General features: G+C 34.9%; 2 protein-coding genes across 2 annotated transcripts; one reads left to right on the top strand and one right to left on the bottom strand.

Annotated features, from left to right (window-relative positions):
- Positions 1 to 68,746: 68,746 nt before the first annotated feature.
- Positions 68,747 to 70,103, bottom strand: LOC123645251 (periphilin-1-like). Its single transcript, XM_045561950.1, is given in 2 exon segments — positions 68,747 to 69,896; positions 69,899 to 70,103. Coding segments are annotated over 2 exon segments (1,125 nt in total). The 5' UTR covers positions 70,086 to 70,103; the 3' UTR covers positions 68,747 to 68,958.
- A 2,648-nt stretch (positions 70,104 to 72,751) lies between these two features.
- CRISPLD1 (cysteine rich secretory protein LCCL domain containing 1) lies at positions 72,752 to 116,713 on the top strand. The gene is made up of 15 exons (XM_045561845.1): positions 72,752 to 72,922; positions 73,915 to 74,234; positions 95,368 to 95,486; positions 95,833 to 95,965; positions 96,961 to 97,076; positions 97,811 to 97,911; positions 99,618 to 99,758; positions 99,924 to 99,984; positions 100,094 to 100,160; positions 100,350 to 100,480; positions 102,323 to 102,366; positions 102,460 to 102,532; positions 107,929 to 108,004; positions 111,720 to 111,850; positions 114,374 to 116,713. The coding sequence occupies exons 2-15, from the start codon at positions 73,977 to 73,979 to the stop codon at positions 114,423 to 114,425; spliced, it is 1,503 nt and encodes a 500-aa protein (XP_045417801.1). The 5' UTR covers positions 72,752 to 72,922; positions 73,915 to 73,976; the 3' UTR covers positions 114,426 to 116,713.
- The last annotated feature ends 27,466 nt before the right edge of the window (positions 116,714 to 144,179 follow it).

Below are 144,179 nucleotides of genomic sequence, written 5' to 3'. Positions count from 1 at the left end.
AGTGTAACTTCTCTTGTTTGCATTTTCTTCTACTTAGTGCCATCGTTCCCTTCATTCATACTTGGGAATAACAAAGCCCTTCAATCTCCTAACTCTTCTAGGTACTATGTGTTTTCCTTCTATTTATCACCTAATTATTGAGCAAGTCATTCACATAGATTTCTAGTATGTTTTCACTTCCCAATCACTAACTAATCCTTTAGGGTATGGTTTCCATCACTCTCTACTTTTCTGCAGAAAGTATATTTTCACACACCTCTAAAAGTCTCCCAGTCACCAACTCTTAAGGTTGTCACCTAAATATGTTGGTCTCTCTTTATATTGCTTAAGCTTTTTTAAATCTTTTTATCTTTTTATATTGCTTAAACTCTTTTATGTTTGTTCATTTTTCCACATCTGAGGAATCTTCATTTCCTATTTCCATTTGTTAAAATTCTATTCAGCCTTCAAAACAATCCTACTTGCTACCTACATTCAGAAGACCTTCTTCATTTCCACCACACTGTACTAACATTCCTCTTCTCAAAGTTACTATAGCCTTTTGCCATACCTCATGTGACTTACCCCAATTTATATCATACTCATTCTGTACTCATTTTTTGCCTCCAGTGAGATTATAAACTCCAGAGTGTCAAATGATGACCTACCTAGTTGGCACTCCATATACATTTAATTGAACCAAATCTACTCAAAATAGTAAAATACAGAAAGTTTCTAAATTAGCTCACAAAGGACAGCAAAGCAAAAACAATGTAGTGGTTTTTTAGCTTCATGATTCAAACAAAGTTAACCAGGTTACAGAATAGGTATTCAGATTTCCTAGGTTGAGGCAAATTCCTTAGGAAAGAGCCTTTCTGCCTTTCTGGGCTGAGATGGGTTAGGGTTTTTATTTCCCTTTCCTTAGAAGAAGTGACTAGCTCTTACTTGCTATTGGACACACACACACAAAACCCGTTTCATTTAGCATTAGTGAAGCATTTCAATTAGCCATGACCACAGAACATGGCTTTGGTTGATTAAAACAAGTTAAACCACCAAGATGTGGTCAGACAGAAAGAGTCCCTACCGTTTATTCAGTCACTATGTAGCAGGCACTATGTTTCACACTTTATTTCATTAAATTTTTAAAATCCTAGAGGGCAAGATTTTAAAACAGTGATTTCATTTATAAGTTCTCTATGTTATTATTATTATTATTGCATGCTATAGTTATTTAGTTATCCATCTATTAGATTAAAATTGTTTAACGCTATTCTTCTAGACAGGATGACCACATGGAATATCTAGGAGGCAGAGTGAGCAAAAGCTTCAGGATTTATGGCACTCAAGGTCCACAGATCTTCTATTGTCAGCATGCGAGTACAAAATTTCAAGCATTTGAGGGTCTGGGGAACTTAGTAGAAATTCTTAGAGGGAAAACAAGTCTTAAAATACAGAGTCTTCTAATAGTTCTATAAAATGAATAAATAATGAGGCCAATTTAGGGTTCTTGAAAAATTGTACCCACTCCCTAAGTCCATCACCTCAACTCCCCATCCCTTCCCTCCAATGTCATGGCAACAAGCAGGAGCCTAGATGCTAATGGTGAGCACAGATTGAAAATGCTTTGCTTTGCACATGTGCAGAATTAAAATTACATAACATCTGTCCAGAGCATCATTTCTCAAACTGTTTTCCATTAAGAAAAAAAAAATGTTCCACAATAAAATACTTCTGGGAAATGCTCCAAACTTTATCTCCACCTTGGATATAAACATTGTATACTTAGAACCTAAGAAACTCAGTAGTGGAGACTTGTCTAGCTTTGATTAACTCAGTTTCTCCAAATCTATTTTATCATGACATGCTTTTTTATGTAAACTTATTTTTTACACTTTAGTAATTTAGGAAAACACTGGTTAAAGAATGTGTTTTCACAAAGCCAACCAGGGCAGCAAGAAATGTAGCAGAGGTGAGCGGCCCAGGGAGTAAGAGAGGCTGTGTGAGGTCATGAAAGCAAAGGGGCCTGCAAGGTCAGTGCAGAGTGATTTGAAACCTGAGAGAGGGATCTAGGGACCGGGAATGGAAATATCCTGATTTCAAAAGGAGCTGAGGAAGCTGAATGGAGAAATACACGCAACCCTGGAACCAGGGTGTAAAAGCAATGTGCTCATGTTTTTAAAGCAATCCCAGAAGTAGCTTCTGTGTGAAGCTGTTTCAGTTGGTCGTCTCAATATCCTTGCGTTTAAACCAAGCCAAGTCAATGAGTGAAAGAAGCCAAAGCTGCTTGTATAGAGTCAGCCAGGAAGCCTGAGGTGACTTTTAAATAACCTTAGGATAGCAATTCAGGGCTCTGTAAGCCAGTATTTTGGGGGCAGTTGTGGGATTTATACATTTTATGCTTCTTTATTTCACTTTGTTTCCCTCACTGATTTCAAAATCTTTTGAAAACTGTCAGTCTGCCTGGTAATAAAAGGGCTATATTTTTTAATAAACTGACTCCAGAAATACTACAGTGTGTAGTGGTGTCAGCAGTGGATTTGCCAATTTGATTTCTCTAAAGCTGGTAGAGCTCTGAGATATTCTTGCGGTAACTCCGTTAGACCTGAATTATTTGGAAGAGTTATCTGTCTCCATTCCACAAGGACTGGCTTCCTTTATGTTTCCACTTAGTCAGTGGGCAAAGACCACACTCATGTCCTTAGTTAAAAAGTATACAGGCATCATACTTCAAAATGTACGACACCAGACTTCAAAATTTACTACAAAGCTGTAGTAACCAAAGCAGCATGGTACTGGCATAAAAACAGACAAACAGAACAATGGAATAGAATAAAGAACCTAGAAATTAATCCACATATCAATAAACAACTGATTTTTGACAAAAGTGCCAAGAACACTCACTGAGGAAAGGATAGTCTCTTCAAGAAATTGTGCCAGGAAGACTTAATATCCATACACAGAAGAATGAAACTAGACACTCACTTCTCACCCTGTACGAAAATCAACTCAAAATCGATTAAAAACCTAAATGTAAGACTCAAAATGATAAAACTACTAGAAGAAAACATACAGGAAATGCTTCATGACATTGATCTAGGAAAAGATTTTACTAATAAGACTGCAAAAGCACAGACAACAAAAGCTAAAATAAATAAATGGAGTTATATTAAACTAAAAAGCTTATGCACAGCAAAGGAAACAATCAACAGAGTGAAAAGACTGTTGAATGGGAGAAAAATATTTGCAAGCTATTCATACAAAAGGGAATTAATATCTGGAATATACAAGGAACTCAAGCATTTATCTCTACAGCAAAAAAGAAAAAAGAAATCTGATTAAAAATGGAAAAATGATCTGAACAGAGATTTTTCAAAAGAAGACATACATATGGCCCACAAATATAAGAAACAATGCTCAACACCATTGATCATCAAGAAAGTGCAAATCAAAACCATGATGAGGCATCATCTCACCCATTAGAATGGCTATTTTCAAAAAGAGAGGTAATAACCAATACAGGTGAGGATGTGGAGAAAGGGGAATGCTGGTACATTGTTGGTGGGAATGTAAATTAGTACTTCCACTATGAAGAATAGCACAGAAGTTCCTCAAAAAAGTACAAAAAGAAGTGCCATGTGATTGAGAAATCCCACTATCTGGCATTTATCCAAAGGAAAGGAAATCAATATATCAAAGAGACATCTGCACTGCTATGTTTGTTATAACTCTAGTCACAGTAGCCAAGATATGGAATCACCCTAGGTTCCCAACAATAGATGATTGGGTAAAGGAAATGTAGTGTATATACACAATGGAATACTATTCAGCCATAAAATAGAATGAAATCCTGTCATTTATGGCAACATGGATGGAACTGGGGGACGTTATGTTAAGTGAAGTAAGACATGGACAGAAAGTTAAATAAACACCACATGTTGTCACTCATATGTGGAAGCTCAAAAAAAGTAGATCTCATAGAAGTAAAAAGTAGAACGAAGGATACTAGAGGTTGGAAAGGGTAAAGGGAAAGGAGGGATTGGTTGGGAGATATTTGTTAATGGATACAAAATTATAGCTAGATGGAAGGAATAAGTTCTATTCTTCTATACCACTGTCGGATGACTTATAGTTAATAGTAATGTATTAGTTAATCTCAAATAACTAGAAGGAGGATATTGAATGCTCCCAACACAAAGAAATAATAAATGTTTGAGATAATAGATATGCTAATTATGCTGATCTGATCACTGTACATTACATGTACTGAAATATCATGAGGTACCCCATAAATATGCACAATTATTATATTTCAGTTAAAAAAATTAAAAATCTATGCAGCCATGGAGTATCAATTCACACACACTATCTGTAACTCAAAGTTTTTTACTACGTTTCTACATGTTATATCCTAGGGATTCAATTTTTTAACATGGAATATGTATTTTTAGTGCTAATCATACCTTTATGTACCACATATATTTAAATAAGACTAAAATAGAGGAACATATTTATTTCTCTGTCAATAGACGTCATAGAGTTGTTTTTTTTTTTAATGCTCATACTTTTGGGGGAAAGAACCAAAAAATGGAACTCCTTTTTAAGTATAATAAGACTCTTGGAAAAATTATCCAATATAAGAAGAAAGCAAAAAATAATAATAATAATAACCCACACAACCTCAATTTAAAATGTACTAGTTTGATTTCCAATATAGAATTTGTGTTCATATCTTTATTTAGCAGCATTACGGTTGTTTTTTTCCATTTGCTGTCCTCATAATTTGGTAGTTAACCTTCTTGTTTTTTAAAAAGAAATTCTGCCAAAATATGCTGAGCAAGTTGTTTGTTTCTAAACCCCGAGAAATCAAAAGTAGAAAGTAAACTTTATTATTATGACATTTTAATTATGAGTGCATTTATGTATTTTGCTTTTGATCTTCAGATTAGTTTACGATTTTGAAGTTTAAATTTGTGAACTTGGGGGATAATAATCATTTAACTAAAGAGTGATGCTAACCCACGTTTGTATATAAATAGTTATATAAATAAAGTTATCCCCCAACTTTTCAAAACAATATTCACAATTTACATTCATGTTGTGTCAGGGGTTTTATATATACAATTTCATTCTATTGCCAAATAGCTTGTGACTCTACCGGGTCAAAAATTTCTCTTCCCTCAAGCTCCTCCTCCCCTTTGGTTTGTTTGTTTACTTGTTTGTTTGTTTTTATAAATAAGGAAACTGAAGCTTACAGATAGAAAATTCTCTCTCTATAGCCACACAAATAGTAGGTGATTTATACAGATTGGAAGCTAAAAAATTCATCCTTTTTTCCTGTGACAGTAGGCTCCCTTTCAGTATATAACCAGTCTAACTTAGACTTGAAACAAGTGAAATGAAAAATGTAATTGCTCTTTCCTAAGCTGGTTATTAAACCAAAGAAACACTTTGAATGGGTTGCAGAAAGGAAATGAGATGCCGTTGTTATAGGGTGATAAAACAGTGAGATGGAGTCATAGAACTGTGAGGCCACGTTTTTCTCAACAAATCATTTCCTTGGGCACCTTTAGAGTGACCACTATGTACCCAGCTCAGTGTCACATGCTCGGGATAGAAAGACAGTACGACACGATCCCTGGGCTTGAAAAGGGCATACTCTGAGTAAGTACAATCCACAGATAAACAAGAATCTATGATAGCATGTGGTAAATTCTCTCGGTTCTGCAAAGTTCTATGGGCAACAGCAGGGAAAGATCTGGTTGTGTGGGTCCCGGAGCTTCCCCAGTTTGATATGTATACAGGAGTGGTGGGGAGTAGGGGGATACTTTAAGAAAAAGAAAAAAAAAACCCACAAAAATTATAAATGTAAAGTTAGGTCCAGGGTGTTGTATGGGACCTGTGCAAGGGAGAGCCCACCTTGTTGAGCTTCACAGTAATCTTGGTAATAGAAGAGGGAGGAGGTTGGAGGAGACACTTGATCGGAGTCATCACTGAGGAGAGGAGCTTGCCCAGCAGAAAAACCTGCAGCTATCAGGAACACCTAAGGCTCGCAAAGACAAGAGGAAAAGAAGGAAAATGAATTGGTTCCTTATAGAAAGAGCCTCAATGACACTGCAAACCCTTAACATGTTCCTCTGCCATAGAAATTATAAATTAAATGGTTAAACTTGAGCAACTACAATCTTTTCTTAGTTTTAGTTTTAAAAAGAAAGCTTTTGTTACCTTGTTACCTGCTATGGTCTGAATGTTTGCATCCCTCCCAGCCCCACCCCCTGCCCCCAATTCATATGCTGATACCTGCTAATCCCCAGTGTCATAGTATTAAGAGGTGGGACCTTTGGCAGTGATTAGGTCATGAAGGTGGTGAGATGGGATGAGCAACCTCGTGAAAGAGGCCCCGAGAGCTGGTTTGCCCCTTTCACCACGTAAGGACACATAAAAGGCACCATCTATGAGGTACAAAGCCTTACCAGACATTGAATCTCCTGGCATCTTAATCTTGAACAGCCAGCCTCCAGAACTGTGAGTAATAAATCTCTGTTGTTTATAAATTAGCCAGCTTAAGGAATTTTGTCATAGTGTCTGAACAGACTAAGACATTACCATATTGCAAAACGTATTTTTAAAAAGTTATAACCTCAAAAAGAATTTGTTTTTAAAATGAATTTTAAAAGAATTTGAATTTAAAATAAGTGTGGATGTAAATAACGAGAATATGTGGTTGTGTGTAACAAGGCCTTGTTTAAAAAAGCGTGATGAAGGCAGCACAAATAGGTAGAGGGTGTAGTACCAGGTGTTAATCATAGTTAAGGATTTATAAATTAATATATTTAATCGATCAATACTTATTGAATGTTTACTACATGACAGGCATCATTCTAAGTGCTACAGAAACAACTTTGAAGAAAACAGAAAGAATAAAAATCTTCATTTCATGAAGCCTGTGTTATGGAGAGAAGACTGTCAAAAACTAACAAATAAATGAATAAGAAATATAGAATGTTTTGGAGAAAAATAAATGCTATGGAGAAAAATATAGCAGGAATGGGGGTGAGCACGTGCTGGCAAGGTGAGTGTTGCTGTCTCAAAGAGGGTTATTGAGGAGGCCTCACATACAGAGGGGTGCAGGAGAAGGAGCCAGTCTAGCTAGTGTACAAATGCTGGAGTGTTTTATGAATTTCATGATAAAAATATACTAATAACTGAATTTCAGTGCATTTCATTTGTGTCTTGATATTTACACTTGCATAGCTTTAGACATAGTATACCACTGACTATAACTGAATAATAAGCTGTTATAATTATAACTGATTCATATTTTCTAGATGATTGGAAATGATTCAAGCCAAACAGGTGAATTTCTTTAAAGAGTCAAGTTCTTTAATTTTGTCTGAATTGTTTTCATCAATCTTGGAAAGTAATTCTGTGACTTCCCTGAGTTTTATCTCAAATGTCGTTTTATTCACTGCTGAATATTTTAATAATAGGCCCTGTTCTAGATATTTTAAATCTTAAAGTAAAACATAGGTTAGCTGCGAGCACTCTGCCCTTTGGCATTTACAAACAATTTATACGCTCTTCTCCACATTCCTTTGGGTGTTTGGTGACCTTCTAATGGTGTCCCCAAATTCTAGGCAGCTTCTGATCTTTCCAGAGTTCAGTTATTTCTCCAGCTTCCTGTTTGCCCTGAGAACCCATTTTCAGGTGAGTCCTTTGCATCCCATTAGCTGGACCCATTTTCCTTCCCAGGGCCAGATGTGGTCCCAGTGGTCCCTTATGTTTTATCTCCCAGACAACATTCAGAGTAGGAAATTCTGTCTGCAAGAGCATCTATTAATTTGGGGGGCAATAAAGTTACCCTGCATTACTTTACAGTTCCTTAGAAATACCCATCACCGAAAGTGTCCAGGTGCTGGCATTTCCCGTAGTTCATGGCCACCCAGCCCTTCCACTACACCTGTGTTCTTGGCCCCTCCTGTCTTCTCACACACCCACCTTCTTTCTTCCCTGCTGTCCTTTACTCCAAAATGTCGGTTTATTTTCTTTGTGCCGAAAAGTTCAGCTATCTCTTTGTTCTTCCTGGCAAATTACCCCTTGAGTGTTTCATTTTCTTACATCTGTAAGTGCAAATATTGTCATCTACAAAGAAATCACACACTTCCCTTTTTTCTCTCAGTTTTGAATTTTAACAATCATTTTCCTGCCTGCTATACCTACTATAACTCTTCAAAACAAGAATTACTGTTTTTGTTTTACAGAGGAGGAATCTAAAACTTAAAGAAACTCAGTATTTTGCCCAAGGCTACATAGTAGGTTCTAAGTTTATCTGTTCCCAAGCTCCACACACTGTGGGCTCTGTGCACCACGCAGGAAAGCTATGGCCAGGCAAAATGGGCAGCCCCCTTAGCCAGGATGCTGGAAGAGAATGTGCTGTCTTGTTGCTGTGCATCTGGAATAGTTTGAGCAGATCATGGATGGCATAAAGAAACTGGACTCATTTTAGGAAAGTGTTACTTAAATAATATAGTAAAGTGGATGAAAGGCCATCTTGCATATGATAACAGATTTTTAAAATAGGAATCCTTGAAGTAGAGAGATTACAGTGGTTACAAAACTGTAGAATCAGAAATGCTGTGAATAGTGTGAACATTAACTTTTTTCTAGATTTTAACACTGTATATTAAAATCAATATGTGGAAGTTGGGATAAAGCTTGAGAAGTTATAGTTAGATCCAAATTTAAGGAATACTATATTACTTGGCAATTAATAACTTTGATAACCTCAATACTCCAAACAGTGCTATGTGTTTTCCCAGCAGTTTTTAAACTTTTAATTTTGATTAAGGTCTCACATGATGAAGTGTAGCCTGACTCTTCAAAAAAACATTCCCCAAATGAATTACTGATCTGGCTAGTAATTTCTACTACTATATGTTAGTATATATAGGCAGCTTCCCTAATCAAATGGGAAATATTTTTCCGCAAGTTAAATTTTCTACTTTACTAAGTATTTCAATACAGAAAAAAGTTTCTGTAAAACCATCTAGACAGTTTTAACACATTTTATGTAACACTTGGTGGTGTTAACAATAGGTCATTGTTCTGGACTTCATTTAGGCATGAAGATGAGCAGTGATTTCTAGGATCTAGTAATTTACCAGAGACTCCTCAGTGTGTGAAATTCTTGTGCCTTAACCTGTACCAATAATTAAATCAAGGCATCCTTTGAAGTAAATGATGAATCTCAAACAGAAAATACATTTTTCCTAAGTCCGAGATAGTATGAGTTATCTCTTGATACATAACAAATCACCACAAACTTCCAAGCTTACATGGTTGCTGTCAGGATTTAATTTCTCAAGGGTTGGTGAACTGAGGTCCTCAGTTCCTCCCTGGCTGTTGGCTGGAGGTCACCCTCTCAATTCCACACAGCCTCTCAGTTTGGTGGCTTGCCGCATCAAACACAGCAAGGGAGAGAGTATATTAGCAAGACCAAAGTTACTATCTTATGTAATTGCATCACAGAAGTGACATTCAGCCACTTTTGCTATAGTCTGTATGCTAGAAGCAAGTGGCTGGGCCAGTGTACTCCAATGGGAAGAGAATAGGCAAGACTGTGACTTCTAGGAGACCACGATCATCTAGGACCATCTTAGAGCTTAGTCCCCACAGAGACAATGAAACGTAGGGCATGCTCCAGGACAAGCACAAAAGGAAAGGCATTTTACACTCTATACTCTTTGGCAATGCCCCCCCCAAAGGTGAATTTCTCAATATAAGTAAAATAATGATGTACTATGAGAGTAGAAAAATAGAGCTGGGCACGATATACATGCCCAGCAATTGTTGGTTGCTTCACTGTCTTTACATGTTATAAGACATATGACTTCTAAGATTCTAGAGGTTATCTGGACCTGGCAGGACCACTCAAAAAGCCATTGATATATCCTTGATATCTGTTTCATTATCGTTGTGTTTTTGTTGTTGCTTTTGCTATTGCATTCTACAGAAACTCGCCTGGCAGTTAGATCTTTCTGTGTCTTATTTTCTTTATCTATATCATTGTTCATTTTTTTAAAAATGTCCCTTTCTTACCTCACATGAATATTAAAAATGAATACAAGGCATCTAAAATTACTTTAAGCTTAAAAATGAGACCCTAAACATAGCGTTTCCTAGATTATTCTAAAAATGATAAAAATTATTATATAGGTAAAAAATTGTTGAAATCATTTAAAAAAATGTGATGGTAGTAAACCTCAAATGCACACTTAGGTCTCTATCCTGGAGTTGCTTACCTATGTATAGGTTTAGTAAACAGAAGAGTGACCTTTCAAAATGATATTTGAGAGGAGAAATACAAACTGACCACTGTGTGGTCATCTAAGCCAGGAGCTTACACCCACGCACTCCCCACCACCGCAGGGTACACACAAGGCTGGAGCTCTTTGTGCTCTGCCTTTGGTCACTCTGGGGACAAATTCTATTAACAGCTTTGCCTTCAGCATGATGTTGGTTGTGAGAACTGAACACCGGCTTGTCCCTAGTAAGGGATTTTACTATGTCAACATTCTAATTAGCATCCACATGGAAGGTGCCTGTTATTGTTGGCTTAGTGGCCTCTGTAATCCTGACAAACCATTCGATTGAAGAGTACTGTTGATGTAGTGTATAGCAGCCTGTGGCTTTCTTTGAAAGGGTATATTAAAGCTGGATCCAAATTACAAATGTTTAACCTGGCAAACAGCACTATGACCTCTAAAACAAATATTGTGTCATTAATATAGCAATGTCCACAGATGGAATTGGCAACCTAAAATGTGCTGTCTGTAAACATTTTCAAATTATATTTGAGGTCCTTAATTAACCCCATTAGGCTTACAGATTGAAGCAACCACTCAAATCAATATAAAAGAACAATTTACTAAAGACAGAGATTCGGTTATTTTTTATATATTATGAATTCCCTGGACTCTGTGGTTTTCAATCAGATTTAATATTATTTAAAATTTATCTTTTTTCCCTAAGAGGTCAAATTTTTAACATGTCAGAACAAAATGAAATTAAGAATAATTGAACTATCATTGAATCATGAAGTAAATTTAGAGTTGGAAGTGACCTTAGAGTTCGTGGATGCCAACCCCTTCAACTTACAGATGAGAAAACTGAGATCCAAAGTGGCTAAGTGACCTAGATACAAGTTGAAATGAAGAACCACAATTGTGGTTATTATGCTCAATAAATTATCTACATATATATTAAAAAATTTTTATCATGGACTTTTAAATCAATGGGTTAGAATTTTCTTTCCAGCAACTAATATAATAAGCTAATGGTTGCTGTTTTAACCCTGTGTCATCTAAAATTATACTACAGAAATAAGTTATCATTATTGTGAAAACAAGGGATGGTGCATACAGGTACTAATCACCTGGAGACGTATACACGTGCTTGTTTTATATTGCTCTTTCCATCTGAGATTGATGAACTAATTTGGATCATGATCTCTTCCCTGTTGTCAGAAATGTTTTTCTCGCTGTGATAAAGATTGTTAAGAGAGTCCTGTGGTTTCTTGTAGTTGTTATCCATGTGCATAACTTGGCATCACTTTCTGCTCTGATTTTTTATCTCCTGGACTATCCAGCATTGGCTTCCTTTGCACTGGGCTAGTTGATCTCCAACTGTGGTTTCCCAGAAGACTTCGACGGTACCCCACGATGTGAAGTTGTGCTTCAGTGTTTCTTTAAGAAGCGTCTCTTCTTTCTGCCTGCCATCATCTTGACATTTGATGATCCACTTTATTTCACAATGCAGCAGCTGTCTGAAAACCTCCTGCCCTGCATTAGCAGTATGCCCACGTGGTCTGCATTTCATTGCAGTGGGCTTTGTTTCCACAATGTATAGCGTACAACAGTTTAAATTCCCTTCTCCACTCATTCATTCATTTATCATCCAGGCATTAAAAACAAAACAAAACATCAGTGAGGACTTACACAATTTTGATCAAAACACTATATTTAAAAATCAGAAGTGAGTCATGGGTGGGGCTGGGGGAGAAGACCATTAGATTGTTTTGTAGGACAACACATAAAAAAAAGGTCTCAGCCCCTGAATGCTCTACATATCTCAATTTCTGGATCTCATACTGCTTCATCTATCTCTTTTTTTTTTTTGAGACAGAGTCTCTCACTCTGTCATCCCAGGGAGAGTCCAGTGGCATCATTGTAGCTCACTGCAGCCTCAGACTTCTGGGTTCAACGATCCTCCTGCCTCAGCCTCCCAAACAGCTTGGGACTATAGGTGCACACCAGGATGACTTGCTAATTTTCCTATTTTTAGTGGAGACAGGGGTCTCACTCTTGTTCATGCTGGTCTCAAACACCTAAGCTTAAGTGATCCTCCCACCTTGGCCTCCCAGAGTGCCAGGATTACAGGCCTGAGCCACTGTGTCCAGCCTATTTTTTGAATCAGTTTGAACAAAAGTCATGTCAACATATTACTTCAAATATTCTTAAAAAGACAGCGTTTGGGAAAATGTATTCAGGAGAAATAAATGTTCCCCTAGATTTTCTCAGTATCTGCTTCTCAATATCTGGGTATAGCAAAATAAATAGCCAAAACCCAAAAACCAAACAAGCAGGAAAAACAAACTAAAAGAGAGTTCCTGACTACAAGGAGTTCTTCATGGCAAAGGAGAGACAGAAAGCTTGACACACAACTACAAAGGCACATACGATTGCAAAGGTTGCTATGGAGCATGGGGGTGGAAAGAAAAGGACCAGTAAGCCAGGTATTGGATAGTAAAGTTTAACAACATGAGCAAAAGTGGGAGGGGTATTCCATGTATCTAGAGCAGTATGTGCAAAGGTACAGATTCATGAAGAAGCATGGCATATGGATTCTGAGCAGGTTGGCGTTGCTAAAGATGAGGCATCAGGGATGGGCAGGAGGAGTTAGGCTGGAGGGGGGGGTGCCACCAGAATAGCTTGGTGGGCAATGCTAAGCAGTTCGGATTGCATCCTGAAAGCAAAGGAAAATCACTGAACAATTTTTAAACACCATTTCCTGATCATTTGTATTTTTCTGATTTATAAAATATTTACTGTAGGAATGTTGAGAAATATAGAAAACTAGAAATAGAAAAAAAATCACTCATTACCATACATTGAAAGAAAAATCAATTTTTAAATATATTTCCTTCTAGCATACCTTTCTGTTTATATTTTATATAGCTATATATTAAATTTATCATACAATTTAAAATCATTTTAAGATTTGCTTTATTCTCTTAATGTGTTAGCATTTTACCCTCCATTAAATATGTGTTGAAACCATAATTTTTAACATTTTGATTTGGCTTTACATAAAATTATTTCATCATCCACTTATTCTTGGTGGTTGCATTTTTCCCAATTTATCATCATTATACATGAGTATGGCCCAGATGTCATCTGAGGGCTTCCTTGTCTTTTAAGGTCTTGGTTGAATATACTCGGAGGACTGCTACTTCCATGGCCCGTAGCAGACAAAGTCCTCTTCAAGATTCCTGAGTATTCCCTGGGGCTCTTTTGCACTCAGAGTAGCGATTCTGTAGTGTGTCTTTCAGTGGGTCTTCAAGGTCAAACTAGTAAATATTTTCATGGTATCACTAAGAAATCATGTGCCTTTCATTCTCATGGTCTCACTTATGTACAGGGAGGTTGTCCAGGTGTTGTATGACATGAGATGATAGTGAACAGAATGTTTGCTTGTATAATCTTGGCTTTAAAAAAATTTTTTTTCAGGTTTAATTTTGAATACAATAAAGATTAATAGGCACAACCCACAGAAACAAAAGTCCTCCAGGGTCCTCAATTCCTTTTAAGTGTGTAAGGGCTCATGAAATGAGAAAGTTTGAGAAGTGCCATCTTAGTGCAATAAAGCATTTTTTTCAAAACAAGAAAATTCTGTCTCTAAGAGTTAATGTGGTGTCAACTCTTAGGTTTTATCTACACCAATACATAATATCTTACCTTTGCATAGGAATGAATAATGAAGGGTGTGGCGTACTCATGTTTCTGCTTTAGAAATTTAGTTGGGAATATGCTGAGAAAACATGCAGAGAGGCCAGTTGGGAGGCTGTTTTGTAAACCAGGTGAGAATGAATGAGGCAGTATCAGAGCAGTTGCCATGGAGCAGGACAAATGAGATGTAGGAGCAAAGGGCAACGCTATGCAGCTTTATTGTCTTCATTTTGCAGAGGAAAAAACAAACAAGGGGGCAAAATAGTTAAGTGATGGCCAAGTTGGAACTTGAACTGGCTCTTCTAACCCCACATCTCTTTTCCTTTCTACTAAAACCAGAAATCATCAAGTCCTCACTGTCCTTGAAGAAATACATTTATTGTTGGCATGGACACAAACATGATGCAAATCTAACAACTCACTGTTTCTCAAAGCCTTGTGAAATTATATTCACTATTCTATAACTCCCATAACAAATTCACTTACTCAACAGATGTTATCTATGTAGACCAGTGAGTTTGATGATGTGGTTCTCATTCCCTCTCTTTCTCCTCTCTCTGTCTCTGTCTCTTTCTCTTTACTTATTATTATTGCTTATGTAGCAGTATTAGGTTATGGTTATGACTGAAGCTTACTGGCTTTGCATATATAACCTTCTTATGACTTCTTGGGATTTGTATCACTATTTTGTTTCATAACAGCTTGTGTCTGCCCTTTGAGAACAATCCTTTGCAGAAGAAAACAAGAACAAGTTTGGCTTTGTTCAGCAAAATTCTGTGGGGGTGCTAATTATGAGGTCTGGCATCTCTTAGAGCTATAAAGTCACCTCCAAATATTAGTTTGTGGTTTCTTGGTTAGAGTAGTTCTCTGTAGTGATATGGAAGCTATTGATTTGACTTGGACTTTATGAAGATAACAAAAGTCATTAAGTAACGTCCACAGAATACTAAGTGCTTGCTACCCCCACTGCCCTTTTTGGAGGAATATCTTCCTCTGAAGTCTTCATTATCCAGTCATTGTTTTCATTTAATTATTTATTACATATTCATTTCCACTGAATTAATATTAAGGGGAAAAATTGTGAACTGCTGTGTGCTTGTTCTATTCTATAGTTCTGAACTATAGTAGAAATATTTCCAAAAACTATAATGTCTTTCACATTTTATAGTTAATAACATTCTTAAACCCTGTTTAAATAATCTATTTCTGAGAAGAAAGAAAATAATTTTAAAAGATCACAAAAGTCAAAGAAGAATTGCAGAGAAACATGTCTATGTTTTTATTTTTTCTTAATATATTCTATTCTTTCCAGAATTTCTGAGAATGAACCATGTGCATGCACTGAAAACTTAACACATTGTAATATTTCTCAACATGAATAATTATCAAAAATATATGTTCACCAACACTGGAAGCAAATGGAGCTTAAAGCTAGGCAGAAACAGTAGGAAAATGAGAAAAGGGGAGAGTTTTATTCTTATTACACTGTTAAACATATTGTTCAACAAGGACCCTATATATTATTGAAAAAATCAAAGTTGAGAATACAGAGGTAATTTTTTTGTAGGGGGAAAATTTATCTTTTTCCACAGTTCACCCTTCATTTCAAGTGATACTTTTCCAGAATCATCTTCAGATAGGAATTTTTGTTTTATTTTAATATTGTCAAATTTTACCTCAGGTCTAATTGTTCATGGTCTAACTTCTTTTGTTCTGAATAAGGGCAGTTTTTCATTAGATTCCTAGTAAAGTTTCACTTTCCTTGAATACTACCTCCGAAGTCAAACTTGAAGACATATAAATGCCAGTCATTCTACAGTTTAGAACAAAAATCTCTGTAGTTCAAGAATGTACAGTGGAACCAAGGAAATATTATAAGATAGCGTGATGGGCAATTTTCATGTTCTTAGCCTGAAACATGGACCAATGTTATGCAAACACTCTTAAATTCCCTTAGAATGTGTCTAAATCCCCATGATGGTAGCAGAAGAGGTGTATTGAAGAGGAATTGGAGATGAACTTGGGTGTGTTATCATGAGCTTATAAATATGTATAATAACAAGATTATTTCAGACATTACAATGATTCTTATCAGATTTTGAGATATATTTTTTAAAGTTATAAGAATTTATGAAATATGTCCTCCAACTTTGTTTAGGGAAGAGGTTCACAGAGGTTTTGATTCCAATTTGAGCTACACACACAAGTGCTGGCTCTGTGAGGAACAAACTGTGGCCCTGGGACAAAAGGGTTTAGATCACTGACCACTGTAGGACATATTATATATTTGGTTATTTATATTTATTTCCTGTTTCTATACTCCAAAATGTAAACATAGGGCAAGGATTTTATCTGCCTTTTTCACTGCTAGAGAATACCTCCTGGCACATAATGAGTGCCTCATAATTATTTCTTAAAACAATAAATAAATTGATTTTCCACTTAGTACCTCCAGCCCTTTGCCTGTCCACCTCCCTTCTATTGCCCAGGTCCATTTATAATTTTCCTTAGTATGCTCCTCACAGCAGACACTGTAAATGCAAACTGGGAGCAATAAATAGACACCTCGCTTAGTGGATTCACTATTTAGGTCCTGCACTAGTATATATTGTTTTCTAGATCATAAGAAATACTCACTATTCCCTTAGAGAAGCTTCTAAGTCCTTGTCCCTCCTTAGGAGGAACAATGTCAGTGCAACCATGGACTCTGCATAACTGTGTCTTTCACTGTGATCTCCTAAGACCCTTGTTCTTCATGACAAGGAATTGTTCGGTGGGTCTTTTCAAGCTTTAGAATTTTCCCCTGTTCTCCCAACCCAGAACTACACCTATTCCCTCCAGTTCCCTCTATTCAAATTCTATTGCTCCTTTAAATAATAGCTGAAAAATAATTTTAGGAAATCTTTTTTGATAGTCTTCATGTAGATAAATTTTTTTTATCATTTTCTATTCCCGATGGCTATTTATACCTCTCAAATGGCATTTTCCCCTTTCAACAGTATTTTTTATGTGTATCTCTCAGGTTCTACTAGGATCCCTGAAGGGAGGACAATGTCTGCTTATCTTTTGATAAGTGAGCGACATCTGTGTTCTCATGGAGTTTAGATTCTAGGGCGGGGGGAGGTATAACTAAACCAATAAAGTAGTAAGAAAGAGACATGGCATGTTAGTAAGTGCTCCACAGAGAATGAAAATGAGGTGGCATGAGAAAGGGCAACTCGTAGTTAGTGGTCAGGATGGTGACACGGGAGCTGAGACCAGACTGGCAGGAGTCACCCAGCTCTGAGCAGCCCTGGAAAAGGAGCATTCCAGGGGTGAGGAACGAGTCCTGTCCTACCAGGCCTTCTGTGGGAACCCACTTGGTGGCCAAGGAACTGAGAAAAAGGCAGTGTGGCTGGAGCACCTCTGGGAGGAGGAAGGTGAAATAGCGTGAAGTGTGAGGGTAACAGGGACCAGATTATGCAGGAGTGTGTAAGCCAAGACAAGGAGTTTGAATTTTTTTCTATAAGGGAAGCCCTCCAAGGGCACTAAGCAGGGGAAGGATGTAATCAGATTTGTTTTCTTAATTTCCTTTCTTCCTCCTCCCTCCCTCTCTCTCTCTCTGTCCTTTCTTTTCTGGCTCCCTCATTCCCTCTCTCCTCTCTTCCTTCCCTTTTTTATTTCTTTTGTCTGTCTATTTTGTAAACATTCTGACCATATGAAGAATAGGTGGCGGGAGGGGCCAAGGCAGAGCTGGCAGGAAGCTGGTGCAGGCAGCCTTCACTGTTCCTGGCACATAGTAGCTCAATGCAGTAAAAATAAATACGAAAGCAATCAAATAATCATGTAAAGCTGTTTAAACAATAGCACACCAATGTTTGTCTTCTTTATTCACAATAGGCCCTTTCAGCCACAACAAATATTGAAAACAAGATGCAATGTGTGTTCTTGCATGTGTTTCCCACCACAAAACACTCCCTAAGGGCATGGGTTTTTGTCTGTTTTGTTCATTGTTGTAGCCCAAGTGCCTGGGAAAGTTTGTGGCACATCGTGGGGGCTCAAGGAGTATTAGTTGAATTAACAAAAGTATATATTTTTGCCCTTTTCCTTTCTGAAATTCTATTTGCTTCTGACAATTTCTCCAGTTTACCAAATGGGGTTAAAGTACGTACAAAGGGTAAGAAATTTTTGAAACTATATCCTTGCCTCCCACCCCATAATAACACATTTTGGACAGTGACTAGATCATGGTCCCAGTGCCCTTTGCCCTTGTGTAGTAAAGCTTCTATTAGCTTAGGTAGCGAATAAATGTATTTTTTTCCCATAATGTTTGTTTTTATTTCAATTACCACTATTTTCTTTTTTCTTCCTTTATTTTTAGTTTAACATCCTTTCCACAAATATTGGAAATCCTAGCCATTTTCTGAGATTCTTCTCTTGAACTTTTATTTCTCCTTTCCAGTCGCGGCAGCAACTTCAAAGGGACTTGATGAGTTCCATATTTTCATTAGGAAGCCCTTCCCAGAGGTAGTGATTACAGAAAAAAACAAGGCTGTACATTGTTAATATGCTTTTCTCTGTTTGGAGCCTTGCTAGAAAAGTTTCTGGTTCAATAGTATAATTCTAACTATAATCTTGGGCAACTAGGAAAATCAATTACTTATAAGATGTCAGTAGCTAAAGGCATGTAACTATAATGATGATTAGGGAATTAAATCATTCAAGGAAGCTCTGCAGCAATTAACCCAAAAAGAGTTTCATTTTAAAATAGCATCACCTATAGTGCACCTACTGTGTGCAGGGTATGATATTCAAAATGATTGTATGCGTATATTTATGTGTTTCATTTTAATAAGTTTACTTCTTTGTAACTATTATTTTTTACAAATTTAATTTTGTTTGATTATCATCACCTACAAATAGAAGACACTACATCTACCTTACAGGCACTTACAATTCCTACAGGTAAATGGAATACACACACACACACACACACACACACACACACACACACACACAGACTGCCTTAACAATAAAAAATAAAAAAAACAAGAAAGCCTTCAGAGTGATTGTTATCAAAAGGATAGCAGAAGGCAGAACAAAGATATTTGAAATGCTGGAAACGTTTTTTTCGAGAAATATTCCTTGAATCAAATTTCTATAATCAGTGGAAGTCAAAGATGGAATTATTCAACCTTTCAGGGTAAAATTAAGAATTTATCAGATGTCAATAAGTTAAGAAGAAGAGGATGATGAAGGAACTTCCAAGGAAAACTGGTAGATAATCAACTTCGTAAGCCACATGGCTACTACCCTGAGGCCTGCCGGGAGCTCCTGTGAGGGAGCTGGTGACCACACTGAGGGGGTGGGTACAAGGCTCACAGGCCACCAGCAGGAGGAGTGTCACCTATGCCTGGGAGAAGGCAGCCGTCCAAACCAGCAAGGCCAAGAGGCACATTTACACTTCAGTCCAACCCAAGCTAACTAAAGTCACTGCTCAGGGGCACCAACCTGAGAGAAAGGGTGAGGAAGCAGAAGGATCCATTGATCAGCGTGTTCAGGTGCCCTGGCCCTGATCCCGACAGGAAGACTAGAAATAGTCCAGGGTAGAGAGGCAAGAGGAGCAGATGGAGAGGTTGTGTGTCTACTGACAGGGTCGGGGCTCAGGCCTGGACATGGATCCAAGCCAACATCTAAAATGAACAACAGGAATGAAGGCGGGAACCCAGTGGGACAGAATACCCTCAGTGGTATGGTTCCTGCAGAGAAGCCACAACTGATGCTGTTGATGCTCTCACAGGTAATCTTGCATTGAAAGCTTGTCACTACAACTACCTTCTAAAGATACTTGGTGTAGATACAGCAGGCCATTCCAGACCGCTTTCAGCAGTAAGAAGGACACTGACATATTTGATCAGCTCTAATCTACATTGGGGCAGTGTTCTGCTTGCAACCAGATGGTCATTATCACTTGCAGATGGGCAGGGCTGCAGTCACAGAGGCTTGACATTGGACGTACTAAAGGACTCCTGTAGAATCGTAAGCAAGTCTACAGAGGGATGTCATTTCACTCTAAGCAGGATGACTGGGGTGGGGAGAAGTTGGGGACTGAGACTAGAGCTGGGAGGTGCAAGAGTGGGGTTGTGAGCGAATGAACAAAGGCAGTGATATGGGAAATGAAAAAAATTGAAGAAAAAAATCTGTCCTCTTCCCTCAGTGATTGGGCAAAGCTGTGACTTAGAAATCACCTCTAAAAAAGACTTGTGAAGCCACTTCCACCTTAAATAAGAGGGGACACACATCCCCAGTGTGCAGAGGACTGAGGAGCTCCTTCCATATCATCCAAGGCATTTATCTCAGAAGGAACTTCCTTTTGATCCTCAAACTGAATTTCTGTCTTACAGAAATTCTACGTGGTCTACATGGGGACTAGGTTCTGGCATAATCTCTGAGTGTCTCTCAGAAAAAAGTAAGTCACATGAAAGAATTGTTATTAATATGAACTAGAGTTCTGTCTCCCAAAACTGAAGATTATTAAAGTTCTTTAAATGATCATATGAGAAATTACATCAGTGAGGCCAACCAGGCAACTAATTTCTTCCTTGCGGTGGCAAAAAACAAACTCTTCTTTATAATTAACATGAGTGTGCCATATTCCATTTAAGCCTTCTTTGTTGTGAAATATCACACTTGATCATAGACAGAGAGTCAAGAAGTTATGTGAAATATCATACGTATAAATGTATGTATATAGTATTTGAATTTTGTATATATACACATATGTGTATACGCATATATAATCTAAAGAATAAAAAAAATACTAATACTTATTATCCCCACCCAACTTAAGAAATAGAATATTATCCACAGGTAACCACTATCCTGAATTATTCACAATTCCCTTCATTTGTTTATAGTTTACCATTTGTTTTTATCTAACATTAAGTTGCTTTGCCAATTTTTTACTTTACATAAATAAAATGTTTTATGTAGTATGTGTTCTTTTGCTAAACATTATGAACATTTTTATGGCTCAACATTATGCTTTGCAACTCAGCCATGTTGCTGCCTCTAGCTATAATCCCCTCAATATCACAGTCGTCTACCATTCCATGCAGGGAATACACTGCCATGTATTTATGCATTCCAGTGCAGGGCATTTGGCTTTTTTCTTTTTTCCTTTTGTTATGAAAGAATGATGCTTCTCTGAATACTCTTTTACGTGCTTCCTTATGTTCATGTGAAATATTTTCTCTTAAACTAAGAGTCAAATTTGTGGTTACAGAGTGTGCATACTATGCCTTACCTGATAATGCCAAATTGTTTCCAAAGCAGTCATCCAATTTGTACTCCCAAAAGTGGTACATGAGTTCCCTTTGATACATATTCTTACCAACACTTAATATTGACAGATCTTAATTATTTTTTCAATCTATTGTATGTCATATTTCATTGTCATTTAATTTGCAGTTCCTTGATTAATCTATATTCTTTATTAACATTAAGCTGAACATCTTTTAGTGTTTTTTTGTTGTAACTATGTTCTCCTCTATTTTACCTAGAAGTTCCTAAAATCTACCTTTTATATTTAAGCCCTTGATTGCTTGATCTACTTGTAATTTATATTTTTGTTCACCTTTCAAATTCCAGACTAAAACATCTCAAAAAAATGAAACTTTGGAATTCAAACACTATGTGAATAGCTCCTTATCAAATCTTCTAAACAATGCATCAGTCATTTCTACATTATATGTGCAAAGTGGCATTTGGCCTTGACTCGATTGCTTGCAGTAACAGGGAAATCACCATTTCAACTAGTGTAAGTTTCTTTTTGAAGATTAACTGGTATCTGTCTCTAACAGAGACAAATGACTAGAGTTTTTATTTCTGGAGAAATCCCAAAGACAACTGTGGTATGATTGCAGAAATACCTCTGATTGTCACATTTTCCTGTGTCTACATCCCTTGCATCTCTACTCATCAAGGAGTGGAGACTATTTCCCCCAACTTACACAGACTTTGACAAATAACACCAGAAGTGATGGTGCACCAATTATGAGTCTTGGCTTCAAGAGACTTTGTGTTTGGGCTGGCTCCCTTGGGACCCCTGACACACCATGAGAAGAAACCCAAACTAGCATGCTGGGATGCTGGGAGATTAGAAACCACCTGGAGCAGAAGTACATCATCCCCACACCCCTACCCCCATCCTAGACCAGCAACCCATAGCAGACCCAGTTGCTGATTGTGGACACATGAAGAATTGCAGTGCTGATCCCCTGAAACCAGATATGCCCATCGGAGACCAACCTAAATTGACCTGTGGAAGTGAGAGCTAAATAAATTGGTGTTTTAAGCCATTAAATTTTGAAGTAGTTTATTATGGAGCCATAGCTAACTGATATAAACATGAATTCCCTTTCTATATGGCAACACTTACACCTGTCAGAAAAATACCATTTAATTCAATAGCATTTTGCTTCAAATTTGATGATACTATCCTCTATTCATGTCATCATGAATGTCTTTGAATGAATAAGTAATTGGCAGCTATAAAATTCATAAATCAATATCAAAGCAGATACCACAGTAATAATCAAAGTAAAATAGAGTCCCATAGATGAAGAATCAAAGCACACATATTGAATTGATAGAATTGTCTTTAAAATAAGATTAGAAATGTGGTAATTATGTGCCACTCTAACATTAATCCTATGAAGTTGGTAAAACTATTATCACCCATTTTACATATGAGATGACTGAGGTTTAAAGAGATTAAATAACGTGTAAAAGTTCACTGAGCTAGGAAGTAGGCAGAGCACAAATCAAATGCCAAGTCTATCTGATCTCAAAGTTACTACTTTGACATTTACTACTGTGCTAGAGGTTCTCAGTCCTGGTGATATATCAGAATTATCTGGAGAAGCTTTTTTAAATGTCATATCCCAGACCTCTTCTGAGATAAATTACATCAGCACCTCTGGGATTTTGCAGGGAGATGGGTTATTGGTGAGCTTTTGTTTTCGTTTTTTAAACTCCTCAGATGATTATCAATGAAAAGCCAGAGTTAAACCCCACTGCATTATGCTTTGCACTCACAAGGAAATTGCTAATGCTTAACCCCGGCTAACTCCAGAGTCACTTGCATCTCATTTCCATTCTGTGGATTATTAGTATTATTTAAATACAGCTTCAATCTTTCAAAAAACATCTAGCTGTGAAATGGAATCAGAATTTACAAAAGCACCTTTGAATCATGTTGATTCCACACTTGAATGTACCACAAACTTGCTTACGCAATCTCAAGTAAATCCTTTAATCCCACAAAGTGACAGCATCCTCATGGACACAGTAAGTTTGGAGTTATTTCTCATCCAAGACCTCACAGGCTTTTAAAAATGTAACATGATTCTAAAGAGATTCTACAATTTTTGTGGGAGCTTTTAATTGGCAATAGACTAGCAGTTTACCACTGAAAGCAATCAAGTAAGGATTGAAGAATCAGTGAATTTTTTGTATTTCACTGCCATCTATTGGATTTCAGCTGTTATTCAAAATGTCTTGGGTTTTTCATATAGAGATCGATTCATGTTAAACAGTCCCATACACTTTGGAGATGAAGGCAAGTGTGCTTTTGAGTAGAATGAGATTTCCTTCTATTATTGTCTAAGACTGAGTCTATTGAAATGACCAAATATTCCATTCAGGAAGTATATCTAGGGACATCCATTCTTACTATCTATAATTATTAAGGTTTATTCACTATGAAGGACTAAGAATAAAATGATAGGATTATGAAAATTTAAAAAATACCAGCCAATGATCTTCTAAGTCACAATTGAGCTGAAATGTGCTAATAATGTGTTTATATATTCAAGTTAATGATAATGCATAATAGTGTAGGCAGATTTGCCAATATTGGTACATACATTTTTATTCTTTTGGGAAGATATGAATAAGGACTAGAGATTTGAACAATGGAGGGGATCAAAATCTTGAGAAATATTTAAAAGCTTTAAATATACTTTTTTTTGCATATGCTAGCATACTTCAGTAATCTTCAATTTGAGAAATGTCATGCAGCAGTAACCTGGACTCTGTCAGAAACTACAAACTACAATAAAAACTTTTTTATATTTTTGCTGTACATTTTTCAAAATTATGATACCTTCTGAGAATAATAGAGCATTATTCTTAAAGCTATATTGTATATAATATTCAACTGTCCCCAGAATTTTATGAAAAAATTTGGATATTAGTTGAAATACTTTTATAGGGAACATTTACTGGAAACCTTGTTTTAATCATTAATATTTTACTATACTTGCTTTGTCATATATCCATTTCTCTATCATTAATCTATATCATTTTCTCATTTTAATGTAGACATTAGTATGTTTCTCCCTAAATATTTCACTATTTTTATCATTAGCTAGAGTTCAATAGTTGTTTAATTTTGTGTGCAATTTACATACAAGATGCACGAATAGTAAAGGCAAATTTGTTAAGTTTTGACAAATAAATACACCTGAGTAATGCAAGAAAATTTTCTCACTGTCTTTCTCCTGCAATCCTCTATCTTTAAACAAAGGAAACCACACATCTGAATTTTTCCATCATAAATTGTCTACTTTTTGTTCTTATGGATTCTATTGTCTTAGTCTATTTTCTGCTGCTATAACAGAAAACTTGAGACTAGGTAATTTATGAAGCACAGAGATTTACATCTTGCAGTTCTGGAGGCTGGGAAGTCCAGGACCGAGGGGCCCACATCTTGCAAGGGCCTTCGTGTTGTCATCCCATAGCAGAAGGAAGATGGAAAAGAGAACAAGAGAGAGAGGGAAGAGAAGGGGGCCAAACTCATCCTTTATCAGGAACCCACTCCTGCAATAGCAGCATTAATCCATTCATGAAGGCAGAGGCCTCATGACCTAATCACCTCTTAAAGGTCCCACCTCTCAACCCTATTGCATTAGGGATTAAAGTGTCCAACACAGGAACTTTGGGGGCCACATTCAAACCATAGCATTCATATAGAGACATAAGGCATGTGCACTGTTATATTCTACTATTCCACTCAGCATGGTTTGGGGATTCATTTATGTTTTTTGGTTTTTGTTTACTTTTACTAGGAGTTGGTTCTCTTTGTATTGCTGAGTGCCATTCCCTTGTTTGAATATTTCACAGTTTGCTTATATGGTTTTTTTGTTGGCTATTTCCAATTTTGGACTATTTAGGCTAGAGCTGCTAAGAATGTTGCTGTACAAAACTTTTTGTGAAAATGTGATTTCATTTTTCTGGGGTAAATATATATGAGTGAAAGTGCTGGGTTTTAGAGGAGAGGTAATTTTAGTTTTTAAGTAATTATCACATTTTCCAAAGTAGTTGTATTATTTTATAGTTCTACAAACAATGTATGAGAGTTCCAGTTGCTCTAAAATTTTGTCAATGTTTAGTATTATTGGTCTTTTTTAATTTTAGCTATTCTGGTTGGTATGTAATGGTATCTCATTGTGGTTTTAGCTTTCATTTCCTTGGTGACTAATGATATTGAGCACTTATGCATTTGTTGGCTATTCTTTCATGAAGTTTGGTCTAATCCTTTACCCATTTTTAATTGGGATATTTGTCTATTATTAAGTAGTGGATGTTTTTAAAAATATATACTTTATTTTGTGCTATATGTGCTATACAAAAGTATGCTATGGAAAATATAATTTATTTTATACTATTTATACTATTTTTAAAAATATACTGTTTTTGTCATAGAAGTGTTTTATAGATATTTTCTCCCAAAATGTGACTTACCTATTAATTTTCTTAACAATAGTTTTTGATGAGCAGAATTTTAAAATTTTTGATGAGACCTAATTTTTTATTTTTTTCCTTATCTTTATTGCTACCTGGGACCACTCTAGGACATTTTGTCTACTCCTAAGTCATAAAGATATTGTCTCATGCTTGCCTCTAAAGATTTGTGATTTTAGCCCTTACATTTAGATCAGTGATCCAATTTGAATTAAGTTTTGTGTATGAAATGAGGTAGAGGTTGATGTTTATTCTTTTGAAAAATATGTATGTCCAGTTGGTACAGTACCATTTGTTGACAGACTTTCTTTCCCCACTGAATGCGTTGGCATCATTGTCTAAAATCAAATGACTCTATAAGTGTTGAGTTCATTTCTGAGCTCCCTACTCCGTTTCACTGAAGAATGATCTAGTTGTTGTTTGTAGGGTTTTTTTTTTTTGTTTTTTGTTTTTTTTAGACAGAGTTTCACTCTGTTGCCTGGGCTAGAGCGCTGTGGCATCAGCGTAGCTCACAGCAACCTCAAACTCCTGGGTTCAAGCGATCCTACTGCCTCAGCCTCCCAAGTAGCAGGGACTACAGGCATGTGCCACCATGCCCAGCTAATTTTTTCTATACATTTTTAGTTGACCAGCTAATTTCTTTCTATTTTTAGTAGAGAAGGGGTCTCACTCTTGCACAGGCTGGTCTTGAACTCCTGAGCTCAAACTATCCTACCTCCTCGGCCTTCCAGAGTACTAGGATTACAGGCGTGAGCCACCGCACCCAGCCTGTTGTTTGCAGTTTTATAAGATGTGTTGAAGTCAGATAATATAAGTCTTACAAATTTGTCCTTTCATTATAAGGTTTCTTTGGATATTCTATGCCCTTTGTATTTTTTATATGAATTTTAGAATCAGTTTGTCAATTTCTACAAAAATGCCTCCAGGTATATTATTAAAATTGTGTTCAAATATTTGTATCAGTTGGGAGAGGGGACTGAAATTTTAATAATATTGATATTTTCAATCCTTGAATGTGGTAATTTCTCCATTTATTTAAGTCTTCCTTAATTTCTTTGATTAATGTTCTATAGTTTCAAGCATATCAGTCTTACATTTATTTTGTTAAAATATTTATTCCTGGGAATTTTATGATTTTAATGCCATTATAAATCAAATTATTTTCTAAATTCTATCTTCTTTCATTTTTGCTGCCATTATGACAAAAAACTTTCTTTATATGTTAACCTTGTATACTGCAATTTTTCTAAATTCACTTATTTATTCGAGTAGCTGTTCAGTAGTTTTTATGGGATTTTTTTAAATGTAAACAACCATTTTTTGCATAGTTTTACTCCTCTTTTTTCTGATATATATGATTATTATTTCTCTTTCTTTCTTTCTTGCTATGGCTATGATCATGTTGAGTAAAAGTGATGAATATCTACACAAACTATTTGGAATTCTTCTGTATAGAGTAGTTACTTTCTCCCCATTAATTTATTAAATCGATCATTTATTTATATCAGTATAAACTCATGGAGATTTATTTTATGCTTTGGGTTATAATCCAATACTGTTGTATTTATTTTGTTGCTCAAAGTGTTCTGGTCTTGCCTTTGGGAGCTTTTTTGTTTGGCTTCTGTGCCCCTTCACTATATTTCCATCAAGGTGGGATTTTTTTTTTTTTAACCACTTCTTTATTTTGTGGCATAATAAGATGCTCCAGCTCAGATTGTATATTTCCCACTCCAGTTGTAGAATCATTCATTACTCTAAGGTGTCTTTTTTTTAAATTGGAGAATGGTAATAAAAACTAAGATATGGATACTCTAGGGGTACCAAGTATGCTCATTTTACTGGGGTGTGGTTGGTTTTAGGCCCTTGCAGCTAACAGGGTAAGAAAATATGCAGGTTTAAATATTAACTTGTTTATATACACATACCTACAAATAATCATATGTAACTATCGACATCTATATTAAGCAAACACAGTTTGTACTGAGGTCTCTAACTCTAATCTATTAGCACATGGATCATCTAGCCACATTCTCTTGCTTATCTGTACTATGCCACTCCAGCAGTGAGAAATCTGGCTCCTGCAATCTTCCAGCAATTTACTTAATTGTTCAATTCCAGTTTGCATGTATAGCAGAATCAGAATTGTTGACCTATACCCCCACGGGCAACAAGTTTATTAACTACCATGCTACTGAGCTCTAAATAGAGTGCTTCTGTTCAGTTCTGTTTGTCTTTAGTCTAACAGATGCCGCTCATTTCAAAAGTAATTTGGATTATCAATTTTCCCCTCATCCCTTTAGTAAGCCTGTTTCATACATGTGTAATACAGTTAGAATCTCTTCTCATGGTCTGCATTCTTTCTTGGGATCTACTGATCTCATAAATTACTTTTTAAAATTTGCATTCATTGAAGTTCACTCTTTGCGCTGTAAAGTTCTATGGGGCTTGACAAAGGAATGATGTCTTATACCCACCATCACAGTATCATAAAAAATAATTTCATCACCCTAAAAAATCCTTTCTATTTCACCTATTCAACCCTTCTCTCTTTACCCCAAACCCTAGCAACCATTGTTCTTTTTACTTTCTTTCTAGTTTGCCTTTTCCAGAGTGTTATATAAGTGTACTCATACACTGTGTATCTTTTCAGACTACTTTCTTGCAGTATGTATTTAGGATTTCTTAATGTCTTCTCATCACTTAAAATCTCATTTTTTATATCATTGAACCCTGTTCTGTTATATGGATTGCCACAGTATGTTTATCCATTTACCTATTGAAGGACATCTTAGTTGCTTCCAGCATTTAGTGTTTATGAATAAATCTGCTATAAATATTTACATGCAGGTTATTGGGTAGGTATATGTTCAATGCATGCAATTAACAATATGATTATTTTCAGAATAAATAGTAGTTCCCACAAATCATTAAGATAACACAAAAGAAAAATGGACAACATGCTTTACAGCTGTTTCATAAAAGAGGTATTTTGATGGCAGATAAATACATAAAAACATGTGAAGCTAATATAATGGTTAGTTTTATGTGTTAACTCGGCTAGGCTATATTGCCCAGTTGTTTGGTCCAATGCTAGTCTAAATGTTGATGGAAAGGTATTTTGTGGATGTGATTAATGTATACAACCAATTGACTTTGAGTAAAGCAGATTACCCTCCATAATGTGGGGGGGCCTCATTCAATCAGTTTAAGGCCGTAAGAGCAAAAACAGGCTTCTCAGAGAAGAAACTCTGCCTCAAGACTCTCAAGACCATAATATAGAAATCTTGCTTAAATATCCAACCTACTGGCCCACCCGACAAATTTGGGGCAGGCTCAAATTTTGGATTGAAACCTGCATCAGCTCTTACCTGAATTTCCAGCCTGCCAACCTGCTCTATAGATTTCAAACTTGGCAGCACCATATTTGCTTAAACCAATTCCTTAAAATAAATAAATCTGTAACTTTCTCTCTCTTTCTCTCTCTGTCTCCCCCCTCCTTCCTCCTTTTGTCATTGGTTCTATTTTTCTGGCGAGCCCTGACTGATATAGCTACTTTAATAATAAAACATATGTGTAAGTTTTCATGACCTTGGACCAATCTAAAAGCATAAGCAACCACATAAAAAATAGGTTCATCTGACTTTACTAAAATTAAAAACATTTGCACATCAAAAGTACACTAGCAAGAAAGTGAAAAGCTACCCACAAATTGGAAGAAAGTTATATTTGCAATAATATATCTAATATGGTCTAGTATCCAGAATATGAAAGGAACGTTTACAGCTCAAGAAGAAAAAACAAGTAACCCAATTTAAAAATAGACAAACGAGCTAAATATACATGTCTCCAAGGAAGATATGTAAATGGCTAATAAGCACATGAAAAGATGCTCAACATTATTGGTCATCAAAGAAATACAAATACAAACCACACTGAGATGCCACTTTGTATCCACTAAAATGGCATTAATTTAAAAAATGAAAAATAACAAATTTTAGTGTAGATGTGGAGAAATTGGTACCCTCAACATTCTGGTGGTAAAATAAAACGGTACAAATGTTGTGGAAAACAGTTTGGCAGTTCCTCAAAATTTAAACATACATTTAGCACATAACCCAGCAATTCCACTCCTAGCTAATGAATACATACATATTTCAATATATTTATTTTATATATTCACTATACTTTATATATTTAATCACTTTACATTCAATTCTCTTATATTTGCTTATATTTAATTTCATATTGAAATGAAAACATCTCCACACCAAAGCTTATTCAAAACTGTTCAGTATTTATAATATCCCAAAGGTGGAAGCAACCCAAATGTTCTTCAACTGATGAATGGATAAATAAAAGGTGGTACATCCATACAATGGAATATTATTGAGGCATAAAAACGAAGGAAGTATTGATATGCTACATCATAATGAACCTTAAAAACATCATGTTAAGTGAAAGAGCCAGGGAAAAAGACCACACATTGTATAACCTTCATATGAAATGTCTAAAATAGGCAAATCTATAGAAACAAAAAGTATATTGGTGGTTGTCAAGGGCTGCGGGGAGGGCAAAATCAGGAGCAACTGCTAATAGTTATGAGTTTCTTTTGGGTGATGAAAACTTTCTGAAATTAAATAGTGGTGATAGTTGCACAACCTTATAAATGTACTAAAACCCACTGATCTGCATATTTTAAAATGGTTAATTTTATGTTATGTGAATTTTATCTTATTTTTTAATGCAAAAAAAAAATCAGGGAAATGCAAATTATAACCATAATACACACCACTGTACTTCCACCAGAATGGATAAATGGAAAGACAGATTACAACAATTGCTAATAATGATATGGATTTCTGGGAACTCCCATACATTGCTAGTGGGAGGGTAAATTGGTTCAAATTCTAGAAAAATTCTTTATCAGTATTTACTATCCATACATACACATATAGAGATATCAGCATGAACAGGTGTCAAGAACATAATATGTGAACAGAATCGTAAAGAAATGTGTAGTGCAGTGCCACTTATGAAAAACACGGTAGCTGAAACAATGCTATATATTATGTTAGATGCTTACATAAGTGTATAAATGCAAAAAAATCATGGATTCAAGACTACATGTTAGAATTGTGGTTACCCCTGAGGAATAAAGGAAAGGAATAGAGTTGGTGAGGCTAGAAAGACAATTTCATGAAAGTTTTGTGAAATTCTTTTCAACGAAAAGGAAGAAAGAAAAATCTTACTATTTTAATAAAATCAGTTTTATTGCACTGTGAAGCAGTGCTCTTTTATTTTTCACTTGAATAGAGTAAACTGAAATCAGAGGCAAAAGGCATGTTTCCACTGCTAATAAGAAGTCTCATAAGGCAAACTAAGCTCATGTGTTTCAATAACTTGAGCAACATCAGCAGATGAATACAGCAGCTATGGCCATGGTGGGGAAATCAGCTGGCAGAGGTGAGAAACTGGAAGGACTCTGAAAAACACCTAAGTGAGGAACATATTATTGAATGAACAAGATCACTCCTAAGCAAGAACTTGCATATCTAGGCAGAAATTGTTGGAAAATGTCCCCTTTGATTTTAAGAAAGAAAGTCTATTTAGAAAATAGGTCCATTTGTCAATCCCATAACTCCAACTCTATTTGTCAGAATAGGGCCTTTAATTGTCTGGTTCTAACTTTTCCTGTCTGCTGGACTTTCTTATTTCTCTTATTGAAGGCCTCACAAGAGATGACTCATTAGTCTAAAAGCATTTTGTTCTTTACCAGCTCCCTGTGTCTCCGAGACATGCTTATAGAACCAATCAGTCACGTGATTGCAGTAAACATATTCCTATGAAGGTGAATAAGGAACCACCAGAAGCTGAAGGATTTGTTGGAAAGTTTGCTGGCAGTAGGGAAATGAAAAAAAAAACAAAACAGTATTTCAATTTCTTTCCTTCTCTGTCTCTGTTGTCATCATCAGAATTTCTGTGAAATTCTGAAAAATAAACAGTTGATTCCCTAGGACTTCAATCATTACTAAGAAAGATTAAAAGCCTCCATTTAAGACAATGGTTACTAAATGAAAGTGAAAATTAAATGTTATGAGATGTTATGAGTCATACATACCTTCCCGTTCTTTAAACTTGAAATGGGAACTCACACAATTTCTGCCAAAGAAAATAACACTGGCATAAATGATGTGTTCACACCTATGCTAGTGCATGAATGTCCTTCTGTGATTTTCATACTATAAAATCTTTGCAAGAACTAAAGAATGCGGTGGATTCATAAATGTTTGCAGTAATGCAAAACAAGCGGATTGTCACCTCTGTAGCAAGGTCTTGAGGATTGTTTGGGAACTATCTTCATTTGGTTGGAGTCAGCCAATAAATAAGGCCAACCTCTTATGATCATTTTCATCTCCCCTTCAAAGGACCTTGCCCTAACAAACTTAAATCACCCCAGCCTGCTAAGGATTCCTTCTTTGGGATCAACCTTGGCTATGATGATTCAAAACAAGGTTGTTTACTCCTTTAAGAGAAAGCAGTCTCTGGAGCCTCTTACAGTTCTTAGCATGGTAACTGGGTGTGCTATTAATATCTAGATCACACTCACTACCTTGAAATTATCTTCCTCCAGTGTGCCCAAACAGCTCAAGTTTCGGTAGCCTTCTCCACTTACATTCTCTGACTTGCAGATCTCATTATCTATAAATGACATTAAATGTCATGTCTAGCCTAATAAATTCAAAATTTATATCTCTGCCCTAGAACTCTCTCCTGAACTCCTGATTTATTTATCCAACTGCCTCCACTTGGACGTGACATCTGAAATTTAGTGTTTCTATAACTGAGCTCCTAACCCTCCCCCCAGGCTGCTCTACTTTCACCTTCCCAATCTCAGTTGACTCCATTGTTGAGGTTGTTCAGAAAAGAAACCTCAGAATTTTTTTGGACTCCTGCTCACACATCCTGCTTCCAAACTGCCAGGAAAATATGTTGGCTTTACCATTGAAATGTATCCAAAATCTGGCCACTTCTTGTCACCTCCACTACTACTAACCTTGTCCAAGCCACCATTATCTATGGCCTGGTTTTCTGTAATTTCTTCCTACTGTATCCTCCAGCTCCTGTCCTTGTCTGCTTACAGTTCTTTCTAATACAGCAGTCAGCATAGACCTTTTTAAGTATCTAAACCCTATTATGCTATTTCTTGCAAAATGCAGCCATGTTTCCGCCTTCACCAGAGTAAAGTCAAAGTCTCACTGGAGCCCTCGTGATCTGGCTTCTCTTTACTTCTCTCATTTATTTCTTGCTTTTCCTCCTGCTGCTCCTCTCAACATGCTCCCACACCTTTCCTCTGGCTGTTCCCAACCCCTGGAGTCCTGTTTCCACAAACAATCAATGGATTAATTCTTCACCTCCTCAAATTCTTTGCTCAAATCTAATCTTCACAATGAGTCCACTCTAATCACATTTAATATTGCAACTTGTTCCCTGACCAGTACAGCTAGTCTTCCTTTCCCTGATTTATGCGGTTCCCCACATGTCTTTTGTCTTCATCTAAAATACTATGTAATCCAATTTCTTATTATATTAAATATTTATTGTCTGTCATTTCTTCTATAATGTGATACTATTGAGTGAAGATAACTTTATCTGTTTGATTCACTGATATAACCCTAGGTGACTAGAACAGTACTTGGCATATAGCAGGGATTCAGTGATTATTTGATGAATGAATGAATAATTCTATCTTGGTACTCTCATAAAAGTAAATATTTCTGTCACTACTTCCATGGATCATTTAGCTTTATCATTGTCCAAATATCCAGCAACCTCTCCCTTAATTCCACTACTCCAATAATAAATTCTCATTAATGAAGATTAATTATTAATACAAATTAATATATGATTCAGATTAGATCTTGGAAAGAGGTATTCAGACAAGTACTAAGTGTTGAATAGTATAGGAAGCTACTTTACCTATCCATACATCTGGATATAATTTGAGAAGTCTTGAGTATAGTCCCTGACAAAAATTATCTCCTTTTCTATTTTATAATTTCAAGTATTATGCTTTTTGATCTCTTTATTTCCTTACAAACACACACACACATTATGAGTTTATGATAGGCCATGTTCTATGTAATATACCAGAAGATTATATATAATATGTATATGAAAAATATATATAAAACATACTGATTATACTGCCTGTTTTTGAGGAAGCTATTATTTAGATAAACAACATAATGAAGGCAGAAAATAGCAGGAGCACCTGTTGTATGATGGGTGCTTTGACATCTTATTTACTCCTCATCACAAAGCAAGGAGATTTGATTTATTTTACCTATTTTACAACAGGTAAAGTGAAGTACAGAAAATCCAGCTAGTAAATTGAACAGAGTGCTGTGACCTCCAGTCAAACGTCCCAACCCTAAGATCAGAGAGACTTAGAGATGCTCCACACTGTCCTCCACTTTCTGCTCCCCAATCCTTGCAGCACACCCATTGGAATGACACAGCAACAAAAAGCAATACGTGGTGACATTGTTCTATTAGGCATCTCATGTCCATCACACTAACAATAAAACCTCTCAAGAAATGTTTTGTGTGTTAACTTTTTAGGACTCTGGTTACCCGCTACAGTTAAAAACTCACCCTCTAAGGAAATTCCCACCGAAATAAATATTAATTTATGCATGATCCAAAAACATATCAGAGAATGTGGAAATGAGATTATTATAATATCTAAGAAATAAATGGCTTTCTTCAAATTTTGGGACATAATTCTAAATAAACACAAACACTGCTGCTTCAATCTCGTTGCTCGTTATTGGTCTGTTCAGGAGTTCTATTTCTTCCTGATTGAGTCTTGGGAGGTTGTGTGCTTCCAGGAAGTTGTCCATTTCTTCTACATTTTTGAGTTTATGTGCATAGAGATTTTCATAGTATTCACAGATGATATTTTGTATTTCTGTGTAATCATTGTAATATCTCCTTTTTCATTTCTAACTGAGCTTATTTGGTCTTCTCTTCTGTTCCTGGTTAATATAGCAAGAGGTTTATCAATTTGTTTATCTTTTCAAAGAATCAACTTTTTGTGTTGTTTATCTTCTGTATTATTTTCTTGTTTTTGATTTCATTTAGTTCTTCCCTGACTTCAGTTATTTCTTTTCTTCTGCTGGGTTTGGGATTGGTTTTCTCTTTCTTTTCTAGTTCCTTGAGAAATGTCATTAGATTATTAATTTGTGATCTTTCTATCTTTTTGATGTAGGCATGTAAGGCTATGGATTTTCTCTTTAAGATTGCATCCCATAGATTTTGATAACTTGTTTCCCCTTTGTCATTTAGTTTGAGGAATCTTTGGATTTCCATCTTAATTTCATTGTTGATTCAATAATAGTTCAGCAAAAGTTTGTTTAATTTCCATGATGTTGTATAGAATTGAGTATTTCTATTGGAATTGATTTCTAGTTTTATTTTATTATGGTCTGAGAAGATACATGGTTTGACTTCTACTTTTTTAAATTTGTTGAGCCATGTTTTGTGGCCTAATATATGATCTATCTTGGAGAATGTTCCATGTGCTGATGAGAAGTATACTCAGTAGTTTTTGGGTAAAATGTTTTGTAAAAGTGTTAGTCTCATTTGTTGTAGAGTCCCATTTAAGTCCAGTGTTTCTTTATGTATTTTCTGCTTAGATGACCTCTGCAGATCTGTCAGTGGGGTGTTAAAGTCCCCAGGAATTATAATGCAGCTGCTTTTCTCTTTGCTTACATCTAGTAGGGTTTGCTTTACAAATCTGGGCACTCCTATATTAGGTCATAAACATTTAGGATTGTTATGTCTTCTTGTTGAATTGCTCCCTTTACCATTATATAATGACCATCTTTGTCTTTCTGTACTATCATTGATTTAAAGTCAATTTTACCTGATATGAAAATGACTACGCCTGCTTTCTTTTGATTTCCATTTGTATGGAATATTTTTTTTCCATCCCTTCACCTTGAGTCTGTATGAATCCTGCGGGTTAGATGTGTTTCCTGGAGACAGAAGATACTTGGCTTATATTTTTTTTTAACCATTCAGCCAGCCTATGTCTCTTGAATGAGGAATTCAAACCATTCACTTTGATTGATAGAATTAATATGAGGAATGCTGTCAAATCAAAGATGCAATACCATTCACAATAGCTACAAGAAAATAAAATCCCTAGGAATATGGTTAACCAGGAGGTGAAAGATCTCTACAAAGAGAACTATGAAACACTGAGGAAAGAAATTACTGATGATATAAACAAATGGAAAAATATATCATGCTCATGGATCGGTAGAACCAACATTGCTAAAATGTCCATACTTCCCAAAGTGATTTACAGATTCAATGCAATCCCATCAAAATACCAATGTCATATTTCACAGATGTAGAAAAAATAATTCTATGCTTTGTTTGGAACCAGAAAAGAGACTGAATAGTCAAAGCAATCTTAAGCATAAGGAACAAATCTGGAGGCATCACACTACCAGTCTTCAGACTACTACAAGGCTATAGTAACCAAAACAGCATGGTATTGGCACAAAAGTAGAGACATAGACCAATGGAACAGAACAGAAAACCCAGACATAAAACCACCCCATACATCCAACTGATCTTTGTCAAAACAGACAACAATATACACTGGGGAAAAGAAGTCTTATTCAATAAATGGTGCTGGAACAACTGGGTAGCCACATGCAGAAGAATGAAACAGGATCCATTTCTCTCATCACTCACACAAATTAATTTAAGATGAATGAAAAACTTAAATGTAATGCATGAAACCATAAGAGCTCTAGAAGAAAATGTTTGAAAAACTCTTCTAGATTTTGGCCTAGGAAAAGAATTTATGAAGAGGACCCCAATGGCAATCACAGCAATGACAAAAGTAAATAAATGGAACTTGAATAAATTTAAAATCTTCTGCACAACCAAGGAAATATCAATAGAGTAAATAGAAAACCAACAGAATGGGAGAAAATATTTGCAAGCTATACGTCCAATAAAGGGCTAATAACCAGAATATACAACAAACTCAAGCAAATTAGCAAGAAAAAATCAAACAACCCCATTAAAAAGTGGGCAAAAGACATGAACAGAAGATTTTCAAAAGAAGATAGACAAATGGCCAGTAAACATCACTAATTGTTAGGAAAATACAAATTAAAACCACAATGAATATCACTTTACCCCAGTTAGAATAGCTGTTATTAAAAAGTCCAAAGCAATAGATGCTGGCGTGGATGCAGAGAGAAGGGAATGCTTATACACTGCAAATTAGTACAACCTTTATGGAAAACAGTGTGGAGAGTCCTTAAAGAACTAAAAGTAGACCTACCGTTTGATCCAGCAATCCCACTACTGGGTATTTACCCAAAGGAAAAGAAGTCATTTTATCAAAAAGACATTGCACTTGAAGGTATATTGCAGCACAATTCACAATTACAAAGACATGGAATACATCCAAATGCCCATCAATTTATGAGTGGATTTACAAAATGTGGTGTGTATATATACCATGAAATACTACTCAGCCATGGAGAAGGATGACTTAATGCTGTTTGCAACAATCTAGATGGAACTGGAGACCATTATCCTAAGTGAAGTATCTAAAGAATGGAAAAACAAACACCACATGTACTCGCTATTAAACGAGCTAAGCGCTGAGCACACATGTGCACAGAGGGAAGTATAACTCAATGGAAATCAATCGGGGAGAGGGGGAAGGAGGGGCTGGGGGAAAACCTATGTAACGGGTACAGTGGGCACTATCTGGGTGACACACACACTTATAACCCTGATTAAAGCATTACAAAAGCAATCCTTGCAACCAAAACACTTGTAGCCCCATAATACTTCAAAATTTAAAAAATGTAAAAAACTAAACACAAGCAAGTCTTGAACTGAGAAAAAAAACACCAAAGCCAAGTAAAATTTGTGATCAAAATATTAATAGAAATGTATAATGCTAGTTTCAAGAGGAAAGTCAGGCTATTTTATTATTAACAAATAACACAGTTTTCTTGTGTATTATTAATATGGCTGAAATAATTCTTAGATGGCACTCTTCAAAATTAAGTTATAAGCAGGTACATCATAGAGCTGATTTTCTTGTCAGTTTCCAGAAAAATTCTTAGTCACCTCTGAGTGACAATGAATCTGCTTCGCTGCCCTGGGTGAAGTGAAAAAAAAGACCTACCTTGATTCTTGAACTTGAAAAAATTTCAAAATACCTACTAAGTACTGTGCACTTTGCCCAAACAACAAATCTTCCGTACATTTTCTCTGAGTCCTGCACACTGTCTTCTAAGGTTGAAGCAAATATTCTACCCTGTTATCCAAATATTTACAGGGCTTTCTTTAAATATTCCCTGTTTTTGCTTTTTAGCATTAACATAAACCTAAAAATTAATAAGACAATTTTTTCTAGTACTGTTTGGAATTGGTTGGTGATAAGATCAAGATAATTTTGAGTATCTTGATCTATGTTATCCAATAACTTATCAAACTTAACTTTTACTGAGATGATCCTAACAAAATTGAGGCAAGCAATTTTGAAAATGAATTTGGAAATACTTTAAATATACTTGGATTGGAGTGATCTTTCTTAATAAAAATCTAATCAGTCAAAAAAAAGAACCATAAAATTACCATAGAAGCCAGTAGTAGATTACCAGCATTAGGTATCTATCCAGGAGATATGAACAGATGTTCACACAAAGACTTGTACGTGGAGGTTCATAGCAGTATTATTCATAACCATCAGACACTGAAAATAACCTACAAGCCTATCAGCTGGTGAATGGATAAATAGAATGTGGCTTATCCATGCAAAAGAATACTGCTGAGTAGTGAAAAAGAATAAATTTTGATATGACTGCGAATCATGAGTGAACTTCAAAAACATTATATCCAGTGAAACAAGCTACCCACGAGAAACCACGTTATATGAATCCATTTCTGTGAATCATCTAGAAAATACAAATGTATAAAAACAAAGTAGATTAGTGGAGTTTGTGAGGGGAGCAGAGAGTGACTGTAAGCAGGCATGGGGGATTTTATTAGTGGGATAAAATGTTCTATCTAAAACTGAGTTGTGATGGGTTGCACCACTCAGTACAGTTACAAAAAAAAAAAATCTTTGAATTGTTCACTTGGAAAGAGTGAATTTTATGATATGTGGAGTATACCTCAAATAAGTTTTGTAAAAATCTGATCAATGGCTCCCAATTCTTCTTAGAACACAGAACAAACTCCTTCCAGGGACTGAAAAGGCCCTTGGCTCTCTGGCCTTATTCCAGGCCTTTTTCACTAGTGTTTTCACTTCTCTAATGTGTGGTCCTCTTTAACCACTTAGCCTTCTTTAGAGCTCTTCCTTCTGCTTGGTATAGTCTTTTCACTCCCATTTCACTCATCATCTGTTCTTATTTTGCTAAACTTTTAGGTCTCTGTTTGGATGTTACATCCTCTTGCATCAACACTTCAAGACTGCAAACACCTAACACAGCTATGATGGCCTAGGATATATTTAGCAAATATTTGCTGAACAAATAAATGACTGAGTATATATGACTGATTAGATCATTCTGAAAGAATACTTTGTACATAAAGCTCCTTCGATGATGCAGACACAAATTGTGTTTGAATGTGTAAAATTGATATTCTATATAGTAGATGATTTTATATAATTTGCTTTTATTTTAGCCATCATTTTCTTTCAGAAAAATGTTGTACTGTGGTAATTATATTTATATATAGTACCAATTAATGATCAAATACATATTTCCTTTGCATCATTCCCTTTTCAGCTGGCCTTTGTGTGAGTTTGTGAGGACAAAGCAGCCTAAATTCAAAAAGCTTGCCTTTACATATTGTGATTTAATATTATCTGACTATGAACTAAAAAGCAATGTCATTTGAAACACAAGATGAACTATTGTTTTAGACCTTTTTCACCAACCCCTGCAATCATGGATGCCATTAATGCAATGAGTAGAAGGCTATTGTACAACAGAATTTACAAGGAATAAATGGGAGATACATTTAATTTGTCAAAGATACTATCTCTTTATACTTAGAGTGTGATATGAGGAAAAGACGAGGTGATAGTGAAACCAAACACAAGATTGTTCTTTTCTTTCTCAAAGCCAGAATTCTTCATTTCTCCATCTTATTCAGAGTGTTTAAAGCTCTCACGCTGAAGCTAGTCTCAGAATCACAAAGCCGTCTTGGTATGGTCACATGGTCCCGTCATCTGATCTTTAAATGGTAAGTAAGCTCTTCAGCATCAAGTTGTAGCCCTCACCCATTCTCGTTTTACCTACACACCATTGATACTTCTCACACGTTGTAAAGTCTCTGTCCTTAAATCATGTCATTTATTCCTGAAACTTCAGTTCTATCTATATATGTGGATGATTGGAAGTCAATCTAGGTGAAAATACTTTGAGTTTCAGACCTTTTCATCTAACATTCTACTTGGTATATCTGATTAGAAATCTCACAGGCATCTTAAATTCAAATGGTCAAAGTTCAATTCCTGACTTCCTCTGAACTTAGATGAATTCTTCCTCCAGAATATATGATCTCAGGAAATGGGGCCTGAAGCCACTCATGGCTCCTGCCCAAAGCTCAGGAGTCATCTTTTACATTTTCCTCTCTTTTCCATCATCTAATCCATTACTACGTCCATTACTAGATGAATTCTTCCTCTAACATATGTAATGAATCTTCTCTCTCCATCTCTCCAGCCACCACCGGTCTCTATAACAGGCCAAACCCTCATCTTTCACCTAGACATCTGCCCACTTCCTCTCATGCCTCTCTTGAATTTAATTCTCACACTGCAGCCAAAATAATCTCTTAAAAATCTAAACGTGTTTGCCTCAGATCCTTCCAAGAACTTCTTGCAGCTCTTAAGATAAAGGGGAACAAATTCTAATATGGAAAATCAGTATTAATTTACCTGTACCTACTTTAGCTATATATTTATTTGCTATGTAAATTTTCTCCCCTCCAATGCCTGACTAGGATGATTTCATCTTTGATGTCACTTTCTCAGGGAACTATTCTCTTACACTCCAAAGTAGGTTGTTTCTCCATGTTACATATTCATATATTTTCCCATAATTATCTTTCACAGTGGCATTCACAGATTCCTTTAATATTTGTGTAATGATTTAGATTGTAAGAACAGGTAAAATAGTTCACTACTGGTCATTAGTGCCTCACATGCATTTAGCACTCTGTGAACATTTGTGAAATTAAAAAGAAAGAAAGAAGCCTGTAGATGGGTTCTACCTTTGGCATTGTCCTTAAAAATAACCTCTGTAATATATAATATTAAATACTATTTTACTCTATTTTACTGCCTTTATGATACCTTTAATTCTTTAATTAATATGGAATGTATTTTGATATATTATTTAAAGTTGTGAATTGATCGCTTTTTTTTTTTTTTTTTGAGACAGGGTCTCGCTGTGTTGCCTGGGCTAGAGTGAGTGCCATGGCATCAGCCTAGCTCACGGCAACCTCAGACTCCTGGGCTTAAGCAATCCTACTGCCTCAGCCTCCCCAGTAGCTGGGACTACAGGCATGTGCCACCACGCCTGGCTAATTTTTTCTATATATATTTTTTAGTTGACTAGATAATTTCTTTCTATTTTTAGTAGAGACGGGGTCTCGCTCTTGCTGAGGCTGGTCTTGAACTCCTGACCTCAAGCAAACCACCTGCCTCGGCCTCCCAGAGTGCTAGGATTACAGGCGTGAGCCACCATGCCCGGCCTGATCTCATTTTTTTTTACAAGTGAAAAATGTTTATTAAAAAATGGATTTTTTTTCCTCTCTAATTTACCCTGACAGGCATCATTCTCAGATTTTACAGTTATTTTAGCTCTTGTTGGAATTTTAAAAAATATTTTTATTCTGTTCTCTGATGTTTATAATACATTGTTGGGAATATTGTGGCTTCATAATATATTCTAATGTCTGATATGACAAACTTATACTCATTTGTCAACTTTTCTCAAAAGTTTAATGTATTTATTCTTTTACATAGAATTCTAGAATTAAGTCATAAAATGTAAACAACATTATGAGAATTTTCTGCAAGTTGCATTAAATTTCTAGTTTAAGGGAAATAGTTATATTTACTCTATGAAATATTCATGCAGAGAAACATATTTCTCCACTGATTCAAAGTTTCTGTCATTTTTTTTATACTTTTGAAGGCTTATTCCCATAAACCTCACAAATTTCTTTTTATGTGTATTTCTAAATGTTTTCTATTATGCAATTGAAATGATTATTATTGTTATATAAGAAAACTGTTGGATTTTGTATAATTATTTTACAGCTGGTAGACTCAGTGAATTCCTATGATTTCTAATAGCTTTTTAATTGATTCATTTGTCTTTTTATATGGCATCATCAAAAAATAATTATAATTTTTCCCACCTTTTCCCAATATTTGTGACTATATCAGATGGATGTATTAACTAACATTTCTGGAATGATGATTCCAAATAGTGATAGGAGACAGCCTTGGCTTGTTTCTCATCAGAGAAGAGAGTGCTATGCATCCACCAAATCCCACTCCCTTTTCTGCTTGTTACACAGCTAGACTATATTTGCCATGCTCTTCTGCACAAAGACCATATAATTGGATGGGGATGTGGGCAGAAGCAATGTACATCACTCCCAAACCTGTTCCCTAGAAACTTCCTAAGTGATCTGTCTTACTCTTTCTCTTTTCCTATCTGAGGCTAGAGGCCAAAAGTTCCGATTCCTTAGTAAATTTTGAAAATTGGAGGAATCTGACTCTTGAGTCAGCAGTTAGAGGAGAACTGCCCAGCAAAACTGTCAGACCCAAGAACTCTCATATAGAAAAGTTGTATGGATAACTTTAATTGAATAAGCCCCTAAAATTTTGAGATTGTTTGTTATAGTAATTAGCATATCCTGATTATTACACTTATTTTAATGGAAATAACACTAATGCAAGCTCCTAAACACAATCTTGGCTGTTTTTTTGAAGTAGATAGGATTTTCTAAACCATCCTTTAGTTCTTATTGCATTAATAACTTCATAAATTTTAAATCAATCTGAAGATTTATGAAATAACTTTTTAAAATATAGCAGGATTATCAGATGATTTTTTTCAACTGTTTTATTGTGTAATGAATTATATCCATAGATACCCAGTGTTCAATCATACTTAGAATAAAACTTTCTTTGCCATTCTGAATAAATTATTTTAATATACTGCTGAATTCAATTTCATTTTGGATTTTGAGTTTCAAATTATCAATAGTATTGACCTATTTTTTTTTATTTCAGCATATTATGGGGGTACAAATGTTTAGGTTACATATATTGTCTTTGTCCCACCGAGTCAGAGCTTCAAGCCTGTTCATCCTCCAGACAGTGTGCACAGCACCCATTAGGTGTGAATATACCCATCCCCTCCTCCCCCCTCCCACCTGTCCAACACCTGATTAATGTTACTACTATATGTGCACTTAAGTGTTGATCAGTTAATACCAATTTGACAGTGAGTACATGTGGTGCTTGTTTTTCCATTCTTGTGATACTTCACTTAGTAGAATGGGCTCCAGCTCTATCCAGGATAATACAAAAAGTGCTAGATCACCATTGTTTTTTGTGACTGAGAAGAACTCCATGGTATACATATACCACATTTTACTAATCCACTCATGTATTGATGGGCACTTGGGTTGTTTCCACATCTTTGAAATTGTGAATTGTGTTGCTATAAATATTCGAGTGCAGATGTCTTTTTTATAGAATGTCTTTTTTTCTTTTGGGTAGACGCCCAGTAATGGGATTGCTGGATCAAATGGGAGTTCTACTTGTAGCTCTTTGAGGTATCTCCATATTACTTTCCACAGAGGTTGTAGTAGCTTGCAGTCCCACCAGCAGTATATGAGTGTTCCTATCTATCCGCATCCACGCCAACATTTATTGTTTTGTGACTTTTTGATAAAGGCCATTCTCACTGGTGTTAAGTGATATCTCATTGTGTTTTTGATATGCATTTCTCTGATGATTAGAGATGTTGAGCATTTTTTCATGTTTGTTGGCCATTAGTCTGTTTTCTTTTGAAAAGTTTCTGTTCATGTCCTTTGCCCACTTTTTAATGGCGTTGTTTGATTTTTTCTTGCTGATTTTCCTGAGTTCTATATAGTTGCTAGTTATCAGCCCTTTATCAGATGTGTATTTCTTTCCTTAATTTATATATTTTAAAGGTATTTCTATAATGTTTTCTCAGCATGATATTTGCTCTATACTTCAGAAAACTTTTCTTTCTATTTTCTGTGGATCATTTTAAATAGAATATGAATATTTATTCCTTGAAGGTTTGAAAGAATTTTACACTAAAGTCATCCTGTCCTGGTGTTTTTGTAGGAGTGAGTGGTGGTATTTGGCAACAATCTAGTTTCTCCCATGGTCATTTTGCTGTTAAAATATTCTACCTGTTTAGTCAATTGTAGACATTTGTGATTCTCCTGAAAAATATTTGTAATTAATGTATTCATTTATAAATTTTACTTTTTTTTCTTTTTCTTCAATTTTTTAATTTATGACCAGAAACCAAACAATTCCATTGCCAGGTCTCAATGACGTACACAAAATTGTTCAAAACAACATATTCTAAACTAAATAATGTTTAGACTTCTTTTCTGTAAATGAGACGATTATGAATAGTATTCATTTCAACATTCCCCATAACAAGTTGGCTCCTACTCTCCTTTTCTCATTCCTTCAGGTGAGGCAATAATAAACAGAACTTGAAAATTTTCCTAGTCACTATTGAAGCAGAAAACAACTAGATTACATCTCACATGAATAGGAGAGAATTGTTGTCAACATAGCAGTACCAAATCTGAAAGTCAACTACTCATCGCCTGAATAAATGCTCAATAAATATTTGTTGAAGAAGCAAATGAATGAGGACCCAAGTCACGATTGCTTATACTGTCTTGCATATATTTCTCCAGGCTGATTGGAAATTGGAGAAGAAAGTAGTTTCAGTTGGTAAATTTCAAATTACACTAAATTGTGACAAAACATGGTTCTTCATAGAATATGCAAGTTCTGTAGTAGAAGATCTATTCAGACGGAGAAGGTCAACACTTTAATTCTGTTCCAAACCTAGGATTTGCTAAACAAGTATCTATTTGCTTAACTTTTCCCTAATTATCAAACCTGGTCTACATATGTTTATTGACATGTTATTTTAAAATATAGCTTTTTAAAATAGCTACACCCTAAGAAAAATTTACTATTATAAGAAGTTGGAAATAGTCCAGTCACCTAAGGAGAAAAATCCCCTAAAACTTGAAGCTAGTAATCCATTTATACAATATAGAAAAACAAAACCTTATTTAAACATAGCTTGTAAAATTAAATGATTAAAGATAGTGACTTAAAGAATGAAGCGCAAATCTTCAAAGCTTTTTAGCAATACAAGCTTCTCATTCACACCATCCCATCATTTAACGCCTGTGAGGTAAGCAGGTAGTGACAATTTTATGTAAGAAAATGCAATATTTGCAGTACAAAGAAACTTGTTGTCTCAGTTTTTCTTGCCAAGGGCTTGCCTTTATAATACATCAAACGTGTACCGATTCTGATTGGGATCGCAGTGGTGAAGACAGCGGTTCTGCGGGAAGCCTGTTGACTTACCATGTGGCCCCATTCCAGTTGCTCTCACCATTTTCTCTCAGCCTAGAAACAACAAGGTGTGCCCTTTCTAGACAAAAAGGAGTGCACCGAGACTGACTTCTTCCTTGCACTGAAGTAAAGCTAGGCTACCTCACTGTCTTTATGTAGGGGAGGCAACTGCCAGTATAACAGGGTCAAAGTGTCCCTGCCCTTTTCTTTCTTTCCAAAGAGAAAACAACAGAGAGAGAGAGAGGGAGGAGAGAATATGCCATACATATGTGCAAGTTAATGTTCACTTTTAATATATGTTTCAGCAGTAACAAGATAGCACTTGGTCCCTGTCTTTCTGAAAAAAAAAAAAAAATGTTGAACACATTGTCTACTGTAAATGTCTTGCTTTCTCTGTCAAACAGGTAAAGGATTACTCCAGTGGCCACCTGTAAATTTATGTGACATTTTTCCAAATCTCTTAGGTTTTACCTAAATGCACATGTTGTCAAAATAATTCCGTAAAAGTTATAAGTAATTTAGGAAAGAACAACAAATAGGCTTTGGAAATGTATGTACTTTGAAAAGCAGTGATGAGGTAACTGTGTATGACAGCATATGGATTTGGACTGGAATCTGGGGATGTTTGTGCAGTGGGTAAAAAATATCACAGTCTGTATTTATGCTGATCATGGGTGAAAGGTCATTTTGCAGACTGTTGGTATTCATTGGTAGATAAGTACATCTACATGTAGGATTTATTAGTCTGATTAAAAAATAAAATAATTCTTATATGACAATTTTCTTGAGGTTGAGTGTGTACAAAGAGTTCTAAAAATCATTTACTATTTTGTTTTCTTTTTTTTTTCCCCTCTAAAGAATTGGAATAAATTCCTGCAGAAACTTTTCTTGAGAACTTCTTAGATAAAGTTATGGTTTAAAAATCTCTTGAGAATGAATCAACCAGCTAAAATAAATCTGGAGTCTACACTAGTAGCTAAAATTTTGTTTTGTTCTAAGTAAACATTTGAACTCTTAATTTCACCTATTAATAACAAAAGTACATGTGTTTGGGAAGTTGTTTCTAATATCTCTTTATCAGCTTTTCTAAGATTTTGGTGAAATTTCAAAAAGCAAGTCTTATTTTGGGAATTTTCTGTCAATGGATAGTTTTGAGACACAAAGCAAGCCACCGCACGTCTCTCTTTGTTGATTTTCTCATGTCTGAGTTCAAAATTGCAGTAGTTTCACTAATTCATGTGATTATTTTGAAAAGGTAATAATTATGGGATAGTTTTAGATTTACAGAAAAGTTGCAAAGATGGTAGATAGAATTCTTATATATCCTTCACTCAGCTTTCCCGAATGTTGACATCTTGCATAACCACAGTATGTCAAAATTAAGAAATGACCATTGTTGCAATACTATTAATTAAACTACAGACTTTATTTGGATTTCACCAGTTTTCCTGTAATGTCCTTTTCTTGTTCCAGGATGCCACATTGCATTTATTCAGTCCTAAGTCCTTATTCTCCTCTGATCTGTGGCAGTTTTGGACTTTTCTTGTTTTTTATGATTTTGAGAGTTTGAAGATTACTGGTCAGGCATTTTGTAGGATGTCTCTGTATTTGGGTTTGTCTGATTTTTTTCCTCATGATTAAGTGAAATTAATAGCATCTTATATTATTAATTCTATGGTATGTTTGTTACAGTTAATGAACAAATATTGATACATTATCATTAACTAAAGTCTACACTTAATCACATTTTCTGAGTTTTTACCTAATGTTCTTTTTCTATTCCAGGGTCCCATCTGAGATATTACACTTACATTTACATCCTGTCTTCTTAGGCTCCTACATAGGCTGTGACAGTTTCTCAGACTTCCTTATTTTTTATCTTCTTGATAGGTTTAAGGAGTATTGGTCCCATATTTTGTAAAATGGCCTTTTTAAGATTTATCTGATATTTTTCTATTGCTTATACTGAGTTGATATGATTTTGGAAGGGAGATCACATTGGGGATGTTGACCTTGATCATCTAGCTGAGATGGTATTTACCAGGCTTCTTCACTATAAAGTTATTCTTTTTATTCTTCTTTTCATGGTGTACACTTTACAAGCTAGTCATTATGCACAGACCACACTTAAGGAGCAGGGAGTTACGCTCCACCTCCTTGAAGGCAACATACCTACCTAATCAAATATAGACATTAAACTTAAATATGGTGGCTATAAAATTAACTTAAAATGTGGAAAAGAAATTTTATATAATGTAGCAATTCACTAGACCAATGTGTGGGACCATCTTCCACAGTGAATAATTTTTCCAGATCATGCATATTTTTTATATGTCCGGCTAGACTTTCACACAGGTGAAAAATATGTCCATGATTATGTGAACTACCATCTTTTTTTATAAAAATATAGATTTTTCTACACTAAATTTTTCAGGGATACAACTACTATATAAAATGAAGGAAAATTTTGGTCAAAACTTACCCAACAATTGTTTACCTTTTTATTTACAATATTTTTGTGTTACTTGATAGCTTGTTCCTTTTTCCTATTGATTAATAGCTGACACCAATTAATTTTAACTTCAATATTTAATAATTAAAAAATTCATATGGCACCCTCATTATAAAAGCAAGGAAAAATAAACAGAAAGTAATTTATAATAAAACTTTGCATTTCTATCCGTAAATATTCTGAATTGACTACACTGAGAGAAAAAATAAAGTTTTCAGATGATTGTTGAACATATTTATGATAAAATATTTGGAATGAAGAAAATAAAGACAATCACAAGAAAAGTGAAAGTGTTAGAATAAATAATAACAAACCAGAGTATTTTGTATGTAAAAGAGAAAAATTTAAATAACCTTAAGTGAAGACTATTGTTCCAAAAAAAAAAATCACTCACTGTTGAAGGGGAGAAATAAGGAAGTGTGTATTTTTGGAAATATACTGGACTTATTTTCAAATTTAAGCATCAAATTCTGACAGTATGCTATGAGACAAGCTTTTGATAGGTTAAATAGAATATATTTTTCTGTCTAAAATCATACCACATGTTAAAGCAACCATTCGGTGTCTGGTTCTTAAAAATCACCTAAAAACTCTATGTTCAGTGTTTGATAGGAACCAGATATTAGGTTGGAACAAAGATACAATGATAAAAATGTCTATACCAAAGTTATGTTGCAAACATCCAGGGACCATATCAGAAAAAGATTAAAAAATAATAGACAACACAAAAATAAATGAATGTTTAAAATATAAAATTGTAACAAAATATATTACTTACCTTAGGGCTACGATATATTTAAACTGTTTAGTATGGCCATGATATGAAATATTTTTAAACACTATTAACTTTATTAATGAAATTTCATGAGATACCTGCATTTCACATGTCTCTGATAATTTAATATTTCATTTACATGAAGGAAAGGGTCTCAAGTCACCTCTGTTATACATATTTAGTTGATTTTATTCCTTTTACAGTTGCTGTAGTACTTCTGTGAAAGACTTTTCAGCTACTATAAAATTAAAAATTCCGTAACAATCATCTTTTTTCCAAAAACATGCCTTAACTGGATTCAAATGTTTTGTAATTCAACTTTGCTCTCAAGGTTATCTTTTAGCTCAATTAACTCTTTATGTAAAAGTTGGCCAGTATGTTCCATCTCTATTTCAAATTAATACACTAATTTTAAGTTTATATGGATTTTTAAGTCTTTTTAATAGTCTCCAAATGAGAGCAAATTATGTATTAACCAACATTTATAAACTTACCACATCTAACTGCCTAAAAGAAAACTATGAAAATTCTAGGTCAAAAAGCAGATTTTTAAGTAACTTACCTTTGTTGCTGAACTGATAATAATTTTATTCTCTTTAATAAAATCTACTGCCCATTAATACAAATATAGAAGAAACTGTTCAAAATTTTAAATATATGAAAAATCCTTGTCATATCATTTCACATTTCCCTTCTGATGTTTAATTTTTTATTGAATCAAAAATCTATACCGATATCAAATATTGAACAAAACATTATAAAAGAGGCATGGAAATTATATCACTGCTATTTCCCTCTATCATTGTACTAATAACCTCTTATACAATTATAATATTAAATTTTCCTAGTGGTGTGTAGCTCATTAAAATTTGTTATAATTTGTGCTATTGTATTATTATCAATTAGAATTTTATTCATTTATTGAGAGCTTTTTAAAATACTCATCACTGTGTTTACAATTTTCAGATTTTTTTATTAAAAATCTTAGAAGTATGATAGATTTTTGCCAACTTTAAAACTACATTTCTTTGTAGAATGTTTATTTAATCTTGACAGGTTACTTTGTTTCATCAGGAAAAAAAGTGTATTGACAGAATAGGCACATTGTTCATTTGTGAGCTAAGTTTCAAAATATACTGTCAAACATTAAGTTAAATGTTTTAATCACATTTTTATATTTGACATTTGAAAATAATGGCTAAAGACATATTTTGTATGTACATACACATATACAAACACATATATGTAGAATTTGCATTTCTTTCTTCTTTCTTTTTTGTCTCTTCGTGTTGTTTTTGTTTTTGTTTTTGTTCTTGAGTAACAAAACCACAAATAGTAGGAAGGTTCTTAAACCAGACTTAAAAAATTAATGAACGGGTAGATGTAGTAAATGTAGCTGTTTGAAGAAATTATTTTCACACCTCGAAGGAGGGACATGTTTTGTTTAGACAAATATTTCGAGAGTTCACTTTAAATAAGGACATTCACTGTTGTCTAGCATCCTTGGCCACTGGCCACACCAGGCCTAGAGCTTCCTCCCCACCCCGACCCAAACCCCAAACTCTAAAATATTTCAAAAATGGACCTCTAGAGGGCGCCAGCCTTCTCGCTATTTTAGAGCAAGGCTGGGGAACACAAAGAGTTTTTGCAAAATGAGATATCATTGTTCTTTATTACCTGACTCTGGGACAGTCACTTTAATCACCTTTCCCCCAGGTTCAGCTCTTCTGCTATATTGCATGGGCTTTCTCTTATCATTCTCCCAGTTCCTTACCTATTACGCAGCACAACAGACCCTTTTAACAAGGTACATCATGGTGGTTTCTTTGTGGACTAAATCCTCAGGGCTACAGCAATTTCTCCAAAGTAGACGGATAAGGCATTTCCCTGAGTGATTATACCAGGTAGCAAAGTGATCATTTTTCTTTTCTGGTACATCACATATTTATTAGACTTTTAAAGAACTAACCACCATTTACAGCTTTGCTTCTCTGAAACACACGCACACACACACACACACACACACACACACACACACAAATTCCAAATCAATGATTTACAAATTCACAATTCATTCATAAATGAATGACCTTTAGTGATAACCAAGAGTCAAACAAAATAGAGGAAGGAAAAATAAAAAGTTCAGTTTCTTCCCAAGTGCCTATTCTTTTCCCCGTTTGACTGTAACATGTTATGTTAGGTCATCTTCATTCCCTAATCTGCCCTGCTGAGCAAGAGGCAAAATTAAATAAACAGAATTTCAGGGGAAAGTGAATCTTGGTAATGTCTTCCTTTGGACTTCTTCATAAAGGAGCAGAAAAGCATATTTTTGCTTCAGTAGATTTCTTCCTTCTCCTCCTTTCCCCCCATGTACTGCTTCCCAAATATCTCAGTTTTAATCTGAATCATAATTCCATGAAAGAACAGTGGGAAGGGGAATCCTTCAAGTGTTCTTAGGGTAAAAAATTTTCTCTGCTTACCCAAAACAAGAAACTTAACTCTACTTCTCAAAGATCCTATTTTAAAACTACAATGATAAAAAAGTCCATACCAAAGTTATGCTGGAAACATCTAGGGATCATATTAGAAAAAGATTAAAAAATAATAGACAACACAAAAATAAATGGATGTTTAAATATATAATTGTAACCAAATACATTGCTTACCTTAGTGCTACAATACATTTAAAATGTTTAGTATGACAATGATATAAAATATTTTTAAACATATTAAAACATTTTTTAACATATTAAAAATATTTTTAAACTGAGATCTCTAAGGTATCAGTTTGAGGGCTTTATTAGTGTTCTAAAATCTATTTAAAATAGTTTATAGTAACATTTATTTCTTTGAATGATTAAATCTACTATAAACCAACTACCTCACATTTATTAATCCTTTTTTGTTTTAAAATATCTTGATTTACCAGAAGAGGGAGCAATCTATCTAGACTCTGTTTAAATACTTGCTTTGTCTACCTTTTTAAAATTTGTATAAACATAAAGCCTCTGAAAACTAGCTACAGTTTTACGTGCATGTGTTTTTGGCACTTAATAGTTTTATTTTGTATTTCTCTAAATAAAAGGTAAGGGAAATTAAGATGTCTAAATTGTATTAAGAGCAATAAATATTTAAGAAACAAATCACTTTTTAATTGCTTCTGTTTACTGAAGAAATTGAGTGAGCTATTGAGATAGTTAGGATGGAATCATAGAAGAAAGAGAATGTTAAGTAGAAGATAGTTTAACTATCTCAAGATAGTTACTGTTACTAATTGCTGTTTTCCATTGCCCTGATACCATTTTGACCATTAAAAGATTAAGTGATATTAGGTGGTGTTTTTAAACTTTTACCTCTTGCTTTCACAATATCTTAATAAATAGAACATGTAAATCAACTAATGGCCAATATATAATTATTTTGGAGTAGTCACTTAAAGATTGGAGGAAAAGAATAATATGGCATATAAATGTTTCTTAATTTTTTAACTTTTATTACAATTGTAATAGGCAACATGTTGTCTTAGATGACCTTGTCCAAAGATGTCAGTGATTATTTTTCAGTTTAAACAATGAGGAAGATATTTATTTCAGCCTAGTTTGTCTCATGCCTAGACTGTTGTCCATGGTAGATATGATACGGGTTGAGATTGTTGGATTCCTCTGTATATATCTTTTAAATAATGAATTACCTGATAATAGATATTAGAATTATGGAAAATATATGAAACACAAAATCATGAATATACAGGTGTAGCATAAAATGCACCTGTTATATTTAAATACAGAACTGATTTCTCCAGAGGCTATATTGAGGGATAGTAAATTTTGGCGACCGGGGAGCAGAGATATACTATCAACCTGAGGCTCGTGAACCAGGAAGAACCATTTTGCTCTTCATAGCTGTGCACCTGGCTCATCTCCCTATAAGAACCATGTTGCCCAATGCTCTGCCATATTGCTGAATGCTGTTCTTCAGTGTCTCTTGTGAGCAAAAAGGCACTCCTCAGCTCACTCAGACTTGGGAGAGAGCCTTGGGAAGAGTGGATGCAATCCAAGGGTGTTACTGGAATTAGGGCTTTACAGGGCCAGGTTAGTGTGAGGATGGTTGTGGTTTGGTTTTAAGGGTTTTTTTTTTTTTTTAAGTTGCCTTCTCTGTGAAGCTGTCCCTGTTTGAACCTCCAGTTCCCTCTTCCTTGTGGCCTAGATGGAAAGGCGAAAGAGAGCTGGATTTCACACTGAGCCTTGTTTTCCTCTGTGCTGAATGTGCTCTATGGTTATAACAACATGTGTGTTATGTCTCTCTATGGCGGTAACCCAGGCGTGCAATGATTCTTTAAGCTGCCAGGGTTCCATGTAGCACATGAAAAGAGCGGTTAATGGGGATCCAACAGGCAATCCAATTAACATGTGTTGTGTTTGTAACTCCCCTTCAGTGCACGTTTTTGTAACACAGAGTATTAATAGTGCAAGTCAGACCTTTCTAGCCTCAGAGCATTGAAGCATCTTCCTAAACATCTAATATTGTCACGGAGTAATGAAATTCTCTCCAAAGATAACAGAAGCCATTTCTGTCAGTCTAATTTACTTTAAACATCAATGAAATGGCATTTTGATTTTAATTCCTTTAACAGGGGAAGAGCATGAACGTTGGCAGGAAGGTGGCGTTTTCGTGAACAGTTTCCACTGGAGAGGAGGCTTGAAATTCTCGCCAGTTTTCAGGCAGGCTCGACAACTGAGATTATTACAAGGCCAATAGGAACTAGCAGGACAGGGAGGGATGTTTCTCCTCTCCCTAGCCCTTTACTCCCAACTCCCTAACTGCCTCTCCCTCGGAATGTCTTGGCAGGTGGGGGACACACTGAATGGAGGGCTCTGCTCATAGGAAAGGCAGAGGCAGATTAGTGCTGAAGCTGATGAATGTCAAGCTTCGGGGCCCAACACTTGCCCAGTGCCTTTCCAGGACCCCAGGAAAAGCACAAGCAGGATGTTTGCATGATCTTCTGTTTTTGTAAAATTTATAAAATATTGTATTTTAACGAGAGCCCGTTAAGAGCTTCACTCTTTCCATGTTGTCTTCCCCTCCATCACATTTTTTTTTCCTTGTCCAGTGAAGGTGAAGCAGCCCCAGAGATTGGTGGGTAAATAGGAGTTGAGTTGGGAAGTTCTCCATTGAGTTTGGAATCAGAGGGATATGTTTATGTAATTCACAATCTCTTCAAGCTCTGGTTAATGGACTGCTGTCTGCATTAGAAATGGCTACTCTGCTGCTGAAGGAAAAACTAAGTATCTTTCTATTTAGAAAATATTACCAAACTATTGTCACAGAAAGAGGCAATCAAAGTTTATTTGTCCAAAGACTAAAAGGTTAGATATTATAGAAGCATTTTTGATAGCATTTATTTTTATTTATTTATTTTTGTTTCAAAATATTAGAGGGTACAAATGTTTAGGTTGCATGTATTGCCTTTGCTCCACCCAAGTCAGAGCTTCAAGCATGTCCACCCCTCAGATGGTGCGTACCGCACCCATTAGTGTGAATATACCCATCCCCTCCTCCCCCTCCATCTGCCCCACACCCGATGAATGTTACTACTATACGTGTACTTAAGTGTTGGTCAGCAGTAATAGATGTATATATTATATTATTTTTCTGTATTAGCCAGAGATACATATTTGCTCCTTTGTAGGATAATATATTTGTGTGGGACTTTCACACAGAACTGCCAGTTTGGGTTGACTTCTAGTTTCCTGTGTGAACAAGGTCAACATCACCATGAGCAAGTATTTATTGAATGCTAATTAGGCACAGGCACTGTGCTAAGCAATGGGAATTTTAGGATTGCTAATTACTTATCAGAAGAAATTGTTTCTTCTTCTAAAGGCATTTGTCTGTAGCCTTGCAGTGATAAAGTACATTACATTTAGCATCACATTAGTCCCTCACAACACCTCTCTGCAGAAGGTGTTACTGGATCTCTTTTAGAGATGAGTAAAGCCTCAGAGAGGCTCAGAGAGCTTATGTGACTTTTCTGAGTTTGTGAGGCTTATAAATGGCAGAGCTTGGACTGGACTTCCTGTGTAGACTCCACACCACCACCTTCCTCCGTGACCACAGATGCTGCTTGCTAATTTGTGCCTAGATTCACTGTTAGATGTAGCAAGTGCCAGAAAATTTTCTTGGAACATATCAGGTCTAGGTTCTAATTGACTGCTTCAATTACAGCTTTGAACAAGTCAATTAATGTCTCCCAGTTTCTGTTTCATTGTATGTTAAGTGGAATAATCGTCATTACCCCAACTTGCTGTGAGCATTTATAGAGATAACTATAACAGGAGCTCTGGGAGGAAACTGCTAAAGGGCAGGGGTAAGAAGGCTAAAGAAGGCACATGATCTAGTTGTTACCTCTTGATCCAGATCTGTCTCTCTGTCTCTTTCTCAATTTAAAAGATATCAGATGCAGACAAAGCTTCTTTGTAACTGTTTTGGCTGGTTAAATTCCTCTTTCACTCTATCTTCATTCCTAAAGACAACCTCTATTCTAAACCGGTGTGTATCCTTCCCATGAATGTTTTATACTTTAACCCATATATACATTCCTATACATAATGCTATGTGCTTCACAGAGTTCCCAACATATGAGAAGTTCCAATAGTGTCAGTAGGAGAGTCCATCTTTCTCTACATCCTGGTCAAATATTGATACTGCCAATATGATGAATTAAAACTGGTATCCACTATTTTAATTGCATTTCCCTCATTGCTAATGAGGTGGTACATTTCATAAGTTTATTAGACATTTACTTTTCTCCTTCTGATCTTTGACCATTTTCCCCTATTGGTTTATGTTTCTCTTAATGATTTTTGAGGTTCTTTGCTTATTCTGAATACAAATCAGTCAGTAATATTATAAGTTACAAGTATCTTCTTTTAATCTATGATTTGTATGTTGATTTTGTTAATGGTTTCTTTTATTATACCGCTATTCATTTTGATCATAGCAAAATATATCAACTTTTTCTTGGAGTATTGTGGCTTTTCTTGCTTAAGAAATTCTTTTTCTATTTGGTACTAAAAAATATTCCTCCTACGTTTATTCTACAAGGTTTAAGCACTCCCCTATCCCAATAAGGGTCTTTAATGGAACTGGTTTTGGTTTTGTTTGTGATATGAAATAAATATATAATTCAGTTCTCCACAATGAAGGCAATTTCTCACAGCACCATTTATTGAATGATCCAGTCTACTTCTTCACATAAAATGCCACACCCATTATGTACAAAGTTTCCATGTATGTATGTGTTCTGACCCACTGGTCAAATAGTCAATCCCTGAACCCAGAGAGCATTTTTAATAACAGGTAGAGAACACTTTGTTAATAGAATGTAACTAACAAGAGGCTCTGCATCCAAGCACACCGACGTTATTGGCTATTTTTCCTTCAGATCACACTGTAAGGGTCTTTAGCTACCTCCTGTGGTTGTGCAAAAGTCACCATGGCATGCTATCTATAAAGAGTAGCTCCCTGCCAAATTAGTGCTGCCTTCTTGACTTACTACACACTTCAAAGGGTAATAAAATTCTTTAAAAGGATACATGAAAATGATCCAGCTGATCATAGTGCTCAGTTATAGATGTGATCTTTTCAAAAAGATATCCTTGGAGGGTTAAAATCTTAGAAAATCTGTGGGAAATGTTCCTTAATAAGACAAATTCCATGAAGCTTGGCCAACCACAGAGCTCTAACCTGTAGGAGTAAGCACTGCTTTTCCTAATACCTAATCTTTTTGTGTCTTGACCAGAAGAGAAGGCCTCATTCAAGTTACCTGCTTTTGTTTATCACTGGAATTATTTTCTACTTTTTCAATTGTAAAATCTTCTGAACCTACAGCTAGAATCATTCCATTTCTTTAAGGTTTATTCAGGCCAGTCTTAGAAAGGGAGAGATCTGGTGTCTGCATAGATATACTTTGTCTTGTTTGGGCCTCAGAAATTGAAAAGTATATGACTTTGATATATAGAAAGAATTAAAATCCTCCTATGAATTATAAATTTTTTATCCCATAAACTAGAGTCAATAAAAACAATTAAAATATATGTGAACATCTTCAACCTAGATAGAGTAATGGGGTGGAACCCATTAGTTCTAGTTTTATAACTAGATATTAATAGTATACACATTCGTCTCATCAAAAGCTGCATTTCCCCAGTGCTTTTTCCCTTCTTTCCCTTTATCCTATAATCCCCTCTGGCAGGGGAGGCAGTTGGTCTTGATAGTGGTCAGAAAGCCATCAGTTTATCAAGACACCCAAGAACCTCATCTCATGCAGCCTCACATACTAATCCTCAGATCTTATCCAAAATAGTGTAGCAATTCCATCAGAAGACAAATCAAGTAGAAGACACTTTGATTAGGGGTCTAAGCACTCAACTTTTAGACACCATAAATATAAAGTCGACTGGTTGGATTTTATCTATAAACTTATTCTTCTATTTAGAGCAGGAATAATTTAGCTATAAAAACATAAGAAAGGGCTGAGAAAATGTCCATGTGTGTTCAGTCCTCCATTCTTTTGAATTCATTACGTTTTATTTGTTAAACTATGATTCTATCAGACTGGAGTCCAGAAGCAAAGGTTATTTCTTGTACTGGAAATCTACAAATAGCAGTGAACTAAAAAGAAAATAGTGTTAGTGAAGCTGGCAAAATAGGTGGAAATATTTTCTCAGAATATGGAACCAATGTTATTAGTTGTCCTTTGCAGGCATGATGGCCTTTGAGTTTGCCGTGTTTAATTAAATGCATATAATAATGAAACTGATATCTTGAACACACTTTGCTTTTTGAGATATTATCTCCAGCAGTTAAACCTCAAGACTGGACTGACCTTTGGCTTTCACTATTCTCTCCCAGTCATGAAAGACATGAGTCTTACACTTGAGAACAGACCAAGTCAAACCAAATTATGACATTTTCCTGGCAGAAAACTGTTAAAGTTAGTGCAGTTTTAATTTTTAAAAATTGATGATGTTTTGCCAGTAATTTGGCTTAGTAAATGTATATGCATCAATACAGTAGTGAATTGGGTTTTTTGTTTTACTTGAGCTTACTTTTCAATAAACATGAGTGAGGAAAATTTCCTTCTACTATACCTTTTTATCTATTATGATGCCAATAATAATCTGAGGTTGCTCATTTTTATAATCACGCCAAGGGGCTTTTAAAAAAGGTAGTTACCATGTTATTATAAAATGGATGAATAAGCAAAAGTTAAACTGATGAAGAAAATGCATTAGCAGAGGTTTGTTGAAACTCTCTGTAGGTATTTTCATGGTGTTGATTACCAATGGAAAGCAACCAAAGTCATGTAGACTTATGCATCAGTAAGTCATAATTACTGAGTATTCATGAAATGCCAAGACAGAGCTAATTCTGTCTAAGGATATTATATTCTCCCTTAGACAGCCACAGTACTAGGGTGATGCCAAGGTTATGCCACAAGCTGAAGATCAATAGCAAGGTATATTTTACAAAATGAAATAGCTAAACTTTCTTTTTTTGTCAGAAAACAATTCTTAATGAATGTTTAAGATAAAAACATGTTACTATTAAACATAAAGCAGAGCATCACAAAGTTTTGTCTTTTAAAAGAGATAGTTAGAAAGGGGAATTGTGGACAGAATAATAAAAAGGGGAACAGTAAGAGTTTATTGTATAACTTTATATTATTTTTCTCCGTGTTTGCATTCCTTTAATTCTATTCCTATCCCTTGGTTTAACAAAGTGAGCCAAGGGCAGACTTTAAATAAATTGTGAGAAGCCAGAAGTGGAACAGAAAACCTGGTTTGATAAAATAAAGACAATTTTTTTCAACATGTGGGACCAGTGCTTCATCTTGCTAATAGACGGTCTGTGAGCTGAATTGTTACTAACAGATAAGCTATTAATTTAAAATAGAAATTGAATCCACCTTATGGGATTTCCAGAAGTAATGATTTTTCTTCCATGTTCCTTTCCAGATGTTCTTTAAATAACTACAGGCAATCTTAATTTCCAAATATTCCAAATGTATAATTAAAGTTACAGTTTCACCTCAATTTAAAGTATTCAATCTTGAATAAACTTGGATAGACTGCTGCTTTGGCAAACCAAGAAAAGTAATATTGAATTCTTCTGATTCCTCCTTCAGCCGCTCTGTCTGCCACCTGGACATCAGCCACTCTTCCCTTCTCAAAACATGCACACCTACTTCTTCCTGCCTGGCACAAGCTTGACCCTACTTTGCAGAACATAACTTCCTTTATATAATATTGCTGAGGGCAGAGAGCCTTTGTGCTTCATTCTTCCTTTTCCAATATCAAGAAATATGTCTTACCTTGGATTGGAGCTATATGCTTCCTGTTGTTCATGTCTTTAGTCAAGTGAATATGCCTTTTTGCACCACTAGACCCTTCTAAACCCAAGAATCTCACTCAGATGAACCATTCTTTCAAGGATTTTTTTTCTACTGTTTTGTTTTGTTTGGGGCTTTTCTTTTATCATGTGCTTATTTCTTAAAATAGAACATTAGCTTGAGATTGACTAGAACAGAAATTGATTTAAATTTTCAAATCAAGAAATCCTTTAGGAAAGTGATCCACTTCTTCAAACTAAGAGCAATCTCTAATCCTAGATCACTGTGGAGTAAGTAGCATGATACAGTCTTTCATCTACCATCTTCCTGTCACTCTTGCAAGTTCAGTCATACGGACACCATTTCTTGTATGTATTCGTTATTTTGTTAAGAGAAACCAATTAACATATTGTCAAGCCTCTCAAGTGTTTAGTCACTAATGAGGGTATTTAGCTATAAGATTTAGAAGCTGTAAAGCAAAATGCTTGACACACATGTTCTCTATTAGTTTGCTTTTTCTTATCTAGTGTTCCCTACTTGCAATGCCATTTTTGCATTTTCAAGATTCTTTTCTTGTACCTGAAATAGAAAGGCATAGTAGGTTTGGGATAGGTGTGGTGACAAGGAGGAAAGGTTGTGGTAAGCACAATAGCTTTGAGAGAAAGGTTTATCAACAAATTCTATTCAGGTCACAGTCTCTGTGAACCTCCATAACATTTATTTCACAGGGTTGTTATAAGGTTGATACATTAAATATAAAAGTATTTATTTATCAATCTTTCCCTGTTATAGTTTTGTGTGACAGACAACATTAAAATCTTAGGGGCTTATTAAAACATTTATTAGGTATTCCTGGATCTGTTTGTGCAACAGACAATTCAAAATACCCTGATTTGACCATCACACAGTGTATGAATGTATGAAAATATCACATACACCCCATAAATATGTACAATTATTATGTATCAATAAAAAAGGAGTAATTTACCTTTTAGGAAGAAACAAATCTTAAATAACAATTATCACTTTATAACTGCAGTTTGTTTACTATTTTCTTGATCTCGTCAATGTGAGGAGAGAAAGAAGAGAGGAATAAATAATGAAAGAAACCAAGTAAAACATTTTAAAAAATCTTAGGGGCTTATAAAAACATTTATTGGGTATTCATGGATCTGGCAGGTTGGCTGTGGTCTTGGCTGGCCTCAGCTGGATTGGGATGGACTCCAGGGTTTAGGTTAATTCAGACAGACTCAAACTAAAGGAGCAACAGCCATATGGGCATGCTCTTCTCATGGTAGAAGGCAGAGGCTCCAAGAGGGCAGGCAGGAATTGCCATGCCCCCAAAGGTCCTAGCTTGATACCAACACTCTGTCACTTCCACCCACATTCTACCAAGCAAAGCAAGTCACATGGTCAAGCCTAAAGTCCACGGCAAGTGAAAGAAGATTTGAAGGCAAAAAATTCAGTGCATTATTACCACATAGAATATAGTTGGTTTTCAATGAATGCTTTTTTAAAAAATGAAAAGTCATGTCCTTAAAAAGTCACATTTTATATCTAAATTCTAGCAAGTACATATTAAATTTAATTTTGCTGATTGTGAGTTTGGATTGCTAAATATTTATTTTAAATAAAGCAGTGTATACCTTAAAGATCCTAATATCTGGATCACCAGTGTAATTAAACTTTCCACTTAAAGAACAGGGTATTCTTAAATCTAAAAAACATGTTTTTCCTATTAATGGTGGATTTCCTTGAGTGCTTTAGGGTATGTGTAGATTTTAGAGTACAGGTAGAATACTACTATATGAGGACAATTATGAAAATTTATTGGAAGAATTAGGATTTGAGATGAAATTTGAAAGGAAGGGGAAGAGAGATACATGCAGGCATTGAGAGAGATGTTATAACTTGGGGAAGAATTTCGGCAAATGACACAAAGACAGGAATATTTAGGAGGAAGTGAGATGCCAAGAATGGGTACCCAAGTTCAGGGCACAGCATATTTTCTATTTGTTCATGTGCTCTATTTATTGTTTATAAAGTCATTATTTATTGTACCAAAGCCTTTCTTTTGTAGCTATTCCATTTTTTTAGACCAAAAGCATTTTAAAATCTGTGTTAATTCTGGGGTCTACTCTCAGGAGAATAGTTAAAGGTAACATTGCAAGTGAAAATTTGCACATTTTCTTTCATATTTCCTGTGTTTTCCCCCAAACTTGTCTAATTAACATTAAATCTTCTTAATCTCTCCCCTGCTATCTAGTGAAATAATATGTTTAGTATTTAAACATTATACACACAGACACATACATATACAAGTTTTTAATTGTGGAAGGTATGTATTTTCTGGACAACTGGGATTTTAATTATTTCACTTTTGTTAAATATGATTCTTTACAATCACCATTAAAAGTGGACTGCAGGGTTTTTGCCAACTATTTCTTCATGGGCTAGCTAACGACAGTTGAGAAAGCTTTCATCTTCCTTATATTAGGATGAAAAGCCCGTCTCTGACATTAATTCTGTAGATGAAAGGGTGAATACTTTTCCTTTTACAATGCCCGCCTTTCAACAGCCTTTCCTGGTAAACCTTTCAAGGCAACCTCTAACCCAGGCACATTGTGAAGGAATTCTGCAGATCTAGGGAGAAAAGAGATCATCAAAAGATGGAGCTGCAGCTAGATTTCTCATGTCACCCTGAATGTTCTTCAGAAATACTTATTTAATTTAAAAAGTTTTCAGTATTACCTACTGTTCTGGATATTGTGATTTCAAGAAATTAAAATATAGTGCTTCAACTGGATGGATAGTTTTATATCAATTGGTAGTTCATTTCAGTTTTATATCTATAGCTCTTGCTGCGACTCACAACGCTGTAGATGCTCATACTATGCATACACCAGATCCTCACATAAGCAATAAAGAGATTTATGGAAACATAAGCCATCCATTGATAAAGCACATATAGTGCAACATCAGTGAAGTACAGCGTCATTCTGAAATACAACTCTTAGCAAATATTTGACTCATCTCTCTTTACTTTAGGAAGCATTTTCCTATGGATGTTTAGGAAGGATATCCTGAAAAGGATGAAGAGTATAGAAATGGATTGCATTCCCCTTTTTCTTTTAAAGTTTACATGCATAAATTTTAATCTCAATGAATGGCTTATGGCAGCACTTCTTAAACTGCTTAAGCACTGAACAGCTGCTAATGGTAGTCCATCTGGAGATACTGCAGAGAGGAGTTATGCCAAGTCTGGTTTTTACTTTTAAAATGAGCTGAATTGCCTGTCTGCTCTATGGCACATGTATAACAGAAATTTTTGCTTTAATGCTTTCTCTCAAAAGAAAAATCTCCAGGCAAAAATCATCTCTAGCATGCTGTGCTTTGTTTATTTCATGGACTGTAGTTCTCCTGCCCATGGTTTACACATCCAGGAACACATGTGTACTCCTCTGAGAAATACAGAATATTCCAAAAATCCAAATTCATTTATTCATTAAATATACATGGTAAGGAATACCAATACAGAACCCAATCTCTGTTCTCAAGGAGATTTTAGCATTGTTGGAGAAACACAACAAGTATATAAATAGCTATAATTTACAAAATAGAAAGTGATAAGATTTAGGGAAAAGTGAAATAATAAGATTTAGGGAAAAGTGAAATAACAGAGAACGATTGGTTAGGTCAGTGAAAATTTTTGTGAGCAGTATATTTAGGGTGTAGGTACTCAGAAAAGAATAAATGGAAGCTACTTCAAGTAGTAAAAGTACCAAGAAAAGCACAGAAGCATGTACAGAAATTATTGATGTTTTTCAGATGCACAGAGGGCAGTAAGGCTGGTAGAAGACAACTTAAAAATGCATCATTACATTTAGTGATTGGTAATCAGTCAAAATTCAAATGGACAACAAAATAGGTCTTCTACAAATCTAAAAGTAAGCTTAAAATTATTACTTTTCTACAATCAAGAAATAAGTTATGGAGTTTCCAGGTTATGACATTAATATGGGTCTTAGTAGTTATAATTTTAAATAATCCAACTAAAGCATTATAATAATTCTAGATTTAAAAAACAATGGCATTTTCTATCTCTTAATTTTGAAATTTGAACTTTCTTCAGAACAAATTCATGAAGTGTTTTTTAGTGATAACAACAAGAAATACAGATATAATCACTGTAATCTTACATTCCTCCTTCACACTATCACACAAAAAATCCATTTTAGATGGATCAAAGACCTGATTGTAAGATGCAAAATAATTAAGCTAGAAGATAACACAGGGGACTTTTCTTCATGACTTTGGGACAGGCAAATATTTCTCTAACAGATCCCACACAGTACTAACCATAAAGAAAAAGATTGATAAATTGGACTTCCTTAAAGTTAGGACATTCTGTTTATCAAGAGACATGATTAAGAGACTCAGCAGGCAAAGCAAGGAGAAGAATAAAAAATTTACAGTATACTTTATACCTAAAAAGTATATGTACACCACACTTGCAAAAAATTCCTACAAATCAATAACAATTAAATTGTACATAACATAGTTTAGGAATCAGCAATTCTACTCGAGCTATATGGCCAATTAAAAAACAAGCATAAATCTGTCCACAAAAAGACATGTATAAGAATGTTCTCGGGAACATTATTTTTAATAGTCCTAAACTGAAAAAAAATCCTAATATTCAACAACAGAATGGATAAACTATGGTATGTTCATCAAAGAAAAAGAACAAATTACTGCTATATATGACAACATGAATGAATCTTATATACATATGGAATAAAAGAAACCAGACAAAAAAGAAACCAAACAATGAAATTGTCTATTCTATGATTCTGGTTATGTAAAGATGAAAAGCAGGACAAACTAATTTTAGATAAAAAATTAGGATGCTAGTTACCTTTGGGGAGGATGCATGAGGAAGGAGTCACAGGGAGTCTACAGGGATGATTATGTTGTCGATCTAAAGTTATGTGGTTTTCACATAGGTGTGTTCACTTTGGAAAATTTCATGGAGATGCATGATTAAGGTGTTTGCACTTTAATGCATATATGTTACATTTCAATAATAAAGTTTTAATAATCAATTACATACTTGCAGTTAGAATAGAAAGGCTGTATATGTCATTCATTAAAATTTTGTCATGTAACATAGATGTCCTAAGTATGATTGAACAGAGAACATTTTGAAACACTAAATGAATATATATTACATATTATATGTATATTCATATGTCTTCAGATCATGAGGCAGATCACGTGGCTGCTTTGGATAAGAATGAAAACCGAGTTCCATGGGAAGCATAATTGAATATTATTTCAGCTGTGAGAAGAAATTCACTATACATTGCCAAAAATATTACAGACTGTATCATGCAGCCAATTACTTCTATTTAAAAAAGATCAATTGTACTTCATTGAAATATCAAACCTTTCATTTTCATCAAAATATCAAAACTTATGTGCTTCAAACTAAACCCTGAGGAAAGTAAAAAGACAATACACAGTAAGGAAGAAAATATTTACAAATCATAAATGTAAGAAGGGGCAGGTATCTAGAATATATAAAGAACGCTTACAACTCAATAATAAAAAGACAACCCAATTTCAAAGTGGACAATGAATTTGAATAGACATTTCTCCAAAGAAGATATACAATGTCCAATAAGCACATGAAAAGATGCTCAACATCATTAGCCATTAGGGAAATGAAAAGCAAAACCACAGAACATCACTTCACATCCAAAAGGATGGCTATAATAAAAAAAAAAAAGACAACGATTGGCAAGGATATGTAGAAAACGGAACCTTCATATATTGCTGGTAGGGATGTAAAATGGCGCAGCCACTTTGGAAACCAGTTGCGCGAGTCTTCAAAATGCTAACCACAGTTATCATATCACCCAACAATTCCAATACTAGGATTTACCCAAGAGAAATGAAAACATATATACACACAAAGACTTGTATGTGAACTCGTCATAGCAGCATCATTCATAATAGCCCCAAATTAGAAACAATCTATAATAGATGTCCATCAACTAATGAATGGACAAATAAAATGTGGTATATCCATACTATGAACTATTTATTACTTGTCAATAAAAAGAAATGAAGTACAGACACATGCTACAACATGGATGAAACTTGAAAACATTATGCTGAGTGAAAAAAGCCAGTTACAAAAGGACAAATACTGTATGATTCCATTATATGAAATGTACAGAATAGGCAAAGCCATAGAGACAGAAAGCAGATTAGTACTACCCAAGTAGTACCCAAGGACTGGCAGACTGGAAGGGATGAGGGAATGGCAATTACTGCTAATGGGTATAAGAGTTTCCTTTAGGGGAGATGGAAATGTTCTAAAATTATATTGTGGGGATAGTTGCACAACCTTATGAATATATACTTAAAATTTGAACTGTATTCTTTAAATGGATGGATTTTATACCATGTGAATTATATCTTAATAAAGCTGTTTTTAAAAAAGGGAAGCAAAAATAGTTAATGTTTTAAACTGTACAATATTTTTATTAAAGCCCATTAAGTTTATAAAATAGCAAATATAAAGCCTTTAATTCATTTCTTATAGTAATTTACCCCTTACTGAGTACTTTCTACTTACCTGTTACTCTTTTAAGTGCTTTCGTGTATTAACTCAATACACAAAGTGACAATGTGAGATGGCTACTATTATTTCCTTCTAAAGAGGAAGGACCCAGGGCTCACAGAGGCCAAGTAGCATAATTAAGGTCTAACGACTAGTGACACTTCATGGATCTAACAGGCAGCTTAATTTAAATTCCATATTTTAAAATATTACACTATATTGATTCTACCTCCAAACACACCAGAAGTTCTATTCTTATTATACAATTCTCCAGCGGAGCATGGACTTACCAATAATGTGGTGATAGAACAACTGTGGGGTCATGAAACTATACAGCAAATGAAATTTCTAGAGATGAACATATACTCACTTTTGTAAGTATATCGATAGAAAAACACAGAAGAATAGATTTAAAGATAACTCCTAAATATGCACACAGACAGAAAATAATAGCAGCATGGAAAAATATGACATTGACAGAAAAAGGTATCTATTTTTTATAAATGTACCTGTCAGAATCTTTTTGGCTGCAAGTAACTGAATATCCAAGTCACTGTGACTTAGACACTACATTCATCATCTCTTACAGCAAGGAAAATAGGTAGGTGTTCCAGTGATTCGTCAATGGCATGAAGACTCAGGCACTGTTTATCTTTTTGCTTGGCCAGATTGATAGGTCTCTGCCCTCTGGCTTGTCCCTCTTCTTTGTACAATAAAAAATGCATCTTTAAATTTTGCAGATTTGCACATTAACACCTAAAAAGACATTTTCTCTTTTGCAGTTCTTTTTTTTTTTTTTTAGATGTGGTTACTTTATTTTGCACTTTAAAATTCACAAAAAGTTTTATAATATCTGCATTCTCCTTGTTGATCATCAAGGCTTTATGGTAAGACAATGAAAATTTTATCACATCAATTTGGCATACTTAAAAAACAATGGATAATTTATTAACAAATCTCTTTAATCAAGAACATTTTGTAAAATACACACTCTGGTACACATCTGAATTCATCTATCCTAAAATTAAACTTTAAAGGGCTTAAAAAAAATCCCTAAACAAACAGTTTTAACACTGACAAGCCTACCAGAATAATGCTGATGGCAAGCTATAAACAGCTTTAAAGCTGAATGTAATTTGGGGGAAGGGGAGAAGAAGAAATTATCTGTTGAACCTACATTTAAATGCATCTGTTAGTAAGACTTCTCTAACTTAATGAATTTCAACAAAGTGAACAACTCCTTTGCCTTTGGTAGTTTCTTAAGTTTTATTTTTAAATTTGTGACGTCTTGACTAAAGAAAATGAATCCTGGGGCTTGAGTATTTAAGGAAAAGAAAAACATTGGTGGTAATCTCAAAACAGTATTAGTGATAAAAAACAAATATAAAATAAAAAGAAAAAAGAACCAAAAAAAAAAAGAGAGAGAGAGAGAAACATTGGTGGCAAAAGAGGAAAAACAAGATCAGTACCTTTCTTAGTCCATCTAAAGTGGGTAACAAATAAAATCACTGCTATTAGGGAAAAATACTGGAGTTGATATGTGGGATTTAATTTGGCTTAAAGTTAGATAAGTTAACATCTAAATGACAAAAATAAAACTTCAAGGTGATCTCATCTAGGAAATTAAAAAAAATAATTGTTGCCCTCAATTAGTTTTTAAATCTGTGGAACAGTATAATATGTACTTTGAGGCACCCAATAAAGGATCTGTTAAAATTATTCATACTGCTATTTCCAATTTTAATATAATTTTTATGTGCTTTGGGGTAGCTCTTTAGATATTATCAGTAGAGGCCACTAAAAATAATGCCAGAATTTGAGTAAGAAGAGAGTAGAAACCAAAAGAGGATGGGATGATGATGAAATTGGGTAGTAATAACAAACATGATTTTTAAGGTTTCCTCACTAACTAATACTGCAAAATTGTGTATTTTGGCTCAATGTCACAGGGCTGATGGAAGTGATCAGGAAATGAGTGGAACATCCTAATCGTCCCACTTGGATTCTTAACTAACCCGTGATTTGGATGGCTCATTCATGGAGGACTGTTCCCATAGGCTGCTTGGTAAGGGGCAGCTATGTGGAGCTTACTATCAACACCTATTTGCTTTGTTTCTTTCAAGAACACTTTTGAAGGGCTAAGGACCTCTAAAAAGCAAGAGAACAAAGAACTTACTGGACTACAGAGATTAACAAGGGAATAATCTGTAAATAGTGTAATCATGGACATGTTATCAATCACCTTCTTTCTTGAGGCGGGGAATATGGGTCGATAAAAAAAAACTACACTCCACTACTAGGCCTATGAAAAAAATAAAACATTCTAAATTTTTCCTCTTTTGATCAGAAGTTTTTGAGAAATCTCAACTTTAAAATATCCCTAATCTGTCATCTCAAATTGCCCCTTTTATTAGTCTTAAAAATGATATTGCTTAAGGCTCATACATCAGTGAAAGAGTCAGAAGCTTCAGGATTAATAGATGACATTTAGTTCATTTGCTTAGGAAAAAGGATTTTATTCTGAAGTGTCTTTCAGAGATTTAAGCGCTCTATGTTATCACTGAATGAAACTTATTCTCAAAGCAAATATTCTCTATGATACCAAAGTATTCAGCTTATTATGACAGTACACTTTAACATATTAAAAGTCACAAAGTCTAAGAAAAGCAAGCAACAAGTTAATAAAATCACAACTCAGAATCCTAACAGTTTCACATGGTACTATTCACTATGAAATGCAAAAAGACTATTAATGTTTAAGTGGAATGATCTCTAGCCTGTAAATTACACTCCTGTGACCAAACAAATGATTATATATACTTGGAAGACTACAGAACATGAGTAGGCACAGAAAGCTGTTCTTCAGGACTGCTTTTTCAAAGCTTGAAAAATTAATTGATCCATCATTTTAGGGGGTGAAGCAGGGGGGGGGGCAAAGATGCATGTGAATTAGGAGGCTTTACATGTAGAAAAAAATCTAATTAAAATATTTTAAACAGACTATTTTAAATGTTTATTTGATATTGGAAGTGCGGTCAACTATCATAAACTATTTCTCTTCATCACAAAAATTCCATATATTAAGGATTTACGCAATCCGGGAGGGAAAAAAATCTAGCAACTTTTTTTTTGCCTGAGCAAGAAATCTAAAAAGGCTCTCCAAAATCTTGAGTAGAAGTATCATACTCTGCAATAAAATGCTTGAGTTCCTCAACACACCGCTCACCTATTTCATGTAAATTCTGCCTCAATGCAAACTGTATAGACTTTTCTAATGAAGGATCTTTTTCAATCAGCATTTTCACCACCATCCCGAAAGTTTCACAGTCTTGTCGGTAAACCTGTTCAATCTCTTTGGTTTTTGATGCTATTGCTTTAGAGCGACTGGTTAGCTGACTGTCTTCAAATAACTCTATGCCATCTGCTGCATTTGATTCAGGTTCTTCTGGCTGGTCAATGTACAATGGTGCCGTGGATCCCGCCTCAAACTCAGAAATTTCAGGCAAGTTACTTTCATCTGCTTTCTCTAGCTTTTCAGCAGCCCACTTGCTTGCAGCCTCGGCAAGTTCCTTTTCAGTTAGCCTACTGGGTTTGTCTAACACCTTTGCTGATGGAACTGCTGAAGAACTTGAGGGTGAAGTATCTCTTGATGTTTTCAAAGACTGTACAGGCCTCTCTTTATTTCTATATTGCGACTGATGGAAAGAGTACGGTTTGCTTCTTTCTGGAGAGTAGCTTCTACTACTGACACTGGAGCCGGATCTGCTGTGTGGAGAATCCTTTCGGCCTACAGGTGATTCTCTGAAAAGCGGATTATCCCTTTTATGAGGAGACCGGTCTCTCACATAATGGGAGTAGAAGCTTTCTCTTCTAAAGCCATCTCTCACATCCCTGTATTCAGGCTGTCGGCTTGCAGAATAATCATCTCTTGCCCATCTATAACCAGATTCATCTCCTCTGTGAGATGGACCACTTCTTCGATCATGGGAAAAACCGCGGCCCTCGTCATATTCTCGGTAATCAACATGACTGTCATATCTATTGCAGCTTCCTTCCCCAGCTCTGTCTAGCAGTGGTGGTTTCTTGGCACAACATTAACTACTCTATGGTAGCCATCACTGCGGTGACTTCGAGCAGGTACTCGTTCTCTTGGAAGTCTTTCATAGTCATATCGTCCCTCAGACCACATTTCATCTCTTCTATAAGCCACGTAAATCCCGCCTGTAGGGGGCTGGGGAAAGATGTTTTCCAGGAGGGATCTCACTTGAGGCATTCTGCTACAATGTCCAGGAAAGGTACGGCTGCTGTGCACTGCGAGAACCTGGTGCCAGAAAATTGCAGTTCTTTTTTAACACAGAAGAAAACCCTTGCCAACTCTTCTCACCCCTAAGTAGGAAATCCTTGCCAACACGTCTCACCCCACTTCCTTCCTTTCAGTAGCGAGGGTTGCATGACATGCCCATGCCAAATCAGTCACCAGTAGCAGGGATAGATTGTGATAACTGGCTTTGACTAATCAACATTTACGTTTTGAGAATGCCAGTTTGACAGCATGTAAGAGGGCGGACACCCCCAGTAAATTGGAGGCTATGGGCTTGGAAGGAAGAAATGGGTGGAAGGCTGGTTGTTGGTTAGGCGACCAACAGTGTCTGCCACAAGAAAGTAGTAATGCTAAAAACAACCATGCCTTTACAAGTAATAGCCTTAACCACAAACCAAAGTGCCATTTCTACATGAATTCTGTGTGGAGAAGACATTTTCTTATGTCTACACACAGATTTCTCAACAACAAATAAATACGTGAACAGTATCATCTTTGAGTATTCAAGAATATTGTGTTTGACTTTCTCTTTGAAATGGCATTTCCAACATATATGCTGAATCAGGCATGGTAAGATATATCATTGAAATGCTAATGTTTAACATGGTGAATATTTAACTCATTCTTTTATAATAAAATATGACTTGCAGTACCCAAATTGGAAGCCAATAGAAATACTGAGTCAAAAGATACATATTTTTTCCTTGCCTAGAGAAAAATTTGGAATTAAAACCTTTAAAATCAAATTTATTTTCTTTAATGTAAGCCATTAGGTGTTGGATTCATAAACTGTGTAGAAAGGTTTATAACTGAGACATTCAAGAATTACCAATGCATTTAAGTTCATTTCCTTATCATTTTAATTTTCTTCTTCCCAATTTAAATTCTATTTGAAAATGTTTCAAGTAATTGTATTACTTTTAATGGTTTTTTATTCCATACTCACTATACTTTTCAATACCACATTAAAATTGCAGTACAGAAACATGTTCTTCATCTGCTCTAACAAAGACAGTTCTTTTAACATGAACTTTGGAGGTCTTCTATTAGTCTCTAGGAGGGAAAGGCAATTTTCTGAACCCTGTGCATAAGAATTATGAATAACTACTTGAAAAATACAAACTTAAGAATCTCTTTGTTCTTAAACTACTATACAATTGCAAAACTATACTTCTATGAAAGGCTTATGTGCACCAAACTTTTTCACCTCTGCGCCCTCTGATAGGTGATGTTTCCTTGTTCTTCTTTGTGAGAGGAAGAAAGGTCTCACATTCATCTGAGGCTTAGATTCGAGTTTTTAGGTTTGATAAATACAGTGTAGTCGAATGGCAGAAAGAGACAGGTAGCAGTTTGGGATGATTTGAGTTACTATCAGAATGTTTTACTTTGATCATGTGCTAGATACTGTACATTTTAGAAATTTAAAAAATGAGATTACGACTCACTACAAAAGGAAAACAAAGGTAAATAGATTAAATAAATGCTTTTTCAATAAAAAAACAGCCCCATACTCAGTAGGGTGAGCCTTTGTGAATTTAAAATTAGTAATTTTCCTACTTCAGATTACAATTTGAACAACAGGAGAACTGACTCTCTCCTTTTACTGTCAATCCAGGGCTGGGGTTTGAATTCCTGTCAAAATAGCACTTACTAAGGGTACCCTTTATATCAACTCCGTAAATGTATACATCATTAGGGGAAAAAATGCAGCGGTCACCTTGAGAAGACAGTGCCTTATATTTTATGGGTGAGGTGAGGCTCTCGACTGTCTAACAATCCTGAGATCGCCCCAAATTCTGGAAACCCCATTCTCCATCTGGTTCTCATCAAGGTTTAACGAAGCCAAAAAGAACAACTTCTCCATTCTAGATGGTAGGTCCTAGAAACAGATGCGGACCCCTGGATAAAATAAAAGGAAAAGGGTTTCTCTCTCCATCCCATCCCCCAACTCTGCTGCGTCTCCAAGACCGAGGGTGTTAACCGCACCCCCTACCCATGCCATGCTCTGGGGCAGCTCCTTTTCCGTAAGGACTGTTAAGGATGGATTTTAGCCTCTCATCAGAAAAGAACCAGGAGGAGGATCTTGGAAAGCAGGGGAGCTGTGAGGGGCGGGAGGAGTCGGGGGCAATCCTTGCACACAGCTCCCGCAGGGTCCGGAGCTTCCCCGCTCCGGTCTCAGAAGCCCAGAGCACGCCCACGAAGGCCCGGCGCCCGGTGGCTGCGCCGGAGGACAGGCAGGGCGGGCTGCTCCCCGCGGCGCGGGCGGCCTCGGGCCAGGGCTGGAGGGACGGGGGCGGGCTGGGGTGGGCGAGGAGGGGCGCTCGTGTCACGTGCGCGCGCAGGGGCTGTAATAAATGCCCGCGAGCGCGAGGGAGCGGCGGAAGCGCCGGGCGCCTGGCTTTGCGCGCGCGGCTGCACCGAGGTCGCCACCGGCCGTTGCCGCCGAGTCCGGCTCGAGTCCCCGCCCCTCGCTCCTGCAGATAATGCTGCTCGCAGACGCTCGGGCGCCCACCCCGGCACGCTAACGAGGCAGCGAGCTCCCTTTCCGCCCCGGCCGCACGGTCTGACTTTGGAGCGCTTTGCCGGCCACTTCTTCCAGGCTGCAGGCAACCGCGGAGCCAGAGCCTCGCGTCCCCTTGCGGTCCGCGCCCTCGCCGCCCCCGGACGCGCAGTGCCCGGTCCTGCCCGAGCGGGGCGCTCTGTTTGCAGCAGCGTGGGAGGACTCGGGGCGGCTGCGAGGCCGACGTCCTGCTCCGCTGGGCTCTCCCCGGGCACTTCACACTGGAGAGGTAAGGGCGATCCTAAAATGCATCGCCGCGGGGTCCAGCTGCCAACTTTTCCCATCTCGTTTTTTTTTTTCTTTTAAAACCTTACTTAAAAAAAAAAAAAGAAAGAAAAAATGGCAACTTGTAGAGAATGGTCAGGCACGGAGGGTGGGTGGGCTGCTCGCCCTGCAGCGGCCTTGGAGATCAGCGGAAGCTTGTTCTTGGAAGTGACTTTGTGGGTTCACCTCCCTCTGTCGCGCGCTTTCCTTTTGGGTTAAATGAATAGTGTGCGGCTGCCGTGTATGGGAGGAAAGCTCTGAGGTTGCCGGGGAGCTGCTGGCATTCTCGGGTGCAGGCCACACGTTAGGCACAAACTTTCCAGGAAATAACGATTGAGTTCTTGACCTGCGTCCGGATAAGAGATTTCTCCCAGTGACCGGAACCATTCATTCTGAGTAGTTCACAGGCCGCCCTGGATGTACCCATGGATACATGTATGAATAGCCTTTTATTAAGGCATTCACCCTCAATTTGAGAATACTGTGGACATTATGAATGCATGTGAACCAGCGATGGGACACTGGAATAAAATATACCTTAAATGAAAAATAATACCTTAAAACTCACTCCAGAGAAACATGGACCTCTAGACTGAAATAAAACATTCTAGGTAGATAACATCTTTTGCAGACTATATGTAATATATAGCCATTTAAATCTTGTAATTCAAATAGTATTTCCAAGCTTTGACTCTCCTGGGCTACTTTTGCCATTTATTTTTGGCCTTGCGGATATTACCTTGAGAAATAGAGTTGTCTGTTTTGTGGAATGATATATTGTAAAAAGTCCTGTGGAAGAAAAAATGGGTGGGAGATAAGTTATTTCAAAAGCGGGTGTCTGTTGGTGTTATATAAACAAATCAAAGTGGCATACTCTCGTTGTAACTTTTGCTTTTGTTATTAGAAAATTAATATCTGCCTGTATTTTCGTCTTAATCGCATGACATGTCGTTATAGCCAAAAGGAGTGGAAGAGCCTGTCTTGGAGATTTTCCCGGGGAAATCCTGAGGTCATTCATTATGAAGTGTACCGCGCGGGAGTGGCTCAGAGTAACCACAGTGCTGTTCATGGCTAGAGCAATTCCAGCCATGGTGGTTCCTAACGCCACTTTATTGGAGAAACTTTTGGAAAAGTACATGGATGAGGATGGTGAGTGGTGGTCGGCCAAGCAAAGAGGGAAAAGGGCCATCACAGACAATGACATGCAGAGTATCTTGGACCTTCATAATAAATTACGAAGTCAGGTGTATCCAACAGCTTCTAATATGGAGTATATGGTAAGGAAATTTTCAAGTGGTATGTACAAAAGAAATGTTTATTCATGTTTTCAGTCACCACGGTGAAATTTTCTTATGCTATTCTTTAATCTTTAACCATTTGTCCAGTATGGAATTTAAAAAAAAAAGATTTTCTTCGAGAATGTCTTCCTCTGCGTTTTCTGTTATTAGCATTCCTGCTGTTTCTAAGAGCTCTTGGAATTTCAGAGTAGAATTAAATATCTTTAGATGCAATGTTCCTACTAAGTGCTCTAAATTCGACTTCTACAAGAAGGTTACTAGTACTGAGAATGCTGAATAATTTGGTGTATTTGCTTTTAAGTGGCTTAGTAGACAAATTGCTTCCTAATTCCTAACTGATAGAACCTTCTTATGAATCATGGATCTGGAAAATTCAGAGACTAATAATTTCAAGAGCTTTCTGGAGTGCTGATATTTTTATATATATGTGTATGTGTATATATATATATATATATATATATAGTTTCTGATGGGGCTTTATTTGTTACAAATGTGTAAATGACATTGTAAAGTATACATTTCTATGGTTGCTATATGTTAAAGACTACTTTGGTAATGGCTTTTCTTTCTGGATTTATTATTTGTGAACTTTGAAGCATGAAAATAAGCCTGGGCAAATGATTAAATAAAAATATGCAACTTATGCTTAATGATCTTATACTTACTCTTAAAGTAAATTGGCAAGTTTGAGAAACAAAATTACTTCTTTAAAACTATCAGCATATAATTCAATACACTATTATTTCATACCCTGAATATTTAGACAACTTAAAAAAATCGATTACTTCCATGAATTAGGAGTGCACTAGTAAAGCCTGATAATATATAATTTTTGGTGATGGCAAAGTTTATTTAATGAAAATTGGAAATGACATTTCTCCTTGGGGTACATTGTAGGTTGTAGTTAATTTTAATGCATTCTAGTTTTTCTTCTTTTCTGCCTTTAGTTTGGATGGGTATTCTCCATTTAGGTAGCTTCCATGAAACATGGAAGTTCTAAGTTCTCATTACCTATTACAAAATATGCCATTATGTTAACTTTTACTGGAAAAAAAAATTTTATCCTGAAGAGAGTAGGTAGCACTCAAAAGAACTAATCAGACATTAAGAATTGGGACCCAGGAATCAGGCTGTATAGGTTTAATTTATGGCACTGACACCTACTAGCTGTGTGACTTTGGGCACTTACTAATTTCTCTCTACTTCAGTGTCCTTGTGTCTAGTATGTGTACTCACCTCAAGGGGTTATTGTGAAGATTGAAGGAGATAACCTGGGTAAAGTTTAACTCATTATCAGGCACACTGCAAGGTCTCGGTAAATGTGGCTAAAACATACTTCTAATTTTATGTCTCCTCATACTGTTTAAATATGATATTCAAGGAAGTTGTTAACTCTTCTCAAAATTCTATGCAGGATATGACATCTGTAATGTCTCATATTTCTGCTTCTTGTGTACTTTAGAGTGTTTGCCCAAAGTGAAAAATTGTATGACTTCTTCATCTGTGAGACTTCAAACAGAAAAGCCAATTATGGAGTCTTTCCAACCAGGCCACTGGATGCTTATTCCATGTGGATAGATATTCAGTTGCATTTTATTTAAAATAAGAAAGAACTTGGGAGTTCAAACCCACCAAAAGAAATCTGAGACTATTTGTATGTGCTTTAAGTAATATGGAAATCATGAAAGAACAGTTCAGTGATTCGTTTTCATGTCTGACTTCCAAAAAAAATAACTGCTTATTGTATGATGTCTGGTCTGGGATGTTTATATGAGTTTCATTTTAGTTTCACTGGTTTCATTCTATCCTTGAAATGTAGATTCAGAAACCAGGCAGGGTTTATATTGTGTTGCCCTTAGATACTGTTAGCACTGGAATGCAGAGGAGTATGTTCCTCAACTGTAAAACTGGAACACATTTTCTAGAATATGCGTTTAAGGGAAGTCTAAAATAACAATTCTATTTTATTTGAAATACTGTTGATTTAAGTATTTGATAGTAATGTAAGTATAAATGTAGATCATTCTTAAAAAGATACAATTTATTCAGTTACTTAAAGTGTATTTATTTGAGAAAACAAAATTAAAAACTGGCTAAAGAGCTATTTCTTGTAAAATCTGTAATGTTCTATGATAAGTGCCACCACTGTTGGCCACTTGTACCCTATATGTCATTTCATGTTAAACGCTTGAATAGCCAGTTACCTTATTTACACTTAGTGTGTATTTTACTCTGTTCTTTGTCTTTGAACCTATAGCAGCAAAGTTACATCCATACTTATTAACATTACATTCCTATATCCCTGCCCCTAAGTTGCAGTGTTAAAAATTGAGAATGGAAAGTCATATCTTCCCTTGAAGAGCTTATGGGTTGATGGAGAAGAAAGAATAGACACATTTGACACATTTCTAGTAAGCAAGGACACAAAAGTCTTTGTTTATATGTATGAATTATGCCAAGGGAGCACAGAATAATGGAACATTCCTAATTGTGAGCGTTAATCAGTGGGGAAGCTGAGCTACATGTTGTTTCTTGAAGGTGGTCATGGACATGAATTGTAAGAAGGGGTGGAAGGTAGACATCATTTAGAAGAAGAGGAACAGAAAAACACAGGGTGGCAGGAATTGGCAGGCTAGTTGTAGGGAATGAGAAGCAGATTAGGTTGATGCAAGTGCAGATCTTGTGGCAGAATAAGGAAGCAGAGAAATGAATTGTTGGTGATAGAAACCAGTAATCCTAAGGAAGGAGATTACCTACATTTAATGTAGGGTAAATCAAGAAACAGGGGCTTTTAGGTCATCTGGTGAACCTGTTGCCTCCAGATTTTGGAGGAAGAAATACTAAACATTGTTTTCCTCATTGGTAAAATCAGTGAAAGAATATAAACCTCACAGGTTGTGATGAGATAAGACATTTGATACTTCTGAACAGATTCACTTTCTTCAAGCCCTCTCTTCCATGGGTTTTAAGACCCATTGCTTGGTTCTTTCATCCCCATGTCTATATTTCCTGCTCGTCTCTTAAAAGTTTGTTCCCTAGGTTTTCACTTTTGTCCTTCTCGCTTCCTACAGGGCCTTACCTACTCCTTTGACTTTAAGTACCATTGTACCTTTGTGGGTCTGTATTATATATCTCCACCCAACAACACTGTCTTTAAACTTCATTTTCCTATTTCCTACTGCCCATTGGATCATATCCACGTGATATTACTCCACAGTTACATCAAGCCAAAAATGTCTAAAAAGAAACCTGACTGCCTTATCCTTTTCCCCTACTCTCACCTGTCTAACCTACCTTCCTTCCTGGGTTCTTTCCCAGTGGATCTCATCAACATCTACTCAGTTGTCTCTAAGAATTATATAAAACCCCCTGCTCCCAAATTGGACATATTCTCAATTCCCACCCCTCATTTCTGTATAACAAACACACGTAAACATAAATACACAATTACTTTCCAAGCTTTATAGATTCTATCTCAAATGTTTTTGGAATCCATCTCTTCTATTTCATCCTAATATTTGCTCGTTGTCTCACACCTACCTTGGTACTACAGCTTCCCACCTAGCAGACCATGCCAATCTCTTCCTACTTTATTTCTAATTTAGCCCACTCTCCTCACCGTTACTAAAGCTGACTTTTCCCCTCACACAAATCTGCGCTGGTTGTTCAGCTGCACAAAAGTTCTTTTGACTCCTGGCTGCTCACAGGTTAAAGCCCACCATGATTAGCTTCTACATGGAAGCACATGTAGTACAGTCTACTCCATAGCCGTTGACTTCCTTGTGCATATTTGAACCTGTGTTTGCATTGAACTCCGTGTTCTTAGAGATGGTCATGCTTCCTCATGCCTCTGTGCCTCTTTGCTCATTTAATGGCCTCTGTGCCTGGAATGCCAGTCTCTCTCCTCCTAACAAACTTTTACTTATCCCTCAAGATTAAATGCAAACATTATCTTTCCTATAAAGCTTCCTCTGATACACCCGTTCGTCTGCCCCACTCCTAAAGTACTTTATTGAAGCCTATTTATAGTATTAAAGTTTTGTTGCAATGAAATATTTACATGTCTGTTTTCCTTTCCAAGACTTTGAATTCCTAGAAGGGTATGGGTCGTACCTTCTTTACCTTTATAACCCATAGCCTGGTGGTGCATAGAAGAGGTGCTCAGTTAATGTTTGTTTATTGAATATTGTTGAATGCTCGATAAATATGTGTTGAATGAAGGGATGGATGGAAGAATAGGTAAGATCATATATGAGACAAATACAGAGGACAGGTAAGAAAGAGGAATTATAATAACAAAAGTCTGGAAGGTAGAATATCACCAAAACCAGAGATATTGATTCAGGAAATTGGAAACATTTGAGAAGAAGGCATAAATCCTTCATATAATTCAGGATCTTTTTCTATTTTTCAAATTATTATTTTATAATATAGAGCCACTAAGCTAATACTAAAGGTATTCAAATGTTGCAGAATTTAATAAAATTTTACCTCTTATTACAAATTTTTAATCTATAGCCTCTAAAACATTATAGATTGACTAAAATCCAAAGTAATTTACTATTATACAAAATGCACCTAAGTCTAGAATGTACTTTAGCTACCAGGGCACTTGACCTAAAAAGGACACACGGGCCAATGATACACTGTCCCTCACTGTTACTACTGTTTCCATGTCTTTTTGAGAACTGTTGGCAGACACTGGTGGGAGGGCTGATGGCTGTGCATGTTTCCTCTCTCACCTCACTGATGGGTGAGGATATGGGCAGGACCTTGGCAGGCACTTTTTGAAATGTAGAATAAAATACATCTGAATACCTCTCCTTTTGCTAGGCAACCAGAGGCTGTGAGCCAGATAACCAGTGGTGCTTTCAGGCTGTGGTGCATGTTGATGCAAATGATGGCTTGCTTCCAGTTTGTTACTTACGTTTTTTTCTAAGGCTATGCTTAAAAGTGGGAATCATGTTTTGCTTTGTTTTCTCTGTGCTTCAGTACAACAGATAGTTCCAGAAACTGAACAGGGGACAACCTAGTTTGTTGAACAGGCTGATTCTAGTCTGAAATATGCAGAAGTTATTTTTAGCTTGTGTGTTGCTCTGTTTATTCTCATAAATCCATATTTTCTGACATTATTTACCATCAGTGACATACATCCAGAATAAATACAGATAAAGAAATGATGTCCTTATAATTTGTTTACCATAGCCCATGTCTTAATCTTGATAAAAGTGTCAGGAAATCATTGCAATTAAGGTTTTATTGCAATTAATGTCGTTGCAACTCTTGATTCTTTTTTTGTTGAGACAGAGTGTCACTGGGTGTCCTGGGTAGAGTGCAGTGATTGTAGTCACCACAAGCTTCAAGTCCTGGCCTGCGAGCGACCCTTCTGCCTCAGCCCCCTGGGTAGCTGGGACTACAGGCTCATGCCACAACGCCTGTTTGGGTTCTGAGCTGCAGCTATCCTCCCGCCTCGGCCTCCCAGAAAGCTAGTATTACAGGCGTGAGCCACTGCGCCTGGCCACAACTCTTAATTCTTAAATAATAGTTTTCTTTCTGTATACTGGTGCTTGCCTGGTAATTTTCAAAAAATAATATTTTTACCTTTTATTGATATATAATATCTACATGCACTTACAGGTACATGAAATCTATTTGTTGATTCAAAGAATATGGTCAATATTTAAGTTACTATATTTTTTTCCTAAATTTAAAATAGCTGGTTTAATTCTCATGAAGTATTTTTTATTTTACTTTAGTATTATATACATACAATAAAGTTTTTTTAAGCATCTTTGTCTATAGAGTTTAAAAAATTATAAAACCTTAATTTGAATAGTTTCTTTTAAGACATTGACACTTTAATGAATTTACACCGTAGATGGCAATGCCTCTAGGAAGAAAATAACATTACAGCCCAGTTGTATTGAAGTTAGTAATTAATTACCCTAGAGTTCTGGGAGAGTAAAGATTCTCCCTTAAATATTAGGCATAGCCATATGTCTAAGGGGTTAGAGTGGCAAGAGAGAAAAGTAGTTTTAACAGAAGAAGGGAACAGACCAAGAAAAATGCCACAAAATTTTGGAATTGTATTGTTATTTATTCCTTCACCCAGCATATATTGAGAGTTTACCATATCCCAAACACTATATAGGGCCCAGCAGTAAACACAACAAACATTCTTCCTTGCATGAAATAGGTGTGAAGGCTTTGAATCCTCCAAACTCAGCAAGGGGACCCACGTGGCTGACAGAGAGTGAGCATGGGAAGTGTCGGAAATGAGATCGGAGATTTAACTGGGGAAGGCAGATGCAGGTCATTGTAGAGACCCTCACTTTTAGTCTGAGTAATAAGAAACCATTTGATGCTTTTGGACAGAGGAGTAACCTGATCTTACTTATACTTACTCAGGATCATTCTGGCTTTGTTGAGAACACATTTCAGGTGATAGGAAGAGGGGCATGGCTTTGAATGGGAAGACAAAGTGATTGCAGTAATCCATATAGCAGTTGATGGTAGCTAGGAATGGAATGGTAGCCAGGAAGGTGGGGAGAAATGTTAAGAGTGTGAATATAAACCTCTTTGTGATCATAACATTAATCCTGAAAAATTTAAGAAGGGCTATTGCAAGGTGAATGAAATTGACTTGGCTGGGAGGCAGCCAGTAGGCTGGGATTTCCTGCATCTGATGCAACGTCTAAATCTATCCAAGCCTTGGCTGCAGTGTTCTGAAAACTGATGGCAGTTTCCACTCTGGTTTAAATATCAATGGGGAAGATTCTGGATCCTTTAACTTGCAGGGACTTCCAGAATGGTTGCAAAGATTCCAGAAATCACCAGTTACTTGGTACCTATTTTACCAACATAATTCCAAGAGATTAGAGGAGGTGGAACCCACCTTCTGCCTTCCCACACTTCCTGGGCTAGAGATGCCTACTCTTTTCCCACCTGGTCTGCCCTTCCCTCCCCAAACCCAGTTTCCTTCCCCCTTCCCTCCATAAACAGAAGATGAGAACTTTAGCATGAGAAGTAAAATAGGAAGTGGTCCAGTTCCTGTCCAATAATCACCAATTTTATTATCATGGGGAATATCATTGGGATTTTATCTAATTTTGGAGGTAGCCCAGACAGATTTAAGATGGGAGGGGGACCGTATAGTTGAGGAACTAGAAGCATTGCAGTTGCCGTTTTCTAAGGTAGGGAATAGTGTAGCTAGACCAGCTTTTGGTAAAGAAAGCTGGAACTCAATTTTGAACATATTAAACTTGAGATTTAGCTTAAATATCCAGGTGAATGTGTCAAGTATGCGATTAGATACATAGCAATTAGATATATGTAGGCCAATCTCAAACATAAAAAATTAGGATTGATCAGCATTTACATGGCATTTAAAGTCATGGTGATGGATGAGAGTATCAAGGGAATGAGTATAGATAGAGATCTTCAGGAAGCGAGCCCTTGACACACATTAAAGTGTAGAGGAAGGGAAGGTGAGGAGGAACAGGAAGGGGACTTGAGAATTAGGAAGAAAACTAGAGGAACATGAAGGCCTGGAATCCAAATTAAGAAAAGCAGAAAGCATGATCAACTCTGTCAAATGCTGCTTATAAAAAGCTCAAATAAAATGCAGATATGACAATATTATAACATATTTGACAATATGGGAGCCATTGGAGATCTGATAAAACAGTTTGAGTGAAGTCATAATGGTCCAAGAGTGGTTCAAGAATGGGATGAGAGAAATTAGCACGCTTATTCATTTATTCATCAAACATGCAACATCTATGGGCCAGGTGGTATCCACAATATATATATATATATATATTTTTTTTTTTTTTTTTGAGACAGTGTCTCACTCTGTTGTCCAGGCTAGAGTGCTATGGCATCAGCCTAGCTCACAGCAACCTCAAACTCCTGGGCTCAAGCAATCCTTCTGCCTCAGCCTCCCAAGTAGCTGAGACTACAGGCGTGAGCAACCATGCCTGGCAGGTATCCAAAATCTTAACTCTTTTCTAGCCAAAAGTTTTCAACTTAGCTTTGGAAGAGATAATTCAATTAGGGAATGTATCTCAGATTTTATGATAGTCAACAGGAAAATGTAATTACTTGATTTTTTTTTTGCAGTTGCCTTTACTGAATGCATCCATTAAAAACTGAACATATTAATTTATAATCATATATAGTCACAGTTAAGAGTGATGTTTAGCTCAGGAACATTCTCTCTTTGTTCAGGCTGTGTGCTCTCTCATATATTCTTTACAGGACATTATACAACCAAATAATTGCACATGATTTAAAATTTAAATTCTCTTTTTTAATGATTTTTTTACTAACTCAATTAAAGCCAAGTGTTTATAAAAATGGCAATAGGTCATTGTTTTATATATATTATGTATAGTATATACAATATTATGGATGATATATGAAATATATAATATGTGTGTATATACTAGTTTATGGAAAGAAAAATGTGAAAATTCTAATGGTAATGAATTATCTGGTGAAAATATTTCAATATTTATGTCTGAGTAACTCTGTCTTTATTTTCCTAAATATAATTTTAAGAAGGTACAGCACGGCTTTTTTATAATTGATTAGAGCAATTTGTTTTTACTGATAAATTTGTATTTAGGAAAATACATTTAATTCAACAAATATTGATTGCACATTTATCTGCCAGGCACCTGTTCTTGATGCTAGGGAATATGGTAGTGTATAGAAAGTTTAATGACAAGTTAATGAAAATAAGCAGAGTGAGATGACAGAGGATGATAGAGGTGGAGCTAATCGTGATGGTATTTAGGGAAGGCTTTTCTGAGCTGGTGGCTTTTGATCTGATAGCTGAATTACAAGGAGTCAGATAAACAGAGAGACCTATCATTCTGGGCAGAAGGAATACTGGGCATAAAGTCTTAAGTCAGGAAGGAGGTCACAATTCCATGAAGAGGCCTGAGTGGCTGAATTTTATTCTGGAATAGGGGAAGTGTTAGAAAATGAAGTAGATGTATAAGCATGGGCCAGAATCCTTTTGAGCCTTATAGGTAAAGAGAAATTTGTATTTTATACTGAGTGAAATGGAGAGCCATTGGTCATTTTCCTACAAGGGACTGACCTGTTCTTATTTCCAAATTTTATAAAATTGCTCTGACTACCATACTGAGAATGGTCTGAGGGAGAGGCAAGGCTGGAAAGCAGAGAGATGAGTTGGAAGCCGTTGCTGTATTCTCTGTGAGAGATGATGGCGACTTGGACCAGGCTGATAACATTGGGTAGCTTGAATGTGAACGGTAAAGGATGAAGAGGAATCTGGGATGTTCACAAGCCAGTTTGGGGGTAGCTGAAGCATTTTCTGAGACAGGAGGAGAGACTGGAGACAGTGAAGATGAAACTGGGAGTTTCTTTTTGGCTAAGCTTTGTTTGAGATGCATGCCATCTTAAGTTGCCTTTCATGGTCAGTGGAAAGGTGGAACTCGATAAAAATGTGAAAATCATGTAGATATCATTAGGAACCATCTAAACTGAACTGACTGAACATTATCCAAGGAGAGAAGATTTTTTATCAACAAGGCTTGGCTGCCATAGATTGAGGGCTGGGGCACAGCACTGTGTAGAGGTTGAGCAGAAAGAAGTTAGCAAAGCAGCTGAGAACAAGTAGTCAGTAAGGTTGGAGGAAAAGGCAGGAGAGACTGGTGTCCCCAAAGTCAGGAGAGGAGAGTCCAACATGAGAGAAGTTAACTTTTTTTAACATTGCTAAGAAGCTGCATAAGATGAAGAAGAAAAACCACCAGCGGTTTTGTCAATACTGAGGTCATTCGTGATCTTCGTAAGAGTAATTCCAGTGTTCAGGTATGCAGGGAAGTCTGGTTTCGGAGGTAAGAAGAGAAGGGGAGGGGAGGGAGTGGAGAAGTGATTGTAATTCCTCAAGATGTTGCTGTGAAGGAGATCAGAGAAATGGGATAAAAGCTAGAGGGAAATACGGGAAAGCTTTTGTTTTTGGTTTTTGAAGAGTATGTTTATAGGTTGATGGCGGTGAACAGGTTGAGAAACCACTTGGTATAGGAGGAAGAAAATGCAAATACAAAGTCAGTTCATTTATTCTGACAGGAAAGACAGAGGTTTTTGGTACAGAAGCAGGTAGTTTAGAGTATTTGATGAAGAAAAGAGAATTGTCATGTGAATGCTTCTCTTTGTTCCAGTTAACTATGAAGCAAGATCATAGTTGAGCTGAGAATGAGAGGGCAGGAAAGAAAGAGGTCTGAGGACAGGACATCATGAAATAGCTTTAGGGATCTTTGTGGAGTCATATGTATAGGAGGTTTTCAGATGCTTTAAGTTCACTTGTTACACAGTGCTTTAAGTTCAGAAGTCTAATAGATATGGAAGAAGTTCACTACGTGTGTCAAGGTATTGCCAAAAATCAGAGATTTAAAGTAATTCTCTAATTTGCCATTGGTCACATTACTTTATGTGGTGTCACCTGCTTGACCTTTAGAGACCCCTGGAGATGAGAAAGAGATGACCAAAGACATGTTGGTAGGAGACTGATTTTTAAAGTATTCAGATATTAGATAATAGAGATCAAGCACAGATACAGACCAAATAGTGTGTTCGAGGTTCACCTTGCAAACGATGAAGAGGCTTGAACTATAAGATTCCCCACAGCCTAATGTTTAAATCGATCTAATTGGAGAAGGAATAGGAAATGAAATCTCAAAATTATTTAATGACAAAGTTCTGTTGGATAGTGAAAAGTGAAGTGCAGCCAATAGTGGAGTAAACTTTAAAGGCCCTGTGAGTGGGGAGGGAAGCAGTAGAATATCGGAGTGGGTAAGTATGGGGGCGGCAATTAGATAGATAGTAGGATAATGAGCTATTGGGTAAGACCGGGGTGAACATGGAAGTTACTGTTTATAGATTGTCCCCGGTATGTTATCACAACTCAGACAATGCAAAGTAACCACTGGACAATCTGGTAAAGGTGATGGCGATAAAACATAAAACTGTATCTTATGCTTGCTTAAGACATAGCAAATGCATGTCTGAAACACTGAATGAATGACTGAGATCAGACATAGGCTAGAAGAGGAAAACCCAAATGTTAAAAGTGTTGGGGGAGGAGCGGCTCCTGAAGGAAGATGAAATAAGAACATCAGATTTCCTGTCTGGAAAGAAAAGATCAAGAGGTCTGTTAAATCAAGGGTTCTGTGGACAAAGTGAGTACAACCCGAACAAATGAAAACCAGCACTATTTCACATGACCATCTTTGCTGGTGTTTCTTGATGCTGAACAGCCAGCCTCCTCCCCTTTGCAGATATGCAAGTGCTTTATGCTTTCCTTGCTTTCTGTCTGCTGAATTTCTCCTCTTCCTCCAAGACTCACCTTAAGCAGAATCTGCTTTTGTCTATACCCTCCATACAGGGTTTGGTGCTGCCCCCAGCCCAGTTCCCTGGTTTCCATCTCTTAGACATGACTCTGCCCGTGCTGTTTATATCCTTGTCTCTTTCTCCAGCCTTACATTCTTCTGTGGCAAGGGACTGTGCTACAGACTTATATTCATCTCCCACCCTCCGAATTCCTGGTTGTGTCTTTCATTGGCCAATCCAAGCAGAAGCCAGGGAGCAAGAGAGCCTGAGTAACTCATTAATGTAGAGTTGAGCCTTTTGGGACACAGAGCTTGGCAGCAAGGGGCTGCGTGCAAATGGCTATGTGGGGACAGTTGAAAAATATTTAGGATAATTTTCTTCCTCAAATTTTCAAGGACTTTTGAAAACTATATATATTTAAAAAATCATCACCCTTAGTCATTGTTTAAATGCTGAGGAAGATAAAGCTAAAAGCATATCCCTGAGGAATACCTGAAAATCTGATTGAGAATGCTGTGCTTATTAAACCAGCTTGAGCTTCCTAGCAGTCAAGGAAAATAGGAAAACATGGTTTACACAGCGCTTACTCTCTGTGAGGAGGCATACAAATTTATCATTCTTAAGGCAAGAATTTATTATTGAAAACACAGAATTCACAATACAGCAACATAATATAGCAATTTCATGAAAAGTATGTAAACATGCATTTGAATGTTCCTTATATTAGTCTTTAAGTTGAAGTTTTAGTGTTAAATTGTAGATTTCAGTTTCTATGTGTCCATAAACTTTTTCTTTTACTACTTTGTCCAAGAAGTTTTTCATTTTTTACATTTTGAAAATTTGGCATCCCCAAGTACAATAAATAATAGCAATTTTTTTAATTCACTTTCAAAACCTAAGTTACTTTTATTTTGATATTTAAATATATAACATAAACTAATCCATAAGTAGATATTATAAAGTGATTTATTCTGAGAGTTTTTCTTTCCTATCATGAATTTTTCTAGGCTTGACTTTTAGGTCAATCCTGCATCTATCTAAAATTTACTGGGCTATGAATAAACTAAACACAGATGTTCATTCTTATAAATTGATTCAAAGTCTATAGATAAAGACTTAAAGAACTGATAAGTTAGTTGGTACTTTTTAATTTCTAAAGGATTTCCTTAAATACTGAGGTCTCCTCAAATATCCAGAACATGATCTTGAAGATTAAACTACTTCTAATGACAATAAAAAAAATAATGAAGACATCATGGCTTTGGATTTATCAGAAAGTCAATAAGAAGATATGACATTTACAGAAAGAATCCAAGTTCAACTTTTCAGGGCTTTACCTATATTTAACATAGGTACATTATCAATACCCTCCCATCATGATCATATTGAACGTGTAATGTAGGAGGCAAAGGAACTTAGGCTCTTATGTCTCTGACCTGTTATTGCCCATTCCCAGGCAACTGTGGGACTAGAAATAATAAGTACATATTTTGGTGATCTATGATAAGTCAGGTTTTACAGTAGCTACACAAAAAATGTAAGACACAGTTTTCCTTTCAATTCTAGTTTGGGAATTAAAACCCAAAGCAATAGAGCTAGAAGAGTATATAGTAATTGGGGGATCTTCACAGTGAGATGAGATGTGATGAATCAGTAGACATTCTATGGAAAATATAAGGATTATGTCAAATCAATGGCTCTGCTACTCCAGGAAGACAATCAGCCCTATATCTTGCATCTGGTATGGTGTCTGTATAATATTGAAATAACAGGCTTAATTGAAATACTTTTGTGAGTCTATCCACATATTAAATTTCCCTTTCAAAAATATTTTAATTTTAATAAAATGAAGAAGCAGTTGCCTAAATTATTAGGTTGCTACTTCTTTTTTTTTTTGGAAGGTTTTAAGGCTTTGTTTTAAAGTAGATTTTAAGTCAAACACTGCCACAGGTGCCTCACGTCTCTGTAATTTCCAGGAGACCCTAAACTGTGCTTTGCCTTGAGGTAATGCAGCTTTCTCAGTAGCTGGCAGTGCCTCTGTGCCCCATAACACAAGTGTTTCCTTTGAAATTTGAGCCTGTGCATTTTTCCTATAACTACAAAGTCTTTTTAGAGCAGGTGAAGCACAGCACTTAAATACCTTAGGTAATTGAATTGTGAGGAATGCATTACAGCTGTTTTCCATAGTGCTTTAGCCACATGATTCAGTCACAAAAGCATCAGACAGTCTTTGAGCACAGATTATTTACTTATTAATTTCATTGATGTCTGTTGGAGGGAAAAGAAAATGGCTTTGAAGATATTATAATGAGCCATTGTATTTGGAATTTGAATCTAATGTCTCCTGAACTGTCGAGCGTTACTTCCATAGCATAATGAACTATTGGGCTATTTTGGAAATCAAGTTATTGCTATAAAAAGGATCACAATGAAAATTTACTAATCTTTGTATTGTAGTTTCTGATTTAAATAGGAAAACACAATTGATTTGGGAGGGATTTAGTTTTGAACTAAGGTGGATAATTTACAAACCTGTTTTTCTAGAAGTGGTAGCATAGCAAGAATTATGCTTTAAAGGTGGTACTTTAAAAAAGATAATTGTATATGTTTGATTTTTTTTAACCAATTCAACATTCATGTGCTGATTGAAAAATCCTAGTGTTCTTGTTAGCTGTGCAGAAAAATTACACGTGGAAGTCTATGTCTTATTTCAAATATTTTACCATCCTATTTTCAGGACAAAGTTAAAGAGAGGCTTGGTTTTTGCATTTTATTAAGAATATCTTATTCAACTAATTGGGAAGTTTTACTGAAGGTTCTCTGTTGTATTTATCTGTTACTAATAATATTAAAACAAATGATTTAGAAACAATTGAGGTCTGCTTTCGTAATTAGACTCACGATTAGAAAATCTCCTTGCAGATGACAAAATAGCTTTTGCTTCTTAGATAATAGATACCCTTAATTATCACCAGAAATAATATTTTACAGTAAATAATTCTTATGGGGTGTTACAAGCAATACAGGACATTCTTTTAAGTACAAATAATAGAATTTTAAAGCTAAAAGAAATTGAAAAGTCTTATTCTAGCTCCCTAATGGTAGAGATAAGGAAATAGAAACCAAACTTCACATAATCAAAGAGATAAATTTGGAAATATGCAATTTACATTAGAAACAAAACTCTTCCAGGTGTATCACATATTTTAATTATCTATGGTTTAAGTATTTTAAACAAGTGCGTACTTATATTTGTCTCTGTCTATATAAGAAAACAAGAAGAAAATTTATCATGAATGCCCTTGCTTGTATATGTTCAGAATACATGGCACTAAGGAAGGGGTATTTTTAACACCATTGAAAGCTAAGGTGCTCTCATTACTTCTGACAGCCATTGACTGTTCAGAACTGGGGTAGGTAGGATTGGAGATAATGGAGTGGTAATCTGAGTTAAGCGTGCAGATGTCCATGTCTCAAAAGAAGGATGTTTGTAGAATTAATTGTTAAAAATTTATTGCAAATGCTAAGACAGTTAAAAAAACAATTTCATCGTATTATTTGCAGTTTCCAGAAGTGGGAAGGTAAGACCAGAACATCCCGCCTAGATCTGGGCTTTCAGCGTAACTGCCTTTTCAATGCCACCATGCTTTCATTAGGTTATTACTTTGCCAGAAAGAAATCCTTATTTTTAAAATCCATATTAAGTTGCAAATTCTATCATAGGCTAATTTTTAATTGTCATTTAATTAGACAACCTAAGTGTAATAATTGGGACTTTTTTTGCATTTATTTTTTTTGTGGGGGGACTGAGTCTCTGTTGCCCGGGCTAGAGTGCCATGGCGTCAGCCTAGCTCACAGCAACCTCAAGCTGGGCTCAAGCGATCCTCCTGCTTCAACCTCCCCAGTAGCTGGGACTATAGCTGGCTAATTTTTTCTATTTAGTTGCCTGGGTAATTTTTTTTTTTTTTTTTTTTTAGTAGAGATAGGGGCTCACTCTTACTGAGGCTGGTCTCGAACTCCTGACCTAAAGCCATCCTCCCACCTTGGCCTCCCAGAGTGCTAGGATTACAGGCATGAGCCACTGCACCTGGCCTATCTTATATCTTAAAGCTACATCAATTTTGCAAAACATTATAACAAATCAAATCATTTATATATTAAGTTTGTATTATTTAGAATTTTAGATAATTAATTACAATTATTTCTATTTTCTAATTTTTCCAAAAAAATTTTATCTTACCTAGGTAAAGACATTTTTCTCAGCATGTCTTTGAAAAGATCTATGGTAGCTTCATCCACTTTAGTGGGATTTTCTAGAATGGTTGAAAATCTTATAATCCTATTTCTCCCTACAAAGAATAGCATCATGCAATAACATAACTATGGAATTTTGTGGGAGTTTCTAGTCAGTAATTATTTCTGTGAGGCATTTAAAAGTGTTAGACCATCCAAGCTGGTCAACTTTCTGTTGAAATTTCTTTATTTACTAATTTATTTATTTTCTTCATTGGTGAATCTAAAGAACTCTATAAAATAAACTACTTAGCATCTTCCGTGTCATCTGGGTTTCTTTGGTAAATGGATTATACTTTCTTGAATAAGTACTTACCAATAACTTAGTGAATAAATGAAGGCCTATCACCTCCACCCCACCACTGATCCTTGGGGTAACTTATGTGCGAAAAGTCTAGTCTAATTACACAATTTTGTATCAACCAGGTCATCTCACTAAACTTTACTCCATATTCTTTAATATAATCTAAAACAATGCTAACTAATGAAAAAGTTCTTTAGCGTTAGTTTTCTTTGCGAAATTAATGTTTGATATTTATTTGAAAAATAATATGCCTTCCATTTTAATTTTTTATTCACATTCTTGAAGCTTCAATTATCAGAAAATATTTATCTTCAGAAAAATTTTTAGTGACTAACATTTGGTCTTCAATTCTTGTTTAATGTACTACAGTAAAAATTTTGAAGTCATAAAGAGTAAACAATTCCCAGGACATGAATTTTCAAATTATGTAAATCTGGAAAGAACCATAAGTTTACTATTGTCAAGAAGATATATTATATTTGAAAATACTTAATCCTTTTTAAGAGAGAAAACTATTCTCAGTATCAAAGAGAAAGAAAAAGTTATGTCACTAATGGCTGTTTTTGCCTAATATACAGAGATATAACTTATTGGTAAGCTAGCAGTATTAACTCTATCTAAAACTACTAGATTCTTGAATGATTTCCAACTGTTTATTTACTAGAGCAGCATAGTAGGCCTTCTGTTAGGAATATGAATTGTACATGCTTATTCATATTTCACAAAGGATAATAGTAAATTAAATTTTCCATATGTCTAGATAGCAACATAATATCCAGTTTCTACAAGTACAGTATTTTACTAAAGTTACTATATATTTCTAGGCTTACTTTTGAAAGTCTTTTGTCAAGATTAAAATTTCTCATACACACACATACATACAATGCTTGAAATGAGAAAGCCTCCATGTTAAACCAGCTTAAAAATACCATTGGACACAAAGAATGTCAATAGTATTCTAAATGTTCCTTTTAGTAATAAAACTTCATTGAATACTATGTTCTAAGAAGGGAAAACTTACAGATGTAGTTGGAAAATAGAATTGTTTTTATTTCTACACACCTCAAATACCCATTTTATAAAGAAATAGCAATTTTAGTGTGGTTTGGCTTTAATTTAGTGCTGGGTGAATAGTTCAGAGGGGAAAAAAAAAGCCCCTTAGGCCATCTTGATTTAATTTGCAAACCTAAATTTAAATAGAAATGTGTGGAAACAAACCTACATTTAAATGGGGTGGATATGAGTTATTGGAGGTCTTAAAACCTGAAATATTTTGATTTAGCATAAAAATATATGTACCATATTATTGTTATATCCTGATAATATTTCTTCCAGGATAGCTATATTTTCTGTAAGGTTATTTATTTATTTATTTTAGAATCTTCTTCATTTGTATTATTGAACTTGACCTAAACACCTATGCTTGATTAGATTCTTTGAATAGATAATTACTTTTTAAATTGTCACTAATTAATAGTTATTAAATATTGATAAAGAACTAAATTTTAGTTCTGCTCTGCTTCACTTCTTATATTAAAATAATGTATGCCCTTATTTTAGCAGTGTTATAGTTTATTTAATATGCTTTTCCCCCTATTTTAATGGATTAAACAAAAAACTTAAATCATATCTTAAAGACACCTTACCCATGGTATATATTCAGCAATAGAGTTTTAGTCCTTGGAGTGATCTCAGTTACCTTCTATTTCAGCTGACACATTTGAGTGGTAGTTTTTATTCTGGTTTCTATACAACGGAGATACAAACAAACTTAAAATATAACAGATTTGTGAATTTGGAACTAGTCGTATATCCTTTCTAAAAAGGATCATTTTCAATTTCATAGGCAAAACTGACATCTAAGATTGTAGAATCATGTATAAAAGAAAAGTAAATTGACCTGAGTAAGGGACTTTTTGGTCTTTTCTAAGAGCTCAGCTGGGTGGTTCTCGCTTGGGGTCTCTCTCATGTTTGTCCTGACTTGGGCTGCCATTGTCTGAGGGCTTGCAAACTCACAGGTCTCGTGCCTGGGCTAGGAAAACTCAAACCACCGGAGCAACTCCTTTGTCTCTGTCTCTGTGTGGTCTCTCAGCATTGTCTTTCTGGCTACCTCTTCAGGGTGACTGGACTCCTAATTTGTTGGCTCAGATCTGTCAAGATGTATCTCAAAAGAGAAAACAACAGAAGCATTATTTCCTAACATAGCCTCTAGAAGTCTCACAGCCTCATTCTTTCTGTTAGACATGAGTAGGGAGGAGGGAATTCAGCTACACCTTTGGTAGGAAGGGTATTTTAAAACCATCATAGTGGTTTCAAGGCAATGTTTTTAGCCATCTAGGAATTGTTTATATTCTTTCTGTGGTTCGTGGGGGCTCTTTGAATATGAGGTTGCTATAATAGATTAGGAACCTGTGGATAAGTAAAGTTTGTTTCACTGTGCATCTGACTAAAGTAGTATGCAAGAATCTGATTTCCAGGACTGAAGACAAAAAATTTCTTTTTCTCTTAAGGATAACTTGCTTTCCAGGGAACCCCAACTGAAAACCTGCTCACTTTTGAGAGATTATTTCTCCCACTTTCTCTATACAACGAAATCGCATTTTACCCATTTTCTGGGACTTCAGCCAAATTCATTGTTTCTTACCTGATTTTTCTTTGGACAAATAATGACCATAATTTAAATTATATCTTTGTATAATAAATAAAATATAATTATAAAATTAGGTCAAACTAAAATAATAAAGTTAATAATATGCTCATAATTGGCAAATAAAGGGCTTGCCTGAGAAATATTTATAGCATTTATTTCTGATGTCTGTATCATAAAACTGGCTATCTTGAATACTTGACATTATTTCAAAGTAAAATTAAAGCTTTTCTGGAAATCAACTACTTTTGCTGCTCTTATTTTTTTAGTTGCATATGAATATACTTTATTTTGGTATTTTTGCTGGATAAATAAGATGTACCATAATGACAATATACTTATTCTAATTTTGTATAAATTTTACTCTGTGACTTTGAAAACATGATTTTCCATATTTCAGATCCACCATGGAATAGGGAGGAATGTTCATTTATGAAAAATTAAATGAATGAATTAAGAAATTTCTCTTCTCCAAACATTCTTTTTCATGCCTCTTTCCCCATAGTGTCTTTTCTTTTTGGCCTGTAGTCTGTGTTAGGTTTCTTCTGTCCTTTAAAAATCAAAGCAAGCAGATTCTCCCTAGACCATGGCCTCTTAGCTGTAGCTTCTGCCTCATATCTCTTCTTGCTCTCTAAGTGTTAAGCAAGTATCTCCCACTTGCTTTGCTTTCTCCACTTCTTCTTTTCATTCATGTATTAACCCTCTGTGTTCTGATTTCTCTACCTGTCATAGATTGGAAATTACTCTTAATCATGAATTAGTACTTAGCAAATCTCATCATTCTCTATGGCATTTGACCTCATTTCCCATTCTCTACTCCTGAAATTTCTCATCTCATCACTTGTGTAATTTAATCCTTTAATTTATCTGATACCATTTTCCCTGGCTTCTTATACTATCTCATTGTGTTTTTTTCCTTTAATTTTGATAACTACAGAATTTTCTGTTCCTCTTCTTCTGTGTCATATTCCTGAAGAAATTAATCTCTGGGTGAAAAACTTCAAAATTCGTATCTTCAGAGCATAATTTTTTCTCTGGATCCGTGGAGAATTTGTCTTCCTTAAAACTTAGTGGGGGGCACAGCAGGAGGTGAGCAGAGTGGGGAGCAATGAAAGCTTCATCTGTATTTTCATCTGTATTTACAGTGTTCCCCATTGCTAGCCTCACCGCCTGCCCCTGGAAAAATTGTCTTCCATGAAACCAGTCCTTAGTGCCAAAAAGGTTGGGGACTGCTGCTCTACTTGGCATATCTGCCTTCTTACATCACCCTTGAAATATGCTTAGAAAAACATAGACGCACACTTCTATTACAACACTCTATTTCTCTCTCTGTACTTCCTTGCTCCCAATTTGGTAACATGATCGGTCTTTACCTTTACTTTCCCTCACCACCTACCTCCAGTCATTTATCCACTTTTAGTAATTTAAATTCCTAAACATCATTTCACTGTCTGCTCTTTTCCAACCTCATTGCTGTCACCTTACGTTGTGTCCTCAGGTTCCATTCCCAGGACTGTCTTATTCTTTTCACACACCCAGAGTGCTGTAATTATGGTGCCAAGATTGAGCCCAGGTCTACCTGGCTCTGTTTCTACCACCACACTTACTAGACTGCCTGTTTTTCAAATTAACAGCAAGTTGGATGCTAAATCCAGGACTTGCAAAATTATTTCAGTAATCAGTTCACCAAAATAATTTAATCAGTAATATAAATTATTTCTTTATAAATTATTTAAAAAGTATTGATTAGCTACCCTCATTTTATGTTATATAAAAATACAGTTATATTTATAGGAATCAGATTTATTAATCATTCATCCATTTGACAAGCAGTTATTAATTACCTTGTTCATATGACAGACATAGAAAATAGACCAAAGTTACTGGCATGAGTTAATAACTGCCCCATGCAACTCACAGTCTCGTGAAAGAGATAGACGTGTAAACAAATACATTGCAATGTAAGAAGTGCTAAACAAAGGAATACAACAAAGCTTTAAGAACTCCAAGGGAATAGTGTACATCTAAGAGAATTGAAAAGGTGTCACAGAGAAAGTATTTTATACAACTGGATTGTGAAGAAAGAGTAAATCCTGTCTGACAGATAATTGGCAGGAGGATGTTTAGACACAGGAAACAATGCCAGCAATGCCAGCAAGAGTTTATATGACAGAGAACAGTGGGACCAAGGATCTTGGACTTTATGTATGTGGGAATTTGTTGAATGTGTGTTGACAGGGGAATCACTTTGGTATATTTGTGTTCACTTATATAATTCTAAACACTTGCGGGGGGAATTGGAGGAGTAAGAGATGGAGGCAAGGAGATTGATTTAGAGGCTAGTGCAAAAACCCCAGGTGACTTTTGAGTCTGGTGAGAACCCAGACTAAGTTGTTGACTTTGCAAAGAAGTAAGAAGGAAAAAAATGTAAGAACCAATCAACACTATATTCTAAAGAAATGTCTAGACTCTACATGTGCATGTTGTATTTTTGTTTTAAACTGTAGACATGGGATGTAGAGCTGGAAAGGTCTGCAGAATCCTGGGCTGAAACGTGTGTGTGGGAACATGGACCTGCAAGCTTGCTTCCATCAATTGGACAGAACTTGGGAGCACACTGGGGAAGGTATTGGAAAGCACAGCTTTTTGTTTCTGAAAAAATAAGTGTTTGAATAAAATGCTTATTAATTCATCATTGCAAATTTGTAAAAACTTGGTGCCTGAAAGAAAAACAAGTAATCACCAGACAAATAACAACAACAAAAAAAAACCAACAGAATACTCAGCAGTTTTTTTACTTATTTTTATTTTAAATCATTGATATATTAGTAATGTAATAAGCATAAATATTTAAGATTAGTAACTTACACAAAAATATCTTTCTTCGAAACTTTACCAATCTATTTTGCAATATTTAGTTTTCCATATTCTCCAACCTAACTTGCTCTTTGTGATTATTTTCTTCCTAATAGATATAGGCCCCCAACGTTTCACGTACAAGCATGGTATGATGAAGTGAGAGATTTTACCTACCCATATGAACATGAATGCAACCCGTATTGTCCATTCAGATGTTCTGGTCCTGTGTGTACTCATTATACACAGGTATGTTTTGGGTGTATTATACACCATTCCTCCAGATTGAGTTAGTGTAATTATGGGGAACTTAGACTACTGAACTTGAGTCTTTCTTATGTCATTTGGTGTGGTTATTAAAAAACAACATGGTTGTTGATTATGTGGAATAGGCTTACAAATTTCTATAAACAATAAAAGGAATAATCATTAAAAAGCCCAAACATCTACTTAAAAAGACATTATTTCAAATATTTTCCATATGAAACATTTTAAATATGGCCCCATAAATGTATATGGAGAGAAATTTATTATCTGCAGAGTAAAAGCTTTATTCCAAAGAATAAAAATATAGTTTTAGTTACCAATTATATTCCATCTTTACACATGTGCAACATTTATATATTTTTTTATATTTAGTGTTCACATCTGATATGTCCAAAACTAATCAAACAACTACAGGCAGATTCAACTAGATAAAGGTCAACACTGATCTGAGTTTCTAGAATTTCTATGACCTATGATCAGTAAATGTAAAGCAGATGTATCATTATGTATGCTTTTACATGTGACAAGGGTAAGATCAGCATCAAACCACCTAAAAACCACTGGCACAATGAAAAAATGGCATTGTGTAAGGAATTTGAACTCTTAAATTTTTGCTCCACTACTTTCAGGATGTGAAATTCTGTTCCTTGGTAGGAAAAGTTTCTTTCTAGAAATATTAATTTGACATTTAGGTTTGTGACAATGTAACTTTTGAATTATTTAGTAAATGTGCATTTGAAAATGCTTACATTTTATAGCCAGATACAGTTATTTACCTGTAGATCTCTTTCTTAAGATAAATTGGCACTACCCAAAGTCTCTGGAAAAAAATACCCTTTTTGATATTGTCTTAGTTCATTTTGAATGGTAAATGTTGGTTTCTCAAGTTCAGATTTTCTACGTTTTTCTCTCAGGTATGTTGTTGTCTTATTTCATCTCAACTTGCTTTTTCTGAGCCTTTTTTTTTTCTGATGTAGGTGGTGTGGGCGACCAGTAGCAGAATAGGCTGTGCCATTAATTTGTGTCATAACATGAACATCTGGGGGCAGATATGGCCCAAAGCTGTCTACCTGGTGTGCAATTACTCTCCAAAGTAAGTAGACAAAACACTATGTTCCCACATAAATTTTTCTTAACAACGTGAAAATAACTTTATATTCCTGATTTTTTTCCCATGTTCAGTGTGTGTTATTAAGTGTATTATTTTAATTTAGTTTATTTAATATGATAACAGTTATGGTTATTTGATACATAAAATAAATGCTTAAAGGGAATATGAAATTTGAAAATATGATCTTTGTGAAGAAGAGAATCATGTTTTTTAGTTTTACTCATTAAACTGTACTATTCCATAAATATTTAATAAATTCGATTTATTAGAGTTTGACAACTGAGAAATGTATTTTCATCTGTGTAAAGACCATTTAAGTGATTACATTGAAAATATTATACAACCAGACTCAGGATCAAATTTAAGTCTAAGATGTGTTTTTATTAATACAAATGGAATATAGGTGAATATATAGCAGATTTTGGTTTTCTACAAAAGTTAGATTTTATAATTTTTGACTATATATATGGCAGATTACTTTGGAAATTTTCAAAAGAATGAGGCAGTAATTTAAATTTAAACCTAGTAACCAAAAGAACTTTATACTAAAATAAATAAATGTTTTCAATCTCCACACAAAATCATTGCTTATATTAGAATATAGTATTATTTTGCATTATCTTATAAATTATGCTGTTAGACTTCCCCTTGACATTTAGATTTGTGAGGATGTAACTTTTGAATTATTTAGTAAATTTCTTAATCATCTCTTAAAGGGGCAACTGGTGGGGCCATGCACCTTACAAACATGGACGACCCTGTTCTGCTTGCCCACCTAGTTTTGGAGGGGGCTGTAGAGAAAATCTGTGCTACAAAGGTGAGTGCTATTATATTGTAATAGTCACTTTGATTTATATTTTAATCCACCTTTTGCATTACTTGTGTTAAAAAAGCCAAAGTGCACTTAGTTATTACATGAAAAGTTTCCAGAACTCTATTTCAAATATTTTGAAAAAACTTTCTAAAAATATTTATATTATTAAGTGTTTTACACCAGTATGAGTTTAAAAGAAAATTTCATGATTATTTCAGATAACTACTTCTAATTCTACTTTGAAAGTACTCCAGAATGACAGTATATTGATATTCTTAAAAGTCATCTTGTTGTATTGTTCACGAGAGTTATTTCCATAACTGTCACAACTTAACACAATTTTTAGCACTTTAAAAGTTTTTGCCAAAATACCCTGTTGTATATCTTATTGAACCATGCTCAATGAATTATACTGATTCTACACTTCTTACTGCAGACTATGCAGTTTCTCATGCTACAATAACAAAAAAGTATAATAGTAATGTAAAACTATTATAAAAGTAGTGCTCTCAAATGCATTTGATGTCTTGAAAAATACATATAGTGTCCTATTTATAGCACGTGAAGATAAACTGTGTTTGACAAAGCTTTGTGAAAAATCATGCTCTTATGCATTCAAGTGAACATTATTTACTGCCTTGTACTTTTTTCTTAATGATTATTAAATGGGGAAAAATGTAGAGTGAATATATTAGATAATACTTGAATGATTACAGCCCTATTTCAGTGCTCATAATGAGATGTGTCTCTTTTTTTTTCCCTAATGACTGAATGCTCATTAGCTGTAATGAGTAGACAAGAAGTACTCAGATATGTCCCTCTGAGTAGGGACATATTAGAAGTAGTTATCTGAAATAATCATGAAATTTTCTTTTAAACTCATATTGGTGTAAAACACTTAATAATACCCCAAAACCTCCAACCTACCTGCTCTCCTTCACCAATGGCCACTCTGTTTTATTTAATCCTGACTTTCCTCTGCTTCTGATTTCATACTTCCTTTTTTTCTAGGTTCTGAGTTCTTGGGCACACATGAAAACAATACCCCTCTCCAAAATGTGCCATTGCCAAGCCCTTGCTATAGGTCAATCTGGAAAAAAATTAAATTCAAATTTGAAATTATTCTCCATTATCAAGGTTAAATTTCTGCACATTGAATTTCCTTCTAAAAGAGAAAAACCTTTCTATAGAAATGGATATTGTAGTAAATAACAGGCATGTCAATCCTTCTTTAGACCACAATTCCATTTGGGAGAATTTTGATTTGATTCTTCTGATTTGATTTGATTCTTCTGAGTATATTAAGAATACGATTTCATTTGAGAATACAAATGCAATTTTACTAAATCCCAACTTTATTAGATAACTGTGTAGATTTCACAGTGTTGTTGTGAAAACAAAACACTGATAATATGTTGAAATATAAGCAAAGTTAGTTTAAAAGTGACTCCATTAAATATTAGCCAAACGTTAACATACATGAATCATAAGGGTTGTTGAACTTAAGGGTTCAAAGGCTTATGTGTGCATTTCATTTACTCCAATGCAGTGCTTAAGGTCACCACCTTAAGCCAAAACCTGTGCCAAAAAACAGTACCAATTTTTCTGGTTTTAAATGTTAAATAGGAATATCAAAGTATATCATTATCTGATAATTTCTGCAAATATAAAATGGCATTAATATTACTTAAATCTGTTTTCTCTAACAGAAGGGTCAGACAGGTATTACCCTCCTCGAGAAGAAGAAACAAACGAAATTGAACGGCAGCAGTCACAAGTCCATGACACCCATGTTCGGACAAGATCAGATGATAGTAACAGAAACGAAGTAATAAGCACACAGCAAATGTGTAAGACCTCTGCATTATTGATAAAAATTATATGGCATATCCATCAAGATAATAGTAATTTGAATATTTTTAGAATGGAAAAAAACTTGTCATTACAATATATATAACAAATTATAGCAACTGTCATATTTTCTAAGTTATTCTGGTGGTTTTTTTTCCTGTTAGCCCAAATTGTTTCTTGTGAAGTCAGATTAAGAGATCAGTGCAAAGGAACAACCTGCAATAGGTAATATTTATTATTATTCTGAAAATTAACTGACAAAATAGAAGAAATTTTTTTATTTTATACTGACCTTCAGAGAAACTAAATTTTGTTCCCAATTACTTTGATTTAGGTATGAATGTCCGGCTGGCTGTTTGGATAGTAAAGCTAAAGTTATTGGCAGTGTACATTATGAAATGGTAAGTATTATACATGTAATTATTTGGGTCCCTATAATATTTGATTTTTTAATGTGGAAAAATAACCTATATAATATAGATATTTTGCTCAGAAATATTTATTTAATTTAAAGCCTCATAAGTAGTAAGAGCCTGTGCCTTATGCAGAAGCCTAATATTTTAACATCGTTTTATCTTCTTTTCTCCAAGCAATCCAGCATCTGCAGAGCTGCAATTCATTACGGTATAATAGATAATGAAGGTGGTTGGGTAGATATCACTAGACAAGGAAGAAAACATTATTTCATCAAATCCAAAAGAAATGGCATTCAAACAATTGGGTAAGTACCCAAATGATCTTTTGGACCACATGAGTTTAAATTGTAACAATGAGCCAACCCATTTGTTTAGAGGAAAGCATAGAAGAATTTATTCTAAGAAGAGAGAAGCTGGTAATTTTCAAAGTTCATTTTAGCTACATAATTTCCATAGACAAAAAGAAGAAATAGCATCTAAATTCAAAGCTGAACCCTTTTGCTTGTAACAGGCATGCTAAAACTCCAAATTTTCAAGTTTAAGTAAAAATATATAAATCTGTAGTTAATTCCCAATGTAAAGCAATACATTTTTTAGCTGTGACAGAAAATACTCTACAAAAGGCTAATTAATTGGCATATTCTTCCTTCCCTGTTTAGGGAAAATGGCTTATTTCATGCAACAGTAACTTTGTTAAATTACTGTTAAATGTAATAATGTTAAATTATATTAATGGGTGAAAGAGCATTTTGAAAAATTATCTAAATATATAATATGCTATGTCATCTTTTTATTCATTTAAATGTAATTTAACTCAAAAACATTGGTTAACTTTTAAAATGTTTTTCATATTAAGCATACTAAATACCTTATTCTAAAACACTGCATTTTATATGTACTCTAAAGAAAGTAGAAAAATATAGGCATTTGAAATGTTTTTGTAGTGCCTCTTTTCTTCTATGTAAAAAAATAAACATTATTGAATCTTATATGGAATGACTTTTCTTAGATATAGACATAGTCCCTTTCCTTTGTAACTATACAATTGCATGAAACTCCACAGTGGGATTAACTATAATATAAAAAACAATTTGTTAAAAACTTTTGCAAATTTGTGGAATGACCTCCTATGTGTACAGTTTTGTTCAAAGGCTTGCTGTGTAGTTTTCAGCCATTAGCAACAACCCTTTTTAGTAAAAGCTTTATATACATATTTATTGATTAACTTATTCATTCAGCAAATATTTATTACTTTCAATAAATAATAAAGATTAGTTATTAGTTTTAGTAAGCCAAGCACTGTATTAAAGAACATTCATCCTATTTTTTCTTTTCTCTTAAACTTATAGAAACTTTCTTGAAATTTAAAGGCTACACTTAATAGGTTGTGTATTTTGTGCCTCAAAGAATGTTATTTCTTTTGGGTGCATTATAGATGGTGAATATTATCATAATAATGAGTATATTATTATAGATCAACATAAGAGTGTCTACCATGTTAAAGCGCCATCATAAATAAGCCTTAGCTTTTGCAATAGATGGTTTTTCTGAAAATCCGGGTATTCATAAACCAATTAATATTTTGTTATATAAGGGGTACCTAATCTTATATTTCTGTTTTTTAATAATGCATATAATGAGGAGAAGGTCATTCTCTTATTACAGACATTTTACTAGATACTAGGGCAAAAAAATGAATACTACATACTCCCTTAAGGTACTTACTATTTTGTAGTCTTTTTACAACACTGCCTTGTGTTTACTATTGTGAAGGATTAGTTTGGCTCTGTGGAGACAGGGAGTTGGTATTTGAGAATTTTAATTTTGATAGAAAACAAAATATATATACACACACACATATATAAAATATGTATAGGTTTATGCTCTTATCTGTGAGTTTTTGAGATTAGTAATGACGAGAACAGCCTCTAATATTAAGAATGGTATTGATTTGGTTCATACATGAAGGTAATATGGATTTAGCATAAAATTGATGATATTTTCTTATATCACTACTTATGTAGCTATTTTAACAAAAGTATTTAAAAAAATAAAGTATTCATAGACCTGAAAGATACCAGAAATTAATGCTGCTGCTGCTGATGCCTGTAAAAAAATGATTGACATTTTTATCCTTTTATCTTCAGCAAATATCAGTCTGCTAATTCCTTCACAGTCTCTAAAGTAACAGGTTAGCACTTTTTTTGTCTTATTTTCTTACAACTCTATAGTATGTTATTGCTTTCAAAGGATTCACTTACTGTTTCGTGTTTTAATTCCTCAGTTCAAGCCGTGACTTGTGAAACGACTGTGGAACAGCTCTGTCCATTTCATAAGCCTGCTTCCCATTGCCCGAGGTAATGGTTTCTAGATTTTCTCTCTCTCTCTTTTTTTTTAGCCAGTGAACATATATGGGGCTTTGGCCCTGTGATAATTGTTTTTGCCTGAATTTCTTGCATCTCTAGGATTCAAAGGATATATAATCTTGAACTGCTAAGCAGGAGGGAGCAGTGGAACATCTCAAACTACATGCACTCCACGCAGGCTTAGTGTGCTTTCTCCAAATGCAAAAGTACTTTCTGTTAGTCTATAGTATCAGGGCTTATGGGTATAACCTGTATGTTTACCTGTGCTACACAGAGTCCTGTATTCGTCTGCTTGGGCTGCTGTAACAGAATACCATTGACTTGGGTGGTGTAAACAACAGAAATTTATTTCTTCATAATTCTGGAGTTTGGAGGTTCAAGATTGAGGTGCTGGCTGATTTGGTTCCTGAGGAGGGCTCTCTTCCTGGCTTGCAGGTGGACACCTTCTCTTTGTGTCCTCACATGGAGGGGGAGAGAGTTTGTTCCCTTGTATCTCTTCTTATAAGGACACTAATCCTGTTGAATAAGGGACCCACCTTTAGGACCTCATTTAACCTTAATTGCCTTTATAAAGGCCCTGTCTCCAAATTCAGTCACATTGGGGATTGGGACTTCAACATGTGAATTTTGAAGGGACAAAAACTTTCAGTTCATAACAAATTCTTACCAAAAAACTAAAATGACATAACTCACATTTTCTAACGTTGTTATTGAGTTCCTAAATTAGACCAATCTGTTTGCATTTGGTGAGTCAAAAAACCCATCTCTGCCTTCTTTTTTTTTTGTTTTATATTATACGTTCTCTTTTATAAAATTATACAAGGGTTTATCTACTATAAAATGACAAAAATACTTTATCTTGGCCAACCTAACATGAAAACTGTTAGAAGTATTATTATTGGCCATAAACTATACTCAGTACACAGGAAAAGTGAAGTATGTTCCTATACTTCTAGTCTTAGTTCTATCCACACAACTTTCAAAACCAATAATGAAACTTAGAGATATAATTATAACTCTCAAACTATATTTGATAAAAAATTGAAGGAGCTTAATTTTTATGGAGAAATTTATTTACTTCAGAAATGCTTCATTACTTATCCCTTTAAAACTAAAGCAATGTTTCACTTAAAGAATGAGATTGGTTGTTCACCAAGGGCATAACAGAACCTTCATAACAGAAGACTGTGATGTCTATAACAAGTGAATACTTTCTACCAGTAGGTACTTTCTCAATTATATATGTAATATAAGTGAATAGATAACTTGTTTCCTTTCAAAAACCAAATCTTTTTGTCTCTTCTCTAATGTGAGACTCCTGTTGTAATATTTTTTGGTCGGTTAACTTGATGTGTGCTGATTTGAGAATATTAAAATTACTCAGCATGTGTCTTTACTGAAATCAGCAGATTTACAAAGTATGTAGGATAATTTCATGATCCCTTAGTATGTGAAGTTGATCATATACTTTTTTACCATCTGACCACAAATGAATTATATGCCAAATGTTTTGTTATAAAAATATAGTCTCCTAAGGCTTACAGATTTGATTAAATTATGGTTTCTTTTGTAATCTTAGAAAATTTTGTGGAAACTTCTTTTCACATTTCTCAAGCCATTATACTGACACATTATATTTTTATAGAAAGAAGAAAAGATGTATTATTAGTTGAAGCTAGTAAATTTTAGCATCATAATATGGGAAAAAAACAGGAATTTTAGAATTATACATTTATAAATATTTGTTAAATACCTACCTTATGCCAGTATTATGCCAAACTCTGTGTTAGCCATGTAGCTAGGTTTATGAGAACCAAATAAGAAGGACAATCTCTGTGGAGCATTCCAGCATAAAACCTTCCTGAACTGAATAATAAGTGGTACTTTTGTATCTATAAAACAATCTATATCAATATTGCTCCAAAAGAGAAAAATCACTCACATAAAATCTTAATACACAAGTTTTCTATTTCTTGGCTTATTCTAAGAAAGGGACCATCAACAAAAAAAAGGAAAATGATATACATTTTTAAAATTGATGTTAGCTTTTACTGTCACTAATAAATCCATAGAAATAATAATTTATATAAAATTTTGACCTTAAAGTAGTTTGGAAAGTTTTCCTCCTTTTTTTTTATTTCAGAGACTAGTGAAATGGTTTGTCTTTTCTTTTCCTCATGTAAAATTTTTGATATTTTCATAAATTATTTGTATGACAGTTTATAACTTTTGGGAGACCATATGATTGGTACATCTGTTTTAGAATTTCATATCACTTCAGTAAGTTGAAGCATGGTCTATTCTGGAGAAAATTGATAAGAGCAAATAAATTAAAGGAAATTAGCTCAAGAAAAGCTTGAAGAAACAAGATTTACCTGCATGGTCATGTCCGTGAGAGGTTCCATGGCTGGCAGAACAACCCAAAATAAACTATTAATATCATAACTTTGTGGAAATTGGTGTGTTTGTGTGTGTATGTGTGTTATTGAAGATCTTATCCTGTTTTACATATATCTATAAAAAATTAGGTCTTTAAAATCTATTGAATGCTCAAAACACACAAGTAGATACCATTAAAATATGTCAGCCTTTTTATTCAAAGTTTAGAGGCAAATTGTAGGTAAAAAAATGTTTACTAGACCACTACCAATTCCTCAGTAATTTGTAACAAGATATCAGAAACAGAGATTAGAACACAAACAAGCAAAACCTCCCCCAGTCTTTGTTTTACCTGAACTTACCTAAGTAGAAACTAAATCAACTTGGAACTACTGACCTTGGCTTTCTGCAAACCAAGTGCTAAATACAGGCAAGGTAAAGTTTGCACAACATGATCCCAAGGGCAGAGCAGATGGTTTTAAAACCAAAAGGTTGACAGTGAATGCCCAGCAGTTTTCAAAATGATCAGATCATTTTCTTGTTAGAGGGGACGCCCTTTCTCCTGCGAAACCCCAGACAGCATCTTTTATAATAATCAACCCTTTAATTCAAAGCTATAAAAACTTACATTCATTTATTACTTATATTTAGATGCTGCTGGTTTAGATGTTATGTGATGTATATACACTTTAGAGTGTACAATGGTATACACATTTTTTTTTTTTTTTTTGAGACAGAGTCTCACTCTTTTGCCTGGGCTAGAGTGCCGTGGCATCAGCCTAGCTCACAGCAACCTCAAACTCCTGTGCTCAAGCAATCCTCCTGCCTCAGCCTCCCAAGTAGCTGGGACTATAGGCATGTGCCACCATGCCTGGCTAATTTTTTTATATATATATTTTTAGCTGTCCAAATCATTTCTTTCTATTTTTAGTAGAGACGGGGTCTCGCTGTTGCTCAGGCTGGTCTCGGACTCCTGACCTCGAGTGATCCTCCCGCCTCGGCCTCCCAGAGTGCTAGGATTACAGGCGTGGACACATTTTATAAATAATAACTAGCTATTTCTTAAAAACTATCTTTAAGGAATATCTGCTTCAATTGGCAAGTGTACTTTCAACTGAAGTATTTTTAGAATAGTTTTAGGAAAGTCATTGATGCCATCATCCACCAGTGATTTTCATGTAGCTGTTATGTTGAAAGTCTCATTTACTATGTAAAATGAATTGTGTTTTTTCAGTTTTAGTTCATATTTCCTTTTAGTGCATGTATGTGTGTGTGTGTGTGTGTGTGTGAATTCAAAAGAACCAATTGATTTTTTAAAAAGTGCCATTTGAGAGTTTCTTAAACTCTGGGAATTGATTTTTTAAACTATCATGTTATTGATTAAACATTTATAACTTATTTATGTTTAAATAAAAAGCTTTTGGAAACTTCTTTAAAATGAGCTAAGCCAGTCAGATATCAGTAAGGCAGTAGTGTTTCTGGAGGAAGAGTTTTCCATACAGAGAGGCAGGTAAGCGCAAGGACTCTGAGGCAGGATCTTATTGTGTATGTCTGAGGAAGAACCATTAGGCCAGTGTGACTGGAGCAGGGTGAGAAAGAAAAGAAGTAGACTGTAGAGTCAGGTGATTGGGGTCAGAAGGTACAGGGCTTATTGAGCATTCTAAGGATCTGTCATTTATTTTGACTGAGATAAAAAGCCACTGGAATATTTGGAGCAGAGGAATGACATGTTTACCCTTTTTTTGTTTTTTTTTTTTTTTTTGGAGACAGAGTCTCACTCTTTTGCCCTGGCTAGAGTGCTGTGGTGTCAGCCTAGGTCACAGCAACCTCAAACTCCTGGGCTTAAGCCATCCTTCTGCCTCAGCCTCCCAAGTAGCTGGGACTACAGGCATGCACCACCATGCCCGGCTAATTTTTTCTATATATTTTTAGTTGTTCAGATAATTTCTCTCTATTTTTTGTAGTAGAGACAGGGTCTTGCTGTTGCTCAGGCTGGTCTCGAACTCCTGACCTCGAGCAATCCTCCCACCTTGGCCTCCCAGAGTGCTAGGATTACAGGCATGAGCCACTGCGCCCGGCCGGAATGACATATTTAGACGTGTATGCTTTAATACATGTGTGGAAAATGGGTTGGAGAGGGCCAAGGTGGAAGCAGGGAGATCATAGGCGAACCTACAGCTGTCAGTCAGACAGCAGATGACAGAATCCAGAATGACCATGACTGAGCTGCTTTAGGGATGCTCTGATCTTGGGTATGTTTTATGTGTAGCCAGTAGAAATTGCTGATGGATTGAATGTGAGGTGTGAGATGAAGGGAGGACCAAGGATAGAATAAAGGTTTTCCACCTGAGCACATAGAATCATGGAAGTGCCATTTATTGCAATGGGAAGCCTACAGAAGGAACAGATTGGGGGAGTAAAGGACAAGATTAGAAATGGGTTTCATACGTGCTAAGTTTGAGATGCTTAGTAGATCTAAATGGAGATGTTGAATAAGCAGTGGGATATACAAATCTGGAATTAAGAGAAGTCCCAACTGGAGACACAAATTTGGAAATCAAGTTTATGAATGATAATTAAAACCATGGAATTCGATTAGATACCAAAGATGTGAACATAGAGAAGAGAAACTGAGATGTATGAGGCAATGATTCAGATCTTCCAAGTTAACCTGTTTACTAGATTCTGCAGACACACTGGGTGCTAAGTTCTCAGATACATAGAGATGCTTCCTGGTGTTTCTTTCTGCTTTAAATCCTCAAATTAGAAAGCTTCCTAGCTAAATTTAAAAACAAATCACATTTGTGCCAAAAGATGGAAGTAGATAAAGTAAACAGAAGCAATAGTGTCTATTGCCTGGCTTGTACAATTGACCAATTTCAGGAGAAAAAAAATGAATAGGGTTTAGAATGTTGAGTTTACTTTTGTGTATGCATGTCTGTGGTTTTACTAATAAGAAAGACTGAAGTAACCCACTTACCTAATATATATATATATTTTTTTTTCAGAGTATACTGCCCTCGTAACTGTATGCAAGCAAATCCACATTATGCTCGTGTCATTGGAACTCGAGTTTACTCTGATGTAAGTATCCTAATTTATACAGCTCTCATTATTCATGTGTGTATATATATTTAAATGTATATATGTACACTGATATACAGAACACAGAAACACAATGATACACATATTCTCAGAAGAATTAATCATCAATATCACTGAAAAATTAATATCCATATGTAAATCTGAGTTCATAATCATTTTTTTAACTAATTTTTTTTTCATATCCTCCCCATATATATTATGAGACAGTTAATGAAATAGTCTACAGATATTTTGGGGAAGGAAAATATATTTTGCCTTTCATTAATCTTTCTTTTGGCTCTTTGGTATTTGAAGTCTCAACTGGACACTTAAGAATCTGTCAAATGTATGAACAATACCTTCACTTACAATGTGGCATTTAAAAAGTAGCATAGAGTCATAAACAGATACTATACTAAAATATATACAAAAGGAAATTAGTTGAAGGGATGTTGTAATGGATGACTGTAGTGGGGTTGGATGAAGAATGTGAGCTGTGATGGCTTCAGGATGGTCACGTGCTTTTTGAACCAGGTTTGAACTGTGGGTTGGGAAAGAGTATCAGGGACACATTGTGGTTGAGATGAGTGGCATCTACAAGGACACGGAGGTGACAGTAAATGAGCTGCATGTGGACCTAGCAAATAGTTCTGCTTGTCTCTGAGCTGCTGAGAATTGGAGCTAAGAGGGGCTGCAGCTAAGTCAGTCTGAGGGATAGAGGAGTCCAGCTCTTCAGATGGGTAGATAGAATCTGAAAGTGCATGCTGATGAGTTTAGGTTTTATGTGGCAGACGTTTAGAAACTATTACAAATTTCTAAGCCAGAGAGTGGCAAAAACAAATTTAGGAAATACCTTCTTGATGCATGCATTCAATAGAATACTAAGGGAATTTGACAGTGTAAAGAGGTCTGAAATATAGGGAGTACCACCTACCTGTTCCTCTTGATGACTTCATTTAGGGCCAGTTTTTTTCTTTTTTTTCTAATTTAGCTTTACCTTTGAAATTATTCTCATTCGAAGTCTCTGTCAAGCTTGAGGTTTGTATTATTCTTATCTGTAGTTTATCAGTGTCCTGCTGGTATCTTGACTTTGGTAGTCCTCACATTGGTACTTATATTCTTGCCTCTGTTTGAAATACATCCTTTTTGAAATTTTTCTGTCAAAACTGTGGTCGTTCTTCACATTCTAAATTATTGCCACTTTCTTTGTGAGGTGTATTGCTGGATTTCCTAATCCAAGTCTGAAGTTGTCCTTCTTTCAACCCCTATAACTTTGTTTTTTCCTTTTAGCATTTAGCCTATTTTATTAGGTATTATGATTGTTACCCTATCTCCTTTACTAGTTTGTAAGTTCTTTGAGAGTAATAGCCAGGAAAGCCATTTATCAATTTTTCATCACTAATTTGATGTCTGCCATGCTGTGAATTATCGAGATAGGCTTGTTCCTGCCTTTGTAGACCCTGGAGCACACAATGATATCAGACATTCAGCAAGTACCTTGCACATAAATATTTGTTAAAAAAAGAAATTAATAAGTGTATAGAAATGTGCATATCTGGAATCATCAGAGATTTCCAAAGAAACCATACTTTCATACTTTCCAGATTTTCCTTTTAATCAGCAAATCTTTTCATTTTAGTTATGTCATTCAGAATAGTCTACATACTTCTGTACTTGTAAGCCATCTCTTTGCTAGAGTTAAGGTTTTGTCAGAACCTATATCCTGAGATCATTTTATCTTCCTACCTCAGTGAAATGGGAGGTAAGATATATTATCACGTAGGTCCTTTGAAGAGTAAGGTGGAAATATAAAGATTGCTCTCACATGGTAAGTACAGAGTCGGAGATTGAACCATTAATTGCCAGTCTTCCCTCTCCCTACAAAATACATTATCTCTTCAGTGAGGTTAGTATGGAAAGATGAGAAACAATCAACCAACATCTTTCCTCCCCTCCCTCCCCTCTCCTTCATTGCTTGTTTCCTTCCTCCCTCCCTCCATTCCTCTCTACCATCCTCTTCCTCCTCCTCTTTCTTCTTTCTCTCTCTCTCTCTCTCCCCCCATTTATAGAGTCAGAACTTATACATTCTACTGCTTTGAACTTTTATCTACAGTTCACTACATATTAAATTAATTTCTGCATTCATTAAAATATTCCGCTCCTCACAGATAAATTCTTTCTTTTCATCATATATTAATTCTTACAAAGTGTGTGTATGAAATGAAAATGTCTTCTGACCTTTGGACTCAAATAGGAATGCCTGCTGACTGCATAGTTGTAGGCAAAACAATAGTCTCAAAGCATTTTAAGTGCTTGGATTTAGTGAATGTTATATCTAAGCACTTTTTTTGCCTTGGGAAAAAATGCTGATAATACCTTTTTAACAGAACAGAATAAATATTGAAATGTGTACAGACTTATTTTTGATTCAGTCTGTTCTGAACTGTATTGGAGGCAAATATTAATTTATTGTGGGCCTTTCAATGGCGAATAAAATGCCTCCTCAGAGTAAAGATACAGGTTTTAGATATATGGTCTTTTGTGATATAGCAAAAGCATGAAAAGGATTAAACAGCTTGGCATTCAGGCTCTCTGATCTAATAAATACTGACTGACACTGCAGAGTTCACAGCACAGTAATAAAGCAAGGTCATGTAAGAAACACATGGTTATGTGAACTTACAAAAGCATATTAAATCACCCCTGTATGCATTGAGATAAGAAAAGAACACAGCAATGGTATCAGAAAAGACCCATGGAGATACGAGGTAGATTGCTTTTTACTGAGAGGGTTCAAGTATCTCCTTTTGTGGGATGTCCTTAGGCTACACTCTGCTATTGACAAATTTTGGTAGAACATTGGATTAAAGCAAATGTTAAAATCTTGAAAAGATTTTAATGGGCCAAAAAAATGATTTGACTTTTAGAAGTCATTTGTTGTAAAAATTTGAAAGTATTAGACCTGAAACAATAATTTTCTTCTTCATAGAAATCACGTTCAATCCAGATTATATGACTGGTACAATATAACCTTAGAACGTCCCTTAAGTTCATGTCAGATCAGTCAAAGCAGGGGGATAGGCACTGCAAATTTAGGTAGAAGTTATGATTGTTCTTTATTTTTTTCTTCTTAGGGTTTTTCTTTTAGGCAAAATTTCTCTGCATAGATTATATTATTTAATAGGAAATAACTTCCCACTTAATATATACCAGTATTTTGGAAAAGGAGCCATAGAAATGTACAGAATTATTGCTAAACTTGTGTTAGGCAAAACTAAACATAAACTAAACATAAATGAGGTACCCAACCTGTCAACATTTGGCCAGAGTGACTCCAGTATGGACTAGCAAAGGCCAAAATTTAAGAATGACAAATAGGCCCTAGAAGAGATAAAAGAAGCTGATTTGCTTTTTCTTGCTTTGGCACTCTAAAAGCCTGCAGTGTGGACTGGACAGGTCTTTGCTAGATTAGAGCGAGGAGGTAGGTGTCTTATCACTGCAGCCTCCCTGAAGGTCTGCCTTCAGAGCTGCTCAGAATGGGCTTAGAGTTTTGACTTTTGAAACATTCTGTTATGTTCAAAACATTATCTTGTAGCTGCTCATTGGCTATCAATAAAGAGACACATTTCAGTGACTTCAGCCCAACAGAAGAATAGGCTGGGCAAGTCTGGCAGGAATTTCCTAATAATGGCACGTTTTTTCCTTTCCTTCTCAGCTGTCCAGTATCTGCAGAGCAGCAGTACATGCTGGGGTGGTTCGAAATCATGGTGGTTATGTTGACGTTATGCCTGTGGACAAAAGAAAGACTTACATTGCTTCTTTTCAGAATGGAATCTTCTCAGAAAGGTAAAAACAAAACAGAATGTGTATATATATATATTTTTTTTTTTTCGTACAGCATCCATCTCTTTATCTATGATTGCTTTACAATGGACTCATTTTAGTATGGGTTCAAAGTTAAGTGGCAGAGCCAGTATGTTTGCTTTGCACACTTTTGTAAACAATCTTCCAGGGATGGGAGAAGCTGTAGTACCAGAGGTGCCTGTCTCCTGCTGGCTTATAAAAATCAACATGAAAATCGGATTACAAGTCAGAACCACTCTTTTGTTAATTGATCTTATAATTAGGAAATGTCTTTCATCCTCTTTTGGATTTTCTAGATTAGTTTTTGTGTTTCATTCTTTCTAGGTGAGCAAGGCACGGAATATTTCTCTAATCCAGTTATCTGATAAAGTATTTGAGAAAAACAATGAGTCCGATTTTCCATAGAACCAAGTTCTCTTTTTGATTTGAAGTTGGATGCCTAGTATGATATAAATGAACTCTTTCAGGTCATCTCATACAATTTAGCCTGCTAGTATTATACATTTTAAGGATTTGAGAAAATCCATGTGACTCACTTTATCACGTGTTAATAAACATTAAGAAAAATGAACCTATAATGATTTTCTTAAAATCATTAGTACTTATGGAAGTAATATTAAGTCCCATTTATTTGTATAGATACAGAAACTTTTAGATATTTTCCTGGGTTCTTCAAAATTGCCAATGGACGGTTCATATATATAATAATTTCTCCAAAGGGCAGCAACAGAATATGCTATGCAGGGTATCTAGATTGCCTTCCACATAACCATCTGGGTGTTACCCTCATACTAAGACAGATCTGTATTTTTCTTACCTCTGAAATGCTGGGAATTTTTCAGAGGAGACTGTATCAAGAGGCCATTGTTGAGAAGGTGATTTTTCTATAACCTGGCTCATGGTCTCCTTAAGCAGATGTGATATATAAAATGAACTCCTGAGTTATAGAATCTGATATGCAACTTCATAAGCTAAATGCTAAATGGGGTGATATGGTTTCATTTACCTCTCGTACTTCTTAAGTTTATTTTAAAATATAAAATGATAGATGATAACCTAATAAAACCGAGAATAATAATTATTTTTTAGTACCTCCTATGAATATTCCAGACACTAGACACTACTGGGAACTTTAAGTATATGAACTCAGCTCCATCAACAGCCCTGTAATGTCAGTTCCATAAACCCTAATATTGTATGTGTCAACTGAGGCTCAAAAAGGTTAAATGATGTGTCTAAGTTCATATAGCTTGTAAAAGCTCAGAGCTCAGATTCAACACTAGATCTGTGGGCTCAGAGATATGCATTTTTCCAATATATTACTGCATACAAAGAAGAAACACACCAAACACATCCACTTTCTAGGGCACTTAGTCAGTCTGTTGCCAATAAACAAAAATAGCTTTAGGTTCGCTATCTGCTTATATGAAAAACTCGGTGTGCATGCGTGTAGGTGTGTATGTGTATTTATTTTGTGTGTGTTGTGTTTGCACACGTGAAATATCTTCATTCTTTTCTTAGTTTAAAACTCTCTCCCTTCTTTTCTTACACATGAATAAATATATAAAAGGGATTTCAATTTGTCTCTTTCTTAGCATTTGTTGTATTAATCTCTAAAAGTCTTTTCTCTAATTACTAAGCAAATAAAACTGTATGCAAAAATGTAAAAACTTCAAAAGTTTACAATTGATTAGAATAAATAATGATGAATGGCATTATCAGTGTGTTAACTTATAAAGATTTAAAAACATATCTTGATTGATGTTGCCAAATAAAAATAAACAATTTAATAAAGAGTAAATTTTATGAGTCTGCATTACTTTAAACTCCCATTTTAAAAGTATCCCCAAAATGAGATTGAATGTCGTGTGTGTGTGTTTGTGTGTGTGTGTGTGTGTGTGTGTGTGTGTGTGTGTGTGTGTGTTCATTTCAGTGAAGAAATTCTTAGGCCCTTTCAGATTTGACCATTAAATTTCCTCACTGTCATTTTTCTTGAAACTATTAAGAGTATTAATCTATGTGATAGCAATGTAATTTAAATTTTGTCACATTTAGGAAATGATAATAAGCTGCACTCTAGAGAATTGCCTAAGTATCAGCAACCATTTTAACTTGTAGCCATTCCAGTCAGTTGCAAACCTTAGTCTCGGAATTGCCCAGGTAAAATAGAATAACAACTACCTAACTCTGCTTTATTAAAATCAAAGAAGGTAATATATTAATAAGACATTTAGAATCTGTGAAGTTTTATAGAGACTACTATAATTACCATTGCACATCTTAAATTTCTTTAGTAAACTTGCAGTCCACCGTACAACCAAGATCTAAAGAATTATGTCATCCTCACTCAAGCTTTCCAATAACAATAAATTATAGTAGCCTAAGAAAGTTGACCATCTGGATTCATATTCACAGAGCTGCTTTCTTGACTGTCATAAGAAAGCATGATTTATTGGAAGGATTATTTGTGGAGATGACATCAATATATTTCTGTATTTTTTGCAGTTTACAGAATCCTCCGGGAGGAAAGGCATTCAGAGTATTTGCTGTTGTGTGAAATGGAACACTTGGAAGAGGATCATAAAGACTATTCCAAATGCCATATTTCTGAAGTTTGTATAAAACTGTAACATTACTGTACAGAAGATACCAACTATTTTAAGCCCAAAAAAGTGCCAAATGCATATAAATCGTGACAAAGTCTACGGAATAAAACATGGGACATTAGCTTTGGGAAAAGTAATGAAAATGTAATGGTTTTAGAAATCCTGTGTTAAATATTGCTATATTTTCTTAGCAGTTATTTCTACAGTTAATTACATATTCATGATTGTTCTACATTTCATATATTATATGGTGCTTTGTGTATGCCACTAATAACATGAATCTAAACACTGAATGTGAATGGCCCTCAGAAAATCATCTGGTGCATTTAAAAATAGGCAACTCTAAAGCTGAAAGAAACCTTATCATCACATTTTCCCCAGTCTGGTGTTATGCCATTACCTACTCCAAGTAATCTCAAACTACTTTCCACTTAATACCTGTACAGTTTTTTCTTCTGTTAAGTTTAGGCATCTAGAATATTAAGTTCTGATATTGCACTTCTTATTTTGTATAAAATAATCCTTTAATATCCAAATGAATCTGTTAACATGTTTGATTCCTTGGGAATGGTCTTAATTAGTCAGAATTAGTGGTATGAAAACATTCCTGGTGATCGTATAGTAAATATAGGGTAAAGCATGGGCAGCCAGAGCTTTCTATGTATTGTTAAAATTGAGGACACATATTTTTTTTGTATCCTGGCAAATACTCCTGCAGGCCAGGAAGTATAATAGCAAAAAGTTTAACAAAGATGAGCTAATGTATTACATCACCATTGCCACTGATTTTCTTAATGGTAAATGGCCTTGTGTATAAATATTGCCATATTATGGTACCTATTAGTGCTGATATATTTGTTTCTATGAAAAATGTATTGTGCTTTGAGATGAAAAATCTGTAAAATGTTACTTTTGGTAATTTTTTTGTCTGCTGGTGAATTTACTCTTTTCCTATAAACATATTAAAATGAATCATGTTTCTAAGTCTCATTTTCAGTTCCCTTTGCATGCTTATTTTAATTTAGAAATCATTTTAAGATAAATGAACAAAATTATTGTAAGCCTTTGAAATTGGGTTTATTAACATTAGTATAAATAACATACTTAATAGCAGAAGTCTACAAAATCAACCTAATTAGGTATTTGTATATGAAAGAGAAAACATTTTTAGAAGTATTCTAACAAGGGAGAATTTGAGTAGAATGAGAGAGATGAGTTTTTAAAGTATAAAGAAAGAATCTGAAAGATATAAAGTGATTATGAAGGAATTGACCAGACAATTAATACTTCAAATATTTTCAGCAATATTTGTAAGAGTTGAGCAGATAAAAGGGAGATAAATCACATGTTGGGATCAGGAGAGCAAGAGAGCTGGATAATACAAAAGGAAAAAAGAAAGAAAAGAGGGTCTCACACAAATAGACACCAACATCCATGATCATTTATCAAGGATTGGCAGGGAGGTAAGTGGTTCAAAATATTGGTAATCAAAACTTAGTGATTTATACATTAAAAAGTTCAAAACCTAAAGCAGATTTTAAGGAGACATCTTTTCCAAAAGACACATTACGACCTTCATAAATAGTGTGACTTTACCCAGGCTCATCCTGTCATATCAGGCTGTTCCTTGCTGCTCTCCCCTAATAGGGAAGCCCCATCAACCCCATCGGTATATAGGCTCTCACATTTGCTCCTAGTTTCCATCTCCATCATCACTTTCCTGCACTATCGCAGTGTCAGCTGGAGCCTCTGCATTGTACCCCTCTCCATTTCTTTTCAATGCATCCGTATTTCTTTCCCTCTGCTGGGATTACTCTCTTCCATGAGTTTCCATTGCTTGAGAAAACCATCCCCCCTTGTGAAAGCATTTAGGAACCTTCATAGTCTTGTTGGTATTGTTTACCTATCTTCTACACAGGTGTGGCCTTGGGTAAGTTATTTCACTTTCTATGCTTCAATTAGCTCACCTGCAAAATAGAACAAATAATATCTCATAGGGATTGCTCTAAGAATGGAGACATTATATGTAATGTACTTAAAGGAATATAAAACAATACATATTCAACAAATTATTTTTAATTATTATAATCATTATTTTTGTTTTTATTTACGTTGGGGAAACTATGAATATATCATACTATGCTATTGATCCTTTGGCACTTAACTAAATGTGATATTCTTCAGGAATTTTCCTGCAGTTGTGGTGAGAATTAGATGCTCTCTAATATGATATCCTTTTTTAATTTGACCATATGAAGTATTTAATTTGCCTTGTGTTATATATAGTTTTTTAAACTTAAGGATAAACTCTTTGAGAATGGTAATACTCTTATCCGTCTTTCTACCCAAGAGCACAATTGTCTCAGGAATTTTTACCTTCTTGCACTCTACAAATGGTGGGTCAATATTGTTAAATGAGTGATTAAACAGTTTCTCATTTTATTCGTGATAAGTGAATACTTTTACATATTGTCGTAGTGGAAGTTCAGCATTAAAGTATTATAGCCAAAGAAAATAATTTATGGATAGATATTTTATATGTAATCAATACTTAGTATTAACATCATTATTTTAGCTTTTAAAATTTACCCAACCATATGTTAAATACCTTAATGTTCTTCATATATTAAATATAATCTAGAATTTTAAGCAGAGTATAAAAAAAATTCCTCTCTCAATATTTTAGATAATTTGCATATAACAGCATCCACTTTTCTATTCAATATTGTATTTTAAAATCTTGACTGCTTTCTAACATTTCTAACATGTTTTTAAAAGAAATGTAAGGTCTTCTAAATAGCATGGGGAGCTAAGCAAAGAAACAGAGCTATCATTTTTGCAAACATACCAAATTTCAGATTTGGAATTTAAGCTAATTTGTTACACAAAGAATGACATTGTTTAAGTTGGTTTAAAAAACTTATCTGAGGTGATATTTCTACCCTGGCACCATAATATTCAGGAGCTGAAGAAATAGTTTAGTGAAATAATCTGATCCTCTTTCATTAATTTGTTGGAATTAAGTCTAAATTTCAAAAGGCAAGCAAATGCTTCAGAACACTGCTGTTATGCTTAGCAATTAGATATTCTCATTTCTTCTTATCCCCCAATCCTGTCACATTGTACGGAATAATCAGAGTGTAAAACAATTCTGGTAAGCAAACATCCTTGCTTTAGATCATTAAGTTATGGAAACTAATTTTTCAATAATTAATAAAAAACATTTTCTAATTAAAACCATAATGAATAGTCAATTATGTTTATGTCAATGCTGATGAAGATGAAAATCAGAAGGCCTATGCAAAACTGTATCTGATAAACTTGGTTTTTAAAAGAAACATGTACAAAGATGAGGTGGAAATCAGATTACTTATGCTAAAACAATTAAGAATTTTTTTACAAATGGTATGGGAACAGCATGGCTAGGAACAATATAATGAAAAACAATAAATAAACAAATAATAGGCACTCCTGAAGCTTTCTGCTTTCATTCATGCAAACAATATTGAGTTCCTGCAATCTGCTATGCATGGTGCTGATCACTGCCGTATGTTTATAAGCAAAAATGCCCTCAGGAAATTACATTCTAGTGAGGTAAACATTAGTTAGATAATTACACAAATAAACATATGATTATAACCCATGAAGATTGTAGGACTGAATAACTACAAAGAAAATATTCATAGTACCACGAGAGTATTGAAAAGTGGGACTTGACCTAGAGTGGGGAATAAGGATGACTTTCCTGAGGAATTGACATTAAAGCTTAGATCTTAAGAATGAGCAGGAGTAACTAGAAAGGAGAAGAATTCCTTGCATAAAACAGACTGGGCAAATATTAATACCTTATTGAAGGAACATTCTAGAAACAACAGTAACAGCCAAAAGGCAGTGTGTCTTGAGGGCAGAGAATAAGAGATGCTTTACGAGTCCGGATGAGTTAAGTGTGGGAATAGAGAAGGCTGGACAGCGTCTCTAGAATTAAAATGTACCATTGGTGCTCAAAAGAGGTGCCCAGATCGAATAATACTATGACATGACACATGCCAGTATGCACTCAGGTATTCAGAGTTTGAGCAAAGAAGCAAAAGTATTGAATACACTGTATAATATCGTTAGAGTTTTATAGCACTTTATAATAAAGTAATACTCCTGGGATCTAAAGAATTTGATTCTTATATGATTAATATGTCTATCAGCAATGGATTTCAGATGATTGAGGGGGCGAGAGAGGACGACATGTACTGAGCACTCACTGTGTGTTAGAAACACTGCTTTATATTTCATATGTTTTTTGATTCTTAAATGTGAGAAAATATTATATTCTCATTATTATATCTTAGAATGCAGATTCTAAAAGGTTAAGCTACACTGTCTTAAGTTGGAGAAATGTAATTCATATTTCTAACTCTCTAAATCCAAAGCCCATGCTCTTGCTACTAGATCACCCCTGCTGGACATTTCCATAGGAACAGAGAATAACTCCACTAGTTTCTTCTACACTAGGTTTAGATGAACTCTTGTTCAAAATTTTATAATCTTTGAATACACTATAAATTTGTTGGATATAGGAAGATTTGTAAAAGAGGAATAGAGATTCAGCTTTCTTTAGAAATAGCCTATAAAAAAAGATTTAAAAAAAAAAAGAATATTTGTTCAAGGAACACCAGAAAAGGATGAGATTTGTGTTCCACAGATATTTGAATTAGTAAACTACCTTTTCAAGATAATAGACTGAATTACTTCACTTTCCCCAATTCATAAAAAAGGAAAATAAAGTGAAATAAAAATAATATGCTCATGAAGGCATGGATATCCCGAAAATGGACAGCAGTTCGAATCATACCAGTGATGAATTCAGAGCACATGGAGCCTCAGCTCGGAGCTCATGCTGGAGAAGGCTGCAATGGAGGACAGGGCTTTGGTTCATGGTGCAGCCGTAAACCAAAGTGACTAAAGAATCTGCTTTCTGACTTCCATTCAGGTGGCCTCCTGGACTGCATTCCTTACTCTCCAACTCCTCCCTGCCCACATTCCCGCAAATGAGTCCAACTCAACATGCCACCGCACACACGAACTTTAAGTCAGACCTCTCTCATCCAGTCGGCAGGTATACACAGTAAGACACCTTTGTTCATCAACTCAGTTCTTCAAACATATATATGAATATACAAAAAATAATTATCAGACATGAAAGCACAGATAACCAAACCTCACATCCATTGACATCAGAAGTAGGAGATGTTTCAGAGAAAAGAAGAGCACCTGTAAAAACATTATTATTAATATCACAGAGGGAGTTTAGAAGACAGTATACCCCTTAAACAAGAAAAGGCTAGAATGGGAAAGAAACAACTGGAGAACAAGAAAAGTATCCGATTTTGGAAGAGTCTTAAGAGTAATTAAGACTCAGTGATTCAACTCCAGGAAGTGAGAATGAGGACACCCTTGGAACTTGTGATGTGGATAAAAAGACATTTTAGGAGAAGCATAGAAGTGGAAAACATACAAGAAAGTTTCTTATTAAAGATAAAATATAAAATGTATATAGATAGCCACATACATGATAATATTAAATACTCTCAATATTCATGAGAAATTAGTCATAAGCTGTCATATAATGCTGAATTTCTAGTGAGGAATTTTGTTTCCATATCAGCTTTACCTCTAGTTGGATAACTCCATACAAGTTTTATTAAACTTCTTTTAGACATAGTTTGCTCATTTGTAATACTGCAGTTACAATAATTTCCTCACAGGGTTGTTATGAGAATTAAATTAAATGAAAGAACATAGATGAAATTGCCTAGCAGTTGCTGAACACTAATTTAATGACAGCTCCATATGTGTTTCTGTATATATAAATGGACACATAAATATTGCATTCTGTCAGAGGTTGCATGGATTTTATTTCAGATTTTCACGAGCTATATTCAATCATTTTAAATCAAATGTATTGAGATATAATTTAGATACAAAAGATGCATGCTTTCAATTATTCATTTTGATAAGTGGTTTTAGTTTCCCAGGGCTGATAACGAAGTACTACAGACTGCGTGGCTAAACAGTTCTGGAGGCTAGAAATTTGAGATCAAGATATCAATTGGCAGGGCCATACTCCCTCTAAAGATGCTAGGGAAGGTCTGTTCTATTCCTGTCTCCTATCTTCTGTCAATTTACTGGAAATATTGTGCATGTCTTGGCTTGTGGTATTAATCCAGTTTTCACCTGGCATTCTCCCTTCATGTGGATCTGCTTCCAAATTTCCTCTTTTTATAAAGACGAGAGTCATACTGAATTAGGGACCTACCTCATATTAACTATGATCTCATCTTAACTATGATCTCATCTTAACTAATTATATCAGCAATGACCCTATTTCCAAATAAGGTCACATTCTAAGCTACTGGGAGTTAGGACTTAAACATATGAATTTTGGGGGGCACAATTCAAATAATGACTGTTGACAAATTTAAACATTCTTATACACCACCAACATAATCAAGATACAAAACATTTCCATATCCCCCCCAAGTTCTCTAGTGCTTATTCCCAATCTCACAAATGTCTACAAGTTTAGGCAACCACTATTGTACTTTTTGTCACTTTTAATTAAATTTATCTTTTTTAGGGTTTTATATAAATATAATTATTATCATTATTATTATTATTTTTTGATACAGGTCTCACTCTGTTGCCCAGGCTGAAATGCAGTGACACAATCATAGCTCACTATAGCCTCAAACCCTTTGACTCAAGGATCCTCCCACCTTGGCCTCCCAAAGTGCTGGCATTATAGGTGTGAGCCACTGTGCCTAGCCTTATAAATATAAATGCAATTATATACTACGTAATGTCTTGTATCTGGCTTCTTTTTACTCAGCATAATGCTTTTGACATTAATTCATGTTGTTACATTTATCAGAAATTTTCTCTTTTTTATCATTAAATTGTATTTTACTGTATAAATACCTATCAATTACCTTATCCTTCAATTATTGACAGATATTAAAATTGTTTTCTGTTTTTAACTAATATGAATAAAGCTTCTATGAACGTTCACATACACATTTTTGTGTATGCATATATTTTGGTAAATAAGTAGAAATGTTGCTGGGTCAGAAATATATGATCAACTTTAAAAGATTTTGCTGAAATATTTTTCAAAGTGGTCATGCCACATTACATTCCCATAGTAACGTATGAGAGCATTCAGTTGCTCCACATGTTTGGCAAATTTAGGTATTTTTAATCTTTCTAATTTTGACTAGTCAATGTGTGTGTAATGCTATCTCATTGTGGTTTTATTTTGCATTTACCTGATGAATAATACCACTGTGAGGTTCTGTTCAAATCATTTGCTTATTTTTAAATTGGATTGGTTGTCTTTTTATTATTGAATTATAATAGTAAAAGTTTCTTTTTATATTCTGGATGCAAGGCCGTTGTCAGATATATATAGTTCAAATATTTTCTTCCAGTCAGTGGCTTAATTCTTTGGTTTTTCTTTTCTTTTTTTAATGTGTATTTTGAAGAGAAAAGTTTTAAATTTTGATGAAGTCCAATCAGTTTTTTTTATGTTATGGTTTATGCTTTTTGTGTCATATCTAAGAAATATGGTTACAGAAATTATCTCCTGTGATTTCTCCTAGGAGTTTTATAGTTAAAATCTATGATCTATTTGAGTTAATTTTGTGCATTGTTTGAAGTAAGCGTGGTTTATTTTATTTTTTTCCATGTGGATATTCAGTTTTCCAAATACTATTTGTTGAAAAGACTATCCTATCCCATTAAATTACCATGATACCTGTGACCACATATATATGTGGATCTATTTCTGAACACACTACTCTAGCATCATCCAATAGAAGTTTAATGTGAGCCACACATACTTTACATTTTCTAATAACCCCATTAATAAAAGGAAAAAATTAGGTTCATGTTAGCACTATATTTTATTTAATCTAATATATCTATAATATTATTTAACATGTAATTTATATAAAATATTTGGTAAAATTTTGTTCTGAAGACTACTTTATTTGATATTAATTTTGCCATTCCAAGATTTTTATGATATAAAATCTTTATGTTTTACTTCTACATTATTATAAATTCCACAATACATTATCATGTTTGTTTTAAAAAGTCAAGTGTATCTTAAATTTTAAATGAAAAAAAAATTATATTCAGTCACAAATTTATGATTATAGGTGTTCTTCAAAACTTTTTATTTTGCTTTCATTGCTGAGAAATATTTTCACTGGATATAGAATTCTAGATTAACACTTGTTTGCTTTTAGCATATTAAAGATGTCATTTCATTGTCTTCTGGCTTATGTATTTTCTGGAGACATCTGCAGTCATTCTTATATGTATTTGTCTCTAGATAGTGGTTCTTTTTTTCTTTGGCCGCTTTTACGACTGTGTCTTTATCACTGTCTAGAGATATTATGCCCTTATAGTAGGTTCTAGTCCATCTGAGGTCTTTATTAACTGTTTCAAGTGATGAGCAAGGAATTTCCATTTGGGTTGATCACAGCTTGACTATCTGCTAGTTTGGAGTGAGCTGTGGAAGTGGTTCTGTTTACTCTTCTCTGATTGCTTTGTCAGCCTCTTAGAGTTTTACATTATGCATGAGTAGTTTGGTCTTCAGCAAAACTCAAGGTGAGCCCATGGAAATTTCTGGAACTTTTTCTTTGTATAGCTTCCTCTTTTCCGGAACTCTGCTCGGCAACTTCTGAAAGTCTCAGCCTCTTTGAACTCTAGTCTCTGGCTGCTCGCCTCAGACAGTGGCGCTCTGGCTGGGCACTTCTTTTCTGGGCTAGAGAGGCATGTTTCTCAAGGAGCAGACTCAAGGAGATCGTGGAGATCCCCTTGCTCGTCTCCCTTCTCTCATACACTACAACAACCAACGTCTGGAAACAGTTATTTCATACAAATTTTCCTCCTTTCTATATACATAGGATGGGAAGAGAAGTCTAATCCCTGTTATTCCATCATGGTAAGAAGCAAAACTCCTGTTTTTTTAAAGAAAGGTAATCTAAGAAAAAGATCTCTTCTGTTACTTTCCAATTTGATTAGCTTAAAAGATTTAAATAATAGTATCCAGTTTATCTTTTAAAAATAGTATGATTTCCAAAAACGTTTTGTATTGCTTCAAATATGTGTGTTCCTAACTTCACTCAAATGTTTCTTCTCACAGAAACAAGCTTATCAGAGCCAAGAATTTGATGGGAAAGGTAGGAATGCTTGCTGGAGGCTTAACTGGAGCTTGGAGGAACACAGAAAGTGTACTCGACATGACAATTTTATCTCTAAACAATCAGAAATGTGTCCTTCCAAATAAGGTAAAGGCATAAACTGAGAACTACAAATGCTTTAAAACATTATCATCCTAAAATGGAAAAAGTAGAAAGGGCAAAACTAAAAAAAGCTAAAATATTCTAGATAAAGTTATTTTAAGAACTTAGAAGTTGGACTGATTTCTTTAATATGTTTTTGACATTTATAGCATCTTATTATTCCCTTAAAACACTCTGTCTTGAATCTTTGATATGATAGATATATTGATGTCTCATCTAAGTCATTTTGACAAGGCAACTTTTTTAGCTTGCATAAATTTATCTAATTTTAAGTTTGTTATTGTTTTTTCTTTAAAAATAGTATCAAAATGAATAAACTTATGAAATACCTAAGGTAATAATAGAACAATTTAATATGTCACGGATGTGTTATGTTTGCAATGTGAATTTTATCTTATGATCTGGAAAACATCTTCAAGTAATAGATTTCTTATCATAAAAAAGTTTATTTTGCAAGAATGCCTTCCTAGATGAATAGGAAAAAGAATACACAGAAAATATTATTTAAAATTATGCTTAATTCAGGTTTTCTATAAGCCTCTAGAAATAATATTATACCTATAGAATAACAATAATCTTGCAAAATTTGACAATTATCCATGCCCTGGAAACATAGATAAAATCAGGTAGTTTATATGAAGAATTTTGGCAAACCCAAAAATGTGTTATAATCCAAATAAACCTCTAACAAGTTCTAGAAAAACTCTTCTTGGTGTTTATCTTGATTTCATTGGGAAGGACTGATAATTAATTTATGATTTAGCTAGACTGCTAGTGGAGAATGAAGACTAAGTTCTGCCTGGGTGATCCTACCAACTCTTATGGCTACTATCTTGCCCACAATGACATTCTAATCTATGTTTCTAGCCAACATCTCTGCTAACATCCAGGCACACAAGTATAAATACCTTAACGTATATCTTCACATAACTGTATGTCTGTCATCTTAAAGTCTATGAGTCCAATATATTATTTATTCTCTTCCTTAACAAATCTGTTTTTCTCTATATTCTAGATATAACTGAATGGTAACACCTTGCGTCAGCCAGAAACTTCAGTTATCTCTAAATCAATCGTTTCCTTTATTATGTTTAATCCATCACAAAATCACACTGACTTTATATAATTTGTTTCTTTTTGCTCCATTGTCACTGCTGTTGTCTCTTACTTTAAGTCCTCAGGCTTTCTTGCTTGGATTATAGCAATACCCACCTACATGATCTACCTGGTGGTCTTGCCACTTTCAAATTCATTTTTTATAATATCACAAGAGTTACTTTTTAAACATGTATATTACATATGTTCCATGCCCCAAATCTATGAATGACACCCAAATATCCACAGGACATAGAAAAAAAATAACACATTTGTTTATCTGGACCCAGAATATCTCTAATACATCCCTTGTCAATCCTGTGCTACCTCTGTTCTTGGAACTCTATGCCCACTAAGTACAACACAGCTTCTATCCACTTTGTGCTTTTGTAATATTATTCTCTTGCCAGCAATACTAGATCCTTGCCAACTCCAATTTTCCCTTCAAGACTCAATATAGAATTTCTACTTCTGGCTATAATAGTGAAGCATATGGCAGACTAAAATACTCACCAAGAATTAGAATACTTTGATAACATATTTAACAGTAATAAATCAAAAACGCACCTGTTTGAAGACATATTAGAACGCTACAGCAGCCAGGACTCACAGGGCCAGACTCCAGAGAAAAAAAATAGATCAGTGAGGTAAGCCCAACATTACTCCTCATTCTCACAGAGCATGTGCCAATTTTGGTGTTGGATGCAAAGCTGGAAGCCTAAGTAGGAGAGTGGTTAATTGAGAGAGAGAGACCAGTGAAGCTTTTTGCAAACTCAAGGAATTGGGAGGATAAAACTTTAGGTTTAAAGATGCTAAGGCAGCCAGATCCCGAGGGGCCATGTCTCAGAGAGAAGAGAGGCACAAAGTAGTGAGCCCCGAATAGTTTTCCCCCTGAGGTCAGAGCATTTGTTGATTACACTCTCAAAGCAAGATGCTAAGAAACAAAGCAGAGTGGCTAGTAAGAAAAAAATATTTTTGCAATATCACAGTGATAGATAAAAATTAGAATCAGGACTTGCTGAAAAACCCAGTTAATGGAATAATCAGACATTGACTTTAAATAGCTCTGATTAAAACGTTAAAAAAGATAGATGGCAAGATGGAGCATTTCCCCAGAGAACTAGTATCTATAAAAGGGAATCAAACAGGTGATGACGCCATGATGCCATGATGTGCTATGTGATTGAAATGTAACTTTTGTTTTATGACCATTCCTTTAAAATGTGTTCACCAGGTAATTTTCCTTGGCCCCTGGATGGAAACTTGGAAAGATTACGTGACTATTCTGCTCAGTCTTCAGTAATAAGCAGTCAATGATCACTTTAAGTTGCAAGCAAGAACTTAATTTTTAAGATTAGAAAGTGCTAAGTATAAGAAATTAACTAAATGTCTGTCAATCTTCATTCAAAGGTAAGACCTTTCCTTACCCTCTTACATCCATAGGTCAGTAGCTGGTGGCTACCCAACTTCACAGCTGTGTCATCGTCTGGTCTCTCAGCTGACGTCCTATCCTCTTTGCCAGCTCTTGTTTCTGAGCCCATCAGGGGTAATTCATGTTTTTGTGTATCCTATGGTTTCCCATTACTAGGAGTCTCTTTTATAAATATGTACACACTTATACATATTTATCCTAGTAGTACTCCTTCCTCACCTCCTCAAAATCAGGAATCTAGCTATAATTACTTGTGTAGTGCTTTCTCACCCTTTTAGATGATTCTGTATCCAAGAAAAAAAAAATTGCATCTTTCCTGCAAGCCCATACCTGTCTATGAGAAACCCTCATATATTTCTTACACTGACAAAATCTGGGAGTCTAGGGCCTTGCGCCTTCCATTTACTGCAGCAGAATGATGGGAACTCACAGCATGACCACACTCTCTCTGATGACATCCCTTCACTAAATCCTATGACTCTTCCTTACTCTGACTCTATTTTATATCTTTGATCTGCATCGTGGGTGCCATGAAAATTGTTCTAAGATAACTTTTTGTAAGTTCTGTGTATGAAACATCTTATAAATACCCATTTGGAAGCTCATATAACATCCCCATTTTAATAGCCTATTAAATATATCTTAAAAATATAACATATAAATATATAAAACATAAACATATGAAAATTTGAAAATTGAGTTGACTGCTTGAGTTGATTGTATTGATAAAATAATTGGTTTTTCAGTTAGTGGGAATGGAGATCAATAATTCAAAAGAAGTACATGCAGTAATAAAAGTATACCAAATCTTATATTTGCTTGTAACTGAGAGATGAATGTTTTTTATAGCTGTTAAATATAAAAAAGGTTTATTTTACCATAAAGAATTCCACCAGAACCACTCAAGTAATTGACTTCATTTATCATACATCTGAGGAAGAAAAGAATTGAAGGCTGTTATAACTGCTTAATAATAGGATTTTTGCTCCTAATTGACTTACTGCTTTGGCACTGTTGAGATGTTCAATGGAAAGAAATTATTATGATAATATTATCCAGAACAGATATACTGGAAATTGTCTCATAATTTTGATATGGTTTTAATTGACAATACAAAACAAAAATCTTAGGTTACTTTGAGAACTTGAGTTGGACAATCTTCATCTACGTGGTGTGTGTTTTAGTGAGTATATAAATTCACATTTTTCACAGATTAAAAATGTGTAAGAAAAATGTTTTAGTGATCATATAATCTACCATTCATTCCCTCAGTTTACATATGCAAATCTTGAAGATACACTAACTTTGCCAAAGCCATGTAGAGTTGTGACTAATTTGAAATAATTTCTTCAGATTCCCAATTATATTTTCTATATTTCCCTGAAAGCCAAGAATAAAAGCGAAAACCAAATTTAGAATCCTGATGCCTGAATATTTTGATTATATCTTCATGAACTTCAGAAAGTATCAAAAGTCAATGATTAGCATAGAAGCAGTCTAAATGTAATGGTGAGCACCACGTTAATAAGAAATAACTTAATTTGATAGTTTAATGTATTAATTTACAATTATTTGTTGCATCAGAACTTATTTTCTAAAAGGTAAAAATCATCTTAACCAACATAGGCGCTGTCTCTAAGATATTAAAAAGCTACCATACAACCAGTATGTCTGTGTGATATACTCAGGAGCCTATCAAATGTTACGGTAAATGATACTAATTGTAGCTGTTTTCATATCCTTCTGATTGTGTGCCAGGCATTGGCCTAAGCAGCTTATACATAAACTCACACAATCCACACTATAACCCAATGAGGATAGTACTGTTATTATTATGCTTATTTTACAGCTGGTAAGAAGAGTTAAGTAACTTCCTCAAAGCCACCTAGAAAATAGATATTGGAGCTGAGATTTGAACTCTTAAAATATTAATTTAATTCTGTGTTTTTATTTAACTATTTCCCCTCCCACAGTCTTTTTCATTAGATTATATAAACAGCCTAATCTAATGTACATCGACTATATGCAAATACACTTTTCAGAATAAAGTATGAAGATATTTTTGTCTTAAGCAAATGCCCTGAAGAAGTAAGTCACCTGTTGCTGAGAAAGTTCCCAATAACCAGGTGTACAAGCTCCCCACTGGGCTGCTAAGCAACAGCACCTAGACATATGAGCCCCTTATCCCATTCCCCCATCCTCCATCTCCTGGGGATTCTGTTGATCTCCTGCTCTTTTGGGTGATGGCCCCCAAACCTTAGCCTCCAGACAGTCCCCCACATGAAAACCTGTCAAAGCATTGCCCAGTGAGGCATATACATGCTCCTGCCTCCTTGCAGTTATGTATTTTTCATCCATCAGCTCTGAAATCCCCTGAATTACCTATACTTCTTTTATATTTTCCATTTGCCCATCTGTTTTTCATTCCTTTTAGATTTAAGTATTTCATTTTTTTCCTTTTCCATTAAATTTTTATCTCTATACTCTTATTTTTCTTATAATGGTAATTTCTAGAGTCTGTAATATGCATTTTTTCACTATATTACGGTCTACCTTAAATCAGTTACTTGTTACTTCTCCATGCAAACCCTTTGAGTCTAACTCCATTTACTCCACCTGTGCCTTTCATACTTGTGTTCTCGTAAATTTTATTACCTACATTTGTGATATGGCTCACAAGACATTATTATTGTTGTTCATTGACATAGTCAATGTTTATTTATCTCTACCTTTTCTAATGTTCATCTATTTCTTGAAGTTCTGTGTTTCCATACAGCACCATATTTACTTAATATGAAGAACTCTCATATTTTCTTACGTCATGCAGGTCTACCGATTTTACATTTGCTCAGTTTTTATTTCTCTGAAACATCTTGGCTTCAGCTTCATTTTTGAAGGCTACTTTTGCCTACATCGAGAATTCTAGATGAATGGTATTTTTTTTTTGTCACTTTACAAATATTCCATTGTCTTCTGCCTTCCATAGTAGCAAGGATCATTAAACTGTAAGTCTTATTCTTGCTCCTTTGGAGGCAAAGTGTCATTTTCTTTGCTGCTCTTAAAATTTTTCCTTCATCTTTAGTTTTGGGCAAATTAACTGATAGCTGGTGCCTAAAATATCTAACTCACCTGTAGATATTATTTTACATTTTTTTTCCTTTTGATTTTTTGTCATTCATTTCTTTTTGTTTGCCTCACATGTTTGGATTGGTAGAAAAAATTGTAGAGATTCTAAAAGACATCATCTTCCTCTAGGTAGACAGAATTTTCTTCTGTAAAATGGACACAGCACCAGTGTATCAGTTTGGCTCAATTAAGTCTTGCTCTTAGGCTTTGTTAGGGCTAGTTATTTTATTTCTGTCCTTATTCCCAAGGTGTGGTCCCTATTATTAGAACACAGCACTTCTGAAGTCTCAAATTGAAGCCTTGAGTTAGCAAAGCTACCCACTTTGGCAGGGGCTGAGCTCCAGCTTCTCTCCCAATACCATGTGACTGCTGCCATCTCTGCTTTAGCATTTTAACCTTCCAGATGCTATTTCTACTAAGTGGTTTGGGTTTTAATTTTATTTATTTATTTTTTGTTTTTTTCCTGTCTGTTTTGGTTTTTTTGTTTTGTTTTGTTTTCTTTTGATCTTTAATCTTACCTTATGAGTGCCCAGTGTAGGAGTTAGCTAATGATTTAGGGGAGATTTGTGTATTAATTACTGGACGCTGTCTCTGAGGTTTACTCCTCCTCTGATATTTGCATATTTGCCCTTTGGATCCTATTCAGTGTGGCAGCCCCCAAAAATCTCACCTCAGTCCTCTCAGCACAGTAAGACTTGCACTTCTGCTCATGCTTTATTCTTCATTTGAAATTTAGAAAATGAATTCAGCAAAAAGCCCAGAAAGAACGAGGGTACACATTATACACTTCCCTTCTCTCAAGGAATATAGCCCTGCAAGACTTGCTGACATTGCTTGATTTCTAAAACCTTCAAATACACGTTTTATAAAATTATCCAGCTTTTATAGTTGTTATGTGCTGGAGAGTTAGTCTGGCTCACGCTATTCAACTGTGGGTGGAACCACAAAGTTACAAATGTTTATTTTGTAAACTGTATTCTGTATAGAAAATGTAATAAAACCCATGACAATAAAAATATCAAAAAGGTCAAAGAATATATGATGAAAAGTAGTATTAGTACTTGAACCCCAGTTTCTCTTTATAAATTTGACTAAGCTTGTTACACATTTGCAGTCACAGATATCCATATCTTTGTGTGTGTTTATGAGGGTGTGCAAACATACATGTGAACTCTTAACCATTATGCTACTTTAATTAAGAATTTAACACTTCCTTATTAATTTAAAACACTTTCCCTAGTCATTTTTCTTTGCTTTTTTAATGTTGAATTTGTATGTGGTTAACTCTATTAAAAACATTTTTAAATGATTTCTGAATTTTGTGACTTGCTTATCCCCATTCTCACTACAAGTGTATGTTTAAAAAATCTTCCAATATTTTCTTCAAGCACTTTAAAGTTTTCATTTATGTTTAACTGTTAAATCAATCTAAAACTTATTTTGGTATAAGGACTGAAGGCAAGAGAAATCCAACTATATTTTTCCAAATAATTATCCATTTTTCCTAACACTGTTTTTTGAATAGTTTATCTTTTCCATATAAATTTAAAAATGCTGCCTTATTTAAGCTATATTTTCATAGATATTTGATATAACTGTTGATTCTATTTCTGATTCATTGATCTTTCTATTTACCAGCCAGTATGAACATGTTTTATTAATTTGCTTTGTAATATATTTCAATGCTTGGTATGGCTTATTACTCATGTTTTTAAGAAATTTTCTACCTAGTTTCACGTTTATATTTCCGTAGGAAGTGTAAAGTCATTTTTTGTGAGTTAAATACTCCAGTTTGAGAATGACAGGTATGATATGGAGTGTCCTATACTTTTGCCTTTTGGTTATTATTATAGTTTCTGACACCATGATTTCTATATTTTTCATTAAACCAGATCGACGGTATCCCTTAGACCCTATCACAGTAGTTTCAGACATATTAGTGGCCAGGAACATCTTGAGCATGCCTTAGAGGGATACCTTTATTGAGAAAAGCATGCCTTTTACTCAAAGCCTCAGACAGTGAGTCCAAACCTCTAGGCTTTGGACCCCGGGAAGAGAGCAGAATTATCACAGGGGTTTGTGAATCATTAAAATGTCTTAGAGTGGAATCTGTTGCCTTCATTTAGCTGGCATTGACTCATTCCTCTCCTGATAAGAACATATTCATTTTATTTGGGGGAATCGTACTTACTATACTTTCAGTTCACATTATTCATTTGGAGATGATCCTACCCCCAGAATCCCGGGATAGAACTGTGATCCAGGCCTGGAACAAAGCATTTTGAAACTGTCTAATCAAAGTCAACGTTTAGTGATGGAAACATGAGAAAAATTCTGTGCTTTTGTTCTTAACTATTTTGAAAAAGCAAAATAGTTTGGGAAAACTATTTTGAAGTGATTTCTTTCTTTTTTTTCCATGTGGAGATTAACTAAGGACAATCGACTGGATCTGCTTAATGCCGCCATACCGTACTGTCCTGCCTGAGAATCAGCAACGAAGAAAGCAGAGCCAACACCTGCACCGAGAGGTAGGTATGCAGCCTGCTGACCCTGAGCCTGTGCTCCCAGCCAAGCCTGACGCTCGATAAACACCTGGAGTTTTTCTTTTCTATAGTCTAATGAATTTCCCTTTTTGTATAAACCCATTTGAATTGTTTTTGTCATACATATATCAGTTAATTCAACAAATATTTGTTGATCTGGAAAAATAAACAAACATGCTAAGTATTCTTTTTCTATTGAATAAATGTCTTACATTGAGATATATATGACTGTAATTCTGATTTATGCAGGCATTTCTGAAATAAGCTATAGATTTAAGCATGCTTTTGAACTCACATTACCTTTTACTCATTTCATAATTTTTTCATCAATAGATTCTAAATGTGAAAACATTTTCACCAAGATCCTTGTGAAATTTCATTATTAAAAAATGCTCTGATAACTGTGAGAGAATAGAAAATGGTGGCCTAGTATAAGTGAATTAAAATGGGAAAAATCCCCTTAGTCCTGAGAGAAAAATGGAAATACATTATTTTCTCTTCAGCTGGTCCTTAAACATAAAGAGAAGTGAAAACTGCCTTTTTTCTTCTGTTAAGTGAATCAGATTTTTTAAAAAATGTCTCATTTATAAATTTCATGTCAGAATCTTCAGAATTTTTCTCTTGCCTTAAAAAGATAGAAGCCCATGATGGCACAGCAGGACACATTTAATGAGGCAGGAGTTATTAATAAGTTGGGTAGAGGGTATCTTGTCTTCCCATTAGAATCAAATAGGCTCTTAGAAACGTCATGGACAAATGCCACCACCAGCACCAGGACCCTGCAGTTGATCTTAGTGAGCAGCAGAAAATCTAGAGCTGCACTGTCCGGGATGGTAGCCACCAGCCACATGTGGTTACTGAGTGGTGGAAATGTAGCTAGTTTGACTGAGGAAATAAATTTTAAATTTTAAATAGATTCAGAAAGAGAAGTCAAAACATTCTTGTACATATCATTTTATTAGTAAAAGTCAGTAACAATAATCCATTTTCAAGGCGAGGAGCAAGAGGGAACAGTGGAAGGGAAGAAATTGTTAGCAGGTATCTTTAGAAACAACCTACCAAAGAACAAAATAATAACTTTGTGTGTTAAATATGTCTTACATATCTATTATGCATTAGGTTCTGTGTTAGGTACGGAGCATTAAAAAAAAAATGAACAAGATTAAGTCCTTGTTTATAGTCTACTATTTCTCCTCATGTAAAAAATATAAACAAAAACAAAACAGAAAAAAATAATATTTCTTAAAAAACTGTAATTTCTCCCTTTACACTTCATAGATCAGTTAATATAGGGGAGACTCAGATTTATTATAATTTTAACAACATATTTTGTTTTTGTAAATTATTTATTTGACATTCAACTTTTCCTGTTTCAATGCAGAAACTCATGCCAATATCTATCAACATTTACCTATCTGTCTGTCTATCTACCTATCCATCTTGCTTGGGTATGTGTTCCCCAAAGTTCACTTGGACATGGTTGTCACATGATTATTCCAAGCAACCAAAGTTTTAATATGTAATAATCACATGAAAAACATATATATTAATTTAAAAATGTATATTTAAAAATATTTACTAATTATTCATTATTATTTCCATTTTGTAACTGGAAAAAGCAAAATGCAGACGTTTTTAAAAATTTGTTTTAGACTCAAACTCTATTCACTACACTCCAAAATGATTCAAAAATAAGATAAGACATTTTTGCTTTAAATATGATTGCTATTAATTTTCTTTATTCAAAAAAGTTGAGAACCTACAGAGGGGATACTGAAATGTGAATAATTCTCCTGGCATAATTGAAATAGTAAAATGACATACCAATTATTTTATCAATTATTAATATCAGAATATTTTATTTTCACAGGAGGTTCAAAAATATCACTTAGTTTTCCAAACTAAAGTCTATAAAATTTTTCACATCCACAAAACAAACCATTAGTAATCACAAAGACATAGAGAGATATCACAGTCATACGTTACAAAAGGGGAAACTAAATTTTCTACCATTTACTACTTTATTTAAAGTATCAAACACCTTAATAAGGAGACATTTCTTACTCATAATTTTAAAAACTAATGTCGACCTTTGATCTTTAGTCTTGACTCATGTTCAAAAAAATAAGAGTTTATATCAGATCCTAGTTCAAATTTTATTTTATGCTTATTGTATAATCTAAAGTCATTAGAAATGCTTCACCCAGAAATGGTTAAATGGAAAAATGAGCAGAAGACAACATTGGAGAAAAGAGAGGGGAAGAAAATTAAAAGAAAATACTTTTGTAAATGACTGAAAGATATGGTGGCTCATGCCTATGATCCCAGTGACTGGGGAGGCTGAGGTGGGAGGACTGATTGAGGCCAGGAGGTGGGGACCAGCTTAGAGAACATACTGAGACCTCCTTTTCTCTTAAAAAAATAAGAAAAAAAATTAGCTGGCTGTGGTGGCATGTGCCAGTCGTCCCAGCTACTTGGGAGGCTAAGGCAGGAGGCTCACTTGAGATCAGGAGTTTGAGGCTGCAGTGAGCTATGACTGCATCACTGAACTCTAGCCGGGTTGATGGAGCAAGACCCCATCTCAATAAATAAGTAAATAAATACATACATACATAAAACTGAAAGACAAAAATCTCAACTCCTGGCACATCTGTTCTTTCTCAGAGTTAAGAGATTGATAATAGAGACTATTTTAAATATCCATGTATTCTTGGAAGATAATCCTCTATTCATTTGGTCAATACTAAACTGAAACACTTAGTTACTGTGAACATCTAATGAGGGCAGACCTTTAGGACAAAATCAGTGGGCCAATCATGAAGATTTGCTGACAACAAACTAGGAGTTGAGCACCTGCATGGTTTCAGAACATTGGGTTAATCTAACATCTGGAAGACCAAAAAAAAAAAAAAAAAATGGCAGGAATTAGTTCTTGGTTGACAAATTAGGCTGGAGTCTGAAATCTCTACGGTTAATAGAGTAAGACAAACATAATAGAAAAATTAAAACAGTGAGAATGCTGAAATCATTAAGAGTGTGGACAGATTCATTTGTCAGTGATGCCAGAGAGCGTTCTAACAGACGAAGCTGCCCTGAAGGCTTGCATAAGATAGATACAATGAAGGTAAAGATGTTACTATATATGTTGTGGTCATTAGTATAAGAGAAGTTATCATTATGCCTATCTTTCATTGAAATAACATAATCAACTGAAATTGCTGATCTTTTAATTGTTTTAAATAAAAAATAAGCAGTAATCCACATATTCTGGTGTAGAATCCACCTAAGGTGATCTAAAAGGATGTCGGTCAATTGCAATGCAAGATCTACTTTGAATTTGTTCCAGTCTTTACAAGACTTGTTGCATGATAAATGGTTTCTTTGTCTATTGACATACTTTAATAATTTAAAAATATTTTTATTCATGCAAGACATTGTCCACAAATACTTGTGCATTTTGTGATTTATGTACAAGAATACATTCAAATATAGTATATACATATAAAGAACCATTTACATATGATCACAAAGCAAATAATTTATTTCTTATATATATGCATTATTTCCTTTTATCTGCACCCACTCTATTCCCTCACAATACCACAGATGATAAAATGTTAAAATCATAGCCTTTGGCATATAATAAAATAAATGTGAGAATTTTACAAACATTTAAATATGGGAATATTGAATTAGAAATCTGTTATGTGCTCTTTACCAACAAGTATACTAAATAATAAACTTTATTGCATATGTTGAATTTTCTTTTTTATAAAAGTCATCTTTTTAAGGCCATTTTAATTTTCCTTGTGTCAACTGAGGAAATATAACAATCCTGAAAGGAAAGAAGGAATATTCCTTCACAGTGAAAAAAAAAAAATAGAGCAACCCACAGATAATTTCCGCTGGCTCTAATGGCTCTTCCCCAACTCTTTTGGTCAATATGATGTTCTGTTTGACAGTAGTCTTCAGTGTAGCACTGCCAGAGAAAGCTGGGCTGGGCATGCAGCAGCCAAATAATCCTCCACGTCCTCACACGCTGAGTAAACCTTTGCCTACTGGCAGCGTTGCTTGCTGGTTGGAGCACTCGACTGGAAAGGAGAAACAGATATAGATGTGAAAACCTAGACTAGGGTAAAAGAGGAGAAATGGAAAAGTTCAGGAAAAAAACAAGGGGAAAGAATTTGAGAATTCTTTTTTCTTAAAAATAAAAAAAAATAGGAGTTTTTAGAATGATGTATTGAAGTGAGAAATGTTCATGTGTAATTCATAGCCACCCACGCATTGCTTTCATGGATTTTGAAAACAACACAATGCAATAAAAAAAAGTTTAAATAAAAATATCAACAGTATCAACGTCTTACAAGTTCTTTACATTTTGAAGAAACACAGTTCTTAATGCAAAGGCAAGATAAAGATTTACTTCTAGGGAAAAATACCACAATAGTAGAAAAGGAGGTGCTGATTTTGTTCTCATTATTTTTGAGCCAGAGTTTAGCAGATATGTTCAAATCTCCCTGAGTCTTCCTCAGGTGTCTACAGCTAAATGTGTACTGGCTGTCATTTCCATTTCTTCCTATACAAGAATTCATTACTTATTTAACTTTGTTTAAAAGCATCAAACTGAGAAGATTTGGTAGTTTAAGAGATGTTGGATAATATTATTTCTATTGCCAAACCCTGATACAGAACAAATTAAAGAAAAAAATATGTATTAATTTAAAAATAAGGATTTTAATTTGTCTGCATTGAGAACATTTAATTATTAGGTAATAAACTAAATAAAGCATAACTGAATTCCTAAGAATAATATAACCATAATAACATAACACAAAAATTCTAATAATAAATGAAATTTAAGTTTTATTTATTATTAGAATAATAATAAATAATAATAAACAAAAAAGTTTTTTTTGTTTGAGTGCACATAAATATTCTATCCTTTATATAATGAAATAAATAAAAGCTAAAATATTACATATTTGGAAAGAGGTTGGTGAGGATTAAGGACAAATAATTCTTTGCAAGAAAAATAATTTTCAAGAATGCCATTGAAAATAATGACAAATAAATACAATTCACCACATAAATAAAAGAAAGAACAAAGACCATATGATTCTCTCAATAGACACAGAAAAAGATTTGAAAAAATCTAGCACACTTTTATGATAAAAAACTTTTAACAAAATAGGCATAGATGAGACACACCTTAAAATTATTAAAGCCATGTATGACAAACCCACAGACAATATCACACTGAACAGGGAAAAATTAAAAGCATTCTCGCTTAGAACTGGTACTAGACAAAGTTGCCCACTATCTCCACTTCCATTCAACATAGTTCTGGAAGTCCTTGCCAGAGTAATCAGACAAGAAAGGGGTATTAAGGGTGTACATATGGAAGCAGAAGAGGTCAAACTCTCACTCTTTGCTGACAATATGATATTATATCTAGAAAATCCCTAGGATTCAACCAAAAGACTACTGAAATTGATAAATGAATTCAGTAAAGTCTCAGAATACAAAATCAATGCACACAGATCAGTGGCATTCATATATGCCAATAACAGTCAAACTGAAAATCAATGATGCAACACCTTTCACAATAGTATCAAAGAAAATTAAATATTTAGGAATATATTTAATGAAAGAGGTGAGACACCTATATAGGGAGAACTATGAAACACTGAGAAAAGAAATCGTATAATATGTAAACAGATGGAAAATCCTACTATGCTCATGGATTGGCAGACTCAATGTTGTTAAAATGTTCACACTACCTAAAGTGATCTGCAGAACTAATGTAATCCCTATCAAAATGCCATCATCATTCTTTTTATTTTATTTTATTTTATTTTTTTTAGACAGTGTTTCTCTTTGTTGCCCAGGCTAGAGTGAGTGCCGTGGTGTCATCCTAGCTCACAGCAACCTCAAACTCCTGGGCTCAAGTGATCCTCCTGCCTCAGCCTTTCAAGTAACTGGGACTACAGGCATGCGCCACCATGCCCAGCTGATATTTTCTATATATTTTTTTTAGTTGTCCAGCTGATTTCTTTCTATTTTCAGTAGAGACAGGGTCTTGCTCTTGCTCAGGTTGGTCTCAAACTCCTGACCTCGAGTGATCCTCCCACCTCAGCCTCCCAGAGCGCTAGGATTACAGGTGTGAGCCACCGTGCCTGGCCCCTCATTCTTTACAGATTTAGAAAAAATAATTCTATGCTTCTTCTGGAACCAGAGAAGACCTTGTATAACTAAAGCAATCTTAAGCAAAAAGAAAAAATTGGGAGACATCAGACTTCAAGCTTTACTACAAGGCTATAGTAACCAAAACAGCATGGTATTGGCACAAGAACAGAGATATAGACCTTGGAAACAGGACTGACAACCCAGATATAAAACCGTCCTCATATTGTCATCTAATCTTTGACAAAGCAGACAAAAATGTACATTGGGGAAAAGAATCCCTATTCAGTAAATGGTGCTGGGAAAACTGGATAGCCAGAGGCAGAAAATTGAAACTGGATCCCTACCTCTCACCTTTCACAAAAATCAACTCACAATGGATAACAAACCTCAACCTAAGGTGTGAAACTTTAAGAGTTCTAGAAGAAAATGTTGGAAAAACTCTTATAGACATTGGCCTAGGCAAAGAATTTATGAAGAAGATCCCCAAAGCAATCACAGCAGCAACAAAAATAAATAAATGGGACCTGATCAAATTAAAAAGCTTCTGCACAGCCAAGGAAACTATCATTAGAGTGAATAGACAATCTACAGAATAGGAGAAAATATTTGCATGCTACGCATCCAATAAAGGGCTGATAACAAGAATCTACATAGGACTTAAGAAAATCAACAAGAAAAAATCAAACAACCCCATCAAAAAGCGAGCAAAGGACATGAACAGAAATTTTTCAAAAGAAGACAGAATAATGGCCAGCAAACATATAAAAAAGTGGTCAACATCTCTAATCATTACAGAAATGCAAATCAAAACCACAATGACATATCACCTAACTCCAGTGAGAATGGTCTTTATCAAAAAATCTCGAAACAACAAAGGCTGGCATGGATGTGGAGAGATAGGAACACTCATACACTGCTGGTGGGACTGCAAATTAGTACAACCTCTGTGGAAAGTAGTTTGGAGATATCTCAAAGAACTAAAAAGATAATTATCATTTGATCCAGCAATCCCATTACTGGGCATCTACCCAAAGGAAAAAAAAGGCATTCTATAGAAAAAATATCTGCACTCAAATGTTTATGGCAGTACAATTCACAATTGCAAAGGTGCAGAAAAAACCCAAGTGCTCATCAATACATGAGTGGATTAATAAAATGTGGTGTGTGTACCATGGAATACTACTCAACTACAAAAAACAATGGTGAACTAGCTAGCACCTCTTATATTATCCCAGATAGAGCTTGAGCCCAACCTTCAAAGTGAGGTATCACAAGAATGGAAAAACAAACACCACATGTACTTACCATCAAATTGGTACTAACCGATCAATAGTAAGGTGTTCATATGGAAGTATTATTCACTGGGTGCCAGTAAGGTGGGATTGGGGTGATGGGGATGCATAAACCCTAATGTGAAGGGCATGCTAATAACCCTGGCTTGGGTGAGGCCAAGGCATTATATGTAACCAAAATGTTTGTACCCCCATAATATTCTGAAATAAAAAAATAAAAAAAATTCATATATAAACCTACTTTAAATATAAATACACAAATATATTAAAAAATAAAATGATGGAAAATGATACGTAAACCCTAATTAAAAGTTAGCTAAAATGACTACATTAACAGCAGATAAAGTAAAGCTTTAAACAAGAAATATCAGTATTCATGTGGTATGCAAGAGACATTTCATGCTTATAATGGGGTCAATACATGAAGAAAATATAGAAATCTTACACCTGTATTCACCTAATATTAGGGCTTCAAAACACACAAAGCAAAAACTCATTTAATTGTGAAGAAAAATACAGAAATTTTAAATTATATTTGGTAAAAAAATGTTCTTTTCACTACAGTGAGGAGCAAGGCAATGATATCTGCTATCACTGCGTCTGTTAAACATTGTACTATAGGCTCTAATATAAAACTGGGGGAAAAAAGTATATAGAAGACATCGTATTTGGAAAGAAAGAAGTGAAACCATTTTATGCACAGGACTCATCATCTTCCATGTAAAAAAATAATCTGAAGATCTCTACAAAAAAATCTAACATAGCAGATGAACTTTTAAATCACCTGCACACTGAAAACTACACAAAATACTGCAGAGGAAAATTAATAACCTAAGTCAATGGAGAGATGCACCCATTTTTCCACATCACTGTGGTCCTTGCTCTGGAATTGAGTCTGCCAGGGCAGTATATGGTACACAGCTGCTGCTTTTGCTTAAGGGAAAAGAGAATGGGATGAAATATTCACACTTCGACCTACAAGTGACTCATGTTCACTTATGTCCTGTTCACATTTCATTAGCCAAAGCCGCTGTATAAGTTTTTTTTCAAGGATGCAAGGAAATATAATCTTTCCCCAGGAGGGAGGAACACCAGATATTGTTGAACAGTAACACAGTCTACCCCAGCATCCAAGTTATTGATTAAAATAAAAAGGGGAAATTGTACTGGGATTTAAGGGTTGGGAGTTTTGGCACAGGAAACCATAAACTGTGTTTTCATTCTGGAGGGAAAAATCTTCTATGTTGACTGTAAATGCAGTACAGCCAAGCAAGGTCCTTCTCCTAATTAAAATGCAGAGGTCATTTCACAGGTTGGGACAAATTCCCAAGGAGTTTCTTTATTTTTTCTGCAGATCACAAAACATTCAGTCAGATTTTCACTCCTTAGTTATTTCTACCTTTCCAATTATGCAGGGATTCTTTTCCTCTGAAAATTCCTATGCTATAGAATGCCTTCGTGGTGCATTGATTATTTGCTGCCACCATATAGGTACATATTTAATGTTAGTATAGCATTTAATTACTATTATCTTAGAATGTAAGTTCCATGAGAGCAGAAAATTTTTTTATTTGTTTGCTGTTGTATTTCCAATACATAAAAGATAGTATGTGTTCTATAAATACTTATTGAATGAATAAAAAGGTATGAATGAATAATTGCAACAAGTTGAAATGGTAATCTTATTGTAGGGCTGTTGAAACAATCTGCCAAATTTTACTGTCCTTTTTAAAAGATCTCTCTTTTTTTCCTATAAGTAGATGCTCAGAAATTTTATATAACTGTCACAGATTGAAGGAGACTAAGGAGATATAATAACTAAACACGATGTGATAGTCTGGGTTGGATCTTGGAACAGAAAATGGACATTTGTGGGAAAAGTGGGGAAATTCAAATAAAGTCTAGAGTTCAGTTATTGGCATTTTGTCAATGCTAATTTCTTGGTTTTTATAATTGTAACATGATTATGTAAAGATATTAATATAAGGGGAAGCTGGGTAAAGGGTATATAGGAACTTCTCTGTTCTATCTTTGCGACTTTTCCGTAAATCTAGGATTATTTTAAAATAAGGACTTAAAAAATATTTTGTGACCATTGGAAAGTTTTGTAAAGAATTGATTGTATTTATATGTTTTCAATATATGATTTTTAATGTGATGAAAGTACTGTTAGACTTTTGAATATCTTCGCCTATAACAGTATAGGAAAACAAAATATTTAAGGATGGAATGCTATGATTTTTGAATTTCTTTTAAATACTCCCACAAAAAAGGTGAGTGTATAGGTTTGATATTGAAAATTATCAAAGCTGGTAGATTGATACTTGTGTGAGTCATTGATTTATTCACTTTTAATCTGTTTCAGTTTTTCATAATAAAACTTTTAAAAACTAATTTAAAAATACATACTATTTATCTTTGACTTCTGATAGCCTATCTTTCACGAATACTATGCCAAATGTTGCTACTAAATATTAAACCTATCCAATAGTCCTTATTTATTAGTTTATAGAACCCCAGTTTTTTTCAGGTGCTAAAATGCTCAGGAGAAACAATACCATCCCTCTTCCCATTGGAATGAACAAGTATGAATATCTAACCTAGGCATGGTTACCACATTTCACTCTGCCACAGATTTGATAGGTATAGGGAGGTGATCACATTCTGAACAAAGATATGTAAGGAGACATCTGCTCAGGGGCAGGCTGGTTCTGGCAAGGATTTTGCTCCATAGATTAAAAAAAGAAATAGCAGGGTAGATATCTTTCTACTGTGAACGAAGTTGTGTGAAGACATGATGGCTTGGAGTTGTGATTTTCATAATATGACCAAGAAGTGACAAGCATTTTTTTTTAATTATGCTAATATGCTGAGGATGGAAAAATGGAAAAACAGCAAGAACCCAGGCCTTTAATAATTTTGTTGAGTTATGACATCATAACTCAACTTCCTATCTCCAAAGTTTTTAAAAGCCTTTGTTTCATAAACCACCATTATTGAAATGTTCTATTTATTGCAGTCAAAACCACTTACAGCCAGTACAATGACACAAACATCACAGATGATGGTTTCATGATCACCTCTGAATATTCTTTCAGTTCCATAAAATCTAATTTTCTGGGCCCATACACTTGAAGCAATTTAAAATGGCTAGGTCCTCTCAGAGTTTTTTCATTTATCTCGGGCTACAATTTCCTCCTAATCACTTTTTCTACCTACTCAGATAGAGATATTGAAAGTAAATTGAGTTTGGACAGATCTGCCTTCTTTTAGATCTTCTTCCACTTTTGGGCATGTCTTCTTCCTGTTTCTCTTATTTCTTAGAACATGATTTAAAAACTCTCTTTTGTGTATGGAATTTTCGAAATTCATCTTAGTTTCTGTGTTCAATTGTGTTCACAATATTCTTATTTATTCATGATTTCTTTTTTTCAAGTTATAGTTTCAAAGTTCTTCTATCTTTTGAATACATTGAACCACATTCTTTTCCCATCTTAATTTCTAGCTTTCTCAATTTTCAACCAATTTTTTTTATTAAAAAATCATTTTCTATACACAATTTAGAAAACCAAAACAAATGATTATCCAAACAGTGAAAATAGAGTATGGGCTGCCCCAAAGGTTCTCCTTTAAAAAGTGGGGGTGGGGAGAGGGAGGAAAACCTTGGCAAGAAAGCCCCACGCAAAGCAATTCTTTCTTCTTGGAAAACTGTGGGTATTAGCAATTTCTGATGTTTTCACTAGTTAAAAGAAAATACCAAAGTCATCCTTTTGTGGTTTTGTCTTTTTAACTTGAATCAGAGTTTCCATTTTTCTAGGCAACAGTTTCTTGCTCCTCAGTACTTTACACTGGCAGAAATGCTAGACCTCTGAAGAAAATTTTGAATGAAACTGGTAGGGTATTAGATAATTAGCGGGTTGCTAATCCTGTTACTAAACTGATTCATGAGTAGCCTTTTTAACTATTTTAACTATAACTGATCCCCTCATAGCCATGTTATCTACAATAAGAAATGGTTTTACTAAGTCATAAATCTGATCTATCATTTCCTGCTTAAAAACCTACGGCTCCCTGTTGCCTGTGGAGTGGACCAAACTCCTTCTCTATAAAGCTTTCTATCTCCATGAAATGGATTCTTTTCTCCAATCAGCCTCATGACTTGCTACTCTGTCTCAGAATTTATGGTCCAACTACAGTTAGGTATCTGTAGATTTCTACAGTTTGCATGATGCTTTTTACCTCTGGACTCCTGCTTGTTGATTTAGGAAGTCTCTCCCACTGGAATGAAAAAGAAAAAAGAGAAAAAAAGAAACACAACCCAAGAGTTGGATAAACCTGGCTCAGCTCGTAGATCTATATTCTGTTTCTGCATATGTAAGGCAGGGGGCAGTGTTTTAGTGTTTTCATTTAGATCACTGTGCATTCAGAGGGTCTTAATTTTATGGTGACACTGGGTCCTTTTACCTGTTAGTAAATGTGCAGTCTCACTTTCCTGAAACTATTCTCTTCTCTTTATGCCGTACCAATACAGATAGAGAATAAAATTACTTTACTTGAGTTTTCTAAAACCCAAGCGTGTGTGTATGTAGCAGACCTTATTCCAGTCTAGGGTGATGGAAAATACTTAAACTGAAGCCACAGAAATGATTAAGAAGTGGTTACAAGT

This window comes from Lemur catta, chromosome 9, assembly GCF_020740605.2.
Source record: "Lemur catta isolate mLemCat1 chromosome 9, mLemCat1.pri, whole genome shotgun sequence".
NCBI classification, from domain to species: Eukaryota; Metazoa; Chordata; class Mammalia; order Primates; family Lemuridae; genus Lemur; species Lemur catta.
This window is presented reverse-complemented; position numbering and strand designations above follow the sequence as displayed.

Excerpts from the sequence above, each read along its gene's own strand:
- CRISPLD1 (XM_045561845.1), top strand. The coding sequence starts at position 73,977 with ATGAAGTGTACCGCGCGGGAGTGGCTCAGAGTAACCACAGTGCTGTTC. Across the intron at positions 100,481-102,322 it reads AATGGCATTCAAACAATTGG|CAAATATCAGTCTGCTAATT; the intron begins GTAAGTACCCAA and ends TTTTATCTTCAG. Across the intron at positions 111,851-114,373 it reads AATGGAATCTTCTCAGAAAG|TTTACAGAATCCTCCGGGAG; the intron begins GTAAAAACAAAA and ends TATTTTTTGCAG.